General features: G+C 52.0%; 2 protein-coding genes across 2 annotated transcripts; one reads left to right on the top strand and one right to left on the bottom strand.

Moving 5' to 3' along the window:
- The first annotated feature begins 39,968 nt into the window (after positions 1-39,968).
- Positions 39,969-42,250, top strand: LOC122107226 (serine/arginine repetitive matrix protein 2-like). Its single transcript, XM_042678816.1, has 2 exons — positions 39,969-42,022; positions 42,115-42,250. Exons 1-2 carry the CDS (start codon positions 39,969-39,971, stop codon positions 42,248-42,250), a joined length of 2,190 nt encoding a protein of 729 aa, XP_042534750.1.
- A 31,175-nt stretch (positions 42,251-73,425) lies between these two features.
- Sh3bp4 (SH3 domain binding protein 4) lies at positions 73,426-141,266 on the bottom strand. The gene is made up of 5 exons (XM_042678807.1): positions 141,187-141,266; positions 86,535-86,776; positions 80,716-83,069; positions 76,171-76,359; positions 73,426-75,426 (listed from the first exon to the last, which is right to left on the bottom strand). The coding sequence occupies exons 2-5, from the start codon at positions 86,650-86,652 to the stop codon at positions 75,202-75,204; spliced, it is 2,886 nt and encodes a 961-aa protein (XP_042534741.1). The 5' UTR covers positions 86,653-86,776; positions 141,187-141,266; the 3' UTR covers positions 73,426-75,201.
- Positions 141,267-142,964: the final 1,698 nt, after the last annotated feature.

Raw genomic sequence — 142,964 nt, 5'->3', positions numbered from 1 at the left:
TGTGCAGAGGGGTTACAGTTACATAGGTCGGGTATTGGGTACATTTCTTTCAAAACAGTGTCACCTCCGCCCTCATTTTCTCTCAGTCCATGCCAATCTAGAAGGTACCATTAAGTAGCCTAACATAATCCCTCCTATAACACCCATATAAGCCACACAGCAGGGGCAGTTCTGCCATTCAGTAGAAAGAGAAGCTAAAATTCAACAAGGTAAAGATATTGGTGCTGCCCATTCTAAACTGCAGAGGTTTTCCAGTGAGATGCTAGACTTAACATTAGGAAGAGCTTTGGGGACAGAAGTAAGAGAGAGAAAATGTGTGTGTATGTGCACATGTACACATACGTGGGTAAGTGTGTGCATGTGTGTGTGCACACGTGCATGTGTGTACACATATGAGGGCTTGTATGTGGTGTTAAGCAGCAGTAGCACTAGAAGCATTGAGAATGAATGACAGGTGTGAACCTGTGCCATGTGCTTTGAGAACTCTGCTGCTTTTTGCCCAAATGAATGTTCATTTGGAAGTTCCTCTATCACAAGGCATCTTCTCCAAGTACTGTCCTGGTTCTCATGTCCAGAACAGAGTCCCATGCTCTTACCATGGCCTAGGTGTCCTTTCCTGGCTAGTCAGGTCCTGCCAACTTCCCACCCCATCCATTGTCACCAGTCCCCTTTTGTGAAGCCTCAGCTGCACTTTTTCCTGATCTCTGGCCCCAGGGTACCACCTGCCCCAGCCAGAAGACCTTGTGTGAATCCGGAGATTCTTGTGGGGGGGAAGGGAAGAGGGGGAGGAAGGAGGACTGGAGAGGGGGGAGGGATCCTCACCTCTGCAGTGGGGAGAGGACAGCAGGTCACGGGCAGCACACACCATCACTACTGACTGCAGAATGACAAATGGAGAGGCACTGTCTTCATCCATCTTTGCAGTCCTAGAAACCAGCCTGGCACAGATGCTTCATACACTTGGGAGACTAAATGAGTGGCAGAGAGAGACAAGGCGTTTTGGACATCTTGAAGGAAAGTTGACCCATCAATCAATCATTCTATTGGGCCCTGCCCTGCACTGTCTCGGGCAAGATCACTCAGAAATTGGCAGCACAGCCCATTAGTCCAGTCATCTACTCAGTAAGCAACTTATTGAGTGGTTTTCTGTGCTAAGGGCTCCCTTGGCTGCTAGGGATTACAAAGATGGACAGGTCCAAATACTTGAAAGAGAATTCCCAAAACACAATGAAAACCTGGAAGAGAGTCCAGTGGGAGGCTGGAGAAGGTAGTGCTGATGGCCAGGCTGAGGCTTAGGTAAAGGAGAAACCCGGACAGGCAAGAGAAGCTGGCAATGCCTTCAGGGGATGGAGGAGCCCGCGTTCTGCATCATCTAGGGCACAGGAGAGATCTGGAGAACCACTCTGTAAGCGACACGTTGTGAATGAGACGATGAGGACAAGAGTGTCTTTTTTTCCCCCTGGAGATGGTGCTACAAGAGGCTGGGCCACAGTGAGGCGAATGTGCGGTACCTCAGCTGGTAGACCACAGGACAGAAAATGTCTCCTGTAAAGGACCAGAGCATACATGTGTCCAGCCTTGTGGGTGCTGCGCTGTTTCCGCTTACAATTGAATAGCTGTGCTGTAGCTTCACGAGGAGTCATAGAAACAGGGGGAAGAGTGATTATGGCTGTGTTCCAATAAAACTTTATTAATGTGCATCCAAATTTGAATTTCATATAACTCTCATATGTCATCAAATGCTCGTTTGCTTTTCATTTTTTTCTCCCAAACGTTACAAAAATATAAAGATAAATTGCTCTTAGCTAAATAATAGGAAAATAGGTGGCCAGTGGATTTTTCAGTCCATGGTTTGACTCATGGACTTGTACTCACTTGGCTGGCTTGCTCCTGATGGTGTTCTACCACTTGAACCACAGCTCTAGCCTTGCTTTTTTGCTGATTATTTTGGAAGTAGAATCTCATGGATTTTTCTGCCTCAGCTGGCTTCAAACTATGATCTTTTGAATCTCCATTTCCTGAGTGCTTAGCATTATAAGCATGAGCCACCTGCAGCTGGCAGTTCCATATTTCTAACAAGATCGGGTTTCATAATCCAGATCTGGACCACACTTTCAGGGCCACCGCCATGGTCTTGACAGCAAAGCAGACACTGTCAGGATCACACAGGGGTCACAGTTGTATCACGGTGAAAGTTCAGAGCACAATGTGTCACAAGAGTTCACCAGGGAGCTGTGCCCAGGAGTGTGAATCCCAGGAGCCAGGCTGTGTCCGGCAAGGGCCCCCAATGAGTCTAATACAAGTTGGAATTTTCCACAACACTCACTTCTAGTGAGGTGTTGCCCAATGAAGGATGTTTGCCAACAGCCCAAACACGAGATTTCTTCCTGACTTTCATGTTCTGTTCCCACAGGGGTGGTATTGGGCTAAGTATCTAAAAAACCATCTCTTATCCCCAATCTCCTAGGACCCACATCTCTATTCTGCCAGATGGGGGCAGTAGAGAGCACCCCATCCAGTAACTTAGGAAATGACCCTCTCTGATGGCTGGGCCTGCAGGTGAGTACTGACACAGCTTGTTCTGGCCCAGGACCCTGGAGATGAGTGAGGTGGTGAGCAGAGCCTGGTGGCCAGGCTGGAGGTCTCCCCTGTGTGCACACCCTGGGTTCTCAACCATGGATGTGTGCCTGAACTTTTAAAAACCTTCACATCTCATCCGAAGTGTCTCATTTGGCTCAATTTCTTCAATACATAAAACTAACAATGACGGCATGAGATTAAGCAAATGCTTGAAATGGCATGGAAACCAGCCTGCTGCTGGGTGCAAACCACACTCAGATCATGCTTTTGTATCCTTTAAATAATGTGAATAACAAATGTTTCTGGTAGAAGTATCCAAATGCAGGTAAGCCAAAACAGGGGAAGTTGAGGCTCCAGGCTGGAACAGCTCCTCCTGAAGGGCCCTGGGACTTAGTGCTGCTCCTGGGCCCAGTCCTGCTGTGAGGAGCCCATGGCTCCTCTGGCCTCCCTTGGGCTCCAACAGTAAATCCTTTCTGTGTGGCCCCATGTGGTGGCTCAGACTGGTGTTTTGCTTTGTGTAGATTCTGGTCCTTGGAGTCCTCTGTAGCTGGTATTCATCTCCTGTGACACAAGTTCTTCCCTGCCTTCTCCTTGAGCACCACCTAGGATATATATCCCTTGGTGCTCCCTTCCCTCATCTCCCTATGGGAGGCTGGGCTCAGGGGCAGCCTCTTTAGTCCCATTCAAGAAGGTCCCTTCCGAGGGGCTTGCTGGAGTACAGACATCGGAGTCTGACAGTTCTAAGTGGTGTCGATCATGCATCTTCATTTGCATAGATCCAGTGGGTCGAAGTTGGATTTGGTCAGGAGGATGATTCCCATCCCCAGAGGTCACCTCTGGGCTATCTACTCACTGCACTCTGATTCCCAGCGTCCAGAAGCTTCCGGAGCCAGGTTTGATGGAGGCGGAAAGGAAGCTTGTGTAAGAGTGGATGTCGTGGAAAGCCCTGGGGCCATTTAAGGGCATCTACATCTGAGGAAATGGGAAAGGAGGAGACAGGATGGGGGAGATTGGAGGGGAAGGGGACCAAATATCTCCTGTGGGCCTCCAATGGGGGCAGGGAAGTTCGTGCTGTTGTCTTCCCTCCTCCCTGTGCTGAGGTCTCTGGCTAGCCCCAGGACTGCTGCCTGCCACGGAAGAATGCTCACGTCCTCATTTGTCCTATTTCTACCACTTGAGGTACAGTCTCTGTCCCTTCCACGTGGAGACAGGAAGCAAAATGGACAGAAGCATGGAGAAATCTGTGTTGGAGTCCCCCTGTGTTGGCTCCTCCCCGTTAGTCCCTAGGGCTTTCTGTCCAGAGCCCTGTCCTCTACAAGCCCATCTGGGGAGGACGGGGGGCTCCCAGGCTGTGCTCTGTCTTGGTCCTCGTGAACACATGGCAGCCCTGGCCAACAAAGGCCATCTCTACTGAACAACAGACACTGGGAACAGCCAGTGTCAGCCCAGAGTGAGCTGTGAGTTGGGACGCAGGCTGGACCTGCTGAAGCTGACCGGTCGGTGTGGATGAGCCTTCAGGCTCCCACCTGGCTTGTGACTTGCTGGGTGCTCTGGCTCGCTCTCCATGTCTCCCTCTCTCTGTCTCCATCTTTCTCTGTCTGCATTGCTGTCTTTGTGTCTGTCCTCCTCACCCCTGTGTGTCTCTGCCCTCTCCCATACTCTCTCTGTGTCTCCATTTCTCTTTCTCTGACTTTCTTTCTGTCTTTTTGTGTCTGTGTGTTCGCCTTCCTCTTTCTCTGTCTCTGTGTCTGTCTCTCTGTCTCTTACTATCTCTCTCTATCTTTGGTCTCTCTGCTCTCTGCCTCTGCCCTCCTGCTGTCCTGTCTGTCTCTGTGGAAGGGCTTCTGCTCTTGGCAGCCTCTCTTTCTTGAGTCACTGTCTGGACCCGAAATGTCCCTTGGACCCTGGTCCCCAGAGGAGGAAGTTCTTTCACATGTTTCCAGTTTCCAAGGCAACCATTTCCTTGGGACCCAAAACATTCACTCTCCTCTTTCCATTTGTTTTCTGGTCAGATTTTTTCCCTGCAGTGACATCTAGTGGCCAAGCACAGGGTAAACCTCTGTGATTTATACCTGCCTCAAAACAATGTCAGCGCAGGAAGTGCGCTCGCGTGTGCGGCCCGCTTTCCTGCCCCCAGCGCCCGTCCTGCCCCTCCGAGTCCACGCAGCACCGGAGCCTCTTACGCAGGTGACCACCGATGGCGTGTGGCTGTTGCTCCTCGGCTCAGAGAATCGGAAAAGGTGTCACCCCAGCCCGAGATGGTGGCCTCTGTCATCCCCACTTTTGTGCTGTGACTCCTTCCCAGGACGGAAGTTGTCATTTCCTGACACCCAGAGGGAATCTGCACCCCCTTTTCCTGCTGCCCCTCCCTGTCAAGGGCCCAGAACACTGGGGACATCAGCCACTTTTCCTAGCAAAGCGATGGCAGTGTCACCTTCGTTCGCAACCTCGGAGGGGACAACGGAGGACGGTGGGTAGCAGCTCTGTGGTAGGAGAAAGGTTGCAGATAGAGCGTTCTGCGCTGGCCCAGCAGGACCAGAGGGGGCGTCCCGTCACTTCCAAATGGATGCGCAGGCTGAAGAGCCGATCCGTGCGTGGACAGCTTCTCTGCTGCTCACACTGTGGGGAGCTGAAGGACCAATGTCCCCATGGGAGCCTGGCTCCGGGCCAGGGTCCACCTCGTGTCAGTTCCACCAGTGCCCTGTGCTCCAGGCTTCTCCACCAGGAGGCAGAGTCACTGGCTCTTAATTCTCTCAGATTTGTACTAAGTTCTGGGCACCCAAGGCAAAGGGTGCTGATGCTCTTCATGGCGGAAGGAAGAGGCCCAACCTAGGTTTGCAAAACCCAGTAGCACCCCTGGTCTGTGACTTGTTTCCCTAGGCCAGCCAGACCTAATGCTAGTCAGTAGAACATTCCACAACAATTTATACATCTCAGACCGTGAGCCCCGTGAGTTGTGAGATGAAGGCTGATGTCACCCACCTGGGGTCAATCTCCCTTGTCCCCTATATCCTCGCTGTCTGCCACCTGCCCGCCGGTTGCTTAGGGACCGTCTGAGACATCACACGGACTGTGAAGCCCCATGATGCTTGTGTCCAGGCAACCCTTACTTTACTTCGTAACATCTCCAAAATCCAGACCTTGATTACAGCATATCGCTGTAGTTGTTCTGCTTTATGTTATTACTGACTACTGTTAATCTCTTACCATGCCGAGTTTGTCTATTAAAACCATCACACATATAGGGTTTGCTGCTACACACCATGCTACACACCCATCAATGCCTCTTGTCTATACACGATGACTTGGGAGGAGAAATCACTGGCAGGACTTGAGGTTCAGGATGCTACTGCGTCCTCTGGCTGCTGTACAGACGGAGGGGAGAGACAGGATTGGAAGCAGGTGCCCAGGAGGTTATTTATTGCTGCCGTCCCGGTGCACTGGGGGTAACCATAGACTGGTGGCAGCCAAGGGGAGAGCAGAGATCCCACGTGGTAACTGGCTGCTTGTGGTACCCACAGGGGCACGGCCCTGTGTGATTTGGGGAGGGGGTGCTGGGCTACGGACACCACAGGCCTGATGAGGATGCAGTCTGGCCCTCAAAGACAGCGAGCTCTGGTCCCCTGGAGCCTCCAACTATTCTTCTACCAGTGAAGACTTTGCAGACGTGGTGACAGATCTTGAGATGGAGACGTCGTCCTAGACACTGTCCAGGTTGCTTCAAAATCTGTCAGCGAGTGTCTTCATGAGCCGGGAGCAGAGGGCATTGGCCTGCAGCAGAAGGCACAGCAATCCTGAGGTGGAGTCCTGAGCAAGGCAGCCGGGAGCCAAGGCGCGGCACCGGCCCCGGCCACCAGGAGCTGGCTGGGCCCGGGAAGCTCTCAGGGCTGGGACCCCGGAGGGAGAGTGTCTCCATGTCTCCGCTGATGCCCAGGTTGCCGTCCAATGACGCTCACTTCTAAAGGGAGACGCAATGCATGGTTTCCTAAGCTTCCAAGGCTGTGGTCATTTGTGGTAGTAGCTGTACAATGGGAGGTTTGGGGAGCATGAAAGGAAGCCGCTGGGCTCTGGAAGGAACCTCAGGCCTTGTGAGGTGAGGGGATGAGTGGCTCCCAGAACCTGCAGGAAACGGGCAGAGGAGCAGCACCCTCTCCTGGAGGGATCATAACCCTGTCGGGCACATGGTCCACACCTTCAAGCTACTGTGGGATCAGGACGAGCACCCTCCTCCCTCCTCCCAGGGTCTGTCCTCCCCCTCCTCCTGGTGCCCACCCTACCCCCTCCTCCTGAGCCCCAGAGCACAGAGAGCCGGACAGTCTGGCTGAGCCCCTGAGACCTTGATTGTTTCGTATAGCAGCCCAGGGCCAGACACACAACACCTGAGCACCACCTGATGTACAGGGTACTCAGTCTGTGTCGGGTCAAGGAGGCCGTGGGCTGGTGTCTGGAGGCTCAAGGCACAGGAGCACATTGGTTGTCAGGCGAGAAAGAGCAGGGTGGGTGGACCTCTTAGGGTTTGAAGGCGTTTATACGGGAGATTATTGGAGGGGCTGGGAAGGTGGCTCAGTGGTAGAGTGCTTGCCTCCCATGCATGAGGCTTGGGTTTGATTCCTCAGCACCACATACACAGAAAAAGCCTGAAGTGGTACTGTGGCTCAAGTGGTAGAGCACTAGCCTTGAGCTGAAGAGTTCAGGGACATTGTCCAGGCCCAGAGTTCAGGCCCCATGACCGAATATACATACATATATATGTATATATGTATGTATGTATGTATGTATGTATGTATGTATGTATGTATGTATGTATGTATGTATATGTATGTGTGTGTGTGTATGTATGTACTGGAGCCAGGCACTGATGCTCACGTCTATAATCCTAGCTACTCAAGAGACTGAGATGTGAGGATTACAGTTCAAAGCCAGCCTGGGCTGTGAGACGTTGTCTCCAATTAGCCACCAGAAAACCAGAAGTGCTCAGGGACAGCGCCCAGGTCCAGAGTTCAAGCCCCACGACCACCACTACCAACAACAACAAAAACTGGAAAATAGCCATCTTTAAACAAAACGGTTAATTTGTGAAATTCAGGTTGTTGGCAACTGGATTCTCCACTAGGGAGCTGAGTTGTCGGCTGTCATCAGTCACTGGGCTCAGCGGATGCTGTGGGCTCCTGTGAAGCACGCAAGGGCAACGTCCCTGCGTCCGTGACTCCTGCCGTCCCCAAGCTAACCGGCGCATTCTCTCTAGTCCCGCTCTCGGAGGTGAGGTCTCCTGTCCCCCAGGGCGCTGCCTCCGTGTCCTGCGGGAACGCCCAGAGCCTCACGTGACACCCACACAGCCCCCTGCCACCTGACTGGCTCTGCTGTCCTCACCTGCCAGCCATTTGTCTGTGGGGCCAGCGGTCATGCAGTGACCTTCCCCGCAGGGGGAGCTTGGCCAAGGCGCCCATGGGAACAGGCAAGCGCCGAGCAGGCCTCCCCTCCTCGCACACCAGGGTGTTAGCACCGATTTGCCAGCCATCTCTGCTTATGATTGCACAGGGGGAATGGAGAGAGAGAGAGGCTGGCTGGTCTCTGTAGCTCAGGGAGAGGAATTATGCAGAAAGCAGAAGCAGGAGGAAGCTGTGTCTAACACACACCCACACAAAGCGCACTTGCACACACACACACAGAGACACACACATAATCACACACATTCACACTCTGTCCTCTGGGTGAGGAACCCTGGGATTTGTCTGCCAATACCAGGCTGTTTCTTCTTCTGCCTGCCTCATGTGCTCACCTGGGCAGCCTCCCCACCTGCCCTTCCTGCCCGCAGAAGAGGCCCAGCACAGAGACAACCAACCGCTTCCCCTTTGCAGGGAATTACCCCCACATTCGTTGTCCCCAAGCTCGCAGCCCATCTGCAATGCGTGGGGCCCGGCCGATGTCACTGGACCGTTTAGACTCAGGCCTTCGGGAGCAGGAATCCAGGAGGTGACATGCGGGCTGCAGCAGGACACAGGTGTGTGTCTGTCTGCCTACCCCAGGGAAGGGCTTTGCAGGTGGCAAGCCACATGCTGAGCAAGGTCTGGTGTAGCTGCTAACAGTGACGCATTCGTCTAGGGGGAAAGCAGCAACAGAAGGAACCCTCTGCAATAAGACGGGGCAGGGTTTTGAGCTTAGAAAGACATCAGCTTCAAACCTGCCATTTCAGAAATCCAGGTGGAGGTGCCAGCTGGCCCACTTTTGGAGAAGTGAGCCCCAAAGCCTGGGAGGTGGGCTGGGAGGGTGGCTCAGTGGTAGCGTGCTAGCCTTGAGCTGAAGAGCTGAGGGACAGCGCCCAGGCCCAGAGTTCATGCCCACGACTGACCAAAAAAAAAAAAAAAAAGCCTGGGATGTGGCTGTGGGGTGGGCTCAGGGAGGGTGGGATTCAAAATAGCAGAAATGGGTGAGGTTTGGCAATATTGAGCTAAGCTGAAAATTGAGATGTTCTTTGGCCAGTGGCTGCATTCACACACACCTGCAAATGGTGAAACGTGTTTCCTCAACTAATGGAGGCCCACATCTCCACGCAAAGGAAAAAACGTCCATTTTTGGAAGTGTTCTATGGGGTTGCAAGCCCCCACTTGGGAAAATGCCTGCAGAACGGTCTTCATAAGCTGGAGAAAGAACTGCAGGTGTACATACACAGGTGTCTGGAAGGAACATCTCTCAAACTGGCTCAGTTGCTCTCTTTGAGACATACGTTTGGAAGACATTTTCTTATCTAATGAATGTGCTCTGTGCTGTATATGAATTGTCTTTCGTTTTGAAAAACTTGAGAGCTGGGAAGGTGGCTCAGTGGTAGAGCACTTGCCTTGCATGCATGAGGCCCTGGGTTCGATTCCTCAGCACCACATAAGCAAAAAGAAAAAAAGCTGGAAGTGGCGCTGTGGCTCAAGTGGTAGGGCACTTGCCTTGAGCTGAAGAGCTGAGGGACAGCGTCCAGGCCCAGAGTTCAGGCCCCATGACCGACAAAAACAAAAACAACAAAAGAAATGAGAGGCAGGTCTGGCCCAGGGGCGTGTCTGTCATGGGGCCAGGACTTGCTTTTTCTGCTCTGGTCCTGGGCTCTGAGCTCTTCACTGTCCAGGCAAGGAGACCATGCAGATAAACCATGGCGGGAAGCCTCATCCCACCCCAGCATCTCCTCAGCTTTTAAAACCCAGTTTCTCTGAGGAGGAAGTTTAAAATGAATCGGTGTTTGCGAAGCTAAGGTGGAGTATTGAAGCTTGTGGAGACAAACGTGGCAGGAGCATCTTGGGGAGCTTCTTTGTGTTCCTGTACCTCGGCAGAGGTGTGGGCCTGGGGAGTAGTTCCTACAATCTTCACTCTTCCCTCTCACAGTCCAAGTTTAATCTTTGTTTTCTAGTGAATTGGCCAAATCAGCAGCCTTTTGATCATGATCATAATTCAATGTGTTTGAAACAGAAGTTATATTTAACTATCAGAGAAATATTCCATATATACCACAGGATCTTGGACAATGATGATTGTCTGAAGAAGCTCCTCTAAATGGATAGAGGTAAAGAGATGAAAAGCAGTCTTATTCCAACATCCGGAAGGTCCTGGCACATTCTTCCTTCAATGAGTAGCCAAGGACACTTGCAGGATTTTGGTGTTCTCCACTCTTTGTGTCTGTGCAAACGTTTATATTTATATAATATGCAATGCCATTGATTGATTAAATGCTTTAAGCCTAATAACTTTATTCAGGTAGTAACAACCAGGACACATGGGTAAGAAGGATCTTTGGTAGTCAACAAATTCTCCCATTTGGGGGGAGAAGAAACTGAGCATTACAGCTGTTCTGGGGCCCCAATTCCTCACACTCCTGGGTTCAAATGTAGTATAGTAGTTATGCTCCAGTCCCAGTTTTGTGTTTGTAAATACAAAGACACTTCCGTCACTGTCAACCTAGACAGTGAATCCAGTCACATCTGATGAATTTCCAATAGGTGTGGTGGAGGTGATGTGGTGGTGGCAGTGTGGTGATGGTGGTAGTGATGGTGATGGTGGTGATGTGGTGGTGATGGTGATGGTGATGGTGGTGGTGGTGTGGTGATGGCGATGGTGGTGATGGTGGTGGTGGTGGTGATGGTGATGGTGATGGTGGTGATGGTGGTGGTGGTGGTGGTGATGGTGATGGTGGTGGTGGTGGTGATGGTGGTGATGGTGGTGGCGGTAGTGGTTGTGGTGATAGTGATGGTGATGGTGGTGATGGTGGTGGTGGTGATGGTGGTGGTGGTGGTGATGGTGGTGGCGGTGGTGGTGGTGGTGATGGTGGTGGTGGTGATGGTGGTGGTGGTGGTGGTGGTGATGGTGGTGGTGGTGATGGTGGTGGTGGTGGTGGTGGTGGTGATGGTGATGGTGGTGGTGATGGTGGTGGTGGTGGTGATGGCAGTGGTGATGTGGTGGTGGTGGTGGTTGTGGTGATGGTGGTGATGCTGATAATGGTGGTGGTGGTGGTGATGCTGATAATGGTGATGGTGGTGGTGGTGGTAGCAGAAGTAATGGTGATGCTGATGGGAATGATGGTAAAGTTGATGATGAGCTTGCTTTCTAAAAATCAAAATTGCTATCCTATTGCGCGGGTGCTGAGGGCCGAGGGGCTCAGAGGTCGTTGGTGCAGGAGCAGGCTAGGCTGTGAATGGGCAGCAAAGATCCAGAAGGTGGCAGACTCTGCTGCAGCTCTGGGGTTCTCAAGAGAGCATCAAGGGCACAGAGGCTCTGGCCTGTGCTGGGCCGCTTCCTGCCACCAACCCTAGTGGGAGGAGGGGAGAGGAGAAATGCTGGGGGAGTGGGGGACAGAAATCTCAGTAGAGCAGTGAGTCTCTGACTCTCACTGTCCACCATGTGGACAGTGCCCCACGTGGACAGCAGCAGCTCAGGTGCCACTGGGAACACATCTCCAGTGCAGATGGTCAGGCCCAGTCTCAGATCTTCTAAGGATGAAGCTCAGCAGGCAGGGCCAGAAAGCCGCTGTGAGCAGTTCCTCCAGTGACCCTGTGCAGGCCGCCTCCTCACTTTTTGTCTTCTTTCCACCTTTCCTCCTCCATGGAGAGTGTCCAGCTGCTACTTCCCCAACCATGAGAACCGGGCAGAAGCTGCCTCCTTCGGGAGAATATGGACCCTCTCATGAGCAAAGAGGCAAGCAGGTACCCCGAATATGCAGCCAACCATAGCACCGCACGATACGCATCCCTAGAGGACTAAGGCCCCGCTCTTCAAGTTTTCTAAGACTCCTCACAGGAGCCTGATTCAATCTCGATCTTCCACAATAGATGGAATCTCACAAATACGAATCATTAGATATTTAAAAAAGTATAGGATACTGGAGGACAACTAATCGGCTGAGGTAGCTGGCATAGTAATTGGCCAGGAAGGAAGCAGCACTAACACAAGTAAGAAAATAAAAATTTTTAAGCCTAATTAATACCTGCAGGGACTTTTAAGGATAAATACTGCATTCGTTAAGCCAAGATAGGCTGTTATAAAAAGGATTAATAAGAGGACAATAAAGTTATTGGAAATTAAAAACAATAAAACAAATAGCAATAATAATCTAAACAGAAATGGTGGAAGAGCTAGCTAGTGAGATGGACTTGGCCGGGTGTTGTTTAGAAAACAGAACATGAAGCAAAACGTCAAAGGGAGCAAAGCGGCCATGAATGACTCAGAAGATTCACTACAGGGAACAGGAGGACATCTATTTTTAGGTTATTGAAGTGTCTACCATGAATATGAGATATTTTACAATTTCAGAAAAGCAATAAGCATAAATTTTGAACCTTAGGATCTCACTGGTGAAAACCATTAGATATTCACACCATTAGATGTCTAAAAGATGTTTGATAATACGTTGACAACTCTTTAGGTGGTGGGATTCAAGTCTGCATCTGCTTCAAGAAGAAAGTATCATCATCATCATCATCATCATCATCACCACCACCATCATTATTAGTTTGATGCTAGTACTGGGGCTTGAACTCAGGCCTCCTATTCTCCCTTGGCTTTTCCACTCAAGTCTGGCACTTTACCACTTCAGCCATCCAGCATTTTGCTGGCTAATTGTAGGTAAGGGTTTCTTAGATTTGTCTTCCTGGGCATGGTTTCGAACTCTTATCTCAAATCTCAGCCTCCCGAGGAGCTAGGATTGAAACGTGAGCCATAGGTGCCTGTTCTGATCAGAGACTCAGCTTGTAGATTCTGTGACCACATAACAAGCACCAGGAAACAGCTCACTCTGCAGAAACTTGGTGCTAAGTTCTCCACGCAGGTTTTTGAGACAGGGGCACACGGAACCAAAGACATGGGTTCCATCTAAAGCCTAAGTGTGAGGTTCTAGCCCCTCCCCCTCCCCCCCTCAGATAACAGGAACAGAGCCCTGCTTTCTTCCAACCACGTGGGGGCCACAGCTCTCTCACTGCTAGAACACACTAACAGGGCTTTGCTTCATGGGACCCAGGGCTCATGTGAAATCCAGGCTAATGGTCTTTTTCTTTTATTATAATCTCACGTCATCTGTAACCTTTTTATCCTCAAGGATGCTTTTAAGGTGTCACCAACTAGTTATTCTGTGTAACAACCCCCCCCCCCTGCAAAAAAAACTTAGTGGTTTAATGATACAGCGGCGTGGGGCCTCGTGCAGTCTTGGACAGGCTCCGTGGAGGTTGTCCATGCATTAGCCAGTTGGTTAGGGCTCGTAGCTGATCTGTGGGGGTCTCAGTCAAGGAGACTCAGCCGTCTGTGCTGTGCACGGTGTCTCTCCTTGAGTGTCTCCGCCCGGGCTGCTCTCATCATGGAGACAGAGGTGTGAGGGAAAGTGCTAGGATACAGATCGGTGACAGCTGAAATTGGGATTCACTCAATTACCTCCAGCCCATGCGATTGGCCAAGGCAACTTAAAAGACCAGTCTGCAGTCAGGAGACACAGAAGTACCTCCGACTTCTTAGAGAAAAGAATCACATTGCATAGGGCTAGTATGAAAAGGGTTGAGAGTTATGGTCAATCTACTGAAAGTTGATTCCATAACCCTGCCAATGTGTGCCATAGTCCCTGGGACCTGATGGAGAAAGACAGCATGCATAATCACACTCTCAGGCTGTGCTGTGAGCTGCCACGTTGCCCTCAGGGAAGACCTTGGTGCATAGAATAAACTCTTGGGGTCTAGTTTATCCTCCTCTCCCTCCCTTTTCCTATTCTACTTGTCTTCTCTTCCCCACACTTCTCCCCAGGTCAGGGTGACCTGAGTGACCCAGAACTGTCATGGAATGGTCGCCTTGGGCCCCAATGCCTGTCCCCAGTATGTCCCCATGTCATACAGTTTTTCCTCATATGGACGGTCCACCACACACACACACACACACACACACACACACACACACACACACACACACACACACACACACTTCCCCTTCTGAGTCTGATTGCCTCTCAAGAGACATCTGCATTGCTTTACTGCCTCAAATGACTACTCACCTAAGGAAAGAGAGAGAGAGAGGAGCCATGGAATGAAAAGAGGCAAAGACTATCTACTAGGCTTACCATCAAAACCTGGAACTCTTAGCAAGGTGCTGGTGGCTCACACTTGTAATCCTAGCTACTCAAGAGGCTGAGTTCTGAGGATGGAGGTTCGAAACCAGCCTGGGTAGAAAAGTCCCTGTGAGATTCTTATCTCCAATTAACCACTCAAAAATTAGAAGTGGAGCTGTAGCTCAAAGTGTGGTAGAGTGTTATCCTTGAGCAAAAGAGCTCAGGGACAGTGGCTGAGACCTAAGTTCAAGCCCCATGACTGAAAGTAAAAAGGAACTTGGTTCATTTGGGGGTGAAACAAAGGCAGATGACTGATGTTAAGTCTTGTTGGAAATGTGGCATCAAATCCACAAAACACCCAGCAAATTCTTGCCCTGTTGATTCCCGGCATGTTTATGGGTCCCTGGAACACCCGTCTTTTGGCCGGGGAAGGGAAACAATGGTGTCCTTCAGTCCCTCCATTCCTTTCTGAGCCAAGTGATGACACCATCAAGGCTCTGATTTTCCTCCTACACAAAGGGAGATTAATGACTAAGATCACAAGAGGAGCGATTGTTTGGCCAGCTTCGCTCAGTTTGGTGGTTAAAATACTTTCTTTCACAAAATGCAACATTGCCTGAAAGGTAACAAAAACCCTGTGGTGTGCTATGCCTCTTCCCCCACAGGGCCACACACGAGGACACCCGGCCTGCCCGCCAGCGCCCTGGTTGTCCTGGCCCACGTTCTTTCTTGGTAGCCCCAGCTGCCAAGAAGTCAGGACTACATGGGAAATAGCCACAGTGAAACCGACACATTTGGGCCAAGGTCAGAAAACCCCACTTGTGAAATCCTAAGGTCTTTGTTTGGACAGTCAAGGATGTAGGAATTGAAACTTAGGAAGTGTTGAAGCTATCTGCGCCCCGCCTTTGGGCCCCATGCCCCTGGCTGTGAGTGGTGAAGGGTGAGCTATGGGCAAGTCCTGGGTAATGCTCAGTTTTGGACTGTGATTCCAGTCGATTTGTTACCTATCTGTTGTGCCTGTAGCATTTTCCCGGAGACAGAGCTCCATCTCACCTTCTTGGAGCTTGTCGAGGCTGTTTACAGGAATTTGTTAAGGCCTGGAGGCCGGTGGGTCCTTGTGAACGAGGGAGGCTCCCCCAGATGGTCAGATGGCTATTCCACATGAGCAGTGACTTCCAATGGTCAGATCACTGGGGCTCAGGCTTCACCAGCATTCATTAACAAGCCAAAGTAGGAGCAGACACTGCTTCTTTCAACTAGATTTGGCAGGACATGACTGTTCATGTGAGCAATAGGGGGAAAGAAGATCTATCCGTGACTTTATAAAATATTTCATCTAGACCAATAAAGAAGTTAATATTCTGAAACCCAAGCTTTTACATTTTCTGTCAGTGCAACTAGAAATATCTGTCTGTGTCACCCCATAGTCTTAGCTGGTTCCATGAGGGTACATAATACTTGAAATGTGGTTACTGCCATGGAGGGACTGACTGTATTTTATTTATGTTTAATGAATTTCAATGTGACTCACCCCAAGTCTCACCTATGCAACTGTTACAGCTGTGGCTTCTTTTGAAGTCTAGCATTCAGTTACTGCTCCTAGGCATTTACTCTGGAGAAAGGAAAACACAGGAATACACAGAGCCATGTGTTCAAATGTATGCAGCAGATGTATTCCTAACAGACAGCGACTGGAGACTACACAGATGTCTATCAAGTGATGAGTGCATACAAAGATCAGTGTCTATCCACACAGGGGAACCTCACCCAGAGCAGGGGGAAAACACTGCAGACATGATGCTGAGTGGAAGGAGCAGGGCTGCCTGCCCGTATGATTCTATGTCTCTAGAGAAGGATATACTGTGGTGACAGAAAGCACATGAGTGGTAGCCAAGGACTGGGGGCCAGCCATGGAGAAGGAAGACCTGCTCAGAAGCATGGCTGGCCCAGGATTGGAAGTGTTCTGCTCCCTGAGAGTAATGATGATGGAACTACAACTGTGTGCTGCCGGGCAAAGTTCATCATATGGCATACTTGAACTTGGTGTTGTCTATTCCAGGTAAATGATACTCTTGTAAAGCTGACCTTAAAAATGCTATAGCTTTGTACATGAAAATTATGAAAATGGTGTCCTATGTGTCTCTTACTTCTCTATTTATGTAGGTGAGCACAGAAGACAGTGAGAGCCAAATTGTAGGCAGTGTGGCCAAGCTGACTGGTGAGTTGAGTTCTCTCAGCTGGTAAGGCCATGATTTACAAGACTACAATATATTTCCTGAGGAACACCGTGGTGCGTGGAGTTGCAGTTGCATGTATTTCGATGAAGTCCATCCAACACCAGACAGGATTGCACCACCTTCTGCCTTTCGCCCTTTCTGAGTCAGAACTCTTCACGCTCAGTATACTTTCAACAGAGCAACACAGACAAGTGTCTTGTGAGAATCCATCAACCCAGACTGGACCACTGGAAGTGACGGAGCTATTGCAGCCAGGGCTCCTGCGGAGCAGAGGCTAAATGACTGCTGTGAAGACCCCAGCCTGTGAGGGTCAGAGAGGAGCTGGTCCTCACGAACAGGAAGAGCCTCTCTTTGAGGGGTAAGGCTCCTAGGGAGGAGCACTGTTAGCAGAAGCTGCATTAAAAGCTGCAGATGTTGTCCATAAAGACAGCTTGAAACCAATTGCTCCCAGGAGCAATTTGGAGCTCCATGTTGCCCCTAGTTTGGAGGATATTGATTCATTGCAAGAAAGTAATTCTTATTCCTAGGGACCCCTTCCAAAAGAGGAAGAATTACTCATGCCCAGGCTCTTCCCTCCAGAATATCATGACCAAAGCCACCCGGAAGAGCTGAGTTTTGCAAGCCGGGCTGCCGTGTGTTTGAAGGATACTGAGGGAAACACTGAAAAAGTCAAAGAATTGAACACAAATTGGTCCCTACTCCCTCCTGAAAGTCCACTAAACAAGCAAAATTATCTACTTTTCCATTTATTCTTTTTGCTCTTTAGTTATGAATCCCCAAGGACAAATGGAAGAGAAGACAATAGCAAGCAAGGTTTGAAAGCAGCTGAACAGCAGAACCAGAGGAGAGTAAAGCAGCCGAATAGGAGGTGAGGGTCCTACAAAGAGGACCATGAAGAGGTAGAGGCTGAGAAGCAGCAGCTCCTGGGAGCCTTAGGGTGGTGGGAGGAAGGGAAGGGAAAAGGACACTGGGGGCGAGGGACTCACAGGGGTGAATGTGCTCCGAGAACATTACACGCATGTATGGAAATGGAATGAAAGTCCTTACTACGTGCAATTTAACATATGCCAGCTAGAAGGGAGGGGAAGGAGGCTAAGCTCATGAATGTACAGCGTCCCGGATCGCCTGGCAGGGGCCGGGAGATCACACAGTGCAGGCTATCGGAAGGAGCCCCGCTCCCTTCCTGGCACAGTGCTGGAAGGAGTTCTGCCCCCTGTTTGGCAGAGGGCCAGAAGGAGCCCCGCCCCTGTCTGGCACAGTGTGGGGTTTGCAAGATGAGCCCATCAGAAGACCTAGTTTAAGACAGATAGGTATCAAGGAAGGAGAGGAGCAGATAACTAAAGGTACAGGAAATATGTTTAACAGAATGATAGCAGAAAATTTCCCAAACATTTAAAAGGAAAAGCCCATTCAGGTACATGAAGCCTTGAGAACACCTGCCAGACAAGACTAGAAAAGAATCTCCCATTATCACATCATGATCCAAACTGGTTCAGTAGGAAACAAGGAAAGAATAGTTAAAGCTGTCAGAGAGAACAGACTGGCTACCTATAAAGGAAAACCAGTCTGAATAACTGCAGATCTCTTAGCTGAAACCATAAAAGCAAAGAGGGCTTGGTGTGATGTTTGCCAAGCTATAAGCACAGACAACTACCAATTGAGAATAGAATATCAACCAAGCCTTTATTCATAAATGAAGGGTAAATACAAACATTGTGTGATAAACAAAAACTAAATTTATTACCACCAAACCAGCACTATAGAAGATACTAAAAAAGTCCTAATACAGAAAATCAACATGAATGTGAAATAGGCAGAGAAAGCAGACTCTACCAGATGAGCAGATAAACATAGTAAGAACAGAAGGCTCACAATTCAAATAAGGGGTGGGGAATAAGTAATATGGTAGGAATCTTTCACATGCTTCTCAGTTTTAATGCTCAATATCAATGGGCTCACTTCTCCAATCAAAAGTCATAGTGGCTGGTTGGATTAAAAGTCAAGACCAATCTACTTGCTGTCTACAAAAGACATATCTAACTGACAAAAGCAAGTATCTATTCAAGAGAAAGGCCTGAACAAAGTCTTTTGAGCAAACGGACCTTGTAAACAGGCCAGAGTAGCAATACTAATATTGAATAAAACAGATTTTAAATTAGTAAGAAGAGACAAAGAAGGACATACGTATTAATAAATGGAACTCTCATTCAGGAGGACATAATAATTTTAGATGTGTATGTACCAAATGCTAGAACTCCAATTTCATCAAACACCAATTAACATAAAATCATACATAGAATCCTAACACATTGGTCACTGGTAACTTCAACATACCACTGTTACCTTTGAATAAGTCATCCAGGCAAAACCTCAGCAAAGGAACCTCAGAGTTAAAAAACTGCATTAATGAGCTGGATCTAACAGATGTCTACAGAACATTCCACCAGTAGGTCCAGATATATAATCTTCTTGGCATCTCATTTAACATTCTCAAATATATATTAGATCACAAAGAAAATCTCAGCAAATTAAAGAAAATTGATTACTCCTGTATCCTATTAGACCACAATGGAATAAAATTAGAACACCACAGCAAAACTATCACAGAAAATATTCAAACACATGGAAATGGAATATTGCATTGTTGAATGCCCAGTGTGTCATTGAAGAGATAAGAATGGAAATTCAAGTTTCTGGAATTCAGTGTAAATGACCACATGACATATCAGAGCCTCTGGGACACAGCAAAGGCAGTACATAGAAGTTTATAGCTATAAGTGCCTACATCAATAAATTAGAGAAACCACAAATCAATCCTCTAATGATGCACCTCAAACTCCTAGATAAACAGGAATAAGCCAAACACAAAACCAGCAGATGAAAGAAATAATAAAAATTAGATCAGACATAAATGAATTAAGAGACTAAAAAATAATATCAATTAACAAAGCAAAAAAGATGGTTCTTTGAAAAAATTAACAAAAGTGACACAACTAGGAGAGGAGAAATCAACCAAGTAAGTAAAATTAGAAATGAAAAAAGAAGGCTGGTGGCTCATGCCTGTAATCCCAGCTCCTCAGGAGGCTGAGATCTGAGGATCGAGGTTCAAAGCCAGCCTGGGCAGGAAGGACCATGAGACTTTTTATCTCTAATTAACCAGCAAAAAACTGGAAGTGGTGCTGTGGCTTAAGTGGTAGAGCACTAGCATTGAGCTGAAGAGCTGAGGGACAGTGCCCAGGACTAGAGTTCAAGCCCCACAACTGACAAAACAAACAAACAAACAAAAAGAAATTAAAATGGGAACATCACAACAGAAACAAGCAAAATTCAGATATTATAAGGAAATACTTTTCAAACCTTTATGCCAATAAGTTGGAGAACCTGGCAGGAATGGATGCATTCCTAGAAAGCATCACTATATCTACTCTAATCCAAGAAAATATAAACAAATTAAAACAAGTAATGAAATTGAAATGGTAATACAAGTCTTCTATCCAAGAAAAGCCTAGGACCTGATGGGTTTACAGCCAAATTCTGTGTGGCCTTCAAAGACAACACCAGTACTTCTCAGTCTCTTCAATAAATAAAAAGGGAGGAATCACTACCAAGTTTATTGTATAAAGCCATAATTATACTCATTTCAAAACCAGATAGAGACCCATCAAAGAGAACTATAGACCTATCTCACAGATAAACATAGACGCAAATTTTCTCAATAAAACTCTGGCTAACAATTCAACATCATGCACTTTGATCAAATAGGATTCATATCAGGGATGCAACACTGGTTAAACATACATAAACAAATAAATGTAACACAACACATCAACAGAAGCAAGGACAAGAATCACAAAATCATTCCAAGAGATGCAGAAAAAAGCTTTTGAGAGAATCCAACATCCTTTTATGATAAAAGCTCTGGAGAAGCTAGGAATACATGGAATATTGCTTGACACATTAAAGGCTATTACAAATCTACAGCCAACATCACACTTAATGGTAAAAAGCTAAAACTATTTCTGAAAAAATTAGAAATAAGAATACCTACTCTCCCCTCCACAATATAGTACCAGAATTCCTTGCAAAAGCAATAAGACAAGCAAAGGACATAAAAGGGATGCAAATAGGGAAGGAGGAAATAAAATTATTCTTACTTTCAGATGACATGCTATTATATTTAAAGGACTCTATAGACTCCTCCTGCAAGCAACTAGAGCTGATTAAAAACTTTGATAAGGTAGCAAAGTATAAGATCAACCCACAAAAATTAGTAGTTTCTTGGTCCTCCAACCATGAGAGGATTGAGACTGAAATCAAGAAAGCAACTCCATATCCAATAGTTAAAAAAAAATTAAAATACCTAGGAATTAACCAAGGATGTTGAGGCCTTGTGCTGTGAAAACTATAAAACTTTGAAGGAGGAAATCAAAGAAAATATAAGGAAGTGGAAAGATCTTCCATGTTCCTGTATTGGCACAATTAATATCCTGAAAATGGCAATACTGCCCAAAGCAATCTACAAATTCAATGCAATACCCGTCACACTCCCAACATTCTTCAACAAGATAGATAATGCAATTAAATAATGAGTTGCAAAAGCACTCCTAAGCAGAAAAAGTAGTGCTGGAAGTATAACAACACTGAACTTCAAACACTATTACAGAGCTACACTACTGAAAACGTCTTAGTACTGGTATACAAACAGACCTGAAGATCAATGGAACAGAATAGAAAAGCAAGAGATCAACCCACAGACTTATAGCCATCTAATATCTGATAATGGAGCCAAAAACTTAAGCTAGGAGAAAGACAGCCTCTTCAAAAACTGGTGCTGGGAAAACTGGATATCCACATGCAGAACACTGAAGCTAGATCCCCATCTATCACTGACAATGGAACAACTAAATGAACCACACCAAACCTACAAGGGGTGGCCCAGGGCCTTATCCCCACTCTCTTCAGTTATCCAGGTTTCAGCTTCCAAATGTGGAGACCTGTTGATGTCCTGGTGTGTAAGATGTCCTTTCAGCAGCCCCAAGACTTTCTGCCCATTAGGAGAAAGAGGAGAACCCATGGCCACCCTCCCAAAACTCCCACTGTGGGGAATCATGTCCTGTCCCCTCCAGAGTCCCAACTTCCACACTGCTGGAAGAAAGATCATGTTGAGCAGCCATCATGCCATGCCTGGTTTTTTTTTTTTCCCCCTATGCTTCCTGAAATCTGCCCATGCAAGTCCAGACTCTCCATTCAGTGGTACAAAGTGGGCCCCGTGGTACTTCTCTGCTTGTTAGGCCAGAGAGGCTCAGAAACTCAAGAGCAGGCTTTTATTGAACTCACTGTGACTCAATGTCACTGAACCCCCAGGCCCATCATTGAGCCTGAGAGTTTTTTCCATTCAAGATCATGCAGCTCTTATGACCAATTGTCTCCTTTCACTCTGAGATTGTCTGTTAGGCTTAGAACTTGTGAACCTATCATCAGGCCTACACTACCACAAGCATCACAGCACCTCAGTGTGCCTGCGGCTAGTGGCAAAGGCTGGCAAACAATAGGTACTTTGAAATGAATGCATGAGCAGCACGAAGTAGGGCTCTTTCCCATTCTTTCCTTCCCAGAAAGGCGATGGTGGAGGGAAACAGGCATTTCAGTTCGCATGACAACAATCCAGTGCATGTGAGCAAGTGTGTGCTGAGTCCCCACCCTACTGCAGATGCTGGGAAAACATATAAACTCTGTGTGTGTGTGTGTGTGTGTGTGTGTGTGCGCGCGCGCGCGTGCACACACACATGCCTGTGTGTGCTTTGCCCTTGACCAGGCATTCAGAGACTGGGGGAACCTAGGGAGAAAGAATTCATCGCCGTGCTCAATGAGGAGCAGAGCATGGTCCATTCTGCATCATCTATCTGGATTTCCTGCTGGAAGCAGGACACAGCCTCTGAGAGGCAGGGAGCAGCTGTGAGCTGTGTGTGCCTGCGATAGAGCCTGGGGGTAGGGGAAGGCCACCGACTGGGCTCACGGGGAAGAGCCTGGAATCTGTATTTGCAGGAGAACCTGGCTTCCCAGGTCCTGCCTCCATCTAGAGTGTGCCAAGGAACAGCGATGAGATTCTCCCCACGAGGCCAGAGGAGGTGCCGAGTCCCCTGGGAGGGTCAGTGCTGGCAGGGCCCAGGAGGCCACAGCTATGTGGGATGTTGGTCATGTTGGGTGGGGACTTCAGGGGCTGCAGAAGGGGTCTGGGTTCCCATCATGGACCCAGGCAGTTCTGCCAAAGGCCAATGGGGAAAGAGAGGTGACCTCAGGCACAATGGGAGGAAGATGAGATCACACCAGGTGGGCTTACCTGCTGATGACAGCCTGACCAGAAACTGTAGATGGTTCATCTTTCACCAAACTGCCAGCGTGCAGCCACCTTGAAATCATACTGTGCGCCCCGCTGGAGGGCCCTGGGAACATTTTGCTGTCTCCTTAATTGAGTCTTATTTTAGGTTTTAATTTGATTCACTCTATTTTTAGTTTGTAAGAGTAGCCTGAAATCATTTTTTACAAGACCTGTCCACAGTCTAAATAAAGATAATAAACTAATTTACCACCAACGAATAAGTCTAGCTTGCTCTTAAATGATAATAAATTAGCCTAATTACCCTCAGCTATTAGTTACATATTGAAGTTCTCTGAGATTTTAAACATAAATTGAAACAAATTGCTCTAATTTCAAACACAGAAAAATGAACAGGCTAGCTCGCATATTTTTCAAAGGTGTTTTTTTCAAAGGTGATGAGATTCCATGTCTAGGCAGAAAAATGAGCTCTCATCCCAAATCCCTGAACTCTGACCTCAGCTCTCTTATCCACAGGGGCAGGTGTGGTCCTGTGATCAGGCTCAGGAATGTGCCAGGTTGTTCTAATGTCATCACAGGTCTTACAAGTTGGAGGAAGGGTCGGAATCATGAACAGCCACAGCACAAGAGACGCTGGACGGTGGAGGTGTGTGTGTGTGGGGGGGGGGGGGGGGGGCGGGGGAACATGGAGCCTGGATGCAGAGATTCTCCTGCAGAGCCTCCTGGAGGGGCACAGCTCTGCTGGCTCTGGATTTTAGCAAGGAAAGAGCTACAAGTTACTTTGGGATGATAACTTTCTGTTGCCTTAAGTCAACAGTTTGTGAGTACAAAACCGTACACCTGACCGGATCCTGGTTCTTTGTGTACATAGGTGTCGTCTCTGTCCCTGGTCGGTGGTGCATTCCTGAGATGGCAGTCAATAGGACATCCACTGGCAGCGGCGGTGGCCATGGGAAGAGACAGTGTTGGACGTGGAGAGTCTTGGTGAGGCTCTCTTCTGTGCTGTGGGGTTGGAAGGACATGGAGTTCCTTAGGACACAATCCCCAGGGGAGGTCCACGCGAGGTCTAGAGCTTTCTGTGGCTGAGCTTCCTGATCCTAAGAGGCTTTATCCTTGCCCCCTCCCTGCCCCCCCCCCCCCCCAACACACACAGTGGATGTAGGCTCCTGGTTCTGGATACTGCCCTGAAGACTGTAGCCCAGCCCTTCACTCCATCTGCAGGTTCCTGGAGTTGTCTTGGGGCTGAGGGGGTGGGGTGCTCATCTGAAATGCCAGGGACCTGACCAGTGTGTTAATGTCTCCAAATATTTGGATTTTTAGAGCATTTTGGATTTCTGACCACTGGATTAGAGATTCTCACTCCATATCCTGTTTACTGTAGGTCTCCAGTGCTATTTTTTTAGGGGGTCCAGTCATGGGGCCTGAACTCTGGGCCTGGGCACTGTCCCTCAGCTCTTCAGCTCAAGGCTAGTGCTCTACCACTTGAGCCACAGCACCACTTCTGGCTTTTTTCTTTTTGCTTATGTGGTGCTGAGGAATCGAACCCAGGACCTCTGGCATGCAAGGCAAGCGCTCTACCACTGAGCCACCTTCCCAGCCCCAGTGCTATTATTTTAACTGTAACTTTTCCTATTAAGAGCAAAGCTTGAACTTTGTTGATTTACTTGCCTCCAAAATTAGAACAATTTATTCCTGTTTATGTTTAGCTTTTACCTCAGAGAAGTTCAATATGCACCTAATGATTGCTAGTTATTAGGGTAATTTTTCTCTTGGGCTTTGGATGTTACAGGAGTGCGGTTTTCAGCCTTCTGGGGCTCAGGGGGACAATCTGGTGCAGGCACAGGGAACTGGCAGTTCTGCGGGGTACTTGAAATGTAGCTCTCCCCAAGCCCTCCAGGAGCGGAGGCGATCCCGGTGGGGCATGTGGCGGGTGGTGGTAACGCTGAAAGGCTCAGGGTAGAAGAGAAGGCCCCCTCGAGGCAGCGCTCACGGGAGGAAAGCCTCTGGGGCCAGTCCTGCAGGTGGCCCTGGTGGCTGGCGTTCAGAGTGGACAGACACATTCCTAGGAAGGAGAAAGGCTCTTCAGGGCTGAGGAGTGACCATCGCCAAAGAGAGCTGGAAAAGTGAGCAGGAGGCATGGCTTAAGTGGTAGAATGCCAGCCTGCAAGTGCAAGGCCTGAGTCCAAACCCCAGTATCACCACCAAAGCAAAACACCAGAAAAAACGATGCACCGTAGGCAGGCACCAGGGGCTCAGCTCATCCTACCTACTCAGGAGGCTGAGAGCTGAGAATCACAGTTGGAAGCCAGCCTGGGCAGACAAGTCCAAGAGATTCCATCTTCAGTTAACCAGCAAAAACCTGGACTGGAGGCATAGTTCAAATAAAAGTCAACGAGGACTCGGGGGAGATTGCTGCGAGGTCAGAGACAACAGGAAGAGAGGCAGGAGCAGAAGTGGCCCCGACCATAGCATGGACCGGACCTGATCACACACTTCCGCTGCTGGACAGGGCTGTAGGCATCCAGGAACCCCCGTGAGGTCCGGTCTCAGCGGTGTCATCAGTTCCCAGCAGTACTCCCCAGCCTCCCTCGGTGACCCCTGTCACCCCTGCCCTCCTCGGTGACCTCGGTGGCTCTCCCAGCCCCCGCTGTTACCTCAGTCTCCTCTTTGCAGCCACTCTCTCCCTACACAAAGCTGAAAGCTGCTTGCTCTCCTCCTTTGCCCTGCGAAGTCCCATCTCCCAGCAGTCAGGGTCACCCTCTTCCCGACACCAGTGCTGTCCGTGGAGCCGTTCAGAGCAGGGATGGAGCTGGGCTGGGAGAAGGATGGAGGTGGCCCCAGACAGGCCAGCGAGGGCCCTGTTATCCGGGATCTGCAAAGACACAGGTATTTGTCAGGCATGGCTTGAAACGTGAATTCCAGGGACCGTGAATGAGAGCAAGGAGCCAAACAGGTGTCCGGGGGACCATGGGAATCAGTAAGGGGCAGGAGAGGAGGGCATCCTCTGACACCCGCACAGCTGGTGTCACTGACCACCACCATGTCCATGGAAGGTTCTGACTTTATTCACTACAGCTGATCTTTAACCAGGGTCAGTGTCAGACCCAGGAGAGCGAAACCCAATGGACCACATCTTACAGAGAAAGGCAGTGTGCTGACTGGACACGATGAACTTCATTATTATGCCTTTTTGATTATATAACAATTATTCATAGTAATAATAAATTTTATGATTAATAACATTCTTTATTTTTATGCCAGGACTGGGGCTTAGAACTCAGGACCTCATGCCCTTGGAATTTTCGCTCACGGCTGGCACCCTACCAGCTGAGCCACACCACCACTTCCAGATTTCTGCCAGTTAACTGGAGATCAGAGTCTCAGATTTGTCTGGCTGGGCTAGCTTCCAACTGGGATCCTCAGATCTCAGCCTGCTGAGCAGCTGGGATTACAGGCATGAACCACCAGCACCAGATGCACATGATGGCTTCTGATGTGGTGGTGTTACGTTCTGTCATCCCAGCCCTTTGTGTCCCAAAGACCCAAGCTCCTCACAAGTATAGGAAATTCCAGTCCAGGGAGAAACGAGGCAGAAGAGAATAGTCCTGTGGCTCTGGACTGCAGGGAGCCAGCAAGCTCACTTAGGGCCTTGTTTTCTGTTCCTGTCCTGTGGGCAGGGGTGGGTGGGGAGGAGGGGGTAAGTTGAGAAATTCATAACTGTGATAGAGAAAGCAATTATGGGTCTTCTTTTTATGTCTTGGAAAACAGCTTCATTGTCCGGTACCTTTAAAGGAGCAGTTCTGATGATAGCATTCAAATGGTAAGCTGGGCTCTGGTGGCTCATACCTATCATCCTAGCTACTCGGGAGGCTGAGACCTGAGGATCGTGGTTCCAAGCCAGCCCAGGCAGGAAAGACTGTGGGACTCTTATCTCCAGTAAGAGATAAGAGTCTTATTATCTTATTATCTTATTTCTTATCTCTCAGAAAAGGCTAGAATTGGCTTAAGTGGTACAATCCTAGCCTTGAGCCAAAGAAGCTCAGGGACAGCACCCAGGCCCTGAGTTCAAGTTCCAGGACTGGCAAAACAAGCAAACAAACAAATAAGAAATTGTAAGTCCCAAGTATAGGAGGGGGCGAGTGTAATCAGGGTGTGTTATAAGCATGCATAGGGATATCATCATGAAATCATCCCTCTTATGCAATTAATATATGTTAACAAAAAAAGCTTTTATGAGCTCTAAATACCTTCAAACATTCTGTTTTATTTGATAGTACTGAAGTTTGAACTCAGGACATCATGCTTACTATCAATACTCCCCCTTTTTTTTTTAATTACTGCTAAGTGTGGTGGCTCATGCCTATAATCCCAGCTACTTGGGCAGTCATCCCAGAAAGTAAGTTAGTAAGATCTTACCTCAATAAACTATGCAGGAGTGGTAGTATGCAATTACAATCCCAGCGAGACAGGAGGCCCAGGCAGGAGACCAAGGTCAGAGGATGCTCCCAGTGAAGAGCTGGGCAAGTTATCTGCACAGTAATCAAAAGAAAAAGGGCAGGAGCTGTGTGGTTCCAGGGGTAGAGTGCTGGCCTGAGAAGTGGGAGAGCTTGAGTTCAAATCCCAGTACTGCCAAAATAATGGGCAAATGCATAAATATAAGCGACAGCGCTCATTCCTGTGACGCTCACGAGACAAGGTGAGATGCAGCACAGGCCGCCCGTGCGGTCCTAGCCAGGCAGCTTCAGTGATGTGACTCCTCCCCTCTCCCCCCTCCTTCCCCTCTGCTCCCCTCTCTCCTCACCTCTCTCCTCCTCCCTCTCCTCACCTCTCTCCTGCCTCCTCCCCTGTCCCCTCTCCTCCCCCTGTTCCTCCCTCCCTCTCCTCCCCCCTCCTCCCCCTCTCTCCTCCCTCCTCTCCTCCCCCCTCCCCTCTCCTCCCCCCTCCCCTCTCCTCCCCCTCCCCTCTCCTCCCCTCCCCTCTCTCCTTGCGCTCTTCTGTGCTGTGATGCCATCCTGCCATGGAGAGGGACGTCATCCGGGCAGTTCTTCGTGACCGAGTGTCACGTGTGGTGGCAGTGGGGCTCTGGGGTTGGGGGTTGTGGTTGTGCCCGGGACTTCTGCAGGGCTCACTCTTGGAGAACTGAGCCTCAAGCTGAGGGAGGCCCACGTGAGCATCTGGCCGAGCTCTGCTGTACAGTGCTTGTTCCCAGCCACGGGAGTGCCTCATCTTGAAGCCAGGGGCCGAGGTCCCAGCCAACAAGTGACTGCCACCGCCCAGGAGACCTGGCGTGGGACTGCCCAGCGCAGCCTCACCGTCCCAGAGACGCAGCCTCACCGCCCCAGAGACACTTGTTCAAGCTGCCAAGCCTTTCACTGGCTTCCCGTGGAGGACCAGGGCCAAGACCGTGGCCGTGGGCAGGCACCTCAAGGAGTTCCATCCTGCTTGTGTGTCACAGAGAGGGTGTGGGGGGTGGGGGTGGGGTGAGACTGAGAGGGCGCTTGGACGGGTCCTTACCCTAGGCTGAAGGACCATGGAAGGAAAAGCTTTAAAATCTTAAGAAGTCCTGTAACTTATTAGATAAGTTATGAGGCTTTTGTCTCTTTCCGTTCTTCCATTTCCTACTCTAAATTCTGCGAGCATGGATCATTTTCTCCTTTTGGCCATCCTCTTTACCCCCTGCATAATGGCTCAATCTTGTAATCCTAGCTACTCGGGATACCAAGATAGGAAAGATTGTGGTTTGAGGTCGGCCAGGTCATGAGTCTACGAGATCGCATCTTAACCAATGGCTGCATGTAGCAGTCCTTCCAGCTGCTGGGGAAGACTGGGTGTGTGCCTGTCACCTCCAGTGACGCAGGTAAGAAGTGGAAGCTTAGGGATTGCAGCCCAGGCCAACCTGGGTATAAAGTCAGACCTTACCTATGAAAGAACCAAGCTACACAGTGCCTGGAGGCATATCAAGTCGTAGAGCACCTGTGTCGTAAGTGCAAGGTGGAGCTGTGAGGTAGCTCAGTGGCAAAGCGCTTGCCTTGCAAGTGCAATAACTTTTTTCTCATAAAAAAATACAGTTAAAAAAGTGCAAGGCCCTGAGTTCAAATACCAGCACTTAAAAAAACAACAACCCAAACCCTGCTGTTACAAAAACAATATACATTTTATCATAAAACACTTGCCTGAAAGACAACAGTGGCAAGATGTAATGATTATGTATACTCTGTCCCCAGAGCTGGAGTTAGTGTTAGCATTTTACAGTGTTCTCGCCCATCTTCCCTGCAGGTGCACTGCTATCCATGCACATGCAGTAGCTGGCCCTTAGTGAAACAGAACAAGTTGGCTGATTAAAGAAGCATGAAGTGGGAAATAACAAAATGCTGAAACAAGGATACAGGTTGACCCTTTGTAACAAATGAGATGTACAAGATACTATGTTGAAAACGAACTTTACAACTTGGGGGCAGGGGAGGAGTTGGGGAGGTAGGGAGGGAAGGGATGGTAGGAGAAAAACAAAGGAGGGAATAACAATACTCCATAGGAAATGTTCTCATTACCTTACTCATGTAAGTGTAACCCCGCTGTACAGTATCTTTACAATAAAAATATATATTAAAAATAAGCATGAAGCTATAAGAATATAAATACACATATTTTAAATATTTTTAGTTTAAAATCTATAATAAATTAAAATAGACAATTTTTAAGGTAATGCTTTGGTTCTGACTGAATCCAGAGTCATTTCTGAGCATCTAACATGTCCAGGATGTGTTCTGGTCATGTGATTTTCTGGGAAGCCAAGAGAGTCGGGGACACCCAGAAAAACCCAAGCGCAGTATCTGACTGCATCTTCTACTTTCCTCCCAACTTTGCAAGAGTCATGAAGTACCGCCGCTGATCCCATGCACATTCCATACACATTTCCCTATTTCTGAGGGAACTGTCTTTGATTTCATAGAAAAGCTGTTTTAACAATCATACTTCATTCCTTTATATGCAAATTGCTCAACTGCAATTACAGGAATAACAAATCAAAACAGATCTGGGAGCAAATAGAATGCATTAGTCAAATTTAATTACAAGAACTGAATGACACAGTTAATAAGCTTGAAGTCCTTCCCTAACATTAGTAAAAATATTATTTCCAAGTGTACCTTAAAAAATCCACAAACATTTTTATTTTTAGGCAGAAAAGAAGCCACAATAATTTTCATAGTGGAATAAATTTTGGATGAAGAAACAAAACCCGACATATCCCTTATGACTGCATACTAAACAATCTATTTCTAAACAAGGTTGGACTTAAAACATCAATATCATGAATATGATGAAATAGCTAGTACTGAATAATAATAAAGGCTGTCATTCAACATCTAGAGAAATCATAGCACATGAAGAAATGCGTGATATGCTTACTAGAGAACAAGAAAAGCCAAAATAAAATAGAGCAACAAATCAAAACAAATAAACAGTGTCAGAAATCAGCAATGCAGAGAATAAAAATACAGATTAACTATACAAAAAGTTGTTCTTATGTCAGTGGCTCACTCCATAATCCTAGCTACTCAGGAGGCTGAGACTTGAGGATTGTGGATTGAAGCCAGCCCAGGCAGGAAAGTCCATCAGACTCTTATCTCTAGTTAATCAGCAAAAATCTGAAAGTTGCTCCAAGTGGTAGGGACTTAGCCTCTGGGCCAGAAAGCTCAGAGACAGCATTCAGGCCTGGAATACATACTAAAAAAAAAAAAAGGTTTTATGAAAAAAGAGTTAGTTAGGAAATAGAAGTCAACACACAGCACACGTCGCACTTACTTAGACACACAGGTCTTAAACTTCGATCAGAGTGAAGGTGGAGTGTTGTTTAATGGGGTGTGGTAGCCCTGACTACTGTGGAAGGAACTAGCCGTGCAATCCTGCGTACTGCAGACTGAAGTCCAATTGGTAGAGACCATCCCTGACTGCCAGTCAGGCTCACGGGCCCTCCACAGCCTGTCCTCTGCAGGGCTCAGACACATGCTCACATCACAAGAGCTTTGTCCACCCCACAGGGAGTGACCTGAAAAGTCAAACATGGTCTTTGCCAGCTCCTGGCCATGCCTCTAGGATGCACACTTCAGCCTCTTTCAGTTCCTGATCCCTCGTCAAGGGTAAAAGAACTTACTATTGGAACTGATAGAAGCCAATAGAAACTAAAAAGGGAACTTATTATTTATTCTGGGCCTGACTTCAGGCCCTTGACCTCTCTTGGAGTATTACTTTCGAAACTTAGAATGATAAATACTTTCCCTGTCCCCTAGAGATATATCTTCTATAAGCCAGGGTCAGCCTTCTCCAGGGCCTGAGGGTCAGCCCCGAGAATCAGAGTCATCAGGAGATCTGGGGTTTGCGTGAGTCTGCAGCTCTAACCTAATAATAGTGAGATTTACAAGGAATAGTGGTTTATTCAGCTTGTGGTTCTAGAGGCTGAAGAGCACAAGGCTGGCCTCTGCTCTGCATCTAGAGAGAGCTTTTGTGCTCCATCATAACTATGTGAAAGCATTGCACATGGAGACAGAACATGTTTCTCAAAAAGAGCTGGATTTTAACAAGGCACTTGTGAGATAACGCATTAAACCCATCAGTCCATGAATGGATTCATCCATTCATGAGAGGGAAGCCATGATGTAATCACCCCCCCCCCCAGAGCCCCCAAGTTCAAACACCTTGAATTTGTGCTTTAGGGGATCAAGTTTCCAACATATGAAATGTGAGGGATGCCTTCAAGCTACAGCAGAGCCTCTGACTTCTAGTCTGTGGGAAGGTAGGAGCTTAACTCTGAGAAGTACCAGTATGAAGACACGGATGGCCTAATATGCATCAGCCTCTCTCTCTCCTTACCTCTCTTCCCATTTCCTTTGTTCCTTTATCATTCCCTCACACTTCTCTTTTCCTTCCTTCCCTCCTTTCTCCTCCTTTCCTTCTTATCTACTTTCCTTCCTTCTTCCTTCTTTCCTATTTTTTGCAAAAGTTTTAGCAAAGATTTATTATAGTATAACAAGGAGGGAGAAACAGAAAAAGAGAGATGTATTTCTTGCTCCCCATTCAGGAAGTGGGAGTTAAGCCTCTCTTTCTTTCGTGCTGGGAAATGAACCCAGGACTTTGTTCATGCTGAGCATGTGCTCTACCACTGAGCTGCACTCCAGAATTTACTACAAGATTAAGATCAGTTGGGAAAGAAAACCAGTGTCTCTGCAGACCAACAGGAGGTACAGAACTTAAGGAGAAAAAGCCCACCTTAAGTAAGAACTCAGGTAAGTAGACAGAGAAATCAAAATGATTGACTCTTAAAGACCAAAAAAAATCCCTTACACAAATTGAGCCCAGATTGGATAATGTCTCTGGAGATGACAACTACAGCCACAGTGCACAGGGGAACTGAGAACCGCATGTCTGGCTTAGGGAACGCCATAGACCTGGGCTGTGCCCTGTGGCTGGGTGGGGGACGCGGGGACAGCCAGCCCCTGAAGGCACTGCACCAGCACCACACAAAACGAAGAACAATGGCACGCCGGGCCCCACACAAGGAAACCAGACACGTTGTCCCGATTGAAAGTTCTGTCATCCACCCCTGGACGCCTGCCTGGCACAATCCGGTGGGCCCACGTGGGTGAAAGCAAGCAGAAGGGAATCTCAGCGGTGGCAGAGAGTGTCACCTATCCTCAAGAGGGGGGAACTAACTGGCGCTCTCCTCACGGACTGAGACAGTCTGGAAAGCAAACAGCTGGAAGTTACTCCTCCTCTCAAACAGCAGCATTAAAAACGCCTTCCTACTTCACCTTGTTCTAGGCTCTGCTAGGAGCAAGGCAGAGTGGGTTTTAAGAGTTGCAGAATGTCCTCTCTCCCTGTCCAAACCAGACCCTGTAACCACTGAGGCTGTCAGTGTGGCTAGTTTAGGTGATCGTGCTTGTGGCAACCACGCCTGCCCTCATTAAGGATGAAAAAAAGAATGATTGGGAGTTTTTGCTTTTGTTTGTTTCTTTTGCTTTTATTTTCTTATTTTCTCTTTTTTGGTCACCAGTAATCTCTCCCCCACCCCTTTACTTACACTAGTACTCATTGCTTTTCCACTTGCAATTCTTGACATCACCAGCCTCTTTACAACAAACGAAATTATATATTTACACACAAGTAATACACACACACACACAAACACACACGCACACACACGCACACACACACACACCTGTACCTATACCTTACCCTATTGCCCTTCTCATCACTTTCGTTTCTATTCTCCCCTTGCCTTCTCTATTCTTAATATACAAAATACACAAAATCCCAGTACATAGACTATGATTTGTTGTGCAGATAAAGTTACCATTGGTATCTTACTGCAAGCAAATGCTTCACTGGGTTTTGAATAAGAGAAGTTATCAGAGCTGAGAGTCATCCTGATGCCAGCTGTTAGGAATGGCTTGTCGATCCAGGTAAACTCATTCTAGTAAGAATTCAGAGATTCACCCAAAAGGAAGACTTCCAGGCACCACAAGACCCGAACTACAAAGGGTCTTCAAATGAGTAAAACCTAACAAGTCCTACAAGAAATTCGAGAGAAACAGGCAAAGACAACAACTCCAGAAGTGAATAACTTCACAAACTGATGAAGTAAAGAAGCAATGATAGACATGAAAAAGGATCTCCATAAATAGAGTCTGACTTGGGTAGATACTAGTGGGAGGAGGATAGATTTACAAGGAGGACAAAGGAGGTTAAATGTGGCTGAAAACTTGTTACTATGAAGCTGAACAACATTTGTTGGAATTGTTTTCTGAAGGGGGAATAGAGCCAGGGATACGATAAAGGGAGTAAGACTGATGGGAATATATCATAAACATGTATGGTAAGGTAACAATTAAATCTCTATCTGTATAATTAATGCAAGCAAATAAAAAAGATAGAAATCCTGAGAAACAATCAAACTGAATACTGAGAAATGAAAAATGAAATGGAAAGCCTCTCCAGCTGAGTAGATAATGCGGAAGACAAATGTTCAGATCTTGAAGATGGACTAGATATAATAGAAAAGGAAGAAGAAAGTTCAAGGAAAGATCAATGAAATATGAAAAAATAACAGGACTCAAAAGATCAAATTTACATATTATGGCCATGGATAAAAGAGATGCAATGATAGATAAAGGTATAGAAAATGCATTCAACACAGTAATGGAAGGAAAATTCTCAAATCTTGAGAAAAAGAAGCCCATCCAGGCACATGAGGCTTTCAAAATGCCTACCACACCAAATGCCAAATATTATAGTTAAAACAATAAGCACGGAGAGCAAGAAAAGAATACTGAAGGTTGGAGGGACTGAAAAAATAAGGTCACTTATGAGAGGAAGTCCATCAGAATTACAGCAAATGTCTTTTAAAAGTAAGAAAAACTGAAAGTAGCAACCACCCCAGAATAATCTCATATGGATCTATCATTCATAAAAGAAAGAGAAAGAAAAACATTTAGTGATAAGCGAAACTTGAAACACTTCATCACAACTAAACCCATGCTGCAGAAGATACTCAAAGACATCCTGCACATAGAACAATGTAAGCATGAAAAAGTAGAGAAAACGTATTCCACCAGCTGAGTAACTAAACATAAAAGGAACCAGAAAGAATACTCAACTAAAATTTCTGGGGAAAATGTAAGGAACTACTACATAGCTTTCAATTTGGACAATATTAAGGGAAACAATGCTTCATCCAGAAGAAAGGACAGTGAGTTAGATAAAAGAGCAGGATATGATTGTATGCTGTTATCTAACACAAGAAACACATCTAACTGACAAGGAGAAGCACTAGCTTTGGGTACAACTTGGAGAAAAAGTCATCAAAACAAATGTACCCCCAACAGCATGCAGGAGTAGCTAGAGTCCTATCTGACAAGGTAGATTTCAAATTGGAATAAGAAGAAACAAGAAAAGTCACTTCACATTAATAAAGGAAATTCTCCATCAAGAAGACATAACAGGGGCTGAGAAGGTGTCTCAGTGGTAGAGCGCTTGCCTTGCATGCATGAGGCCCTGGGTTCGATTCCTCAGCACCACATAAGCAAAAAGAAAAAAGCCGGAAGTGGTGCTGTGGCTCAAGTGGTAGAGCGCTAGCCTTGAGCTGAAGAGCTGAGGGACAGCGCCCAGGCCCAGAGTTCAGGCCCCACGACTGGACCCCCTCCCCCCAAAAAGAAGACATAGCATTTATGCAAACAAATGTTGGCATACCTAACTTCATTAAGCAAATACCATTGGACTTATAAATGCACATCAACTCCAACAGAATAATAGTGTGAGACGTCAGTACCAGACTGCCACCAAAGGGTAGGTCATCCATGCAAAATCTCCACAAACAAACCTCAGCTAAGTGACACCATAAACCAATTGGACCTGACAGATACCTACAGACTAATTCATCCATCAGCTATACATTACACATTCTTGTCAGCATCCCAGGAAACTTTCTCCCCAAAAGAACACATAATAGGACACAAAAGAAGTCTCAGTAAATATGGGTAAATGGGAATAACTCCCTATATCCTGTCAGATCATACTGGAATAAAATTAGAACGTAACAGCAAAAGAAATTACAGAAAATATTAAAACTCACAGGGACTGGACAGGCATTGCTGAATGCTGAGTATCTAATTGAAGGGAAAAGGGGGAAACAAAAAATTCTTGGAATCCGATGAACATTTGGAATCAGAACATTTGGGACCCAGCTAAAGCAGTTCTGCGTGTAAAGCTGATGTCAATGAGACAGGGAGATCTCAAATTAATACCTTAATGATGCATCCCAAGGTCTTAGAAAAATAAGAACAAGCCAAAAACAAAAGTAGATGAAAGGAAATAATAAAGACTATGACAGAAATCAATAAAGTAGAGGCTAAAAAGAAACGATAAAAATCAACAAAATTGAACCAAGAGAAGATAAATCACCTAAACAGATTTATCTTAAGCAATGGGATTGAGAATCCAGCAACAGAATTCAGGACCCAATGGATTCGCTGCTGAACTGTACAAGATCTTTCAATAAGAACTAAAGCAAATACCTCTCAAACTTTTCCATGAAATGAAAAGGGAGGGATCACTAGTGAACTCAGTCTCTGGAGCCAGCATTACAGCATCCCAACACTAGAAAGGGGCAACAAAAACTACAGACCCAACTATGAACGCAGACACAAAAATCCTCCATGAAATATTTGCTCACCAAATTCAACAGCTAATCTGAAAGACTGTATGCCATGACCAACTTGGTTTCATTACAGGACCAACATATGCAAATCCATGGGCACCATGGACAAGAATCATATGAGTATCTCAACTGATTCAGACAAAGCCCTTGACACAATTCAACTTCTTTTTATGATAAAAGCTTGGAAGAAGATGAGGAGTAGAAGGGCCATACTTTAGTATAGTAAAGCTATGTATGACAAACCTATAGCTGTCATCATACTAAGTGGTGAAACCTGCTCCTTTTTCTTGTAATGTAACAAGACAAGGTGTCCACTCTCTCTACTCTTATTTAATATAGACCTGGAGTTTCTATCAAAGCAATATGGCAAGAGAAGAAATAAAAGGAATTCAAATAGAAAAGGAAGAAGTAAAATTATCTCAACTTGCAGGTGATATGATCTAAAGAAGTCAAAAGACTACCCCCAAAACACTGCAGCTGGAGAGTCTCATAGCCCAATGGGAGTTATGAGAGTCTCATAACTCTCATACGGGAGCTTACATAACTTAGGGTCATTAGTCCAATTAGTACATGAATAAATGAACTGAGCAGACACTACCTTAAATGGCCAACAAGTACATGAAGAAATGCTCAACATTCCTGGCAATAGAGAAAATGAAAAGCAAAATGGTACAGAGATTCCACCACCACACTCCAGGCAGGAAGGATATCATTGAGAGCATAAACAACAAATGTGGCGGAGGACAGAAGGGACAAAGTACTCTGCCACTTTCTTGACTACCCTAATTCTAAGGGTTTTTAATCTGTAAATGAGTGTAGCCACTATGGAAATCAGTATGGAGTTTTCTCTGAAAACAAAACATAAAACTACCTTACAATACCATCAGTACTACTCTTGGGCATCTATCTGAAGAATGTAAGTCAGGAGATAACAGAAGCACTCTATTTATTACTGGTGCAATCAGTTCTGTTGAATTTCCCGACTCTTTCTATGTTATCCTTTATTTGTTGAACATGCTACAGGTTCATATCTATAATAGTAACAACTCATAAGGCTAAAGTCTGGAGGATCATGGTTTGAAGCCAGCCTTTGCAAAATAGTGTATGAGTTACCATCTTCAACATAACCAGCAAAAAGCTAGAGTAGAGGCATGGCTCACAGGTCCCAGGGTACCAGCCTCACAAGTGTGAGGTCTTGAGTTAAAAATCCTGATGCCAGGGAGAAAAAAAAATTCTTTGATGACTTCAGAATCTATACTTTCTTCTTTTCTCATTTGGCTTAGTCCCTTTTAAAAATATATATACATATATTTTGGTCTTTAATTTTTACTTTGCTCACTGAAAATGGAGGACTTGTGAAGAGGACACGCTCTTTAAGTGCTACATGTTTAGTGCACTGCTTTGAGTCTACTTAAAGGCTGACTTTCAGCTTTGTTGAGCTTTTCTCTCATTTCTATGCTAGAATGTTTTTGAGGTCTAGAATCCACAGATGAGTACAAATGTGCATAATTTGGCTTTTTTTTAAAAGCTTGGGTTATCTTTCTCAACATGGTCTCCACTGGTAAAGCATATTAATAGATAAAATCCAAAGAAGCAAAATGTCTCTCAACGTCTGCGCCTTTTCATTCCAAGAACATTGCCAAAGAATGTAAGTGGCAAGGCCATAGGCAACACCCTTAGGTATGGAGGGAAAACCCACATTTTCAACCACAGGAAAAATGGATTCAGGGGTGAAAAGCCTGGAAGCAGAGACCACATCTTCCTTTCGAGGGTCTTTCCAGTCCACTGGCAGGGACTTTGGACGCTGAAGATAGTAATTGGTAGCGTCTGATTGTTTCCACCAGGGGGAAGTATGGCATTGCAAATAAAGACAAGTAATGTATCGCACTGGGTAACCACAGGGCTAAGATTCAAAAGGCAGAATTAACAATTCCTGCTGCCTCCTCCTCCTCCTTGGGTCACGTGATCAGCGGGAGAGGCTGCTGCAAACACGAGGTGCAGTTCATCTGCTCTCTCAGAAAAAGACGCTGTGATGTATAAGCAACAACCACCACAAGTCACAATATTATATAGATAGGTGCATACATATGCAGTCATAAATTGACATGTTGAATGAAAGCCCCTTGGTACAACTGTTTAAAGGCAATTTTAAAAATTAATAAAAACGGTAAACAACTCTGATGGGATGGGAACTTCCCCTCTGCTGCTTTCTTCTTTCCAAGCTCTCCTGGCGTGAGCACTCAGTGGTAATGGTGGATTCCGGGAACTCGGTTACCTGACTGACCAAGTTCTGGTGCACAGGGAGGCCAAGGGTACACGGGCCTGTGGGGGGGTGTGGGAGGGGCTAGGGAGGTGGAGGAAGCTCTAGTGAAGGAAGACAGGTGTGGACGCAGAGGCCCAGCAGCCCCACAGAGCTTACCCGTGGGGGAAACAGGACCCGAGAGAAGCAGAGGATCCTTTCAGGAGTGGGGAAGCAGCAGCAAGGGCTGGGCCACATAGTGGGCGTGCAGGAGATAGTGACACGCGTGTGGCTGGTGGCAGTGACAACCGAAAGGAAGGACTCATATCAGAGAGCCAGGCTCAGCCACCACTGCCTCAGGCTCACACCTCTGATCAAGTCAGAGGAAGACCACCTATATATACATCAATCTGCAATAACCAGTCTGTGTCTAGGATAGTCCTCACAAAGGATCACCAGAGCTCAATAGCTATGTACCTAGGACCATATAAAATGATGCTAATCAGAATGAACTCCAAGATAAGGACACAGAGGGTTATTTTTTGGTTTTGTTTTTAATGTACTCTGTGAAGTTATTTCTTTCATTTTTTTTCCCTTTGGTGGTCACTGGCTTTGATTTTCGTTCCCTGTCTTGTATATAAGGAAAGGGGAATAACAAAATGGTGAAACAAAGGACAAAGTATGCGACAGCGGTAGTCACTAGACACTCTGTCGGAAATGAGCTTTACACCTTGGGAGGGAGGGGAGTTGGGGGAGGGAAAGTGGGAGAAAAGTGAGGGGTAACAATGTCCGACAAGAAATGTACTGATCACCTATGCAACAGCAACCCCTCTGCACATCTACTTACAGTAAAATAAACTTAAAAAAACCTGAAAAGCAAAACACCAAGCACGTCCTGAGCCAGAGTGGTCGCTCCTCCCTGTAATCTTGGCCATGGAGGAGGTGAAGACAGGAGAACCACAGGGTCCCAGCTGGGCAAAAGTGGAGACTCCATTAGAAAACAAAAGACTAAAGCAAAAGCAGTGGCGGTGTGTCCAGGTGGTAGAGCGCTGTGTGAGGCTCTGGGCTCCATCTCCAGCCCGGCCAACGCAGGCAAGACCAGAACAGAGACGCCACGGAGAACAGAACAGAGACACCACCGAGAACCAGAACAGAGACACCACCGAGAACCAGAACAGAGACGCCACGGAGAACAGAACAGAGACGCCACAGAGAACAGAACAGAGACGCCACGGAGAACAGAACAGAAACACCACCGAGAACCAGAACAGAGACGCCACAGGAGAACCAGAACAGAGACACCACGGGAGAACCAGAACAGAGACGCCACCGAGAACCAGAACAGAGACACCACCGAGAACCAGAACAGAGACACCACAGGAGAACCAGAACAGAGACACCATGGGAGAACCAGGACAGAGACACCACGGGAGAACCAGAACAGAGACGCCACAGAGAACAGAACAGAGACGCCACAGAGAACAGAACAGAGACACCATGGGAGAACCAGAACAGAGACGCCACGGAGAACAGAACAGAGACACCACGGGAGAACCAGAACAGAGACGCCACCGAGAACCAGAACAGAGACACCACCGAGAACCAGAACAGAGACACCACAGGAGAACCAGAACAGAGACACCATGGGAGAACCAGGACAGAGACGCCACGGAGAACCAGGACAGAGACGCCACGGAGAACCAGAACAGAGACGCCACGGAGAACCAGAACAGAGACACCACCGAGAACCAGAACAGAGACGCCACGGAGAACAGAACAGAGACACCACGGAGAACTAGGACAGAGACGCCATGGAGAACCAGAACAGAGACGCCACGGAGAACAGAACAGAGACGCCACGGAGAACAGAACAGAGACGCCACGGAGAACAGAACAGAGACGCCACGGAGAACCAGAACAGAGACACCACGGAGAACAGAACAGAGACACCACGGAGAACTAGGACAGAGACGCCATGGAGAACCAGAACAGAGACGCCACGGAGAACAGAACAGAGACGCCACCGAGAACCAGAACAGAGACGCCACGGGAGAACCAGAACAGAGACACCATGGGAGAACCAGGACAGAGACGCCACGGAGAACCAGGACAGAGACGCCACGGGAGAACCAGAACAGAGACGCCACGGAGAACAGAACAGAGACGCCACGGAGAACCAGAACAGAGACGCCACGGAGAACAGAACAGAGATGCCACGGAGAACCAGAACAGAGACGCCACGGAGAACCAGGACAGAGACACCACGGGAGAACCAGAACAGAGACTCCACGGAGAACCAGGACAGAGACTCCACGGAGAACCAGAACAGAGACGCCACGGAGAACAGAACAGAGACGCCACAGAGAACCAGAACAGAGACACCACCGAGAACCAGAACAGAGACGCCACGGAGAACAGAACAGAGACGCCACGGAGAACAGAACAGAGACTCCACGGAGAACAGAACAGAGACGCCACGGGAGAACAGAGCAGAGACGCCACGGAGAACCAGAACAGAGACGCCACGGAGAACTAGGACAGGGACACCACAGAGAACCAGGACAGAGACGCCACGGGAGAACAGAACAGAGACGCCACCGAGAACCAGAACAGAGACGCCACGGAGAACAGAACAGAGACGCCACGGAGACCAGAGCAGAGACGCCACGGAGAACCAGAACAGAGACACCACCGAGAACCAGGACAGAGACGCCACGGGAGAACAGAACAGAGACGCCACCGAGAACCAGAACAGAGACGCCACGGAGAACCAGAGCAGAGACGCCACGGGAGAACCAGGACAGAGACGCCACCGAGAACCAGGACAGAGACGCCACGGAGAACCAGAACAGAGACGCCACGGAGAACAGAACAGAGACGCCACAGAGAACCAGAACAGAGACACCACCGAGAACCAGAACAGAGACGCCACGGAGAACAGAACAGAGACGCCACAGAGAACAGAACAGAGACGCCACGGAGAACAGAACAGAGACTCCACGGAGAACAGAACAGAGACGCCACGGGAGAACAGAGCAGAGACGCCACGGAGAACCAGAACAGAGACGCCACGGAGAACTAGGACAGGGACACCACAGAGAACCAGGACAGAGACGCCACGGGAGAACAGAACAGAGACGCCACCGAGAACCAGAACAGAGACGCCACGGAGAACAGAACAGAGACGCCACGGGAGAACCAGGACAGAGACGCCACGGAGAACAGAACAGAGACGCCACGGAGACCAGAGCAGAGACGCCACGGAGAACCAGAACAGAGACACCACCGAGAACCAGGACAGAGACGCCACGGGAGAACAGAACAGAGACGCCACCGAGAACCAGAACAGAGACGCCACGGAGAACCAGAGCAGAGACGCCACGGGAGAACCAGGACAGAGACGCCACGGAGAACCAGAGCAGAGACGCCACCGAGAACCAGGACAGAGACGCCACGGAGAACCAGAACAGAGACGCCACGGAGAACAGAACAGAGACGCCACAGAGAACAGAACAGAGACGCCACCGAGAACCAGAACAGAGACGCCACGGAGAACAGAACAGAGACGCCACGGGAGAACCAGGACAGAGACGCCACGGGAGAACAGAACAGAGACGGCACGGGAGAGCCAGAGCAGAGACGGCACGGGGGAGCATGTCGCCCGACCGCCCAGGCCGCGCTGTCTCCCGCCCGGGCGCACCCCGGCCTCTGCGCTCTCTGGGCCCTGGGCACGGATCTCCTCCGGAACCGTCAGTCCCCCTCGGCCCCTCGAGCAGCCAGTGCCGTCCTTCCCGCTCAGGCTGGTTGCTCTGCGGCCGCCTTCGGACTCTCCACACCCGCGGAGTCCTGGGTTTGACCCAGGGCGGTGCCACCGGCCGGGGTGCCATGGAAGGGTCTCCGTCTTATTGCTGAGTTTACTTTAAAGGAGGTTTAGGTGCTGCACTTGCGGCGGCCCAGTGTGGTGCGGGAACGCCCCGAGCTGCGGCCGCCCCAGCGCCGCCGCAGGGGGGTGAAAGGGCGGTCCCGCAACTACCACTCACGCCACGGCTCCCCGCGGCGGAGCAGCGGAGACACCTGTGCTCCCAGCTACTGAGGGAGGCTGAGGCCGGAGGATGGAGAGTTCAAGGCCAGCCTGGCTATCTGTGGAGGCGGTGGCGTGGCGGCCGGGGGCGTGGCGGGGCAGCAGGGGCGTGGCGTGGCGGCTGGGGGGAGGGTGTGGCCAAAGGGGGCGTGGCGGCCGGGGGCGTGGCGGGGCAGCAGGGGCGTGGCGTGGCGGCTGTGGGGCGGGCGTGGCGGCCGGGGGCGTGGTGGGGCGGCAGGGGCGTGGCGTGGCGGCTGGGGGGCGGGCGTGGCCAAAGGGGGCGTGGCGGGGCAGCAGGGGGCGTGGCGGCCGGGGGTGGGGTGTGGCGGCTGGGGGTGGGGCGTGGCGGCTGGGGGGAGGGTGTGGCCAAAGGGGGCGTGGCGGCCGGGGGTGTGGCGGGGCAGCAGGGGTGTGGCGTGGCGGCGGGGGTGGGGCGTGGCGGCTGGGGGTGGGGCGTGGCTGAAGGGGGCGTGGCGTGGTGGACGGGGGCGTGGTGTGGCCGCCGGGGCATCGTGTGGTGGACGGGGGTGAGGCAAGGCAGATGGGGGCGTGGTGTGGCAGATGGGGCGTGGCTGTCGGGAGCAGGGCAGGGGGGTCGAGTTGGGGCAGATGAGGCGTGGCATTGTTGACGGGGGCGTGGCGTGGCGGCCGGGGCCGTGGTGTGGTTGACGGGGCATCGTGTGCTGGACGGGGGTGAGGCAAGGCAAATGGGGGCGTGGCGTGGCAGATGGGGCGTGGCTGCCGGGAGCAGGGCAGGGGGAGGGGCGAGGTGGGGCAGATGAGGCGTGGCATTGTTGACGGGGGTGTGGCGTAGCGGACGAGGGTGTGGTGGCCGGGGGCGTGGCGGCCAGGGCGTGGCGTGGCGGCCAGGGGCGTGGCGTGGCAGATGGGGGCAGGGCGTGGTTGACGGGGCGGGGCAGGGTGGCCGGGGCCCCTGGGGAGTGGCGCCGGGGCGTGGCGTGGCAGATGGGGGCAGGGCGTGGTTGACAGGGGCGTGGCGTGGCGGATGGGGGCGTGGTGTGGCGGATGGGGGCGTGGCGTGGCAGATGGGGGCGTGGCGTGGCGGATGGGGGCGTGGTGTGGCGGATGGGGGCGTGGCGTGGCGGATGGGGGCGTGGCGTGGCGGATGGGGGCGTGGTGTGGCGGGGCAGACGGGGCACAGACCCATGGGCGTCTCCCCTGGCGCGACCACGGCCTCCTCCGCACCGAGGCGCCCTTCCGCCCATCCCGCCGCCGTCCCGAGTGGAGGAGGACCGCGCTCCCGAGTGGAGGGCTGCGCGGGGCTGTCTGACCGGGCCTCGCCCAGGGACAAGCGCTCTTTATTTGGAAGCCACTTAGAGGACCCATGGGGACCCAGAGTCCTGGGGTCTCCTCGGACAACGTGGAGCTGGCTCCGGGGGTTCGCCCCGCGCCCCCCCCCCCTTACAGGTGTTTCTTCGCTGGGGCCAATGACAGATACACTGAGACCCTGGCCACTTGGGAGGCGGACTCCGGGAGGCTGGGGGTTTGAGGCCGGCGGATGGAGGCTGCGGCCTGCTCCTGGCTGCGGGAGGCGGTGGGGCCCGCATGGAAGCCGAGCCCAAAGCCGGGAGAAGACAACACAGAGAAAAACCAGCGTGCCCGGGAGTGAATGCGTTTACCCCTTAGCTCCAGACAGCAGCTTCACGTCGCGGGGGCCCAGTGGCCGCCCTTGAAGTTTGGGGTTCAAACACAGCACTGCCTGTAGATGGGGAAGGGGCCGCAGTGGGGGGGGGCATGGGCTGAGGACAAGCCTTTGTTCTGACATTTCATGAATAAAATGTACCCTGTTTGGGGGGTCTGGGAGCCCTAAACAATGGGCCACTCATAGGATAGTAAAAGGAAGGAAAAGCTTAGGAGAGATGGAAAAGATTAGCAGTAGGTAGATGGTTCTTGGTCAAGTGTGAAGAAAGGAGAAGAGTGTGGGGGTGTGGCTCAAGTGGTAGAGCACCTGCTTAGCAAGTCTGAGACTGAATTCCAACCCCACTACCGTGAACAGAAAGAAACAAATAAAAGAAGGAATAAAGGGAGGAAGGAAAGAAGGAAGGAAGGAAGAAAAAGTAGGAAAGAGAGGGGAATAAAGAAAGAAAAGAGAGCTCAGGTACTGATGGCTTACACCTGCCAGCCCAGCTATTTAAGAGGCTGAGGTCTGAGGACTGAGGTTCAAAGCCAGCTGGGCTGCTCTGCGTTTCCTTCCCAGGCTGCAGAAGCCAGATGGGAAAGGCCAGAGAGCAACTCCTCCTGCTGGCAGTCACTCCTGCCCGGTGTCTTCCTGGAGTGTCCCTCAGGGATTTACTGACGTAAAAGTAGTGCTTTGGGCCCTATCGATCACATTTATAGCCAGGTGGCCCTGGTTGATGACAGAGAGTTGGAGAGAAAGCTGCTTTTCCTGAAGCTGGATGGTGAACGGCCTCTTGGGGAGAGGGGAACGCAGCCATGCTAGGGAAAAAAAAAAAAAAAACAGTGGGCCTGTGATCACAAGCTTCCACTTAAGATTTGCCTAAAGAAGGACTAATTGCTCTTCCCTGATAAATTACCGCTTCATTGCTACAGGTCACAGGATAACCAGGGTTAGGGCGGAGTTGGTATGATGCCCTCAGAAACCATGTGAGAGTCCCCTTCCAGCTGTTTGAACAAGGCTGTCTAGATGTGGGTCCCTGTGGCCCTAATGTGGCCTCCTGTGTGTGACAGAGCCCTGTGCCACACCTGCGGCCGCTCTGGGCGGGCTCTCCTCCCGCCCGCCCTCACTGCACCTCCAGGCCCAGGTGTGCTCCGCTCATTTCCCAGAATGTCAGGCCGGCTCCGTAGGGTGACGTGGTTATACCTGGAAGTCAAGGGCGTGTACATGGAAGACTCAGTGCACCTTGTAGATGAATGAATGAATGAATGAATGAGCAGGGTAGATGAATGCACGCACAAAGTCTGGACCCCTCGTCCTTTACGTACCCCAGCTCATGGTGCACACTGCCACCTTTTGTGTTACTAATATAGCAAAAGTACTTCAACCTGGATTGCAAAAGTAACTCTTCCAGAATCCTAGGGGGGGAAAATGAGTTTGATCCTCAGGGAGCGGCTTGAGGAACCTCCACTTCAGGAAGCCTCCCCTCCCCCCTGGGGTGCTGGTTGTCTTAGGTCACTGCCCCCTCCCCCCTCCCACCCCCACACCCACCTCCCCCCTGCCCTCCCCAACAGCTTGGCAGGCCACTCCCCATGTCTGAGCTGTGTATGAGGAAGCTCCGTGGCCTCCTCCCCCAGGACTCCTTCCCTCTGCCTTCTGGTCTTCTTGGGCAACTACCGGACTATACAAGCACACACACACACACACACACACACACACACACACACACAGAGGCATATATCCATAGCCATAAATATATCCATGGATAGACCTACATGCATGTGTACACACATGCCCATTCAAGAGCCACACACATGTAACACATCTGTACACACACATATCTACACACAGGCAGACGTCCACATGGATGTGGCACACACTCAGAGGCACACAACAGACGTCGACGGCCGCTTCACACTCCCGCCCTTCCTCAGAGGAACTGCCCTGCAGAGGCAGTCGGCAGCTCCTTCCCAGAATTCATTTGCCAGAAGTGGCCTCGCCTGTTCCTTCAAGCCCGGCCCAGGGGCGGATCAGCTAAAGAGGTACCCGGGGCAGCCGCCTGTCTCCCTGCGCCCTCCCAGCTGCAGAGGCCTGTGCTTCTCTTGGGGCTGGGGTGACAACCACTGTCTTCATCACAGATGACAGACTTGAGCCGGTGCTGGCCTCCCACTCTGGCTTTTCAAGGATGCATTCTACAACAGCAGCAATCCTCCACTGTCTGAAAGAGGCAGGGAATTCTCTCAGCTCAGCGACACTCGCTTTTGGAGGTGATACGGACTCGTTTCTACTGTGCTGTCACACATCGGTGCCCGCGCAGCGCTTGACGGCAGCACAGACTTTTCTCAGGGTTTCTGTGAGCCGCAGGACCACAGGGGATGTGGGGGTCCCACCCAGGGTCTTGCTCTGGCATGGCTGTTAGGACTGCCTTTTCCACCCGAGACCCAGGAGACTCCACCACGTGCAGACCCCCGGGCAGGAGTTTGGGGGGGGCCTGAGCAACCCACCTGCCATGCCGTCTGTTTCCCATGGCGCTGCATGGGAATGCAGTTTCCTGGGGAACCGCGTGCACACACCTCCACAGTGACCTCCACGCTGGCCTGTGTAGAGATAGCTTACGGCTGCTAGCGGAATCTCAGCCAGATACGTCGCAGGTCTCTCTCTGAACCTGGCTTCATTTTACTCTTCATATTTACTCTCTCCAGAAGTGGAATGCTTGGAATGTGGATCCCATTTTTTTTCTTTTTTTATCATTGACCTCCTCAGCTGTCCAAACATGGGCAGACGAACGGCTCCAGGCTGCGCAGGGCTGGTGCTCCCGAAAGCCCTCTTCACCACATCTGCAGGGCACCGCCATCCAGGGAAGTCCTAGACCCCTCCCCGCTCACCTCTGGCTGACCTCTGACCTTCAATGATGGATGTCCTGGGGAGTGGAGGTTAGAATCAAAGAGCTTCCAGAAACGTCTTTGTTCAATCTGATGTTTTGAAGATCCTATGGCTAAAGAATGTTTCAAGTTCTTTGGTTTCTCCAGTTCTTAATGAAAACCCACCAGGAATAAATTAGCCATTCCCAAATCTAGAGAGCAGATGCTGACGTGACCCGTTTGTTCATTCAGCACATGCCGATGACATCTGTGTCCCAGCTCCACAAGCAGAAACCCTTCTGTGAGGGAACTGTATAGGAGAGGATGGGAGGGAGGGTAAGTGGGGGGGGGGGGAAGAATTGTTTCCTGCCCCTTTGTTTCCCGGGCTCTACTAGCTACTGAATACCTGGCTCTGGCCCTCACACCTCAGCATCCAACCTTGAGCCAATGACCCACTGGTTAGGCAAAAACCACGTGCTGAATCACCTCAATCTGCGCACCTGGGCCTCACCTACTGTGCAGCCTCTGAGAAGAATGGGTATGGTTTATTAAAGGAAAATGGCTTTGCACTGGGCTATTAGCCTACCCCACCCTCTCTCCAGGTCAATTGCTACCAGCATAATAAATAAGGATTTTAGGGAGTTTAAGGGACTCTGGGGGAACGACTCACAAGAGAGTAAAGCTGTTTGCTCTCAGAAATCTGGGCTCATAATAAAAGTCGGACTCTGACTCTCCGGATGAGTAGGGATTTGATGCCTCAGTTAATTTAATTTTCTGGCTATATAAAAGCCAATCCAAATGTTTGCTTTGGCTGCTGTTGTTTTAATACCTTTTACTTGTGATGGCTAGTGAGACAATTCTCCTTTTGAAAAAAATGTGGTCAATTCTATTGCTCTCAAGGATTTGTTGACCTTCCTGTCAGCCTTGGGGGCCTCTTGGGATGGGTGCTTTGTGGGGTGCTCCTGCTGCTCCAGGTGAACTCTTTTGATGGGCTCTTGCTGTCTGGCGAGGTCCAGCCTTGATGTGTAGCATGACCCTTCCTCTCTGGCCGCAGCAGAGGTGGCACCTGGCCCCAAAGAGCTGGAGAATTGGCCACCTCTCCCTAGCATTTGCAACTGGGAGCCATAGCGAGAGCGCGCACGCCACCAGGGCCCGAATCATAATCCAGGACCTTTCCATGAGCCAAGCAAGGTCAAGAGGACAGTCAACCAAGTGGAACTGCTTTGAAATCCTCAGGCCTCAGATCACCCCTAGCTGACCCTGGTCTTGGGCTGCAAACTGACCACTAAACGTCATTATCTGCTGACCCTACGTCCTCAAGCAACCTAGGGACTGAGGCCTCACCCAAGGCCTTCCAGCTCACCTGACTTGTTTGCAGAGACAGTGATGCTTCCCTGCTATAGTTGGTGTGGCAGGAGCATGCTACCACACCGAGCGTTTTCTGTTGAGATGGGAGTGTTTCACAAATCTTTTCTGTTTTTGGTCTGGGCTAGCCTGGCATCTTGATCCTTCCTATCTGAGACTCTTGAGTAGATGGGATAGCAGGCCTGTGCCATCATGTGGCTATTGGCTGAGCAGCGGTCTTGACGACTTGTTTCCCAGGTTGGCTTCAAACCACAGTAGACGAGATCTCTGCCTCCTGAGTAGCTGGGATTATAGACGTGAACCATTGGTGTTGTGTCCTGACCTTTTAGCTGGTGTTTTGTTTCCATTTTGCAGCTAGGAGAGCCTCATGCTGGGGAGATTGAGGCGAAGGCACTCTTGAATCCAGTCACTCAAATAGCAACATTCTTACCCGAATTCTTGTCCATACCCACTTGTAGTGAGAATATAGAAAAGACATGTGAACAATTGCTTTATGGCCAGCCAGCCCACAAAGCCCATATGGGGGGCTATTTGGACTTAGGCATACCCACCGGTAGCCAGCATCAGAATGGAGTCCCACGGGGTAATTTCCAGCCCCTTGCATGTGGAAGGCATTTTTCTCCTAAAGTGCTTGCTTGTACAGTCCGCCTTTCCCCTTTATAGCTAGTCATTCATTTTCTGTCAAAAATATCGAGCCCATTAGTCAGCAGTTCACACTCCAAATAAGTCAGCATTTATCTAACATTTCGTGCTCACCGTGGAAGTCCAAAGAAGAACAGACAGAAGTAGCAAAGCAGAGATTAAAATGGACCAGTAACTCTCCAGTTACCCCACTGTGAGCTGAGCTAACCCCACAAGCCACGCCCCCATACCACCAGGGGGAGGCAGGGGTCCAGGTGGGGGAGAGATGGGAGGGCTGGCTGACCTGGGCAGATCCTCGGCAGCTCAGTTCTGGTTTCTAAAACTCCAGTTGTGTTTATTCCTCCCACAGTTATTCCGTCCTTCAAGGACAGACAAGTTGACTAGACTCACAGCAACTGATATATGAGTCTTATGCTGACTCACAGATCACTAATGACCCACGTGATTGATTATTCAAGGTACTGATCCAGTGACAGGGCCCTGAAGACACATTTTCCTTCTGCAGACTAGCTGCCAGGGCAGCTTTGATGCACAAGAATTGGAAGAAGGCTAGTCAGGTGCCGGTGGCTCACGCCTGTGATCCTAGCTGCTCAGGAGGCTGAGAGCTGAGGATCGCGGTTCAAAGCCAGCCTGGGCAGGCAAGTCTGTGAGACGCTTATCTCCAATGAACCACCAGAAAACCAGAAGTGGCGCTGTGGCTCAAGTGGTAGAGTGCTAGCCTTGAGCTGAAGAGCTGAGGGACAGAGCCCAGGCCCTGAGTTCAAGCCCTGCGACCACCACCACCAACAACAAAAGGAACTGGAAGAAGGCTGCCCATGATCTTAGAGTTTCTTAGAGTTTCAGTAACTACAAACACCTCACTACCCTTTGGGGAATGTGATCAGGCACGTGTCTGCCAGGGTCCTTTTAGGCAAGAACCTTCATCCCAGAAGAGCTGGCATGAACCTGCCTCTGTGTATGTGTGTGTGTGTGTGTGTGTGTGTGTGTGTGTGTGTGTGTGTGTGTGTATTGAAGTTTCTGTGCAGCCAACTCTCTTCTCCCAACATGGCTTAAATCAATGGATGATATTTCTGTTGATCCATTTCCAACCCCACTCTGCCTTGTTTCTGTAATTGTTCTCCAGTTGCTATTTGATATATTTCCAACTTCTTCATCCACATCTTTTGGGATCCTCAAGTTTGCTGCCTCGGGGCTACTGATACCTCAGGTGAGCCTTTCCCAGCTTTGCTTCAGCTTTCTAAAAAAAAAAAATCTATATAGCCCCAAGCCCACAATCTGGTTGTAAACTGATATTCTGCGTGTCGATCAATGTTGGAATAGCCTTTCTGAAATGAAAATTTAAGATCTTGGAAGAAGAAAACATTTTGTTTTGTTTTGCTTGCTTTTGTGGGTCTGGGTTCTGAACTCAGGGCCTCCTGCTGACTAGGCAGGAGATCTGCCATTTAGCCATGTTCCTCCGTCTCCTCCTTTTAAAGAGGGTACTGCAGATTAAACTCAGAGCCTTGTATCTACAGGTACTGTATCACCTGAGCTATGCCTCCAGCCCCGTTTTGCATTGGTTCTTTTAGAAGTAGGGCTTGGGCTGCGATTCTCCTTCTTGGGCTGTCCCGGGTAGTGGAGATGACTGACAAGCTCATGGTTGTGCCCAGCTGTCCTGTTTCCTACATAACTGGAGTAAGAGGCCCCGTCAGACATGCCTAGCCATAGCTTGAGATGGAGTTTGTGAACTTCTTTGAAGCCACCAGCTCCTGATCTGTGTCTGCCAGGTAACAGGCTTCAGCCCCCAGGCAGCTTTCCCTTCCCTGCTTTTTTTTTAAACCACAGTTCCTGTTCTTTGCTGCTGTGGGCAGACCACTCCATCTCCCAGACAGTGGCTAAGAAGAAAGAGGAACAGGTGTGGACCGCTGGAGAAGATCTGCAAGTCACCCCCCCCCCCCAAACACAAGCTCCAGCGGGTTCTTGGAGGGCGTTAGCGGGTCACCTAGCTTCTGTGGGGACAGACATTCTTGCTGGACCACTGCCACGGGGGTCTTTCAATCTTGGACAATGTGACAGAGTGCTTCTCACCTGGTGCATGCTGGGAGAGAAGCAAAAGGCCAGGAGGCAGTGGGGGCATGGGCCAAGGCCAGAGCTCTGGCAGCGTGAGGGTACCACCACCCCTTCCTGAGGGGGTTCCCTAAAATCGGGGATCCCTGTGCACCCAAGCAAGCCAAACTTCCTCATTCAAGGTTGCCCTGGGCTGCAGGCTGCACCTGAAGCTTCCTTTGTCCAGAAGTCCCTATTGGACGTCAGGTCAGCAGGCCGGCGCTGACCGTCACACTAGGGAAGCTGAAGGTCAGGACACGATTCTGAAAAATATCCACTGCACGATTTGGTGATGGGGGTTGAGAGCTAGAGGGTTGTGTGCCAGGACTAAGTCCCGCGTGCGGAGAGTTCTCCAGATGAGGGAAGTGTGGAGAGGCTCTTTCTGACAGGGTAGGGGGCAGGAGGTCCTCTTGTCCCTCCCCCCTCGCCTGCCCGCCCTGGCTCAGGTCACGTACTTGCTGGCTGTGCACCATGCCAGCCTTGGTGGACACGCTTGCATCTAAGTCATGCCGCTCCCAGCATGCACTGGGTGCTCAGACCCTCCAGGTGTCTTCAGTGGGGCTGGCGGTGGGAGTGGCTGGAGAGAGGACGTTGGTGACAGTGGCCCGACAGAAGGATGGGGGGGGTCTTTTGTCACCTGGCACATGGGGCACTGTCCATCTCGAGGCCAGTGTGTGACTTACGACCTGTGCTGACGGAAGCCTGGCAGCTCGCTGCTGCTTTCATCTTTATTCTCCTTGAGAGGAATGCCTGATATTTATGAATGTTTTGCCAAATCCATCGTTTTTAAGCACTCTGAAGTTTCTTTGTGATTCAAATAATGCTGCCGCCCAGAGGAGCTGAGGCGGGAGGAACTGAATTGGTGATAAAATTAAAACGTCAGATGTGAGGGAGAGACTTTCCTGCCTTCATAAATAGCTGAATGCTTGCGTCCTGTGACTTCACCTCCTTTCCCGGAGCCTCTTCCTAAACATGCCCAGCGGAGCTCCTATTCATCACTCCCGTCTCCCTGGAAACCATTGATAAGATTTCAAAACACTTCAAAACAATATAACCACTCTCCGAGATGTTTCCCCTGTTGCCAAGGAAACCAAGCTCTCTTTCATCCCAGGGAGGGGAGAGAAGGGAGACTCCTACACCTCCAGCCAAACAGATCCTGAGGGCCGGAGGGTGGGATCCCCAGGTGGCCCCCTCCTTCACCTCCACCACCGACAGTGTCCACCGCCCTCTCCTTACTCTCTTGCCAGGCATGAGAGCTGGGGCCTTGCTTTCAACTTCCTCATCCTGGGGACAGAAACTTATGGGAAAGGCATGGCTTTGTCGGTGCTGAGGCCTTGGCCTCTGTTTGCCCCAGCCTGCTTCTCTGTCCCTGTCCCTGTGTCTGTCCCTGTCCCTGTCTCTGTTTCTCTCCCCCCACCTCTCTCATTGTGTCCCTCTGTCTGTCTCTGTTCTCTTCTGTGTTCTCCAGATGGAAAGCATGCACACAGCATGTGTGTGTGTGTGTGTGTGTGTGTAGGGGGGTGTCTTCTCTCTCCTTTTGCTCCAGCCTACCTCCCAGGCCTTGGGAAAGGGTGTGTGGGGTGGGAGGCAGGGAGCGGCTAATACCCACCAGATGGAGAAGCTGGCCTTTGAGGGTCAATGGTCAGCCCTCACAGCTGGAACTCAGTGAAAGACCTTCCCACCAACTCCAGGCAGGGTCAGCCCCTCCCCAGCTCCTCAGGGGACAGAAATGAAGCAGCTCCTGTGACCGGCATCCAGTCAGATGGGAGGATGGAAGTTGCAAGGAACCACTGGGGGTGGGGGGTGGGAGAGTGGGAGTGGGGTCAGAATGGGGCTGGGAGCCGGATGTGAGGGATAGGGGCCAGTGGATGGAGCAGGGTGGAGATCTGGAGGTCCTCTCATCATGTGCTGGGGGATGGGCCACTGGACCAGGCAGGGGCAAGGCCTCAATTGGAAGAGTCCAAGGGAAGCTGCCAAGGAGGATGTCCTGGGATGGGTGAGGAAGAAGGCTGCACAAATAGCTGGAGGTATCAGCTTGCGTTGGCAGGGTGGGAAGCCTATACAGGGTGACTGCCCTGCCCAGAGAATCACAGAGGTTTGGAGAAAGTAAAACTGCAGGTGAACTGATGGGGAGGGGGGAGGGAATGGGGAATGTGGAGGATGCTCCAGGACCCTCATTGTCTGGGAGAGCAAAAGAGATCTCAGGAAGCCTGGCAGCCATTGGGCACACAGAGGGGCAAGATGCCACCAGTTCAGAGCAGAACTAGGGGCAGGAAGGGTGAGTTCCCTCTGTGGCCAGGATCCCAAGGAGGCCTGAGAAGGCCAGCCAGGAAGGGGAGAGAGTGGGGGAGGCAGCATTTAAACAAAGCCTGAAACAATATTTAGTTCCTTGCAAATAAGAAGGCAGGACAGCCTTCCAGGAGCCAACTACATGCTAGAGACAGTTGGATGTCTGGAGCTCAGGGTTGAGGATATAAGAACTACAGGGGTCCAGGAAGGTTCTGGAAGGTCCCTGGTTCCTCTCCTGATGTGGAAACCTGGACGCTTGGAGGTACCCCTCCCACCTTGGAACAACTGAGGCACCTTGCTTCTTCTGGGAGCAAGAGATGCTGGCAGGAATAAGAAGAAATGCAGGCCCAGAGGGCAGCATAGACCTATGGCTTCCAGGTCCGTGCACATGGAAGCCACTGCCTGTGTGCACAGGGATGCATTTGTCGTGTGAGCTGTTGGGTGCCAGGTGGTCATCACAGGTCGCACCCGGTGCCCGCAGTCCTCTCATTTGCAGCTCATGTGGGGATGAGGCTTGTTGGTGGATAGCTTGGCTTCTCAATGTGGCGATGGAGAGGAAGTTTGCTCTGCTCAGGTGTGCCTCTCGAGTGCTTTCTCTGCCTGTTCAACATGGAGCCGCATATGTCAGGATACTCCTTTTCTCCCTACACAGCCCTGTTTAAGAAGTTAATGATGGTAACAAAAGGCTGGCTAGTGCAGTCCCCAAAGGCGGGACAGCCAGACATCACTTCTCCTTGAGGCCTGCAAAGGGAAGTTCACGGAGCCACCTGCAAATTGGCCTGAACTTGAACTTCAGTGAACCTGCAGATCTAGCCGTCTAGCTGCAGGATGGATGAGGGGTAGAGAGACTCCACTTCACCAGCCAAATCCAGAAGGGAGACAAATGACCTGGAAAATGACCAGACTTTTTATAAGAAGAATAAGGCGTGGAGAAGCCAGGGGCGGAGCGGAGCTGTCGAGATAACAAGGGGATTCAGCTGAAAACAGTGAACAGAGTAAATGGCCTGTAAAATGATACTTTTGAGACAATCAGGAAAGATGGCAGCAGATTGGTTATTAGACAATATTAAGGAAATACTGCTTTGGTGTGGTAGTTGGGCTTTGGCTATCTAAATGTAAGTCATTTGTTAGAAATAAGTACTTGAATATTTGTGAGTAAAAATGATAAGAAGCCATTTGTTCTGAATGCTCCAAAGAAATAAAAATAGAAGAGATTTGGAGAGGGTTCATCTTTTTTTGTAAATTATATGCGTGGATGATATACACTCGCAGCCATGCTCAAAATGTGGATGCAGCAGTTCACCCTGTGCCCTGAATGCGGGAAGTATCCGGAGTTTTAAGTTTTGTATGATAGGATTCCATTCACAGCTTTTCTGCAATGAACATGCAGTGTAACTGAGGATAATGAGAATGGACGACTCGTGGCACTGAAGTTTTAAACTAAGCTGAGTGACTGGCAAGCTTGGCAGGTGCAGAGGTGACCGAAGGTAGATGGTAGCGCCCCCTAACTGCTGATGTGGGGTGTCCTGAAGCCCTTATGGAGAATGGCCACCCTCTGAGGGTTTTGAGAAGGGAAAGATGGTTCTGTTTGGATCTGGTTTAAAATGCTGGTGAGTCTTCAGCCCTCCACGGAATCGCCATACTCAGTAGGAAGCTAAAGTTGAAGTGACTGTAGTAAGTGCAGGTGAGAGGCGACCTGTGACTTCGCGTGGTGGTGGCGTGGCTGTGGCTGCAGCTGCTCCTGAAAACGGCTCCAAGTTCCTCCAAAGACTCTGCTTGCCATGAGAGCCAGTGCTCCTCACGCCTGGGCACAGCTGCCCAGGGGAGGCGCAGCCGGGGCCTCGGAGAACCGGCACACCCACGTTCATCAGGTGGAGGGGGAGAAAGCAGATGTGGAAATTGCACCAAGAGCACCATCACCCTCTGACAGAGGGAAGTGCTGATGCCGACCACATCTCCAGCAACGCTGAAAACATGGTGACAGGATTCCACCTACAAGAAATGTGCAGGACCCGTCTGCGGAGACAGGAGGTGGACCCGTGGGTGCTGAGGGCCAGGGACGAGAGCTGCAAGAGTACCTGCAGTCCATCAGCTAATGCTTTGAGGACCTTTTCTATAAAATACATAGAGCAAACCCACCGAAAACTATATTCAGGTCTTTTGGGAGTCCGTGGGAGTTGGCCACCTGCGGTCCAGCTGTTGGTGGAGGGTGAGGAAAGCAGACTCAGCGGTGTCCTAAGAGACGGAGCGCGCCCCGATGCTGGGCATTGTGCTGCCTTTGCATTGTGCTGCAAAACTGAGTTTGAATCGCTCACTTTTCCCATAATTCATTATGTGCATTATTAATGATTCAAATGTCTGGCACGGCACGTGGTGGCAGCTGGCTATCACACAGTAGCACAGCCAGCGGTGACATTTCTGAGTCATCAGGATTAACCAAAATGTATTCATCACCAGTATTTCGTTGTTGCTGTTGTTGTTTTGGTCATGGGGCTTGAACTCTGGGCCTGGGCACTGTCCCTCAGCTCTTCAGCTTAAGGCTAGTGCTCTACCACTTGAGCCATAGCACCACTTCTGGTTTTCTGGTGGTTTATTGGAGATAAGAGTCTCATGGCTGGCTGGCTTTGAACCACAATCCTAGATCTCAGCCTCCTAGGTAGCTAGGATTACAGGCGTGAGCCTCTGATGCCCCGCTTATCAGCATTCTTACACACACACACCAGCACATACCTTCTTAGTGGCACTGCCTGGATCACAGCCCAGCTGGACAAACCCCTGTGTCACATAAGACTGCCCCCCCCCACACACACAAACACATGAGAGACAGACAGAGACAGAGTGGGGGAGGGAGGGAAGGAGGGAGGAGAGCGCTAATTGAATTGGGAATGGCAATTGATATAAGCTGAGCTCACCAGATTCTCTTTTCCCCTAAATCTGAGGCTACCAAGTTTAGATTGCCCATCAGCAATGAAGGAGTCTCCTGTTGATGTAGAAGTTGGGCTTCCACTAAAGGATGCTCACGGCAGGATGTTGTTCAAAATGGCTGGCGGGCAGTGAGAGGTCTGTGTCAGGAAAGGAAGGGAGGACAGCAAAGAGGGTTGGCCACAGACACACAGTGATGTCACCGCCTCCTGGGCTCCCGAGGGCCTGCCAGTCGGTGCCCGGGTCCTTGCTGAGTCCTGGCAGCGTCTCCTGCCTCTAGGCTGGGTAGCTTGTCTGGATTCCCATGAAGTATGATGTACTCTTCACTAGGGGTGGGGCGCTCTCTCTCTCTGGAAACCCAGTGTTGTTTAGTCTGGGTCCTTGGATCCTTACAAAGCTCCTGAGCTCAGGACAGCTTGGTGACAGGCATTTATTTTTATTTTTTTTGCATCTAATGGGATCAACAGTGGCTGGCAGGCCCCAGGTAGCCTAGGATGGTTGCTGGTGACAGGAAAGACCAAGGCAGGATTAGTGGTGGGACTTTTCATTCCCACTCCGAATCTCCTGGGAGGAGGGAGGGGTCACCAATGGCTAAGAGAGCCACTCATGGAATGAAGCTTCTGTTAGACTCCCAAAGGACTAGGTTTGCAAAGTGTTCAGATTGCTGAACCAAAGGGTGGTGCTCCCCAGAAGGGAATCCCTTCCAACATCCTTTCCTCAGAGCCACATCGATGCAATGCGATTGTGATTCCCTGAGTTCTATGGGCAGCTCTAATGAATTAGGGGGTCGTCAGAGCCCCATTTTATAACAGAAATGTCAAAAGTAAGCTCACAAGTTGTACTTGTGATCAGCATGTTCACGGGGGACACTCCTGTGGGACTGACCCCTCAATCTGTGTGACCAGATAATGTCTCCAGGCAGAGAGTGCTGGGATTGCATGTGGGGACCCTGGACTGGGGGCCGCTGGGAGAGGAATCCTCCCACATTTTCCGACAGGATGTCCCATAGTGTGTGTTGATTGTGTTGGAGAAACTCAGACACGCCGACCTGAAGCAGGACAGGCAAGAGAGTCGTCATTTGGACACTTATGAGGATAAGGAAAGCAAAAAGCAGAGGAGAGCCACAGCACCTGGCAATCGCACCCCTAGATGTCTACTCTAGCGAGAAGAAAAGATGTGTCCAACAAAGATTCATTCATAAATAGTCACAGACCTTAAAAAAATAGCCCCTACATGGAAACATTCCACAGGCCAATCAGATAAACAGATAAACAAATTGTAAGATAGCTATACCATCTTAAATAAATATCTGTATTACCCATCCAAAAATAAAAAGGCTCATGCAGCAGGCTTTATGCTGAACAAAAGTGACTGCTTTGAAGTGAGTATAGCAGGATAATACTAAGCTACTTTAAGAAGAAACTGATTCATGGTTGCCTGGGGCTGGAGTTCGGGAATGAGGCAGATGGCAAGCGGCCACAGGACCTTTTGTGTGGTGATGAAATTATTTGGTATTTTGATGATGTGGTAGATTACATGGTGTATATGTTTGCCAAAAACACATTTCACTGTACACTTACGTGAACCCGTTGTGTTATATGTAAATTAAATGTCAGCACAATTAATACAATAAGAAAAGGGAAATGATACGGTTACTAGGTGTGCTATAAAAGCAAGGAGAATGTGTTACTGTGCTCTTGTGGTTAGTGTAAAGGTGTGTATTTGCTTTTGGAAAGCAGAGATGCTTTAGTTTTCAATGCGATCTTGCTTTCTTAAATTTATTTCAGCGCATTTTGTGTTTTTCCTTATATTACTCTAAATGAGATTGGTTTTTAAATTTTCCAATTATCCTTTGCAAATTAGTCCTATATACTATAATCTCACTGACCTAATATTTTAGTTTGAATAATTGACTTACAAATTCCTTGGGATTTTTCTAGGTAAATAACCATATAATCTGAAAATAGGAGCAGCTTTCTGTATTACTTTCTGACTTCTATGATTTGCTTCTTTTTCTTGCCTTATTGTAGTTCTGTAACCTCTAGTTTTCTGTCAAATGTAAGGGTGGAAGTATGCATACTCACTTTCCTCCCAAAATCAAGACAGCTCTCTCTCTCTCTCTCTCTCTCTCTCTCTCTCTCTCTCTCTCTCATATTTTTCTGTCATCTATGTTTCTCTCTCTTTCTCTATCATCTATTATGTATCTATCTATAGCTATTATTTGGAGTACTAGAGATATATTCAGAGCTTTATACTTGCTAGGCAGGAGCTCTACCATATGAACCATGTCCCCAGAGCGTTTACTTCCATTATTTTTCAAAAAGGGTCTTGCTTTTTGGACCAGAATCTTTCTGTTTTCATATCCTGCATATCTGGGAAGTGAGGTGTGCTCTAATGTACCCAGCTTCTTATTAGCTGAGATTTTATTAAGTGTTTGCTTGGGATGGCCTCTCCATCTCAGTCTTCTGAGTGGTAGGGTTACTGGCTCCAGTTCCTGTACCTGCTCGTTTAGTCTTTGAGCACCAAGGATCATGTTAGCTATTAGTTTTCACAGATGCATTTGATTGATTTGAGGAACCTCCTACTTTTCTGAGAATTTTTATATTAGTTACCATTGAATTATGTCAAATGCTTTCTGAAATTATCCTTTCCACTGGAAATCTGGTGAGTTATATTGATAGATCCCAAATGTTAAAACAATTTCCCATTCTTGAAATTACTACTACTTGTGATATTCTTTTTTTGTTCCTCAGCAACAAATTTCTGAGCTGCTTTTTAGGGCTTCCCCTTATCGCCAGCTTCAGCAACTTCTTCTTTTTTCTCTTTTTGTTGTAAAGGTGATGAATAGGGGATTGCAGTTACATAAGTAAGGCAATGAGTACATTTCTTTTTGAACCCTATCACCCCCTCCCTCATTTTCTCCCTCTGAGCAGTCCCACTCTCCTGCCCCCAAGTTGTGTAGTTCATTTCCAACATAGTGTCTAGTGCGTATCGTTGTTGCATTAGTTCATCCTTTGTCCTGATGTTTCTGTGATTCCCTTTCCCTTCCACGGATCAGATAAGCTTATATACAAGATAAAGTGTACAGAAAACAAACACAGAAAGAAAAAATAGAAATAACTGCATACAGGACTAATAAGAACCTCTTGTTTCCAATTCTTGGCGTTCCTATCTGCACAGCACAGGAGGAGGACCCTCATCTCCAAATCTCCACATAAGAACACTTCTGGGGGAGGGGCATTTTCTGTGTAGTTCAGGGTACTTGACTCCACAACTTTTAGCTCTCTTGGCTCCCTGAGCCCAGTCTCTGATCCTCACCTCAGTATTGTCTTCTAGAGCCGCCCTTACCCCCACCCGCCCCATGCTATGGTCCAGAAAGTGCCCCAAACAGAATGGGCCCAGTCCTGGCTCCCATCCCAGCTGTCTTCCTCTCTCCAAAGCTGCCCTTGATTTCCCCCAACATCTGAAGACTTCTGCTATTCATAAGTCTGACCTAGGTCTGCTTGTTTGTGTAAACAGACAAATTCAGTACATGAAGATTGGAAGCAAGACTCCAACTTTATCATCACTTGGGAAAAAAAATCACTTTGCCTATCTAGAAGGTTCTACTGACAGGAACCAAGAAAGAAATGCAGTCATGACAAAAATCTGATCAGTGTTTTTCATCTAGCATGAGATGTGTAAAGGATGAAATTGTGACAGTATGCAGTTTCTTCAGGGGTTTTGTTTACAGGAAGGAAAACCCAAAATTAGAAACAAAGCAGCAATGAGACAAAATAGAAAAGAGGAGTTCATACAGGCCTGGAAGACTTCTAAGGGAAATTCAATCCTTAGAGCAAGTTAGCCAGTCCTTAGAACTGCCATATCCTTGGAGTTACATTAGTTCCACGGGACTTGCTCGTTAACCCATGCAGACCTGGGACTGGCTCACCTGACCTATGCAGGCATTGGCTCCATGACAGGCCTAGAACTTTGCATGAGTGCATGTGCATAGGCACGCGCATGTGCTCTACTTCCAGCTTTTTGGTGGTTTAATAGAGAGGAGAGTCTCATGGACATGTCTGCCTAGACTAGCTTTGAACCTTCATCTCAGCCTCCTGAGTGGCTAAGATCACAGGTGTGAGCCATTAGCACCCACCTTAGGGTTTGAATTTTGAATAACAGTGCTTGTGTGGATGGGTATTGGTATAAAACCACTTACCGAGAGCACGAATGCCAAACAAATGAACCTGTTGGACAACCCTGAAGACAGACACAAGGGAGGGAAGAAGTCTGCAGACATGTGCCCTGCAGGGCCCCACTGGCCCGGCTGTCCCTCTGGCCCTCAGGGCAGGCACAGGCCACTCCCTGGGGCTAGGCATGGTCACACTCTCCTTCTAGGAGGAAGAGTCTGTGCCCTGGGGGAGACTCAGGCCAGGATGACAGACAGACAGCTCAGCCAATCCCCATCCTTTGAGCAATTTTGCCTGCAGCATCTCAGACACCAAATCTCAGCCTTCCTGTCCTGTGGGAAGAATTAAATTATTTTTCTCCATGTGAGGTTCAGGCAGACTTCTCAGGTCATCTGCTGGCCTGTCTTTCTTTGTTTAACTCTAGGTATGAACATAGAACTCAGGAAGGAAAGCAACAAGAGTAACATTTGGTGCTGAGCAAAATTATAGTAAATGCAGCTACAGGCTGTACGTTTTTCCAGACGTCACAGAACTTTCCTCGTGCCTCTGGTCCATGGCAGCCTTTCTTTGTGACCTGGCTGAGGTATAAAACAATAGCAGAACTCGGCATCCCCGGGGCCGTTTCTGGAATCCCTGGTCTGAGCTGCTCTTATAGAATATGGTGGCAATTTTCAGCCCTTGGACTGTGATCCCAGTGGAGAACCTGCTTCATGGAGACACCAGAGCTGGTGAAGGGAGCACTGAGGAGCCAGCCGGGGTCTCCAAAGAAGGGCTTCTCCCTTGATGCAGGCCACTGCTAGCTAGCTGTCTGAACTTGGACATGGTCAGCAAAGTAAGCACCATGTTCAACCCCCATCCGGAGCTGCCTGCGGTCCTCCCATCCCCACTTGCCAGCCCATCTCTACTGGCCTTCAGTTCCCTCCCTCTTCCTTCAGACTGCCTTCTATGCGCCACCTCCGGTCCCCTGTGCCAGCTCCCAGAGATGTAACGGGCATCAGAGGCTGACAGAGCCAGCTCACGGGGAAGAAGGGTATGGTAGTGTGGAGAAACAGAGGGGAGGGGAGCTGGGCACTGGTAGCTCACACCTGTAATCCTACCAATCAGAGGATTGGAGTTCAAAGCCAACCTAGGGCAGGAAACTCCAGAGACGGTTGTCTCCAATTAACCATCAAAAAGCCAAAAGTGAAGCTGTGGCTCAAGTGGTAGAGCATCAGGCATGAGCACAAAAGCTCAGAGACAGAGCCCTTACCCTGAGATCAAGCTCCAGAACTTGGGGAGGGGGAGGGGGAGGTGGATTCTTTGGAGAAAGGGTCACTGGGTTTCAGAAATGAAGCTGACCAAAGCTAGAAGTCAGGAGGCATCTCAAGGACGTGTCAGTTTCCAGGGGAGGGGTTCCAGAGAGAGAGAGAGAGAGAGAGAAAGAGAAAGTAAGAGGGGAGGGGAGGGAGGGAGAGGGAAGGAGGGAGGGAGAGAGAGAGAGAGAGGGAAGGAGGGAGGGGGAGAGAGAGAGAGAGGGAAGGAGGGAGGGGGAGAGAGAGAGAGAGGGAAGGAGGGAGGGAGAGAGTGAGAGCGAGCCAGCCATGCCATAGGAAGGGGCCGCACCTGAGGACGGGGAAAGGCTCTCCAGGTGACCCGTTTCCATCTTGCTCTGCCAGGGCCCCTGGGAGGCCTGGGGTCACAGGTGTGTTTCTGAGTCTCCTCTAACAACAGGTTCTGGCCTCCCGGTATCAGAGTGGCCCGGTCACAGCCAGACACCCGGGTACTATTTGCAGGCAGACTTCAACAGCTGTACTTAACGCTCCTCCCATTATTTTTTATTGTGTGTCTCTTTAATTTTTGATGTAGCTCCCACAGGACTTTTAAAAGATTCACGAGCTGCTCGTAGAAAGCTCCAGCATACGCTTAAGAAAGAATTGGACTCTATGAAATATACTTACGATATTTTAGAGCTGTGATAAACAAAGAATATTTATGCTAAGGAAAGTCACTTTCCCTTTATCCTCAAGAAACTTAATGGAAGGAACGGGAAGTCCCGGAAGTATAGCTTTTAGAACAGCTCACAGAAGTCCCTCAGATGCACAAATCAAAGGTGTTTTATAAAAGTACCAGGCTTCATTGGGAGGTGGGTAGCAGCCCAGAGGCTAGAATGAGCGGGCCTGGGTGGGGACAGACACGATGACAGTGTTTTAAAGATGTGCACAAGCCAGGCACCAGTGGCTCACGCCTGTAATCCTAGCTACTCAGGAGGCTGAGATCTGAGGATCGAGGTTCAAAGCCAACCCAGGCAAGAAAGTCTGTGAGACTCTGATCTTCAATGAACCACTAGAAAACTGGAAGTGGCGCTGTGGCTTAAGTGGTAGAGCGCTAGCCTTGAGCTGAAGAGTTCAGGGACAGCGCCCAGGCCCAGAGTTCAAGCCCCATGACTGACAAAAAAAAAAAAAAAAGGCACAAGAACAGAACAAGGAGCCTATTGAAAGGATTCCAAGGTGGTGGGAAGGTGGGAGTGAGGGAAAGTGGCAGAGGGAATGAGTTGAATTGGGATATATTGTTGGTTTAATCAGCAGTGCAGCCCCTCTGGACAACTGACACACGCTAAGGAAACCGGGGAAAATACCATTGCGTGTACAATGGTAGAGACTCGATGGTCCACAGTTCTTCTCCGGTAGTTCCTAACCAAAGGTCATGTCTTTTGAGGAGGACAGCCACACACACACACACACACACACACACACACACACACACACACACACACACACATCCTCCCACTGGCCACACTTCCGCCCACGCCACCCCAGCCCTCCTGCCATGGGGGGACAGGGGTAGATGTGGGCAGGATGACAGCACAGTCTTGCTTGGTAAAAGGCAACACCAGGACACTACTGAGTACCTTTGTGGCAAAGTTCTTGTTTCCCTCATAAAGACAGACAGACAGACACAGCTGCTGGGTCCTGCCCTTTACCCCAACCCTTCTACCTGTCCGGAAGATGGATCTGAGACCTAAGAGCGGCCACGTGAAAAGACAGGAGGCCAGTCTCCCAGCCCTGACCGTCCACCCCCGAGGACAGCTCTGAATCCCTTCCTCAACATAGCTCCTCAACTATGTCCAGTCAGAGCCGTCCTGGACTCAGCTGGAAGGGTGATGGCCTGTGCTGACCGAGGACACTAATGGCCCTGCCCCTGGCTTTGGTTTAGCTCTCAGTTGCCGGTTCCTCTAATCCATCTTTCTACACAGCCTTGCTTTGGTGGAGTCCAGCTCCTGTCCTCCTCGGAAGAGGCAGTGGATCAAGGTGAATAACACATTGGAATGTCATTTGGGATCTCATACACCCCCAAGCCCAACCTCTTCCTGGCCCTGGCTGGAAATCAACAACAACAAATCTTGATCTACTTATATTCAATCATTTTTGATTATCTGCTGATATATGCCCACTTTCTTGATTAATACTATGTAAATTGGGTACTTGCTTGGGTTTTAATTTTGCAAATCAGAGAATCTGTTCCATTTCTTGGGTACTTAGAGCCAATTCCCCATTGCTTTCATTCCACAATTATGATAGGTAGCAAAAATATGTAGAATTATGAAAATAGCATGCACTCAGAGTAAGAAACTCAAGACCAAAAAGGTACAATGGGAAAGCAGTCTCCTCAAAATGCTGGTCTCTGGTTCCTGAGAAACCAACTTACCTGGTTGCCATTCTGGAAATGCCTGTGGATGGCTCATTTTCTTTGTTCTTTTGCTATTAATGAGAGATTTTATATTCACCATTCTGTTTTTCTTCCCATACTGTATCTTGGAGAGCCTTTCACCCCAGGGATTGCAGATCTGCCTTTTTGTGTTTTAACGGCTAAACAGTATTCCATTGTACATTCACTAACTACATTGTACTTCACTCACTGCTTTGTTATCCATGGACAGTATGTTTGTGGAAAATCTTTGTATTTTCTTTTTTTTTGCTGATACTAGGGCTTGAACTTGGGGCCTGACACTCTTGCTGAGCTTTTTCGCTCATGATTGGTGCTCTAATATTGGACCTATGCCTCCAGTTCCATGTCGTTGACAAATCTTAAAATTGCTCCTGGTTCAGGGGAGCTCTGTACCACCCCATGCCAGCCTTCAGGGTGGAGAAAAAGATACAAATTAATATTCCAGCAAAGGAAATGAAATCGCCAACCCCACCTCGCCCCAGCAAACTCTTCTCCACCTACCTTCACTCAAACCATCTCTGATTCTGACCCTAGTTTTTGCTATGTACCACTGGGAATGAGAGAGGTCACGGTTTCTTTTGCATGTCAGAGGTTTTGATTTCCTGCAAACCACCACTAGGGCATGATGGGAGAGGGGCCTGGGAGGACCTTGGGGTCCCAGAAGCCCTCTGTCTCCTTTCTCACCTGTGGATAACTTTTGCTCCTATTGCAGGAGGTCGCCAGGAGCAGCTGAGCTAACGTGACTGAAGTTTCAGGTCTGTGTTGAGCATAGAGTATGTGCTAAGTGGCCCAGGTTATCACTAGCCAAGGTGCCTAGGCATAAAGCCTGGTTGCTTCTGCAGGTAAGGCTTCATCCAAGATAAGAACTCAGGCCTTTCTCAGACCCATCTTGGCCCTGGTGCAGATGTGCATGTGCACACACATGCGTACCCATATGCATGCACAGACACACCAGTTCCTCGCTGGACCAAATCCAAACCTACTGCCTAGTTGAACGGGGAAGGGGAGGGGGTGTAAGTCTATATGTGGTCAGAGTGCTGCCCTGGAGACAGGAGGCCACCGTCCCCCAGCTCTGTACGGCCCTTAGTCCTGAGTTCACCCAGGGGAGGCCCTGCAACTCTGCCGGGCCAGGCACACTGTCCTCCAGGGAGTTTCCAGCCAAGGAGATAAATCTCTCCACCAACTGGCAAGGCCAGAGGGAGGGGCCCGTTGCTAAGCACTGGGAGCCCATTTATGGCCCCTCCCTGTGGGGGATGGGGGCCACCCACAGGCCCAGCCACACTTGGTGTATGAAGAAGACTTCTGAAAACAAAAAACGCTCAACAGGAGATGTCTGCCAGCAGCCGGGTGATACAGGGAAAGATGGAAGTCTGCAGGGCCCTGCCCCAGCCCTTGCCCAGGCCTCCCACCCAGGCATGCACATGGCTCCTCTTCTGTCTGGAGTCTTAGCCTAGCAGTAAAACTGAGCTGTGCTTACATGTTAGGGCTTCTATGAAAGTCATAGGAATCTTGCTAAAATGCAGGGTTCTGGACCCATACGATATCCAACTATGGCTTTGAAATTTGCATCTTTAATGTATCTGCTGGTGGAACTTACTCAAGTGACCCACAGATTACATAGATGAGCTGTCACAGCAAATGCATTTTTTTCTTTTCTTTTCTTTTTCATTTTCTCAGATCACTAGGCTGGTACCTAAATCCGCTCCCCTCTCCCCCCCCCCCCCGCCTCCCCCCCCCCCCCCGCCATAGAGATGTGGGTCAAAAAATATATATATGGGAATCCAAAATAATTCTATCTTAGCCAGAGCTCTGTTGCAATCTGCTTGAGTTACACCCTACCCAAGTAAGACACTATTATTTAAAAAATAATATTTAAATATTTAAAAACCTTTGAATAATGCAAAGGAAACTATTACATTCCAAAGACACTTTGAACATAATGACATTACTAAATGACATTTCTTGTTTGAAGTGAGAGATGAGCACCCTAGGACCCTTCTCCAGGAATACGCTGAGCCTCAGAGTAGGGGCGGGGTACATTACAGGGATGTCAAGACGTGGAGCTGCATCTCGGTATGGCACATTCGCTCATTTAGATAACTCCAAAGAGCCTGTGTGTGGCACAGAAACATCGGCCATCAAGGATGTATTTTGGATAACTCCAGTATTGGAAAACTGGCTGCTATCTCCCTGGACCTGGGGAACCGAACGCAAACCCCCAAGGCCGGTGTGAATTATTTTTAACTAGGTCAGGTGCCCGGGCCTCTGCGTACACATTCTTCACCCTTTCTGCCTTTAACTTCTCAACTCATCTGTCACATGGAGGATGCGATAATTAGGAATACAGGAAGGTGTTGTGCAAGTGCCGAGGAGGCCTGTAATCTGATTTTCCGAAGAGGTTTTTCTTTTCCCAGCGGGTAATTCTATTCTTCAGAACTCACTGGCTGAAGGAACCCACCTCCATGCCCCGCTTCCTTGTCGGTTTCATTTTACATGCTGTTGTGCTGACGTGTTGATGTAGATTTGACTCTACATTCCTCATTCTGTGTTCCTTGGTGCCAAGTAGGCTCCGAGGCAAACGTGAAAGCGGCCTGCATCCTCCAAATCTCTCTTCTCCCAGACAGGAAGGCTGGCAGCCATTCTGGGGTTGCCAGGCAACCATCTGCTCTCCCTGCCCCGCCCGCCCCCCAGCCCCCTGGTTGGGTGTCAAGGCAACTGTCCAGGAGGACGTGGACACCTGACCGCTCAGCGGAGGCTGCGGGTGCTCACCGCTTTCCCACATCTGCTCTTCACACCTCAGTGGGCTGACCGGCGCCTCGGGTATGAGCTGCTTCTGCACTTGGAGTGCAGAAAAATACGTGGGTGTGTGAAAAACAGAGCAAGCGCTTGCTATCCCAAAGTGTGAATTTCAGCTGAGCTAAACATATGTAATATTATAGTGGGAAGACCAGTGAACCGAAATGAATAGACACAGAACTTTCTAGAAAACTGTCTAATTTTTTCCCCACAAAGCTTGTATTTAAATGAAAGAGAGAGAGAGCATCACTAGGGATACACAAAAAGCCATTCTGGCACCTGGACTCCACAGTCATTCTGACAGTCATCTAAGACTGAAGGGAAGGTGGGATTAGCTCACAGGGATATCTACTCACCCAGATCAGTCTGGGGTGTACCAAGCTGGCAGCCTGGTGTAGAGTGGGGCTGCACTGTGGCACTAGCAGAGGGCTGTGGGAAGTCAAGGGAAGGGACGCTAGCCCAGAGGGACGATCTCTGAGATACCCAGGGGAGTCTGAGTTTGACAGCGGAAGTCTGAAGAAGGGAACAAGTCCAAAGCCAGGGTGCAGCGCCAAGTGGCAAAGGCCGACACTGGGGACTGGGGCTTGCACTCAGGGCCTCTTGCTGCTCTACCACTTGAGCCACAGCTCCACTTCTGAGGGTTGGCTCTTCGTTGGAGAAACTGACTAAACCACTAGAGAGCTGGGGGCTGAGTCACTGGTCAGGGTCCAAAATGATCCTGGTAAGGGATACACATTTTCCCGGCCCACCAAGCTCCTGGTGAACTGCTATAGTCACACCAGAGCTGGCAGAGCTGGTCCCTGTTGGAAAGCCAGACCCTTGTACCAACTAACTTCCTTGCCTCTTTCTGTAAGTTTCTGGTCTCTGAGTCAGAGATCCACCTGTGGAGGCCGGTTGCACGTTTATATTTAGCTGCCAAGGAAGCCGTGAGTTTGTTTTAGGCTTCTGAACATAGCAAGTGTTCCCACGAACAGGCTAGCAGAAGGCGAGATCTGGTTCACCTTCACGGGGAGGCGGGTGGTGTAGGCAGAAATGGCACCGTGTAGACAAAGCAGAGAATCAATGGAAGCAGAAGCTGCAGGGAGAATCTCCTGCACCGTCCACCCTGGCTTGTCTTGAACAATGCATGACATCCACGTTGCCAAACCAGGTGCCCTGCCACCAAGTGCCACGTGCTGTTCATATCAGTCCCCAAAGAAAGGCTTCCTCACGAAAATAGAACAAGCGCCTCCTCTCAGGAACAGTTCTTTCTTTTGCATAAATGTGGCTTAATGAAATTGCAAGGTGCTGTGCCGGGTGCCGGTGGCTCATGCCTGTCATCCTAGCTACTCAGGAGGCTGAGATCTGAGGATCACGGTTCAAAGCCAGCCCAGGTAGGAAAATCCATGAGGCTCTTATCTCCAATAAACCACCAGAAAACCAGAAGTGGTGCTGTGGCTCAAGTGACAGAGCACTCACCTTGAGTTGAAGAGCTGAGGGACGGTGCCCAGGCCCAGAGTTCAAGCCCCATGACTGACCCATTTTTCCCGCCCCAGCGGAAGCTTTGTGGGTCACTCATCTTCGTCAGCCGCCATGCAGCTGCTCCCTCATCTGCTCCAGACAGGGGGTGTGAGGTGAGCAGAGGAGGCGGGGGGTGAGTTCCATGAGGAAGTGGTTCCGTGGCTGTGGAAGACGAGCCCAAGGGACGAGGCTGTTGTGGCCTCTCAGGGTGAGGGGAGAGATGGGGCTTCAGAAGCAGCAAATGGAGGGGAGGCAGAAAGAAAGGAAAGGAAGGTGGGCAAGTCAGAAGCCGAGGGGCTAACGAGAGAGGCCTTGGCCTCGCCACTCAGCATCCTACGGCCTTTCCCTCTTCTTCCCAGGAATCTTCCTGCAGTCGTTACACTTAGGTCTACACTCTCTCAGCTCCGCCTCAAATCCCTCTCCTTAGAGCTAGCGTCCTAAATCTGGTTCCTCTTCCCTCACTCTCCATCTCTCTTGGCCTCTTACTCCTCCCCACTTTCCAGGATGCCATTTGCTGATTCCTTTGGACCTGTAGTTTCCAGGTGCTGCCATCTTCCAAGGCCATCGGCCACCTGACAGATCCAATGCAGTTGGAGCTGAGTCTCCCCGTCTCCCACATCCTGCCAGCTCTTCCCAGGCCTGGGCCTCCCTGAGCCAGTGGACGCTCTTCCTCTGAGCTGACCAGCCATCTGTCTCAGCAGTCTTTGCCTGTTGCTATGACACAACTCTCAAGACTATTTATAAGAACAGACATGTGTTGCTCACAGTTCTGAAGGTTGGAAGTCCAAGGTCAATCCATCAGTAGGTTCAGTGCGGTGAGAACCTGGTCTCTGCTTCCAAGATGGCTTTTTGAACACTGTGTCCTAGAGGGGCGGAGAGGGTCCTGTTGTGACAGAAGGCCAGGGAAGTCTCTTTTTCGAGGACCTTGATCCCATCAATGAGCGAGCTCATCACCTAATCACTTCTTAAAGGCAGCAAACACCATCACGTTGGCCGTGTGTGTGTGTGTGTGTGTGTGTGTGTGTGTGTGTGCGCGTGCGCACGTGTGCACTGGTCCTGGGACTTAAAATCAAGGCCTGGGCACTGTCCCTGATCTTTTATTTTGCCCAAGGCTAGCACTCTGCCAGCTGAGTCACAGCCCCATTTCTGGCTTTTTGGTGGTCAATCTGAGGTAACTCTCACAGACTTTCCTTCCCAAGCTGGTTTCAAACCTCAACCCTCAGATCTCAGCCTCCCAAGTAGTTAGCTTTACAGAAGTGAATCACTGGTGCCTGGCTCACAGCTTGATTTTTGTGTCTAGCTTTTCTAAGACAATCTGGATAGGTAGCCCAGGCTGGCCTCAAACTTGCTTTGTAGCTCAGGTTAACCTGAAGTGTAAGATCCTGCTTCACCCTTCCAAGTGCTGGCATTACAGGTGTGACACACCATGCCTGGCTATCCTCCTCCACCCTGCCCCCCTCTAGCTCCTCTGAGCTACAGTTCCCCTGCAGCGTTGGTTGGCCCACAGCCTCTCACATCTATGCATTTACAGAACTCAGTGCTGTAAACTTCACTGGAGGCCATATTCATTGCATCTCGTACGTTTTTGTGTGTTGATTTTTATTTTCCGTTCTGTTGTTACTGTTTTTGACACAGGGTCTTACCATGGAATCCAGGCTGGTCTCTCTTGCCTCAGCTTTCTGAGCGCTGGGATTATAGACCTGTACAATCATGCCTGGCTCCTACTAAAATCATTCTAATTTATCTTGAAACTTGCTTTCTGATCCTAAGATAGAAAGTAGGCTGTGTAACTTCTAAGTATTCAGGAGATTTTCCAGATATGTTGTATATAGTTATCCCCTGCTATCCCTGAAGAAATAATTCTAGGACAGTAAGGACTCCAAAATTGCTCACAGTGTTCGGTAAAGTGCTTGCCTAGCATGCAGGGAGCCCTGGGTTCTATCCCCAATGATGGAATTAAAAACAGAGAACGTCAGTTTTTGCATATAATTTATGTTTATACTTTCTGATACTTCCTCTTTTAAGACAATGCAAATGCTATATTCTACTTTTTGTGCTAGTTCTGGGGCTTGTACGCAGAGCCTTGTGCTCTCCCTTAGCTTTTTCACTCAAGGCTAGTGCTCTACCACTTGAGCCACACTTCCACTTTTGGCTCTTTGCTGGTTAATTGGTGGCTAGACTCTGCCTGGGCTGGCTTCGAATCAGGATTCTCAGATCTCAGCCTTCTGAGAAGATAGGATTACAGGTGTGAGCCACTGGTGCCTGGCTACATTATACTTTTGAGAGGATAATATGGAAGTGCCACTGGTCTCCTCCAATATAGAATGTGGCAACACTGGCCTCACAGAAGTTGACCCAGAATGGCTCCCAGGCCAGGAAGGCAGAGCAGGGGTCCGTGATAGACAGGGCATGTAGCCTTGTGTGTCATCTTCATGCAAGGCTGCCGCTCTACCTTAGTGCCCCTCAATTAACTAGTTTTTGTTTTTGGTCAGTTGTGGGGTTTGAACTCTGGGCCTGGGCGCTGTCCCTGGGCTCTCCAGCTCAAGGCGAGTGCTCTAACACTTGAGCCACAGCACCACTTCCGGTTTTCTGGTGGTTCATTGGAGGTAAGGGTCTCATGGACTTTCCTGCCTAGGCTGGCTTTGAACCGTGATCCTCAGATCTCAGCCTTCTGAGTAGCTAAGATTACAGGCATGAGCCACCGGGGCCCGGCTATTTTTTTTTTTTTTTGGGTCCGGTCGTGGGGCCTGAACTCTGGGCCTGGGCACTGTCCCTCAGCTCTTCAGCTCCAGGCTATCACTCTACCACTTGAGCCACAGTGCCACTTCCGGCTTTTTCTGCTTATGTGGTGCTAGGGAATTGAACCCAGGGCCTCACGCATGCAAGGCAAGCGCTCTACCGCTGAGCCACCTTCCCAGCTCCTCATTTTTTTTTTTTTTAAAGACAGGAAATCAATTGAAGCAGAAAGTTAAGGAAGATTTTTTTTTTGAAACTTAAAAAGCCATCCATGAGACCAATTTCCTCAGGTTTCTCCTCTCCTTCATTAGAAAGAGTATTAAATTAGACACCAAGCTTTACCAATACCATTCTCTACCTTGGAGCAAAACCCAAACCAAACCAAAACCTAATACAACAACAGTAAGAGTAGCGAATCTGGGGTGTGGCTCCCTTAGGGTGGCGCCTGCAGATAGAGGGGGTGTTAGCTCATAGAGGCCCACCTCTCACAACATCACTATCATCTAGACCCTTGACATGCCTTTACCCTCCCAGGCTTTACGTTATACATTTACCTAATTCTGAGAAGTCTAGAGCCTCCATCAAATTACCAAATGGGTCCATGGAATCAGGAAGAGTTAAGTGGGTTCATTTCCATCTACTTTAAACAAATTTTATTGCCACAGAAGTCCTAGGTTAAAGTGAACCCTGTCCTGGCAGCCAGGAATGAATCGTTAGTAATACAGCGATGATGCCCTTTAACCCTGTCCTGGCAGCCAATGAATCGTTAGTAATACAGCGATGACGCCCTTTACCCAGCACTATCCCTGTGCTGCCCATCCTTGACCTCTTGGGCCTGGGCTGCTTTTGTAGCACTTACTTGTGGACAGGCTTTTACTACTTCCTCCTCCTCCCCTTCCTCCTCTTCTTCTTCTTCCTCATTCTTCTTCCTTCTTCCTCCTCCTCCCTCCTCTCCTTCTTCTTTATTTCATTCCTCTCTCTCTGCTCCTCTTCCTCCTTTGTTTTTTTGGCCATCTTGGGACTTGGGATCAAGATGACACCATACTAAATTCAATCACTGTCTGCAGAAAGATCTAGGCACCACAGGTCATGTTTTGGACTGCAGAACTTGGAGAAAATACTTTTCTGATTTTTCTTTTAAGCTTCCCCATTTTTTGGACACTTCATGATCCCTAGAAACCCCCCCATAAGTTATAGAACCAACTGGACTCAGTCCTCAACTACAAAATGGGCCAAGACTTACCAAGGTGCGTTAGTCAGCTTGTTGTTAACTGTAATAAGTACCTGAAATAACCTACTTAGAAGAAAGGCTTCTCCTCAGTTTAGGTTCTGCCCGTGGCTGACTGGCTCTGCTGCCCTGTGGTGAGGAGTACATGGCAAAGGAGGCCGGCTCCCCTCGTGGCCTGGTGCAGGTACCCCAGGTACCCCAGGCTCCTCTGAAGCCACGCCCCTAGTGACCGGGCTGTCTCCCACAGGCCACACCCCTTTAGGTGTGCCTTTCACACATGGGCTCTGAGGGACACTCCAAATTACAGAAGCTGGGGCTGGGAAGGTGGCTCAGGGGTCGAGTGCTTACCTAGCACGCATGAAGCCCTGGATTCGATTCCTCAGTATCACATACACAGAAAAAACCAGAAATGGTGCTTAGTGCTCAAGTGGTAGAGCGCTAGCCTTGAGCAAAAGCTCAGGGGCAGTGCCCAAGCCCAGAGTTCAAGCAAAAAACAAAAAACCAAAACAACACCAAACAAAACCCAACCACAAATTACCAAAGCTGGAGTTCACGTATGCACAAGGCAGCGTGGAGCTCGCAAAAAGGCAAAAAGGCCCTTGCTCGATCCCTAGCCCAGCCGCGGGAAGGGTTCCGACTGGGCAAGCTTCTTTTGTTCCCATGGCCCAGGCTGACTGACACACCATTCCCAGGTCTGGCCCGTCTTTGGTCCAGCCAGCTCCCATCCAGCCTTGGCATCTGGACTGAAGATATTTCCCTCAAGCAGACTTTCTAGAAGCCCCGTTCCTCACCACCATCTACAAGCGCGTGCGGTTGAGCTCCACGAGCGGCTCGGTGCCCCATTCTTCCACCCTCCCACAGTGCTCCCCGGCAGCTCAGGCCATGTCAGCACACAGGAATGGCTCAAATTCCTTGTTGGGGCCTGAGGAGGAGACCCCGGTTTGCTTCCCTCTGGGTGCTCTGCACAACACAACTTCCATTCTGTTAGTGAAGACTGAGTTATTCATGTTTCAAGAGCAGTGAAATCCAGAGCAAGAAAACACGCTCAGTACACAGCTGCACTGCCACCCAGCGATGACCGAGGACAGGGAGACATTGGACTACATATGGATCCTTCCACAGGTTTTATTTACGAGTCTGGCTGGGCATAGGAAACACACACACACACACACACATGTGCGCTTTTACACACACACAAAGACACGCGCACACACACAGGCACTGAAGAGGTTAAAATATCCAAACAAAACTTACTGCAACTTTTGTAGAATTTAATTTGTGCTACAAGACATGTTGCATAGGAAACGATGTTAAGCCCTGAGGAAAAACATCCATGGTTTAAGGTGCAACTGGTTCTGTTTCTTCTTTGGGGAAAGGGTGAGAGGTGATCTCTGGGCAAAATGAAGACAAAGGGTGGAGAACCAGAACTAACGGTGATTTCACGGGGCCATGGGGAAATTGTGTGATTCAGTTCCTGCAGCATAAGAGATCTAGTGTTTGCTTTTCAGTCTGTTGGCCTCAGTGTTGGAATCAGTGGGTATATAACAGCCCAGTAAGGGATTACACATTGATTCAACTAAGCAATTACTGTCAAGTGAAAGTGGTTTAAGAGCATGGGATGCAGGGGTCCTGAAGGGCCCAGCATTCCTTCAGAGGAACAGCCTGCATCCCGGGCCGAGACTGCAGTCGCCTTGCTGGGATCTGCCGGTGCCAGTCCCGCCTCTTGTCCCTCCCGAGTTGCTGCAGCTTCCCTGGCAATCATGGATGTCGACTGGCGTGCTCTGAGCTGCAGCCCGAGTGGCGGCTGACACCACCCCCTGCCCTGACTTCACAGACAATGATTTCATTTTCGGAAAACGTTCAACCTGATCTTTCTATTGTACCAAGACCTAGCTAGCCTTCCCTCTACCATTTATTCCCAAGGCAACCTGGGAGCACCAGGAAGGAAGAAGGGTTCAATCTGAGATGAAGTGGAATGTGGAGTTTGGCAAATAGCAGCTGGTTCTTCTGCACACCAGCCCCTGGTGGTGCTTGGGAGCCTCTGGGGCGGGCATGAGAATGAGGGCAGGCGGGCCACGGCTGGGAACGGAGGCTTTCTTCCTGCCCACAGAGGAGGCTAGCTTGGCAGGAAGTGCCCCTGTCCCCAGGGGAAACACCCGCACTGGCCTGGAGCTGGAGGGGGGAGGGGCAGGGTCCCATGTAGTCACACCACTCTTCTGAATGACAAATGGCACAGAGGAGGCCAGGCCAGAAAGAATGCCAAGTGCAGCTGCTTTCTGGCCTATGGGCAGAAACACCTGGTGCCCACCTGCTACTGTGGGACCTACCTGTGCACTCAGTGTCTCATGTGCTCTATGGACAGTCACGACCACAACAGGAGCCAAAGGGAGGAAGGGAAGAGCCGTACGAGGAAGGGGCGGCCCAGGAGGCTCTCCGGACGCCTGGCTGCGTCCACCTGCTGCACCCGGCCCACTGGCTTCCCCTCCCTGAAGACAGACAGCACAAAGGGGCCAACACCCAACAGCGCTCTCTCTGCCGAGAGCTGAACTGAGAAGGATGACTTGGAATCAGAAATGCCCCATGGCCTTTAAATATCTATATACATCTGTGACATAATTTAAAAAAGTCTCTGAACAACAGAAAAACCTCAAAAGCCTCTGCTCCTATCAAGTTTATAGGCCGTTACAAAATTAGATACCATTTTTCTCATGTTCCCCTTCTCAGTCTTTTTTCTTAAAAAAAAAAAAAAAAGATTTTTAAATTGAAATTTACATGTCAACAAATAGAAAGCTACTTGATTGGCAACGAGTTCCCCCCCCCCCCCCCCCCCCCCCGCCCCGGGCAGTCCTCGGTCACTGCCGGTCCTCCGTCCTCCGTCCCTTTGGTTTCCTGTGGACCAGGCTGCCAGCCTCGCCCCTGTCCTTCCCCCACTGCTGATGGGGGCGGGGGGGGGGGGTGCCCAGGATGGGTGAAGGGAAGGAATGGCCTCCAGAGGGTTCCAGAATGCAGGAGGACAGAGGATCCACTCAGATCACAAAGTCGTCACGGTCTGCGGGGCTGAAGGCGGCCGCCCGCAGGATGTCCAGAGAGTTCACCAGAATGAGAGTCCCGGTGAGATGTCTCCAGCGCTTGGTGATGGGGTTCTTCATCTTGTCCAGGCCGATGTGCAGCTCCTGGATGACATCCCGGTAGCTGTCCCCAATCTGGTGGCTCCAGGTGAGCAAGAAGTCATACGCGGGTTTCCACATGGCCTGATGGAGTCACGGCAAACAAAACAGAGAAGAGGGAAAGCATGAAGGTGAGGGGTGGAGAGATTCGCTCTAGCTCTGCTCGCAGTCTACAACACTCTTTAGGGTGGCAGCGGGCTGGGCCCACAGCAGAGGAGGGCAGTGCCGGGGAGAACAGGTACGGAGCAGGTATGCTTGGGTGAGCACATAGGCTTTCTCTTTCCTCACTATATCCTCATCTGCAACCATCCATCCATGAGAAATTCACCCCGAGCCACTTTCCAGGTATTGGACAGTAACGACCAGCACAAAAGGGCACAGCAGAGTCTCTGAGTGAGATTTTACCGCAGCCACTTTTTGCCAGAGTTTGGTACCCACCAGGTAGTGACTCAGCAGTGCCTGGGAGGCAGTCCTGAGCTATCACTCACGGCTCTGTGTATGCAAGTGCAATCTCACTGAAGGTCATTTAGGAGCAGAATGGGCAAGAGACAGCTGGTCTACCTTCCCAGCTTGTAGTGGTGTGGCCTGGCCCTCTTCCTTACCAGCAGTCCCAACAAAAGCTGCCAAGAACAACTTGATGGATCCCACCTAGCCAGGGTGCCCCGTGGGCGGGCGCATGTCCATTTCCTCACTTAGCCCTCCCAGAACGCTATGAAGCAGATCCACTATGTCTCCTTGTACCCCAGAGAACCGCAAGACCAGAGAATGAAGTAACCAAGTAGCTGGGCTCTGATGACTTCACTGCCCCCAACCTGTGCCCCTGCTCACCTCACTGTCCACCACCCCGTTCCTGTCCCGGTGGGGAGACTCGTATGCATCCATCTGTTGCTTGGAGACCTTGGCCAGTTTCTCAGCCAGCTCCCTCCAGCGCTGGGCCACCTCGACAGCTGTGGTCAGGAGCACAAAGTCCTGGATGAGTCTGACCACGAGGCCTTGGCAGTCCATTTTCAGTAGGGCCTGGGGAGGAAAGAGCACCAGCTGAGTCAGGGATGGAGCCAGGCTCTGGCTTTGAGATGAGGGACGCTCTTTTTGTCCTGAGAGTTCTGGGGCCTGTGAATGTCCCAATAAATGGGCTGGAGATTCCCCCCTTCACATTCCAGCACATGACCTTACCTGGAAACAGGACCTACACAGACATTGGTAAGGTCATCCTGAGTTGGCGGTGGCGGGGAATGGACCAATGACTGGAGCCACTCTATGAAGCAGGTACTGTGTTGACCACAGTTTCTACAGATCAGGTGCAAGGAAGTGTGTGGGCTGCAGAGCTGGCAGGGCCGGAGCCAGACTGGCTTCCGGGCGGCTGGCCCCGCCTCCCCGCAGTGTGCCAGCCTTGCTCGTTTCACATAACCGAAGATGACGCCTGCAGAGGCCAGCCAGCGTGTCCGGGCTCCCCCGGCCAGAAGGGACAGAGGTGGAAGCCGCTGGCTTTCCCATGGGGTGGGTACCATGTGACTTCAGGACCTGAGCCGCAGACAGAGCGGGTCTGGATGGCATGTGCTTTGTGGTAGCTACTTACATATTTCAGAAGCGGTTGACTGTCATTTGGATTTTGGTATATTCAAAAGAAATGGCTTTAAAAAGCGCAATGTTTACTAGATTTGAGTTTCAGAGGTAAAAAGGGTCCCGTGTGTTGATGAGCACGGGGTGGTGCTGGAAGGGTTCCCCTCTACGAAGTCTGCTCTCTAGGGAACATCACTTAATCCAGCCATGCAAATGGCCACTTCAGCACGCCACACGGACACGGGGGTGGAGCGAGCACACTTGGCTGCCTGGCTCCTGCAGCTCTGGCACCTGCCTCATTCCCTAGGTAACGGACCACATCACACGTCACCTGCTTGTGACCTGAGTCATTCCTGGCAGGAGTGATTAAAAGCACTCTCCCCCAGGGGCTCTGGGCACAGGACACAAAGGTCCTGCGGCTGTTTTCTGGTCCCTGACTGGCCACAGCTGGAAGGAAGAGCAGGATTCCGTTTCCGCGGATCCACTGTGAATGAAGAGGGACTGACAACACTGGGAACGAAGGTGTCTTCCTTTTACTCACTACGGCTCCATTTACACAACCTCTCTAGGACCCAACACCAGCTTCGTTCTTCACAAAGCTGCCCACACCACTACCACCAAGCAATCATTTATGTAGTTTTTCCAGGCAAATGTTGAGTGTGCATCAAGTCTGAACAATAGAAAACTACACAGCAGGAAACTTCAGCTCTGGGCACGGTTCCTGTGGGTTTCCTTTTATTTTGTACCCACAGGTTATCAGCAAATACCTCAGGCTGATTTCAGCAGGGATTTTGTTAACCTGACTGAGCTATGATCAGACATAGTATCGAAAGAGGCAGGCTGTAAATGCTATGGCTTTATGTGACCCACTGTGTGTGGCCCATTCTTAATTGTGCAGACATGGCCTCTGAGCAGCCACAGATGAGACAGGAAGACCAGGCCAGGTAGGTAGGCCAGGGCTGAGTCCCTGAAAGATGCCATGTAAGAAGGGGCGGCCCTCAGGCTCAACGATGCTCTGTTTAGAGAGGTCTCAGGAGCTCACAGCCAGCTGCTACTTCTGGTTTTGTTGTGGTTTGTTCTCTCTGCTTCCATTCTCAGGAAGTTCAGGGACCAGGAGACGAGCACTCCTGTACTCCAGGTCACGCCACAGGCAGTGGCCTGGCCGCACTTCTCATTAACCAGAGCCAGCTATGTCATCAGCTCTGCACCTGCCTAGCAGGGACCCCAGGAACCTCAGCCACAGCTAGTCTGAAGGATAGGTGGGTTTCTCCCAATCCACTGGGAACCCCACGCGGTTCCCCGCCCCCCCTCGTCCCCCTCTCCCCCGCCCCCCCAGGCCCAGCTTTCCCTCGCTGGCTGCTCATGCCCATCTGCTGTCAGGTTTCTGGGGCAGCCCTGCCTGTTCCCCTCTGAAGGCAACATCCTCCCCCACAGCAACCTGTTCTCTTCTTGCTCAAGACATGTCTCTGGGTTTCCACTCTTCCCTTACTTTGAAGAACTGTCATGTGACTCCTGGCTCGGACAATTTCTCCCTTTGAGGGCCACGGGGCTGCTTCCGTCCTGCCTCCAACTCTCCCTGCTCCACCCATCTCCAGTTACCGCTCTCTCTGTTTCTACTATGAGAACAGAAACCATGTGACTTGAAAATCAGGAACAGATTCTTGGTTGTTTCTGGCAGTACTGGGGCTTGAACTCGGGGCCCTGCTTTCTTCCTAGGTAGGCACTCTACCACTTGAACCCTGCTCCCAGGTCTTTAGGCTTTGGTTATATTTAGGATAGTATCTTGCACTTTTGCCTGGGTTGTGAACTTTGATCCTCCTATACACACCTCCCACGAGCCGTAACATACGCCCAGCTTCTGAGCTGAGATGGGCTCTTTCATCCACCACTTCCCACAGTTCTTCTCCATGAAGAATGTCTTCAGTGGGGCAAGAACAAGAATCAAGCACACAAGACCAGTCCTGATTCAAGCAAGCCTGGTGAGGACTTCCTGCAGGCCCCCCTCCCACCCCCCCTGCCCCCGGCCCGGGCCAAGAATGAGGTGCAGAGCCAGCCAGGGGCACTAGCTTGTTTCACCAGGGCCTGACACTGGACCCAACACCTGAGAAGATGCCATGCTGGCAGCACTGTCCTGTGACATGAATGGCATTTCTAGTGATAGGGTAAATCAGCTGTGGTTTTGGGCATTTGCTGACCATTAAAATACACCTGACATGGTCAGCTACTCCTAGGACCCGGAAAGTCACACTGTCCCAGGTGAGTTCCAGTCAAGACAGGTTTCATTTCCTCCTCACGCAGAGGGAGATGGAGGGGCTCAGAGGGACACAGGACCCCCCACTGCTAACCAAAAAATCCTCCATCTTCAATTTGGGTAAGAAGAATCTGTTCCTAGAAGCCTTTCAAGGGTGTGAGCAAGAACGTCATGGCCGGGAGGGGCTGCTTCATTGCGCAGCTCTCGCACTCAAGGTGAGCGCTTTTTTCCAGCTGCGGGAGGAAAGAGTTGATACAATCGATATCGTTTATGTTCTATGAAAGCACTTAATTCACAATCAATGAAGAATGACAGACCAAGGGTCTCCCAGGAACATTACCCCTGCCTATGGAGCTGGCTCCGGCCACAGTTCTGGAATTTTCTTTACAGGAGAGCCAGGAAGTGAACCCTGAGCTGGATGCAGGTGCTGGCTCAGGGAAGGGCCATCCTGCTGGAGGGCCCGGGCAGATCCCCTGTGGCCCTTTCTCATTTGCAGCCTCACCCTGAGGAAACCACAGCCACCAAGGCCTCCCCCCGGGACCTCCGGGTTGTCAAGATTACACTTCTAATGGCCCCTTCTGGCTCTGTCTCCTCCCCATTGGGTAATTTCAAGTCTGTCTATCCCATACTCTGCCATGTTTTCACATTCTGCTCCCTACCTGGCTGCAAGGTGGCTCTTTGTACATACACACTCCCAGGTGCCCAGGCACAGCTGAGATGTGTGTGTGTGCGCGTGCATGCACGTGTGCGTGCACGTGTGCGAGCCTCAGGGGTTCATCTGCGTTGTCTCACAGACACCCCAACACCCTGGCTCTTTCACCCCAGTTACTTTCACTCATCCAGACTGGAAGGTGAGGAGGGAGCGGCAGGCGGCTGAGGCTCTGAGAGCTGCATCCCACCAGATAGGCACAGGATGAGCCAGGAGGCGTGCCATAAGGTCACCCAGGTGTCCACGGGAGCCAGAGGGGTCCCCACGATGGGATGGGGCCGCATCTACTCCGTCTGACCCCGAGTATCTGCAGAGCACCACCGTCAGTGGCTGTGGCCCGCGGGAGGCAGGACCCAGGCCACCAGGCTGCTGGGAGCACGTGCTTGTGTGGCCAGCGCGTGTCCTGCGGTGGACACCCCATCCAGCTCAGCTCTTAGACCTCTAGCTCGTGTTGTACAGCCGGAGCGATGGCTATCATCGCCTGGCAAGGGGAGGAGGCACCGTGGCAGATGCCACGCTTCTGTTGGAAGCACCAGGTAAGACTAGATAAGAACTCACATCAAGTAAGACCAAGAGTTGGGCAAGAGGTTCTCACCTCTTCTTCACAGATGGTTCTAAAATTGGATGTTCTAAAATCTGCACCAAAATCAGAAGTGGCCCAAGGGCAGGCCCTGCTGTGCCCATGTCCCTGCGCCCATCCGTGGAGCTCAGAGATGCACAGGGAAGAGGTCAGCATGAGCCCAAGGACCTCCACCAAGACTCTGGCCCCAGGAGCCGGCCCAGCCCCGATCCCGTAAGCCGGGAAGCTTCAAGGAGCCCGGGCCTGGAGTTGCATGCCTGCTGGGGCACTCACCATCACGAGCTCTTTCTGGAAGGACTTGCGGTCTCTGTTGTCGGGGTTGTTACAATCCTCCTTCAGCTTTTCCAGGACAGAGGCCACCCGCTCCGGCTCGCTGTCCAGATCTGCCCGGCAGAAGAAGGTGAGCGGCTGGCTGACGTAGCCCAGGGCGTCCGCAAAGGCGCGCCAGCTGCTGATGTTCTCCATGAGCAGGGTGCGCACGGAGGCGTAGATGTAGGTGAGAAACTTGCACGGCCGGAGGATCTGCTCCAGCAGCACCGACGTGCTCAGCTCGGGCCCCGACAGCAGGCAGGGCCTGGCCTTGCCCACCACCAGCACGTTCTTGGTGTGCACCAGGCCCACCTTGCCCTGGTAGTAGCCGATGTACCACTCCTTGGTCCACAGCTGCCCCTTCAGCCTGATGCGCTCCTCGCTGAGCAGCGCGACTACGTCGCCCTTCTTGTACTCCAGCAGGTAGTGGTTCTTGTTCTGCCGGACCACCGTCTTGAGCAGCTTGCCGAACTTGAGGCTGGACACGGGGCGGTCCTGGAACGTCGGGTACTTGGTGGTGGCGGCAAACGGGGACAGGATGATCTTCCCCACCTCATTCTTCTTGAGAAACCTCCTCTGCCCAGACGGCTTGATGGCACTCTTGGGTGGGGGCTGAGGCGTCTGGACGCAGAACTGAGTAAGGATGGCCTCCTGGTCGTCCTTCACCTGCACCCTCAGGGTGAAGTCGGACAGCTCGTTGGGGTTCTGGGACGTGATGGGGAAGATGAGGCGGCTCACCTTGCCCAGCTTCATCTGGAAGCCTCTCACCATCTTGGCCTGCTCGCCGGCCTTGACCTCGTAGTTGGTCATGTTGGAGAACATGCAGACTTTGAGGTCCTGGGGCCTGGACAAGATGAACTGGTGCTTGCCCCACAGCTGCAGTGCTACGGGGGCCGGGCCGGGGGCCTGCCGGGTGACCTCGCTGACCAAGAGGGTCTTGGGGGCACAGTCATGCCCGAAAATGGTCACCACCGTCTTGAACGACGGGTGGATGTGTTTGGGCCCGTAAAGCCCCACCGTGACCCTCTTGTTGATGAAGTCCCACACAGAGGACGGGTAGAGGATGTTCGGGCCGTGGGCGACGATGGCCAGGTACATGCAGGGCTCGAGGTTGTGCAGGTGCACCTGGATGGTGTCCCCGTAGCTGTAGGCCAGGGGTATGGACGCGTACGGCCCTTCCTTCGTGTCGCTCCTCAGGCACTGCAGGCCCACCGTGCTTTTGCTGAAAATGTCGCCTTTCACCTCGGCCGAGACCTTCATCTCCAGGATGATGAAGGTGTGCACTTCGAGGTTGCTCAGCTTCACCTCCACGACGGGGCTGATGCTGCTGGAGCGGTCACTGTTCAGCTCCAGCGGGGGGTCCAGCAGCGCCCTCATGGAGATCTGCTGGGTCTCCCCAGGGGCCACGTGGCCCTCGGGCACGCGGATGGTGATGTTGGTGTCCGGGAGCTGCACGGCGCCTCCCGAGCTGTCCAGCTTGCACACGATGTTGGTCTCCACTGCTTGGGTCTGGCCCCATCCAGGGCTTTGGCCCAGCAGGTCCAAGTCGTGGCATGACCGGGCTAGCTTGCGGTGGTTCAACCAGGCAGTTCGAAAGTCCTCCCGGCTCTGGAATTGCTCGGGAGCAGGAGACTTCAAGCCTGTAAAGAAGCTGGATGCGGTGGGAATGTCTGACTTGGCTTGCAGGACAGACAGCTCCGACAGACTGTAGGAACGTTTGCTTCTGAAGAACGGGTTGTCCCGGTTCACCGGCTGCTCCGCCTGGAACCCATTTGTGGCTGGGAGCTCGTCGAAGATATTGCCGGTGCTGTTGGTGGTGACTGAGCTGGACGCAGTAAACGACGGTGTGCCAGTATCGAATAGCAGCAAATCCACAGTGGTTTTAGCATTGGATTCCTCAAAGCTGGGCGGCACGTTCCCATTGAGAAATGGGTTTGTTTGGACCCCGTTCCAGAAAGGGTTATTACTGTAGGCTTTACCTGATCCTTTCTGGTCGTCTGTCCATGCCCCAAGAAGATCTAGCTCCTTGGCAACTTCGTCTGGGCTGTCTGGAAGATTGTCGATCATACCGCTGTCACTCAGTGTTGAGTTCCGATAGTTTAAGGGCTGCACGTAGGAGGAAGGGATATAGCCCATTTCGGTGGTGTTGTGCGCGTACCACCATTCCCCGCCTGAGGTATCCAAGACGTAGAGATGGTCACCCTTGGAGAACTTCAGGGTGGTGAAGTTGGTTGGGCAATAGTCCTTGATTGCAATCACTTCCTTTGCGTTTCCAAAAGGCGTGGGGTTGTCGACTAGCAAGGCACTGGGGGAAGGCACTGGGAAAACAGAAAGAGACGTGTGAGGGAGGCCCCACTCATGAGGACCACGGAGGACTTCCAAGGAGGAAGAGGGGAAGACGGGGAAACGAGAAGCAGGTAGCACTGAGATGGAAGGGGCCGCTAAATAAAAACCAAGACGAACTGCTTTATGAACTTCACCTGGCTCTGTGGTTACCTTGTCACTTTCCAACTTAATCACGGGGCAGAAGGACCAGAGTCCTCAGACCACTGAAGAAAGGCAAATTGGCATGATAGGACAGTTCACATCTCCCTTGGTTCTGAACATCTTGTTTCAACCGCACTTTTCATGATTGATTTCTAGTATTGCTAGTACTAGTGTTATCAAGTTCAGAGTTATTAGTCTGTGGAGAGAGAGGCTGGAAGCCGGATTCTTAGGCTACACTCTGCACGTAGCTAGGGAATGGCAGTGAGTCCTGAGCCAGTTCCAGGCTCTTTCAGCAGGGAACGGAGGGATGTAGGGGCAGGTCCCTACATTAAGTTTCCCCATTCAACCTGTTCTCAGCAAAGCGTCTCTTTAGGTGAGTGGTGATTTTTGAGGGTAGTCTCTTCACCTTTCTGACAAGATCACTCACAGTGATGGCGGGACTGTCCACGCAGTTTGGTAGCCAGAGGTTTATGTCTGGTGATGGGTCACATCTGAACCACTATGGAAGCAGTCTGAAAATCCTACCACTTTCCAAAAATGGGTCAGGTTCATTTATACTGCTTACTATTAAACCATGGATGTTACCAATATAACCCAAGAAGAGTAAGTTTTGAGAAATAGTAAGGTGTGTGGAATATTCTGGTTCCCGCCCACGTGTGGAGGCTCTGAGGATGGAGAGCTCCTGGGGAAGCGGCCTCGGCCTGGCCGGGGGAAGACCCCTGCCTCCACAGCCTTGCTCACATCTAGAAGCAAGCAAGCAAGCTTATTTTATTTTTCACGTTGTTTTTGCAAACAAGTGGATGGAATTTTTGGCTGAACCACCACATCTACATCCAGCCTAATAGGCCATTAAGTTCACAATCAGCCGATGCTATCTAGTTGGCCATCCAAAAAAACCTGATTCGCCGATTCACTTTTATTTGATTGTGGAATATTAGAATCGAAGTGGGCATGGGTGGCCCCTATAATTTTAGTTACTCAGGAGGCTGAGCCCTGGAGGACTGAAGTTTGAAGTTAGACTAAGCAGAAAAGTCCACAAGATTTCATCTCCAAAAAAGAACCAACAAAACCAGGCTGGTGGTACAGCTCAGGTGGTAGAGTGCCAGCAAAGTAAGCAGTGAATCCCGGGGAAAAAATAATAAAATCTATTTCTTTGGTAGCATCTTAGGAAGAGTTTCTATTCAGTGCCACTCACTAGGTGATGCAGAGAACATCGTGGTGGTGGTGGGAGGGTGGGGGGGGGGGGGGGGGAGGAAGGGAGGCTTCTGGGTCCTGACTCCTGAAGAATCAGGCCAAGCCCTGGCTGCATTGTTGGCCCCTGCATCTGAGATCACTAGACCTGAGCTTGCGTCCAGGCCCTCCACGACACGTGAACATGACAGTCCAGTTTTCTTCCTGATGGAGAAAAGCATCTTTCTTCAGCAGACTGCAGTGAGTGAGGTTTAACGAGGGATCAAGTGCTTGGTGTAATGATGCCAAAATGTCACCTGAAGACAAACACGTCTGTCCCCTGCTAATTCCATTTTCTGCTCAGCACCCAGTGCGGAGAGGCAAAGGTAGCTGTCCTCTCTACCCCTGAATTCCAACCAAGATGGAACCATCTGGTCGGGGACCCAGCGCAGACTCTCTCCAGACTTCCTGGTCACGGCACAAAACCCGGGTGTGAGGCACGGCGGCCTGGGAACAAGGCCTCGATTTATTTATGGCCAGCTGTTACCCAGGCAGACGAAGTCAGGAGTGGCATTTTGAGGTCTTAAGGACCACCTTGCGGGGAAGGGACCCTAGACTCTCTCAGCTGCCTGGTTAAGCGGAATTCTGGTTTACATCACTTGCCTCAAAAAGAGGGGAGAGAGGCAGGAAGGCAAAGAAAGGAGAGAGACTGTGCTTTGGAGGCCTTTGTGGGTGTCGCTTGCTGAGCCCCAAGAATGGGCTTCAGGAAAAATTATGGAAAGAAGATCTGGGTCAGGCTGAGGTCCAGTAATGGAAACCACTTAGATTGCTGACACATTTACTGGAGAGCAAATTAAAAGTAACTGAGAATTAGTGAGTAAAGGCCTGTTAGAATTTCTCCACAGTGACATCTTGTTCTGCTCCCCAGAATAATTACTTTCCTTTCAGTAATACTTTAAAATTAAAAGAAAAACAAAGCAATTAAGCATGCTTTGTGTATCGCCTAAAATGTATCAATGCCCATTATCATTTTAGTTTTACACGACAGAAGAATGAGGAGGTTTTACTTAGAATTCCAAGCACTTGTCTCCGAATGGAAGTGGTGACACAGCTCAAACAGGGTTCAGGTTCACCCAGGGGAGAAGGCCCTCCCTTCTTCCCTCTGTCCCTCCCGCTCCTTGTCCTTCCCTCCTGCAGCCCCTCCCCCCCAAGAAGGGGATGGTGGTGTGAATTCTGTCCTGGACCATGCGCATCACCAACCACTACCACACCCAGAGGCACAGAATCCTGGGGCTTGAACTCAAGGCTGGGCGCTGTCCCTGAGCTTCTGTCTCTGACCTTTTTATTCAAGACTGGCACTCTACCACTTGAGCCACAGTGCCACTTCCAGCTTTTTCTGAGTCGTTTACTGCCTGGGCTGGCTTTGAACCACAATCCTTGGATACCTCCTAAGTAGTTAGGTTTTCGGATGTGAGCCACCGGCACCCAGCAGCGGCCTTGATTTTAACACAAGAACCGCCGGGGGGTGTTAGGAAGTTCAGTGTGCTGGTAACGTGGCTGCTGCTGTCCTGGCTGCCCACGCCACCGGGAGAGCACGCGAGATGACAAGGCCTCGCGAGGCCTGGGCCCACCTAAGAGTCTGAAAGATGGCTTTCTCACCAACGCAGCTTGGTGAGGGTGCTGGAGAAAGCCATGCAGCCAGGGGTTGGAGCCACGGCTGTGTTGGTGAAACGGCACTGGAGTCCAGCCACGTCTCCTCATTCACCCACTCTCCTCATCCACCCACGTCTGTGGCTGCTTTCGAGCTTTAATGGCAGCACTGAGCAGTGGCGACAGATCTGAAACTAGGAAAAGGCTTGGAATATTTTCTGCTCTGGTGGCTCCCAGCCTCCTTCCTCTCTTCTCCACTGTCTTTCCCTAGCCTAGATGTCTCCACCACCAGGCTCCTTATCTAAGCTACAGAAAGAAGGTGATTCCTACCAAGGGCGCCACTCACACGCTCCTCCAGCACACCAACCATCAAGCCATGTGGCTCTTGTTCCAGGGAGGACAAGGTGTCGAGGACTGGGGCGCAGAGAGCCCACGCTGTCCCATGCCCTGAGCCAGTGGTGTGGTCAGGAGCTCACCTTTGACTTCATTAAAGCTCGTTTCTGAGAAGCCCTCGCTCAGGTCGATCAGGGTCCCCTCTGACTTGCACCGGGGGAGGATGTTGGAGTTGGCCGCTCGGATCCGCTGGGCTGCCATCCTGACACTCCGGGCCGTGAGGTGCTAGGGTTTCATGTCTCTTCCTCCACAATTCCAGCAGCCGAGGCTTCGGTCTCAAGCAGCCATGTGGCACAGTGGTGTCCACGTGGCAGTGCGCTTGTATCTGAAAGGACAGGAGAAAGATGAAAGGAGGCGGGAATTCTCTTTCTTTTGAGCCATCACAATGAAGAGAGCTGTTTCATGTCTCCGGGCCCGGGAGTGGAGGGGCACGGTCCCCAGCCTCTGTGGTCCCCTTGGTTCCGCAGGTTCGGATGCACAGCTGCGTTTCCGGGGGCACGATGGAGTTCGTGAAAGGTGTCCCAGCACCTGGCCAGGCACTTGGCACATTCAGGAGGATACCAGCGACTGTGCGGCCTGCACTGCCCGCCCCCCTTCCCCCCCCTCCCCCCCCCTCCCCCTGCCCAGGTCTGTTGGGAAGTGGCCAGTCTCATGTGTGGAGCAGCTGTGGGTGACTCAGCGCCCCACAGCATCCATCAACACCCCACCACACAATTTGCTCTGGAGGTCTGGCCGCAAAGGCCAGCAGGAGCTCCCTGCTCACTCTCCACTGTACTCGCTCATGGACTCCAAGCAAGCAAACAGCACAGACATGATCTACAAGGGCCACAAGGCTTCTGATGTGTGCTTGAACACAAAAGCCAGTGGGAGGTGTCAGGTGCTTGGGACATAAGCATTATTTTGGGAGTCAGGAATTCTGGACACCAATAAAATGATTGGTTTGGAGCAGACCCTGTGCCGGGGCCCAAAATCAGGGCACAGGAATGGACGAGAACTAATTTAAACATGAGATTTCTGCACACTCTCAGCAGAAACAGGCAGATGCTAGCTCGTCCTGCTGGGGCTGGTGAAACAGACCTGACCACGTCTGCTGTCCTACCTCCCAAGGAATGTGCTGCGTGAATGTCCCATGTCTGGCCAAGAGAAACCATTTTGTGCAAAGTTAAAAAAAAAAAAGTCTAGCTGGGTGCTGGTGGCTCATGCCTATAATACTAGCTACTAAGGAGGCTGAGATCTGAGAATGGTGGTTCAAAGCTAGCCTGGGGCAGGAAAGTCCATGAGACTCTTATCTCCAATAAGCCACTCAGAAAACTGCAAGTGGCGCTGTGGCTCAAGTGGTAGAGCGCTCACCTTGAGCGGAAGAGCTGAGGGACAGTGCCCAGGCCCAGAGTTCAAGCCCCACAACCACCACCACCAACAACAAAAGTCCAAATGGAAACACTAAAGAGGTGCTAATGCCAAGCTCCAAGGCCCTTTGTGGTCCTGGAAAGCCACCAGCGGGCCCTGCCCTCCCTAGTTCTCATGTATATGGGACTGGGTGCAGGGCACCTACTGGACCACAGAGGACTGTAGCTTCGGGTGGCACTGTGCACACTAGTGCTAACACAAGGGCAGGTCCTGGGGAGCCTGGCCAGCTGGGAAAGATGGAAGGCTGGGTGGGGCAGCTCTTTTCCTACAGACTTTCAGAAGCTACCGGTGGCAGTTCTCTTTGTCACAGGTTAGGAGAGCCTGAGAGGGCCTTGATGGTTTGGTGAGGGCCAGCTTTGTGGCCACTCTCCCTTGGGAGTCTTGTACAGAGGACCAGAGGCCTGGAGAAGCTGGCACGTGTCTGGATGGCGACTTTATCCCCTGGATAGGTAGTGGTGGCAGCGAGCTAGGCCAAGGTGCCGCTCAGCTTTCCTATCATCACGGGGGAGGAAGTGACGGTCAGCACGGCAGCGTGATCAGATTCTCTCAGTACCATGACAGGGCCGGAGTGAGGGCCAGGCCTTCGGGATAGGCAGACGGGCCTGAGCGACCTGGTGTTTTCAGGAGAGGAGAAGGCGCTCAGCCCGTCACAGGCCTGGGCCTGCGGGGAGTGAAGCTCGGTGTGTGTGTGTGGGGGGTGGGGTGGGGTGGGGGGGGCATTTACCGAACCTGCAGTCCCTGACAAACACCATGACACCTACAGAAGCGACTTCCACGTCCGAGCGATAGAACAGTCACCAGGTGCAGAGAGGCGAAGTGCTGGGTCAGCCCCCCTGGGCCCAGAATCTGTGCCAGGAATCAATGCGCTCGCACGCGGGGGCGGGGACCTTTGTCCCCGGTCAGTGTCCGGGGAAGTCCCCGAGCGCAGCCTGCTGTGGACAGGCTGCTGACACGATCCATGGATGGAGCCACGCCTCCGCCTTCACAGTGAGTGTCCACAGGCCCGTGGTGACCCCCCCTGCCCTCCTCCCCTCCCCCCGCCCCCCGCCAGGATGGTGTCACACAGCAAAGGGACGCGGTAGGCAGCCCCTGGCTGGAGGCCTCCCTCCTGCTGAGGCCCTCCCAGACTGGATGCGGTCAGGCTGAGAGCGAGGAGCAAGGCCCTGCACACCCATGCATCCTGTAGAACCGCCCCGTGCCTCTGTCCAGCACCCACAGTGGAATCCTCCGCTCTCGGGTGCTGCCTGCGGCTCGCCAGGCCTGGCTCACCCCCCACCAGCACCCGGGAAGCCCGATACCCTGGCCATACCACCCTCCTTCTGCCTCCTTACTATGAGTGGACTGTACTCGGGGACTGACTGACCGATCCCATGAGGCCTCGTCACGGCCCAATGAGAGCCCGGCACGCAGGCTGGGGGCGGCCACCTGGAACTCCTGTCCCCTGCCGTCTGCCCTGCAGATCCCTTCTCCCCCCCCAACTCAAGAGATCCCACCGCTGAGCATTCCCAGTTCTTCCCATCACTTACAGCCCCGGGTTCTCAAAGTCCTGCCAAGTCCCACCACTCCTGAAAGTCCTTCCCAAGCTGCTCTTACAGGTCAGCAGGCGCCGGCGGCTTACCTCTGCCATCCTAGCTACTCAGGAGGCTGAGATCTGAGAATTCTGGTGAAAATCCCGTGAGATTCTCATCTCCAAGTAAACATCAAAAACAGCTGGAAGCAGAACTGTGGCTCCGGTGGTAGAAGGCTAACCTTAAGTCTTTTTGCACAGGGCCAAGGGCAGGGTCTGCGTTCAAGCCCCAGGACCTGCCCCTGCAGCCAAGTCAGCTTCAGTCTACTGGGTCTCACCTGCGCCTCCAGGTCTGCTGCCTGACTTCCTGCCCCGCACAGCCACCCACCAGCAGCTGTAGAGCGAGGGCCTGGCCCCTGCAGTGCTGGGCCTGTCTGCCACGGCCCTGGGAACAGCCTAGCCCGATCCCCCGGCCTCCCCCTTCTCCCAGCTGGGCCGGCCCCTCCAGGCTCCTCAGGTTCTAGACTGACTCTTGCCACATTCCAGGGCCTCAGGTCCCGTTCTCCGGGCCACGCCCTGGGACCAATCCGGGATGCTCCAGGTGGGTCCTGAGTTCACAAAGCCCACTGCACTGTTCTGCCTATTTATGCACATGTTAGGAAATGTCCCACAGAAAGCATGTAAGAAACTCAGGACATGTGTCAGGACTGAGTGGGTAAGCAACTCAGAAAACCCCCTGAAGAGACAGGCCCTCCAGTGCTGGGGTGCTGGGCCCTCAAAGCTTGGGTGGACTGAGCTGGCACCTGCGAGGCTGACCGGTGGCCCTGGAGTCCACTTGCCCTGCGGGCTATCCTCCAGCACCTCTGGGGTGGCTACCTTCCCGGGGCGGACCCAACCTAGGGCTGGTCCTCCCTCCCAGGCAGCTCCACTCAGCCAGGCCAGACCCCGTCCTCTCCTGGTGTGTATGTGTGTCTGTCTCAGGCTCTCCCGGTCTGTCTGTCTGTCTCTCTCTCTTACACACACACACAGCTCTACCTTCAGAGCCTGAGCAGCCCCGCCAGCCCTTCTCAGCTTGTACACCACTGTCATCGCAGCTCAGTCACAGCGGTCAGCCCTGCTCACCGGCCTGCGTTCCTGGTGAGCTCTGGGTTCCTGCAGTCCACCTCTCCGTCAGCAGGCAGACGCCTCCGTGCTCCACCACCCAAAGACTTCCGAGCTTTTAGGACTTGACTTGCTTTTACACCTCCAGGCCCCTGCTCCTGCCATCTCTCCCTCCTTCTATCTGCCTCCTCATTCTCCTTGTAGTCTGGAGATAACATGCCTTTCCCACCACAGGGCCTTGGCACATGCTGTTACAGCAATGGAAGGCCCTGTCTCTGTGTTCCTTAGAACAGTCTCTGCTCAAAAGCAATACAATGGGAAAATCTTTCCCTTTTCCCCTATTTTTCTTTTTTCTTTTTTTTGGGTCCAGCAGTAGGGCCTGAACTCTGGGCCTGGGCGCTGTCCCTCAGCTCTTCAGCTCAAGGCTAGGGCTCTACCACTTGAGCCACAGTGACACTTCCAGATTTTTCTTTTTGCTTATGTGGTGCTGAGGAATCGAACCCAGGGCCTCAGGCATGCAAGGCAAGAGCTCTACCACTGAGCCACCTTCCCAGCCCTCCCCTATTTTTCTTACTCCCATGTAAGATTTATGAAGACTTGGTCTCTTCCCGCCTGCTGTGCTGAACTGGCATGCTGTTGGCTCCTAGATAGTGAATGATGAATGATGAATGAATGAATGAATGACCTAAAGGACAGAGCAGAGGGATTTTGGTGAGAAATCTTTTATGGAGCCAAATGGCTGCTATGGTGTAATTACACATGGCGGGGAGAGCTTCGCAACCCCATTCTCTTCTTGAAATTCAGGCAGGCGTTCCTGGAACGCTGGCAGCCAGCTGGGCAGGCACTCTGGATGACCGGATCAGCCCCGGCCCACGCGTGTGGGAGCCCTCCACGCCTCAGACCCCACCTTCTCCAGGCCCCACGCCCCTTTCCCAGAAAGGCCCCACATCCCGTCACCCTCCCTCCACGGGCACTATGTGGGGTGCACGTGTGCACACTGTGAGCCAGGGCACCAGCAAGAGCCCCCAGACCCCGGGGGGCGGGGCACGCAGGCTGCTCGTGGGCACCCCTCCCCAACATGACTTTCTCTCTCTCTCCATGTGGGATCGTACCTGTGGAGCATCCTGATGCATTCACGGCTTTTTCTCTGGGTGAGTTTCCACTCACTCTGTCAGAATTGGGGGTGTGTGCTCCAGAAAGTCATCCGGTTTCCAGGGCACCCCCTTAGAGGGCCACACACATCATGCTGGCCACCATGGCCTGAAGACCCCAACTTCTGAGGACTAGGAAGCCCCAGGAGTCTGTCTTCAAGACTACACCCAACTGGCCTGGGTACTGACCCAGTGGGGAGTCCCGTGTGGTGGCGCCCCGGGCTGGTCTCCTAGGCGTGGCACAGCAGGGAGTTCAGGGGCTCTGGCCCCCAGGAGGGCCAGCCCTGTCCCCGTCTGGGAGGACACCGCTTCCCGCCTGGAAACCTGCTCGCCGGAGCCCGTCTCTCCATGCACGCTCCACTTACCACCCCTGTGGCCCCCGAGGTGGCTGCTCCCTTCTGTGAGGACAGGGCCTGGGGTCCACGGGGCCCTGAGAGGCACCATTCTCCCACGTCAGTGCCCACGTGGAAAGAGTTTTCATAACACAGCTGGGCGCAGCTCGGGCTCCTGGCCCGAGAGGCCTGGCCCCCAGCGAGGTCTGGCCCCTCCCCCCCCCAGAGGTCTGGCCCCAAGGGAGGTGTGCGGGCAGAGCCACGCCCCCAGCACCTGGGACTGAGGGGGGGATCTCCCAGGCGTCCCATCCTCCTGAAGCAGGGCAGGCGGCCACCTGAGCTTCTAGGAACACAGCGCTGGGCTCAACAGAACAGAGGGGACAGAGAGGAATAGTGCCTTCCAAGAACACAAGGTTCCAGAAGAAGGAGCAGCTGCGTGTGCCCTGAGGGCCGGTGAGGGACTCACGCAGGCTCCAGGTCTGTCCACTCTGGTGAAGCCGGGACTCTAGGACAATGCAGTGGGGGCCGCGGGACTTCCCCGCTTTTGCTCTCTCTGCTATGGGATATGCAGTGTGAAAGTAAGAGAATTGGAGTTGGAGAACCAGGGAGGCACCAGGAGGATCAAGGGCGGGGGGGGGGGGGGGGGGGATGGGGGACGGGGATGGATCTTGGTTCGTACCCTGGCCTGGGTCTCCTGCCTGGCCTCCCCTGTCCACATGGCTCGCAGCTGTGGGCAGGGAGTGGGGGGGTGGGAGGATGGATCTTAGTCCATCCTGGGCCTGGGCCTCCTGCCTGGCCTCCCCTGTCCACATGGCTCGCAGCTGTGGGGGGGGGGGGGAATGGATCTTAGTCCATACCTGGCCTGGGCCTCCTGCCTGGCCTCCCCTGTCCACATGGCTCGCAGCTGTGGGCGGGGGGGGGGGGTCCCACACACCACACTGAGCCTGTCACTTCCTGCCTGGCCTCTCCTGCAGTCTGAACGTGACCCTGGTTCTCAGCTCCTATCCCCACACCCTCCCACTCTCGGCTTTCACTGATGTGCGCACCTCTGTGCGCGCTCCCTCTTCCTTGGACACACCCCGTCTCTGCATACACCTCATGCACTGCAACCACCCAAACCACAAGGGGAGAAAGGACTCACTCAGCCCCTGCCTTCCAGGTCCTAACCAGCCGGGAAGACAACACAAAGAGGGAGACATGCCAGGGACAGGCGCCGTCCTCTGTGGGACCGCGGCTGCCCAGAGACCACACGTTTGCTCAGTGCCACGCGTTCCAAGGTAGTTGCTGTTCACCTCCACCTCCTCTGTTCCACCACCCTGATCCAAAACCCGGGGCGAATTCAGAGATGAGCCCACCCAGACCTGCCCTGTCAGGGCCCACTGAGTGGCTCAGAGTAACGTCAGCTGCCCGCCTGACGCATGTCTGCGGTCTGCCCACGCCGAGCCATGTGGACGCCGGGCTGAGTGTGTGATACGGCTGAGGCACGTGGCCTACGAGGAGAATCATGTGATGGGTGGACACACTCCCAAGCGCCGGTCACCAGCCAGGGACCCAATTATCTTTGAAGTATAACAGTGGTGACCGAGGCTGGTCAGGCCTGGAGGCAGATTCCTCACTCACTCGACAGAGGAAGGAAGGGTCTGTGATGTCCGAACACTCGCCACGAATGTGCCACAGTCCTAAATAACCAAATAAGGAGGCAGAGGTAGCCTGCGCTGCATCGTGCCCTATCTCTAATACAGAAGCATGCGCATATATGTTTTGTTTTTAAAATAAACTCACTTGGTAACTGCCTTTAAAATGGAGTTTTCTAGTGCTACCCAAGACAGACCTGAAGTAGCCTTCCTGCACATGAACACACATGACTGTTTTGAGCTGGGCTTGGCCTCCACGTGGGAAGCACGGGCCTGGAAGGCACACTGGCCTGAGGCTTGAACTGCATGGGGGGGGGGGTGGGAGGATCCCTGAAGTTCTTCTGTGGGGCTCAAATTAAAATGGGGGGGGGGGGTTTCAGGCCAGCTAGAGGGGAGGGGCAGCGTCTCAGGCTTAATGCCGTATTAGGTCCTTCTGGGAGTCTCCGTACTCACACCCCACGGTTGAGGTCCATGTTCTGGGCAGGAATCTCACATCACAAACACAGGATTCCCAAGCCCAAGTTTGCCCTTTGCAGAGAGCAGAGTCAGCCACCAAATGGGGTGGAGCATGCATGCACACATGCACGTGGGCACACACACGTGTGCGCGCACACACGCAGTGGGCTGGCTGGCATCACAACCACACACTGCTTAGGCGGGGTGACACAGCGGTGGTGCCTTAGCTCGCTGGCTAAGTGTCTGCCTCCCACCTGACCGACCCGCAGCCACCGTGGACTGGAACCTTCTCCACGTTATCTACCAACCAACAGCATTCGGGGAGGATGGAATGGGTTTCACTAGACAGCTACGCTCCTGAATTACTGTCCAAGATACCTAGAGAGCAATAAACCAATTACAAATAAACGCACACGTCACTCCTGCTTATTAGGGGAATGAGACAGAACTGTTGGCTGTCTTCCCTCTCCAGTCCTCCCCAGGTACGCCTGTCTTTAAGAATCAGGGTTGTAGATAAGCTGTTTGCAGCGATACAGAACCAGACACACCTACTCTCCAGCACAGCAGCGGCAACACTCGAGCGCTTACAGCTCACTTCTTCACAGAACTGAACAGAATGAGAAATCCACACAGTATCCTATTAAGACTAAGTCTACAACTGTTTTTTAAACGTTTTAAATGTTTAAAATGCACATCTGACAGAGAAAGAAAGTTCTGCACAGAAGACTGGCTTTATTACCAGGTGGCAAAGGGAAGGTTTGTTTTTCCTTCTTTAGACTGTTCTAACTTTCTTTGAGCTACGTTCATTACAAACATTTAAATATGTATTTTATATCCTTGTTCCTAAACAGCAAGTTGTTTTTACCTTTGCAAGGCCATTTTCTGAGATGCCAGCAGCGTTGCTGTCTAAGGAGTTGATCCTGCATCTCATGCTCCTGTGAGGCCTGTAACCAGGGAGTGACCCTGGCGAGAGACCTGGATCCCAGGCAGCTCTGTGACTCAGGGCAAATCATTCTGCCATCTGTCGACACCTGCTCCTACGATTCCACTCTCAAGGGGACAGTGCCAGCTGACAGAAAGGGACCCAGGGGACCCAGCTCAAGAGAACCTTAGGCAGGAGCCAGGCTGGCCAACCTGGCCTCGTGGTCAGCAGAGGCAGGCCCTCCTTGGCCCAGCTTCTCCCGGATTCCCATGCTGCTATCAACAACCTCAGAGTGGCCGTCTTGATACCTATTTTCGCACTGGGGACTGTTTTCTTGGGATGGCTTTCCAGCAGATTCCAAAGCCTTGGCAGAGAGGCTTGGCAACTCACTGGACAGTAGTGAGTGTCCACTTCCCACCTTTAGCTGGAAGTTGGAGAAAAGCCTTGGCCATTAGGGAAGAGATTACCAGTCACCTCACCTGGCTTGTATCATTACTCAGACTTGGCTACGTAAGAATCAAATCGGAACCTCATCCACAACAGTGGTCCCAGGAGAGCGTGTCACCTGGTAATGTAACTCACAAAGGTCACTCCCCCAGTGACCCTGAGGTGTCTTGGTTTCATGCTTTGATGCACCATCAACGATGACATTTACCTTGTGACATATTTCTTAGAATGGGTCCTGTCACACAGCCATGTGGGATGGAACCGACAACATGTACTTCCTACCCCTGGACAGCCATTCTGCACCCTGTCCGGCTGCCCACGCTAACCCGCTTGCTGGCATGATAACGTCTCGGCCGAGCACACACATCAGTCTTTCCTGGGCTTTCTTCTTGAAGCACAGAAAGGCTTCCCTTAATGAAAAATTTGATAAACACACATCTGTTTCTTCTGATTTAAAATATGGGTTTGTACACTGACATTAATGTATAAAGGATTTATTTTGCATCTTGGTGAGGAGCTTCATACAATGAGCACAAAACTAAGATTACTCCTGCATGGAGTTCCTGAACATCGTATCTCCTTCTGACCAACGTGACAGCTTCTCACATTTTAATATCCTCCCTTCGCCAACCTGGACAGCGCTGCCTTGGGGATGTGCATGTTCTACCACTGGAGTCTGTTTTTTTGTGTATGTTGCATCAATAAGAACTGACATCGCTATACTATTTAATTTTTTTCCCTCCCTCCCTTCCTCTCGTGTGTGTGTGTGTGTGTGTGTGTGTGTGTGTGTGTGTGCGCACGTGTGCGCACGTGTGCGCCAGCACTGGAGCTCAAATTCGGGCCTTTGTGCTTTTGCTTGGCTTTTTGGCTCAAGGCTGGTGCCCTGTTCACTTAAGCCACACATTCACTTCCAGCCTTTTTTGCTAGAAATCAATTATATAATTAAGAGTCCCACAGACTTTTCTACCCTGGCTTGTTTTGAACTTTGAACCTCACATCTCAGCCTCCCGAGTAGCTAGGATTGCAGGCAAGCCTTTATTTAATTTTCTGTAAAGGGACAGAAAGTAAACTTTGGAGGCCAAATACTCTTTGTTGTAAAGACTCAATTCTGCTCTTATGGTCCAAAATGAGCCATAAATAGCAGTGAGCAAATATCTGTCATCATGTTCCAATAAAACTTCATTTATAAAACTGAAGCAGTGGGCTATAGTCTGCCACTCACTAGATCAAGGTGAAGGGCGTATGCAGCTGTCCTAAGTCTGGCTGACAAGCTCACAGCTCGGTATCCACTGCACTGGCGGCCCTTTCTAGCCAGAGAAGTCTTCCAGGACTAAATTCTAAGTGTGAGATTAGATATTGCCCCTGGGCATGCTGTCTCATCTTCCTCTTCCATTTTCAGGGAGTTACTGATAGAAAAAAAGAAAGTTGTTGACTTCCATATCTAGGCATTTCAAACTCCGTAACAAAACTCGTGTTTAGAGCAGCCCATGAGCAGTGGTACCTTCTGTTCTTCCTCTGCTTCCCGGCATGCCGCCCAGCCCGGCATCTTTGTGGCATGCCAGCTGTCCTGGGTGTCACAGCCACTGTGGGGCCTCCTCTCCTTCCCAGAGTCGCAACCCCGGTCCGCCCGTGCTGCGCCCCCTCAGCAGCACGGCCTGCACCCCTGCTCCCCCTGCCAGTCACCTGGTCAGCAGCCGACCCCAAAGATCATGTGTAACATTTCTTCCAAACAGAACACGTCCCTTGCTTTCCCTTCTTTTTAGCTGTTCTTTAAAAAAAAAAAACAAATGGGGGGCTGGGAAGGTGGCTCAGTGGTAGAGCACTTGCCTTGCATGCATGAGGCCCTGGGTTTGATTCCTCAGCACCACGTAAGCAGAAAAAAGCCGGAAATGGTGCTGTGGCTCAAGTGGTAGAGAACTTGCCTTGAGCTGAAGAGCTGAGGGACAGCGCCCAGGCCCAGAGTTCAGGTCCCATGACTGACAAACAAACAAACAAACAAATGGGGGGGGGGGCTGGGGGAGAAGGATGGAAGGGGCGACGCTGATCGGGAAGTATGGTGTTCATTCATAACCTGTGGATCGTGACCTCTTTGTACAATAGTAAAGTCATAAGAAAAAAATAATGTCCTTTAAAAAAGTAAGAGACAAATCTTTAGGATTCATGCAGCCTGGGAATGCTGCACCTCAGACCCCTCATCTGGAGAGATGAGCTGCTGGATGACAAGACCTGCTCCAGCCTGATCTCCGGCTGACCCCGGCTTCCCCTGACCATGCGCTGTGCATTTACAGAAGCTCTGAAGGGCAGGCTGGCTGGTGTGGTGCTTAGGACGGTCCATCCCGTCTGGTCCTGCTCTGCCTGAGACACCCTGGGACCTCAGGCTGCCCCCCGCCGAGCACAGCAAACACTTCACACAAATACCTACAGGAAAAGACTTCACCTCCCCAAACCCTACCCTCATCAGGGGCTCCTCTCGCTGCCCTGACTCATGGGCTGGGATCTGCTCCCTGCCTCTGGCCATCACAGGACACACACCTGGGCAATGCCTCCTGGGTAGAGACTCCTCAACCAGGGCTTCTTGCCTCCCACTCTGTGGGTACCACGTGCGTGCCCATCCTCTCCACACTCTCCCTGTGGGTACCACGTGCGTGTCCACCCTCTCCACACTTTCCCTGTGGGTACCACGTGCATATCCACCCTCTCCACACTCTCCCTGTGGATACCACCTGCGTGTCCACCCTCTCCACACTCTCCCTGTGGATACCACGTGCGTGCCCACCCTCTCCACACTCTCCCTGTGGGTACCACGTGCGTGTCCACCCTCTCCACACTCTCCCTGTGGGTACCACGTGCGTGCCCACCCTCTCCACACTCTCCCTGTGGGTACCACCTGCGTGTCCACCCTCTCCACACTCTCCCTGTGGGTACCACCTGCGTGTCCACCCTCTCCACACTCTCCCTGTGGGTACCACCTGCGTGTCCACCCTCTCCACACTCTCCCTGTGGATACCACGTGCATATCCACCCTCTCCACACTCTCCCTGTGGGTACCACCTGCGTGTCCACCCTCTTCACACTCTCCCTGTGGGTACCACGTGCATATCCACCCTCTCCACACTCTCCCTGTGGGTACCACGTGCGTGTCCACCCTCTCCACACTCTCCCTGTGGATACCACCTGCGTGTCCACCCTCTTCACACTCTCCCTGTGGGTACCACGTGCATATCCACCCTCTCCACACTCTCCCTGTGGATACCATGTGCGTGCCCACCCTCTCCACACTCTCCCTGTGGGTACCACCTGTGTGTCCACCCTCTCCACACTCTCCCTGTGGATACCACCTGTGTGTCCACCCTCTCCACACTCTCCCTGTGGGTACCACGTGCGTGTCCACCCTCTCCACACTCTCCCTGTGGGTACCACGTGCGTGTCCATCCTCTCCACACTCTCCCTGTGGATACCACGTGCGTGTCCATCCTCTCCACACTCTCCCTGTGGGTACCACGTGCGTGTCCACCCTCTCCACACTCTCCCTGTGGGTACCACGTGCATGTCCACACTCTCCACACTCTCCCTGTGGGTACCACGTGCATGTCCATCCTCTCCACACTCTCCCTGTGGGTACCACGTGCATATCCACCCTCTCCACACTCTCCCTGTGGATACCACGTGCATATCCACCCTCTCCACACTCTCCCTGTGGGTACCACATGTGTGCCCATCCTCTCCACACTCTCCCTGTGGATACCACGTGCATATCCACCCTCTCCACACTCTCCCTGTGGGTACCACCTGCGTGTCCACCCTCTCCACACTGCCAGTGGCCCCGCGGCCTCTCATCCTCTCAGATCAGGTCTCCTGACAGCTGGGGCCAGGCAATTGTGGGCTGGTTCACAGCCAGCTCTGATCTCCAACTCACTACATACCAGCAGCCCTGGACCCCTGTCCCTGGAGCCCCTCTTTTTCTCCTATATGGCCATATGTAACCTGCCAGTGGAGTCTGGGCTGCTTCATCCCTGTGGTGCCCCAAACGGGGGTGCTGCACACCTCCCTTGAGCCCAGTGTGTCCACCGCCACCGCCCCCTCCCCCCCTTGCGCTTAGAGCATCAGCGAGGTGCAGAGCGGGGTCTCTACACAGGCACATCGTCTGCAGCAGCACCTTGGATGGGCAGTGCTCCTGAACCACGCTGCAGCTTTTTAGGGTGCTCCACCATGCACCCCTCCCTGTCTCTGTTACATCCAATACTACTGAGATTCCAACACATACACACACATACACAAGCCAAGCTTCGCACACTTCCAGAACATTCTTCTCTAAGGTTCAAACTGCTGGGCCTTCGTCTGATCTTGCTCTGTACATACCTGAGGGATGAGTCTGACGCTGGCTGGCTGCGGGTAATTACAGCTCTATGCCCTGGCGTGATTGCACAACACCTTGCTAGGTCGCCTAGGAGCCAGGCGGAGGCACTGAATGGCGCAGCGCAGCGAGCCTTGCAGCTCACTGCACAAGATGCTCACGCTATCTGTGTGCTGGTTCACTACAAACCAGGAGTGGAGGCGGGCAGGAGACAGCAAGACCGCAGGACGAGACAGTGTTCCTAAGCACTGTGCGCACAACCAAGGGAAGCTCTTCTCCCATAAGTTTAGGCAAAACCAAACTCCTGTTGGGCCTAACAGGATATTTCGCTACAGCAGGATAGACACCAGCCCAGGGAATGACAGCAAGGTAAGCAGACATCCGACCGCCACCATGCTGAAAGTGAGCCCAGGCCTTCTGCAGGGCACAGCCAGGAATGGAGGGAGATGCATGCCAGGGAGAAAACCACATGGACGGTAAGGTCTACAAATATCACCTCTTCTCAACCCGTCCACGGCCGTTTTATGCCTTCTGGCACACACCAAATCTCACTTCTACTGATGCATGCAGAGACAGTAACAATCAGGGAACAGAAAAGCTGTTTGGAAACATTCATTTTGCCGTCTTCTCTGACAGGCTGATCACCCGCAGCCTGTGATAAGCAGGCTTGGTGCACTGGTGAGGATGTAACGTGTCCGCGCACTGCACCGCCTCCAGCCCCAGGGCCGACCATGGGTCAGCTTTGTTCTGCACAGTCCTCGTCTTCCATGCTGAGCCTCGGTGAAGCACTCCATCACCAAGACCATCTTCCTCCTTGGACTTCAGTGGGGTGCGGATGAGCGGCTGGCACAGCTGGGGACTGGAGTGCGTGTGCACGCACTCAGAGGAAGCCGGGTGGACGTGGACACCGGGTGACAGCACCCGGGCCGTGGGCCGGCTGGGCAGGTGAAGAGGGAAGCCGTGTATGGCTGGCCTCCAGTAGGATGCAGGGGTCACGACCCCCGGCCTCGCTCACACACCAAGTGGGCGCATGCAATGGCTTCTTTAGGTTGACAGGCATTTTAGTGGAACATGGGGAAGTGCAGCAACTCTGTCTCAATTTAATGGACGCCATGGAATGGGGTCATAACCGTCCTTGTGCATGGAGCCGATGGCAGGATTGGTCATTTGGTGGCTACTCGGGGTTATGGGCTGTGGCTGCTGATTGCTGACCTGGGCTAGGTGCAGGTGTCCCACAGACCCGTTCAGGGTCCAGGCCCTTCCGTCTCGCCTCAGCTGGCTGTCCATGGTGCTCTGAGCAGCCAGCACCCGGGGGCTCCTGTGTGTCGGCCGAGGGAAAGCTGCTGAAGTCCACGGATATGTCTTAAGCCAGCAAGCTGCTCCAAGCAGACATGGAGACTGTGGGCTCCGGCCCTGCTTTGCTCTAACTGGACTTGGTCTCCTTACTGTTTAACTGCTGGCTTTTCCAACTGCATTAGGAGCTCTGGGCCAGCAGGGTCTGTGTCGGCCCTGCAGCTCCCCGGAGCCCACCATGGGGCCTGGACCACGCTGTCAGTCTCTGAGGAAGCCGTCATGGCTTCCTGTGGATGAATGGAGAGAGACTGCTTCTGTACACAGCCTTCTCTGCTCTGTCCCAGGCCAGGCCCCTGTCCTGACAATGAAGGGCAGTCACACAGGTTTCACAGGTAGGTTCCAAGTGCTGTGAGGAGCAGGCAGAAAGTAAGACCAGAGCTCGACGCGATGCCAGCGGCAGGCACGATCTGTGATGAAAGCCATACACAGTGATGGACACCGCAAGCCACTCTGTGAGCTCAGTGGTGCCCCACAAAAGGCGTGCCCAGGTCCTCACTCCTGGCCCTGGTGGCTGTGACCTCCCCTGTCTGGAAATAGGGTCTTTTTGGATGTGACCAAGTTCGGAGAGATCGTATTTAATTAGGACAGGCCCTATGTCTGCTTGCTGGTGTCCTTTTAAGAAAAGGGACCTTTAGATACAGAGACACAGGGAGAGGATGGCTGTGTGGGAGAAGAACCCAGAGTTTCTCAGCCACTGCCAAAAGCCAGGGAGAGGCAGCGGTGCAAGGGCGGGCTGCCCAGGACGCCCTGGGGGAGCAGGCCGCCCTGACCGCTGCTGGCCTTCACACCGGGAGAGAACAAACGTGCAGAGGTTGAGCTGTGACTGGGTAGCTGAGGGGCTCTAGGACCTACCCTTCTGTCTACCTTAAAAAGTTGTACGGATTGTACCGACAAGGAAACAGTCCGCAGTGTGATATAAACCATAAACCATTTTCCCAGTTTTTTCCATAGGGCTGGGGTCGCTTGAAGATAAGGGGCGGTGGGAGGGAGGTCACTTAGTTTTTAGAGCCTCATGAATGTTAACACAGACACTTGGCCACCAAGCCACACAGCAGCCCCACTGTCATTTGTGATAGTCCTAGGAAACTGTACTATCCTCAGGGCTCCATGTGCTGAGTCATTTAAACACCACAGCAAGGCTATGTGGTAACAGACCATCACCTCCATTTTACAGAGAAGGAAACTGAGGCACAGAAGCCAAGCTACTTGTCCAAGGCTTCCCAGCCTCTGCACAGTAGGGTTTTAAATTCCTGCAGGGCCTCTGCCTGCCCCTCCCACTCTGCCCAGGCAGACCAGGCCCAGCACAAGGAGGTCAAGGCCAGAGGGCCCAGGGAAGGGGAAAGAGCAGCCCTGCCAGGCATCCCTAGCGCTACCCAGAGGAGGCTGGTGGTCCACTGTTGATTCCAAGGGCCCTGAGGGGCGTGAGAGGCTGGCCTGGGCCCGGAAGGGACCCCAGGGACCAGACACCACTGCAGGAAGCAGGTGTGCAGTACATAGAAGGGAACTTTTCTATTTAACACAAAACCCTCAGCTATGAGGAAACACTCTCATGCAAATCAATTGTTTCTAGGCAATCCCAGAAAACAGTCCAGGCCCTCCATCTGTCCCCCTGGGCGAAGGTCAGCCCAAAGGTGTGACCATGGCTGCTGGACCCCAGGGTGGTGCTGGGGTGGGGAGTCAGACAGCAGGCAGGCATCCGCCCCATCTCCTCCTCAGGATCAACGCAGGAACCAGCAGCTGTGTTTCGGGGGATCTGCTCTAAGTCAGACCTGAGAGGCAACACAGAAGGCGGCCTTCTCCCCAGGGAGAATGGGCTCGTGTGGCCTATGGCCTGGTGGTCACCTCAACTTGTTTTCCTCCACTAAATATGGAGGGGAAGGAGAGATGCCTGGGAGGGGAGCCGGGCCCAGATAGCCAGGGCAGCTCAGGGCAGCTTCTCAGCACCTAAGAAGCCTTGTTTTACACAGGGCGAGCACTGGAGCAGGGACCCGCCACCCAGGAGAGACAGCCCGACCCTCCTCTGTCTCGCTGCCTCCCTCATGGCTCCCGCAGGCTTCTCCAGCACCTTCTGGCCTGAGGGAGCCTGCACCGCCCCAGGCCTCCTCCTCCGGGTCAGGCTGGCTAGCAGGGAGGCCTCCGTCTTCCCAGCTTGTCCAGTCCTGCCTGCCTTCTGGAACCACCACCTTGGGGTGCAGAGGCTGAGGGAGGGGGCAGGCAGTTTCCCTCAGCCATCTCTCCCTCTCCCTGGCTTTTGAGGCTGCATGTTGCAGGTGTCTTCCTGCAGCCCAGCAGGGCCTCTGGCCTTCCCTCTTCCCTCTGCCTGTGGCGTCCAGCCCGCCCGCCTGTCCTCATCAGGACATTCTCCTGGCAGTGCAGTCACAGGCGCTGCCACCCCAGAAGCAAGCAGCCCCGAGACTTCCTGAACAGTCACTTTCCACGGCCGAGGAACAGCGAGGAAATGGGGAAGGAGGGTCTGGGCAGAGGAGGAGGAGGAGGAGGAGGGACAGCAGGTTAGCTCCCCATCTCCCCCGGGCTGTCCATTCTGTCTCACTCCATGAACTGGAAGGCTGGTCAGCCTGTGCTCTGAGTTCACAGGGGCCCCACCTGCCACCTGTGAGTTTCCTCCACGCCCACCAGCCCGGCCCGAGGCCCAGGACAAGTGGCCAGGGCCAGGATTAGCAGCGGTGCCTGAGGGCTGGGGCGGAGCAGCTGCGGAGGGGTGCAGTCGGGCCTTGTCTGCCCTTTAGTCAAAGCTTCCACGGAGGCGCCTTGAAGGGCCAGGGCAGAGACATCCTAGCTGCAGGGGACCTGACGGGCAGGGCGGGATGCCCAGGGATGGCAGGCCTCGGACGGGCACCCCTCCTCCTCCCTTTCCTTGTAAGGTGTGTGCTCACCGGCACAGCTGGGCAGCACAGAGGTCAGCCTGGCTGCCCAAGCGCAGGTGGCAGGTGTTCTCAGGGGCGGGGTCCAGTAGGGAAGGGGCAGGGTGGGGGCTACTGTAGCGATACCCCAGGGGTGGCAATGAGGAAGGGAGAATGACTACTGGGCTCTTAGGGGGAACCCCAAGCTGCCCTAGGCATGCCTGCAGGGTCGAGGGTTATCCTGACTCCTTGCTCTATTTCCACAGCCTCCCAGGGGACAAACCCAATCTCCCCCCCGCCCCCCAGGGCTCATCATCACAGCAGTTGCATGTGGCAAGGCTGTGGGCAGATGTCTTTAGGACCAGCAGGACTGGGACGGGGCTTCCTCAGTGAGCTATCTGGCATCCTCTAACATGATAGCCAATGTCAGCCTGGGGGACAGCACCAGACACTATCCTCTGCGTGACCCTGTCCTAGTGATGCCAGGGGAAAGGTCGATGGCTCCAGCCCTGGCTCTCGGAGAATCCTGACCTTCTGTGGACAGACGCATGGAGAGAATGGGCATCTAGAGAACTTGGAAATGAGAAGGTGTGAGCTACATCAAACATAAGCCACACCAGGAACACAACTGACAAAGGCCAAAAGGTAGAAACAACCTAGTGACCATCCACAGAAGAACAGATCAACACATGGGACGGTCCACACCAGGGAACGTTGCACAGCCACAGAGAGGAACGGGTGCTCAGCATCATGGGACCTGAAAACACATGCAGAAGTCCACACCAGGAAACGTCACATAGCCAGAAAGGAACGGGTGCTCAGCATCATAGGACCCTGCAAACACACACCTGACTTGTCCACGCCAGGGAATATTACATAGCCAGAGAGGAGTGGATGCTCAGCGTCATGGGACCCTGCATATACACACCTGACCTGTCCACACAAGTGAACACTGCATAGCTACAGAGAGGAACGGGTGCTCAGCATCATGGGAACCTGCAAACACATGCAGCGGTCCACACCAGGTCACACTGCAGGTTGTGTGGCCCAATTCACACTGCTTCTGGACTCAGGATATGCCCACGGATCCACTCAAACTTGAAAACATCCTACTATGGGCACTTTATGACAAAGTGTATCTCAATAAGCCCATCCTAACTTGAGAGCCATTGGGTTAGAATGATTGAGAACAGCCAAATCCATGGACACAGAAGCAGATCAATGATTGTCAGAAACTGGGGCGGGGAAGAGGGAAAAGGAAAAGGTGAGGAGAAGGGGAGGAGAGGGAGAGGAGGGGGAAAGAAGGGGGGAGGGGAGGGGGGTGACTGCTAAGGGAGCCACCTCCTTTAGAACTGGCAAACTGTTGTGGAACTTGATAGAAACTGCCACAGCTTTGAGGACACACTGAACACCATGGAACTGTGAACACAAAACAGTAAACTAGAGGTGAACTACACTTCAATAGGGTTAAGCCTTGAGCCCTGTAAGGAAAGCCACCCTCTAGAGGCACAGGGCCAGCAGGGCTATGACCGGCAGTGGCACACCTAACCAAGAACGTGCGGGTCTGAAGCCATTTGGTACTAACACATGGCGTACATGTGTGCAGAGCAGCTGTCACCTGTGTTTAAGAAGCTGTCCACCCAAAGGAGAGCACGATTCGGGGAGGAACACAAGGCTTCCGATCACACTAAATAGTATTTACTGAAATCAACTCCACAAAATGGAAATAAGAGGTTTTTTTTCTTTGTTGACTTTTTTTTTTGGGGGGGGTCTTGTTTTTGGGAGGTTAAGTGGGGGCACAGAAATGGAGGTGCAAAGGGTGAACAAATGTCGCAGTGGTACTCACTGGACACTATATGGAAAATGAACTCTACAACTTGTTGGTGGGGACTAGAGAGAAAAAAGTGGGAGAGAGCGAGGGAAGGGGTGACACTGTCCAAAAGGAAATGTCCTCATTACTTGATTTATGTAACTGTAATCCCTCCGTACATCACCTTTATAATAACAATAAAAATGGAAGAAAAAAAGCTGTCTATGTTATTTGCTAGCACTAGGAGCAAACCTCAAGTGGACAGACAGAAGCCCTGCATCTGTCTGCCAGGAGAGGAGCTCAGGAAGGAGCTGCACTCAAGGGGGGCTGAGGCAAACGTCAGGCAAATACCCCGGGTGAGGACCGGAAGGCAGAATCGCTGGTGGGCATGTGCGTGAGCGTGCCATGAACCCGAATAAGGACCAGTATGAACCTGTGGTATTTCTCAGTATTCTACAAACCAACTTGCACTGGCTGAGCAAACACAGGACAGCCTGGGCACCCAACACCTGGCTAAGGGGAGTCTGACCCTGGGGTGCGGAGCTCAGCACTCCCTCTTGGGATTCAGCACTCTGGAGCTGCAGCTTCTCACCCACAATTTACTAAGCTGCAGTAGAGTTTGTTAGCAGGTCACCAGCTTCCAGCAGCCAAGATGGGAATTCAGAGCCAGATGTTTGTCTTCAGAGGCTAGGCATCACCCCCAGATCACACAGGAGGAGCAAGGAAATGGCTTCTAGGGAAGACGGGGTGTCTGCGTGGCAGGTAAGACAGTGAGTGAGCAGCGCTGCATCGCACAGCTGACGACCCCAGGCCCCTCCGTCCAGTCAGTGCCGCAGCGCCTTGGCCTCAGTGGCCAGGGCTGTCTGGACTCCTCCCAGACTCAGGGTGTGGGCTCAGCCAGAGGACAGGGCCCTGGGCAGGCTGGCAGTGGCCCCTGAGGTGCTTCTTGGATCCTCTTCATGGAAGGACTGAAAGCTAGGCAGACCTTGCCAGGGCAGACATACACCAGGAACAGGGAAGTTCACTGGGAGCCCGGCAGTGTCAGTTTGAAGTTAGCCAGATGAACTTCAGCAATCTCTGCAGAAACCTCACATCCAGGTTATCGCTCAGCAGCCTGTATGCAGACCGCTGCCTGGACACTCACTACACCCCACAGAGGGAGGTCGGGCTCAAGTTACACTAACTCCCCGAGGCAAGACAGCAGAGGTAGTCAGCATTCTCCAGGGGCTTGGGTGGCCCTCCCTGGGTTTCGGTACTGCCCAGCAGAGAACCCATGTTACTCAGGACCAGGCACCAGACAATTCCTTTGGGACCCATCCCTACCAGCACCTGGCCTTGCTTTGGTTTTTCTCAGAGGCACAAGTTTCTTTACCTGTGAAATGAAAAAAAGACTTGGCTCCACTCCCCTTCCCTGGGCTTTGTAGATTTAAATATAAAGCAAACATGCAGAAGAGGTTTTGAGCACTGGACAGCTTTCTTTGCGAATCTGGTGGAAGCGCTACACACATATCACTTAACACTTCATCCCCTCCTGTGGGAGCACGGGTTCCTCTTCGATGCTGGTAGGGTCTGGATACAGAGTCCACGTGCCTCGTGCTGACTGTTCTGTCCAGTCACCTGACTTAGTATCCGCACCTGTCCCTGGTTTTCTGATACCATTTGGGAAGCACCTTAGGCTTCCAGGTGTTTTTCTAGAGTAAGCCCAAGTTCAATGTGATCCACAGGTAGCTTTCATAAGCGGGCTCCCCAGGTCCTCTAAGCAGTCACGCCCACTGCCCCTCCCCGGACCCTGGCAGCTGTCCTCGGTTTCCTTTTGAGCTATGGCTTGGGCTAGGGCCGAGGCCTTTGCTGTCGGATGTCCTGGGGACACAGCACCTAATGCAGCAGCTCAGCAGCAGGGCAGCCAGGCCAGCTTGGACGGCGCCCAGTCAGCCTTGGATTGTCTACAGTCGGGTGATCTGTGAGCTCGGATTCTGTAGACACAGAATCAGAGATGAAAGACAGAATCCATCTGTGCCGAGCCCTCTGAGGTCAGGGCTGGCCTGTGGTTACCAAGTTTCTGTGTCATCTGCTATCAGCTGAGCACCATGGCTAAAGGAGGACTTTCAGTTCCTCAGGGAGGCCTCGCCCCGTCTAGCTCTCTTCCAAGTACCATGGGCTTCTAGAGCCTTCTTCCAAATCAGTGCTGCTAACCTGTGTGCTTGTGTTTCGAGACAGGGTCTTACTAGGCAGTCCGGACTGGCTTCAAATTCGCGACCCACTCCTACCACTGCCTCTAGAGTGCAACTATCTTAAAAATCAAACCCTTTAGGGATCTGATAGAGACTGTTTGCATGTTAAGTTCGGGACCCTCTGAAAGGACTGTGCTGGGGGCTCATGAAGCAAGTCCAGCAGACCAAACCCCAGGCAGCGCCCGTGTCTATCAACTGTGCTGTTTCGTGGCCACTTGGTGAGCCCGTGTGGCTCACATGGAGAGGCAGTGCGGCATGAATGGGATGGGGGGGAGGGGACAACAGCTAGGGAAGCCTAAGGCTGCTGGGGGTCCTGGCAGAGCAGGGGAAGGTGTCAGAATGAGGTGACCCCAGCCTGCCAGCAGCCAGGGCATTGCACACACACATACACACACACACACACACACACACACACACCCATACACGTATGTTCAAGACACGCACAATCATGCACACACAATACACTTTCACACACATACTCACACATGTACACACATACACTCACACACCCCCCCACACACATTCAAGACATTCACATTTGCTCACACACAGAACCAGGCAGAACTCTTAGGGATGTGCACTGAGCTGACTCCCGTCTGCCCAGCAGCCGATGGCGGAACACAGGAAAGGCCCAGGGGGACCTTGGCCATGCCACCATCTTCAAGTCTCTGCTTCTTCCTCTGCCAAACGCAAAGTGTGGCTCAGAGTCCCTTCGGCACAATGCACGGGGGCTCCCCACACGTGGGCATGGCAGCTGGGGGCCGCACACCAGTGGTTCAGAGACAACAGATCACCGGACGTGACCCTCAGGTCCACTCACCTCTTGGGGAGAAGCCATGCGGTACTGACCCCACCAGGCTAATCTCTCCTCCCACTTAAGGCAAGCTGGGAGAGAGCCGAGTGTGGGTTCAGGGCCAGGGCCAGGCCCCCAGTGATACCGCACAGAACAAGCCTGGTGGATGCCAGGCCCTCAGACACAGGAGTGAGGCTAAGTGACTCACTCCCAGGAATGGGATGGTGGCAGAGACAGGAAAAGGGATGGAAGGGGAAGGGGAAGAACAAGCTTACATACACACCTGGCTGAGGGTGAACACAAACCACTTTCCAGACTGTATCTATGCGGTCAGTGCCTGTAGTCTGTTCACCTCCCGGATGAGTCAGGTGCCAGGGTCAGCTGAGCCCATCTACAGGTTCTGCTTGAGCAACCCTGAGCACACATTCCACTCTGCTGGTCTTGAGAACTGTCTTGAAAACCCTAGCCCCATGTTCACTGCTGGGGAAACAGAGGCCAAAAGAACCAAATTTACACAAGGTGTGCATTCTTAAGAGAAAGTCAGGAATAAGCTCCTGGCATCCATTTTTTTCCCCATCTCAAGAGTAAAATCCAGTTGGCTCTCCATATCTGAGGTTCTACATCCACAGATTCAACCAAACTCAGGTCAAAAAGAGAAAAAAAGTACCACTGACAGTGAAGGCGGACTGAGATTTCCCGTCTTTATTTCTGAAACAATACAGCACAGAGACTACATCCATAGCATTTACACTGAGTGAGGGGTCTGAAGTCATCTAGAGATGATTAATGTGGTGCGTGTGTACAGGCTTTATGCAAATTTATAGACAGGTCTGGAGCATCCTGGGATTCGGTGTCTGAGGGGATCCAACCCTGTGACTACCAAAGAGGACCGTGCGAGGGGACCCCTGCAGCCTGTGCTTTTCCTGGAGGTTGTCTGCTCAGTCAACTTTAAGTCATGAGCTGACAATGAGCAGAGGGAGGACTCAACGAACTGACAGTGAGCAGAGTGGGAGGCTCCACGCAGAGATAAGCTCAGAAGAGCTTTCCTGATTAGACTGGAAAGGTCTTCAAAGACCAAGCAGGTTTCCGCATGACATTCAATCACTCTAGAGATAAACAATGGTGGAATCCTTCTTTGGCTTATACCTTTTATCCCCAAAGCCTCAAATATGTGGAAAATGTCCACCTGTCCTCCTGCCCAGCCTGCCTGACACGGGAGGCAGAGGCAGCCCCTTGAGATGGAGGCTGAGCTGGGTGCACAGTTCAGGCCAGCACTGTCGCTGGAGCTTACTTAGCTAGAGATCCTTTCTTTCTCATTCTCCCACCTCCCCTTTACTACTGGTGACTTGGCCCACCTCCAGCTGCTGACCTTTACGGACGTGAGTAAAGGTCGGCAGTGCAGATTTGGTGGACAGCCTCCAGGTCAGCAGCTGCACAGCCACGTGGCTCCCTTTCTCTGCTTTGTAACCACAAGGTCAGGAACAGTAAGACCAACAGACCAAGTGCTTGAATGTACACCGCAGAAATTACATGCAAATCTCAAAACCAGGAACCAGCACAAGACTGGGCCTAGAAACTGATCCTAGAAAGTTCCACCTCATGATGACCCAGCCATTCAAAAAAGCACAAGCATTTATCCTTCCAGGACAGTCACAAAATCTGTTTCCCCCACCTGGCTCCCGGATGGGGGCCTTTCTCCCCTCCCACAGGCTTCCTCAGCCATCTTACTGGCCCAGTAACCCTGGAATGGTGCCAGACAAAGCAAGCCACACAAATGCCACCTGGGAACTGGAGAAAGGGAAGTCCTCACTTTTAGCTTCCTCCCGCATGGCTCAGGATGGGGCCTGCTTGTCCATGCTACGCCCCAGTCCACAGCCCAGAAGTGAGCAGGCAGGAAGTTCTGGTGAAGGAGCCACTGGGACCTTCAGAGTGGAATCAGGCAGAACCAGCTGCCGAGGCACAGTCGGTGGACTTCAGGGACCCTTTAAGAACCCTTGCTGGCTCTCTGGCTAATGCCAGGGCAAAAGAATGCTAGGAATGCAATGCCTCTCAGTAGACTTCCAGCAACCCCTGCGGACCCACTCACTCCAGGGAGGGCTGCACTTATAAGGCAAAAAAAAGCTGCTGCTGGCTACTCCCTGGGCAGAAGCCTTCCCAATCCAAGACCTCCTCAGTGGGTGAAGGACGGACCCTGGGACCAGACACTTGCTGTCCACAACACCTCTGGACCTGCTGATACCCTAGCGCACACATGTGATAAGACAGGAAAGATGAGGCGTTGAAACTGTTCTGGAAGCACTTTGAAAACCTCAATGTACCCTGAGAAAGAAGCAAACCCCCACCGATCTCCCCAGCATCAGCTTGAAGTCTCAGTATCTGAATGGTGTGTTCAGTTCAGCTGTAGCCAGCCCTTGCCTTGGATGCTCTACACAAATGATGGCATGTGGGTGATGATTCCCCAAGGGGCAGAGTTCCTCACTGCCAAACGAGAGAGAAAAAAGGTCAAAGCAGCCAGCGGAAATATCCACAACGCTGTAGCAGGACACCCTGCGGTCCAACGCTTCCCCGGCTCACCGGCTAATGCTTCCTGTTCAAACTGTCCGCCCCACGATCGTATTTCAAGGACCAGTGTCCTCCCCAGGTCCCCCTTCTTACAGGGAGTGGGGTGACCTGTACGGTCAAGGGAACCCATCACTGAGTGCCATTGTTAGGGACGCTCCTAACCTCTCTGGTTATGAGAATAAGAGCTGCTTTGTGTGAACACAAAGGACAGGCAACCTGGGCTGTCAGGGGAGAGCAAGCTGCTGGGCTGGTTCCTCGGTGGAGGAAGTAAACTGGGCGGGCACAGGTGCCAGCTTCGGGGTGGCCACGGGGGTGACGGGTGACAGCATGAGCCCGTGCAGGGCGTACGGTGGACTGTGGAGGACATGAAGAAAGACCATGAAGGAGATGCCTGCCATATCTGTAGGAGGCCATACTGCTACCACCAGAAGCTTCTAGAAGCTATGTCTCCCTGGCGTAGCCATTTTCCACGACACACAGGGAGCGGGCAACTGCAGCAGCTCACTCAAGCTCCACAGCCTACCTGGTGGGGGACGCTGCTCCCTGAGGTCAGAGGAGGCGCCCCAGGGCCCGGCCTTTTACCTAAGAGAGACGGGAGCTGCTGCGAGATTCGGCGCAGCGCGGACTCTGCTTTATGTGCCTGCAGGACATGGGGAGGATTGGAGGCACATGCAGAGCGCAGCACCACATCTCTGGGGCCCCATGGCCTTCACCATGGGCCTTCCAGAGCCGACTTGCTAGCAGGGGTCCTGGGCAAGGTCAGGGCCACCCCCATCCAAGCCAGCCTGCATGGGATGACCAGCCCAGTGGCCCACTCCTCACCCATACCCAGGTCTAGATAACTGGAAAGGGCCACGCTGGGCCAGGGCTCTTGCATAGTCAGCAGGGGCTTCCTGGAGACTGCACATCACAACCTGGCCCTCCTGAGCTCTGGGCCTCCAGCAGCCGCTCCACCGGCCTAAGCCCCCATCAGCACGCTCTACAACAGTACTTTGCCTAACCTTCCCCAATGCTGAGCCCTGTAGAGGCTGCAATGACTGGCCACTTTAATGTAACGGCCTGGTCTCGGCTGCACCCCAAGCAGACTGTAGGTAGGATGGAGTAGTGTGGTCTCCCCAGGTGCCCAGGAGGGGGCTTGAGACCACCGGCAACACAGCTCGTGGGCTGACTTCTGTGAGAGCTGACTCGATCACCAACAGTGACGTGCAGCAGGATACAGGAGGCCACGGATGCCTGGTGACATCGCCCTAGGCTGACTTTCTAGAAGGGGAATGAGCTGCTCTGTTCCTTTGCCGGAATTCAGGTGTCTCCAAAACTGAGGAACAGCAGGAGGTTTCACTCTGGATACCTCCTAATCCCAAAACTACTCTTCCTGCAAAGATTCCCCAACCCCAACACACTGTATCTATGTAGATACCTGATGTGTAGTTCAAAGAGCATCATGACCCCAAGAAAGTGAGACTCCCTGGGGGTAATCAGGGCATGTGACCTCTTAAGACTTCACCCCATGGTCCAACAGGGATGTGAATTCTAGGTGTACAGAAAGACAGGGAAGTGGCCCATTGGGATACAGGGAACTGTTGCCTAGGAAACAGACATCTCTAGATGAACACAGCCTTCTCAACACACAGGCAGTGTTTCAGATCACAGGCACAGGGCCAAGGACCACTCAAATCAATGGGCACTAGAAACAGGGGCTTTGACAGTGTGGGAGGTTATATTCACAAACACGATGGAAGATGTCCATCCCAGAGGCCAACGTTCCTGCCAGGAACTGGCTGCCATCAGGCATGCGGATGGCACAGCTCACAGCGCAAGGGAGATCTGGGTGCCTGTGTCTCTGCCAGAGTGTGAGCGCTCTCCAAAGATATCCGCCCAGATAGAACAGTGAGAAAATCACGCTCAAAGAGGAAAAGTCACCTAACAAGGTGAGAGGAAGTGACAATATTAACGGAGGTGACCCCTAAAGCCTGGCTTGTGGTTTGCTCTCTGATATTTTCCATCTTCCCTACTTGTCCAATTCCTTCTACCAGTAAGCATGCATTTAAAACAAACAAACAAATCAAACCAAAAAAGTTATCTTCAAAAACCAACCAGACTGGCACATCTAAGCTCAAGTTCTCTTTTCTACCCCCCCTGACCTCCCTGGGCCAGGTTGGACAATGGGACCCCCACCCCACAAGCTAACTTGTGCCACGTGGCCCAGGGCCTCTGCCAGTCCCATAGGAAGCCAGCCATGGACTCCATGGGCTCCATGGGAGCCCTCCATGGAGCTGGCCGGGACGTCAGGCACAGTGGATGCATGGAGAGGCATGACCACTCCAAGGACAGTTTTCTCTCCCAAGTGGCCCAGATATTGTCCGAGGTGGATCTCACCGCCAGCAGCTGGCAGGGGCCTCCCCTCACCCACACCCACGCCCCGCAGGACAACCCCACCGGGCCAGTCACAGCAGATGTCAAGTGCCCCTCAAAGAAGGCTGTGCTCCCCGAAGCAGCCCTCGTTCTCTGAACTTCGAGAGGGCAAGGAGCCATGATTCCTGGGGCTGATGAGGTCATGGAGTTCTCCAAAATGACAACACAGGAACACCCAGGAAAACAACCAGCCACTTGGCACTTCAGGTCCGGTATCCACTTGAAGCTGGAGAGAGGGCCGGGGGGATCCTCCCTCCCAGCCTCAGGAGCAGGGACTGTCCACACCCTGATCATGCACACCTTACATTCTCCATCTGCAAATGAGTAAAGGAATTCTCAACACCTGGCCCGTCCCAGAGGCTGCAGACAGAGTGAGGATAGAGTTGGGGGGTGGGGAGGCCTGCAGGGTCTTTGCTCGTCCCAACGTGCAGGGTGGCCAGTGGGCATGGCACCAAGGGTGGATCTTCTCTGCAGGGCAAGTCTTCAGAACAGGGCCTGTGTCCTTTGTGGATCTTGGCTGACGCCTAACTTACATCTTTCCCCAACACCCTCAGAATGAACTCCATGCCAGATCCACTAGTTACCCAGCAGTTTCTCAAGGGTTGAAAGGAAGCTATTTTATGGTAGTGTTGGAGACACTGGAGCTCATAAGCCTGCCCTGCAGGTCACGAAGCCACTGCAGTGGACATCTGTTCATCCATCAACACATGGATAACCCGTATCTGCCGTTATGCAGTCTGAAGTTTTTCCTGTGGCAGAAACCTGGCCCCCTCCCTGATCCCTTCCTTCCCACACAGTGTCAGAGAAATAGCACAAAATAGCACGAGGCAGCCGGGTGTCGGTGGCTCATGCCTGTAATCCTAGCTACTCAGGAGGCTGAGATCAAATCCAGCCCAGGCAGGAAAGTCCATGAGACTCCTATCTCCAATGAACCACCAGAAAACTGGAAGTGGCACTGTGGCTCAAGTGGTAGAGCGTTCACCTTAAGCTGAAGAGCTGAGGGGCAGTGCCTAGGCTTAGAGTTCAAGCCCCACGACCAACAAAAAAAAAAAAGGAAGGAAGGAAGGAAGGAAGGAAGGAAGGAGGGAAGGAAGGAAGGAAGGAAGGAAGAAAGAAGGAAAGAAAGAAAGCGAGCATGAGGTAGAGCGAAGGAAATTTTGTTCTACACCAGAAGCAAACTGTGGCCTGTGGGCCAAATCCAACCTGCCACCTGTTTGGCCCATAAACACAGAACATGTGAATGTTTTCAGATAGCTGAGGTTGGAAGGGAATCAAAAGAATATTTCATGATGTGAGAGCTATACAAAGTTCAAAGGGCAATGTCCATAACCAACATTTTGCTGAACGATCCAGGCTCCCATCAGCAGCTTCAGAGACCCCAAGGCCCTGTGGCCTTTTCCAGAGAAATCTGTAGGCTGCTGTCAGATGCCAGTTTTACCTCCCAGCAGGCACAGTGCCAGGTGACAGCAGGCTCACGCCAGAGGCAGGAGGCACAGGGCATGGGGCTGGTGGCCAGGCAAGGCAGAGAGAGGAAAGCAAGCAGCGAAGGGCATGGCCAGAAAGGGGGACAGACGGGCCCAGTTCTGCCCTGGGCTGGTTTTAACCTCAGACATGGGGAGCTAGTCTTGGCTTTTCCTCACACCATACGAGCTGTGTGTCTCCCAGGGCAAGGCCTTGTGCAAGAGACACTCAATACCATACTGGTGTACCATGGCCTGGCTATGGATTTACACAAATTGGCTGGCTATGGGCTTTTCACTGTGGGAGAAGATTAGTCCACAGAACTACACTGGCAGACTGGTGATGGCCCTTCGATCTAGTGCGGCCTACATCAACCCTAGTGTAGCAGCTAGCAGTCACCCAGAAGGTGGAGGCAAGTGTGGGGTCACATGGCCAAGTACAGGTGAGCGGAATCTCACCTGATATAGGGGGTTTGCTTAAGCAGAAGACAGAAGTATGCCACTTACCTCTCCTGAAAGGCCCTAAAATCGCAAGTCCTAAGAACACAATCCAATCTCCCACTTCCTCATACTAAACCAATACTGAGTACACAAGAGGGGAGGAGGTAACAGGAAACAGCCAGCACCCCATCCCCCCCCCCCAACCATGCATCTCCACCCACTCTCTCCTCACAGGGAGGGGGCCAAGTTCCTGTCTAGAACCTGTACAAGGTCAAGTGTAGGAGCCAGCTGTCTGTGGGTGACCTTCTGGGAACGCCCTTCTTTCCCAGCAGTGTGCCTGTGCAGCAGTGGTCCTGGGGCTAGAAGGTAGAAGGCTGTTGCTGTCTTCCCCTTCGCCCCCTGGCCACCAGGCTGGAGATGGTTGACCGTGAACCCCGGGGCTCCCATGACCATTCAAGTGTAGCTCTTTGAAAAGACTCAGTAAGCTGGGCGCCAGTAGCTCACGCCTGTAATCCTAGCTACTCAGGAAGCTGATAGCTGAGGATCATGGTTCAAAGCCAGCCTGGGCAGGAAAATCCACAAGACTCTTATCTCCAATAAACCACTAGAAAACCAGAAGTGGCGCTGTGGCTCAAGCAGTAGAGCGTTTGCCTTGAGCTGAAGAGCTGAGGGATAGTGCCCATGCCCAGAGTTCAAGCCCCAAGACTGACAAAAAAAAGAAAAACAAAGACTCAGTAAAAATGAATCACTGAAAAGTGTGCTATCAAACTAGACAACAGGAAATACTAAAGGAGAAACAGAAATTCTAGAAGGACTCTTGAGTGCTGGGGCCAGTGTGCTAGGTCCTTATTCTACATGCAACTGGAAAATCCAAGATGCTGTGTCAAGCTTGGGTCCAGTTGTCAAGCTCACCCTTGGGAAAGATCTGTACACCCGTTACCCAGCCGGGAAGACGAGACAGTCATGTTCTATTTCAAGAACTGCAACTCCTCGTGCTTGTTTGTGTGTTGGTTCTGGGGCTTGAACTCAGGGCCTTATACTCTTGCTTATTAGCATTTTTGCTCAAGGTTGACATTCTACCACTTGAGACAGTTCTACTTCTGGCTTTTTGCTGACTAATTGGAGATAAAGAGTCTCACTTACTTTTCTGCCCAGTCAGCCTGAGCTGATTCTAATCCTGTGGTCTTCGTTGGGAATCAAAGTGTGACATCTCGAACCGAGCCAGTGACAGACCTGTCCACGGGAGGCAGCTAGTCAAGAGAGGCCTAGAGATCCTGAGAATCACCAGAGAAACAAGTGAACATCAACGGCCTTTCCTAAGGCCTCACTTTCCTTAGCTGTCAAGGTGGAAATGCATCCATGTGGTTTTCCTTCTTCTGGCTTTTCTGCCAGTCCATAGACCACACTGGGGGAAGGGGCCAGCCTTTTCTTTGAAACAAAATGCTACTTTGTACCAACTGCACAAGAGAAAATTTCCAAAATGCTGATGAAACCAAGGTGAAAAATGTCATTTTGTATTAGTATTGCAAGGTGAATCATCCCAGAAGCCACATTTTAGATTATGGAATATTGGAGTCTTTATTATACAGTTAACAGGTTGCAGGTGGCCAGTTGTTACAAAGGCCTGCAGCCCCCAAATACACACAACACAGCTAGGAAACAGGCTAAAGAGGAAAGAACAAAAACAATACCAACAAGCCAATTCAGCTCCAATGGAGAGCTGAATTGGGACGCCATGATGACTGGAGACAGCCAGGAGATAGGACACAGAACATGATCACAGAGACACATGCGGCAAGGCCTCCTGGTAGCTGGTCTGGTCTGGGCCTAAATAGGGTTGGCACAGGGGGCAGGTCCACAAGAAATTCCCAGTCCCAAGCACTGGACTGACAGATTCAGTAACCTATCAGCTAAGTGCCTGCCCCAGCCTCCAGCCTCCAGGGATCCTGGCACACTTATCACCTGGGAGGCAGGTGATGGGCGAAGGGGGGGGGAGCTGTTCCCTTCCCCCAACATGAAGACAAGGTGCCAGACTCTTACCATCCACCATGTGGCCAATATAGCGCCAGCCAGACCTGGCCTGACTTCATTAGCACCTCTCTTCAGAGACACGGGGACGTGACTGTCACAGATTGCTGGGCACCCCCTTTAGAGATGACTCCAGGACTAGGCTGGGTCTGGGAACATGCATTTCCTTGGGACCTCTGGAAGTCAGTCACCTGTTCACAGACCCAATGCGGAACTGAGGCTGACCAGCACTTCCAAGGCGTATCCAAGATCAAGATTAGCGTACCACAAAGCCAGCATCCACAAGCTTGCTAAGCAGAGGTGGTCAAACACAAAGAAAGCAACAGAGCCACGCAGGCTGTGGTGCCCCAATGGCTCCAAGCAGGGCATAAAGTGCTCGCCTGGGTCCCAGGGCCGTGCGTCCTTCCTTTGTTCCTGTGTTCCTGGAAGGTTACGAAACCTCCAGTCAACAGGCTGGGCGAAGTTAAATATCCTGCTTAAGCAGATGAAGAGAGATTACCACTGGGTCTTGGGAGGGCTTCTGTCTCCAACAAACGTTGAGTGGGTTGAAAGATTCAGATATGGGGTTGATGTGAGTGTGGACTCAGTCCTGGCTCTGTGACCACAGCGAGCTCTCTTCTCCTTCCTTGATGCTAGGGGTGTGTGTGTGGGGAAGGGGTGAGTAGCAAGATAATGGCACACAAAGGTCCCTTCTCCCCACTATTGTTCAGGAGCTGGTTCCCTCCAGCATCCTTGCCTGTTCTTGCTTCTCCCAGGGGCCTTCTGACCTGTAGATCCTCCTTCCCACGGGTCAAATCTTCTTTGCCTAGTAACTTGCACCTTAGCAACAGTGAAAGAGGCAACAGGGGGAGAAATGGCAGCCCAGAGCATCCCAGGGAAGCCTCGCAATGGGACCCAAATTCCTTCCATGCCTGACTCATCAGGAACTAAGAGCTCCCTGCTCTCTCCAGCTATGCAAGAGGCTGGGCTTCTGCTAGCAATCAGTTTGGAAAGTCCACAAGAACAGTGGAACAAGGTGTGTGTGTGTGTGTGTGTGTGTGTGTGTGTGTGTGTGTGTGTGTGTGTGTGTGTGTGTGTGTGTGTGTGTGTGTGTGTGTGTGTGTGTGTGTGTGTGTGTGTGTGTGTGACTTTCTAAGATGATTTGTAATTCATTAATCTGTGAATATCTCAGGTTTACATAACAGGCCATACGCTCAAGGCGGAAAACAGAAACTGAGTCAGAAAGGGAAAATACTAGAGAAGACATCTGCGAAGCCCCAACCTGAATAACGTTATAAGCTAATTTTTTAAATTTTAAAATAGTTCCTCCTCAAATGGATCTCCAGCGTTTCACTCTCACTAAGGTAACCACAGTAAAGCACTCAGAAACACAAGGCAGCCCCGTTCAGGAAATACCTTTCATTGACACAATACATTTTTCCTTTTTTCATTTTTTTTTATTGTTGTTTGTGGGGCCTCAACTCTGGGCCTGGGCGCTGTCCCGCAGCTCTTCAGCTCAAGGCAAGTGCTCTACAATTTGAGCCACAGCTTCACTTCTGACAATACATTTTTTAAAATGTAGCATTCAGGAGAACTGGAAATGCAGATTAGAGAGAAGCCAATGCAGGCTGCGTGCCAGTGGCTCACACTTCCTAACAACTCCGGAGTATGAGATCCAGAGAACTGTGGAGACTCCAGTCCAGTCTGAGCAAAAAGTTAAAACCCCATCTCCATAGGAGGAAGAAAAAAACCAGAAACCAAAAGCTAGGTGTGGTAGTACATGCTTCCTATGCCAGCTACTGTGGGGAGACTAAGTAGGATAGTGAAAGTGAGATCCTGTCCCCAAAATAACCAAAGCAAAGGGGCGGAGGTGTGGCTGAAGGGGTAGAAGGGCTGTGGTCAGGGCATGGTTGAGTGTCTTCCAGAGGTTCAGGTGCTGAGGCTCAGTCCCCAGCAAGGTGAAAGACAATACAGGTTAGCATTATGCTCACCTATAGTCCTCAGCTCCACCCAGACCTGAGCCTCCCTACCCTGGAGTTCCCCAAACCTACAGCTGGCCGTTCCCTCTCCCCGCCCAGACCCACCTGAGCACCCACCTACCGCACTTCCTGCTACCTGGATAGACACAGGTGCCACGTGCTCCCTCCTGGGGGAAATATGGCTCCTCTAATAAACCTTGTAGTAATCTTTCTCCTGTCTGCCTGCCTCTGGGTAGTCCCCTGGGATGGATGTGAAGGATTCCTTTCAGTACAACCCAAAGATTCTGAGTCTAGAGTAAGGTGACCCCAGAAGTCTGGCTGCATGGGAGCAGTGGAGGAGGGCCCCAGAAAGAGAGGCAAGTTTGCAAAGGTCATTTCTAAAGAGATGGGCTTCACGATATTTATCTCCCACAAAGGAGCTGCTTTCTAGAAAAGAATAAACAAAATCAAAACATCTTTTCCATGGAAAGGAGTTGTTTCAACATTTTTTCCATTCCGGTGTCACTCTGGAAAGACTCAGAAACAAAGCAGTGCTGCCCACCACAAAGCCTGCCCTGGAAACCACTTACCTCCCTCCTGAAAACCATGACTTCACCTCCCATTCCTCCAGAAATCCACTCCAGATTGTCACCAAAGAATCCCTGTGCAAACAAACACCCGGCCTGGACTGAAAGGCAGGAAATGTGGCGGCATTTTCTAATTTTAACTTCCTCCAGGAATGCCTGTGTTCTGACCACACAGGGAAAATACATGCTCCCCAGGATGGCCCAGCCCACATTCCTTTGCAGCCAAGCCACACACACCCCCCAACCCAGAGCAAAATATGCCTCTGAGGGTCCTGGGTTGCAGGACCCTTCCTGACCAGCACTGAATGAGCTTCTGTAACAGTAAAGTGGCCCAGGCAAGGTGCACTCAGCCCACTGAGTAGGGACGGAAGCCGGGCTCCACAGGCAGCAGTTCCAGAGCCACCGCTGAGAGGCTTGGGACACAGTACTTTGCCCAGTACTCCCTTGGGATGGGAAGATTCCAAATGAGCCTCACCTGATTTTAAAGGTCCAGCAAGACAAGGGACATGACATTTGCAATGCTCAAGGCTAAGAAAGTCTTACTCAAGAATGCTAAAAAAAAATAGGCCAAATCCGTGAAAAGACACTTCCTATTGCAAGGGATCAGAAGAGCCAATAAACAACAAACCAGATCCAAGTCGTAACCACAATAGCAGCCCCCAATTTAACAGGGCAGACAGGGTCTGGCCCGGGAGCTACCCAGGAGGTTCTGGTAGGGAGAGCGAGTGGTCTCAGGCTAGCAAGGGCAAAAACAGAACCCTCACAGAACTAGCAGCATTGAATGTGGCTTACATGGTTCAGCACCTACCTCGCATGGGTGAGGCCCTGAGCTCCTTCCCCACTACTGCATTAAAAAGGGCAGTGTGGGGTGTGGTGCCGGAGTGGAGGAGGGTGAAGAGATGCTGCCCAGGAAAGCAATCCTCACTGAGTTTATACAAAGCCCCTCCTAGCAAGCAAGGCGCCTGACCGTGTGTGTGTGTGTGTGTGTGTGTGTGTGTGTGTGTGTGTGTGTGTGTGTGTGTGTGTGTGGTGTGTGTGTGTGTGTGTGTGTGTGTGTGTGTGTGTGTATACTCCTGACCATGTGCACTGGACGGCCTGACCCTGTGTGTGTGTGTGTGTGTGTGTGTGTGTATACTCCTGACCATGTGCACTAGACGTCCCCACGCTCTCCAGGAGCCGGGAAAACGAGACTGGGAGCATGGACAAACTCCACGTGATGCAGCATGGTGAACCCAAGGTCACAGAACTCCTAGAAAACCACCAGCAAATGACCACCGATAGTGGAAATCGATCATTTCTGTTTCTGCAGCACAAGAAATTAGGTGTGGCTTGCCTGGTGGAGAGACCCTGCTCCTTGGGGTCCCCGTGGGGGCTGAGGTCTCAGCTCCAGGCTGGGTTGGGGAGGGGCCTGCTTCCTGGCTCACCTGGTTGGGGGGGGGGCTGTGGGGCTGGGGCTTAGCTCCTTGCTGGCTGTCAGTGTGAGGCCGCCTTCTTCCCTCACCACATGGCAGCCAGCATGGACAAAGCCAAGCACGCTATCCAGCAAGCTCTCCTCTGATGTAACCTCACTGTCGAAGGGCCATCACGGTCACAGAAGGAGCTCTGCTAGCTGGAGGCAGGTTGCCAGGCTATCCCGGATCCAGGCAGAGGATTACACCCACAGATACTGAGCAACTCCATTGAAATAAGAACACACAAACATCATTTGAAACAGAGTTGCTGTGTGGTAAAACTACAAACCAGCAGGTAAATGACAAGTGTCCTACTCAGGACAGGCACTTAACAGGTGTCTTAGACAAAACATTGCTGGGGTGGGGAGGAATATTTGGGCAGGTACTAGGGCTGAAGTTCTTGGCTAAGTAGTGACCACACAGGTCTGTACAAGCTTGCTGGCTGTGATTGCTTTCATCATCCCCAATATTTTCAAATGCCATCTGCATCTGCTCGAAGCTTAGGGGGCCACACACCTGAGCCCCAAGCCTTCCCTGGACTTGAGAACAGCTGCCTGACTGCTGTTGGGTATTGGAAAGCTCAGCCAGCGACTGTCAATCATTGTGAGTCCTGTTTGCCTGGCCAAAAAAAAAAAAAAAAGAAGGCTGGGGGGGAGAAGTGGGGGGTGGAGATAGACAGTTTGGACCCAGAAAACAGTTCACCTGCACATCCCCTTCTCCTTCCTTGCCAGGCCGAATGCCAAACTGAACGCAAAGGTCTCCAGGTAAGGCCCTTCCCCTGCGCTAGGCTCAGCTCGGAGCTCATCCTACAGACAGCTGCCCCCGTTTCTGGAAACTGAGGGTTGTGAGTTGCAGAACCCAACCTCTTCTTTTAGCCAGGGCTCTTGGTGAGGACCTGGGTCACTCTAATGTCGGGGAGTCTGTACCCCCACAGCAACTGAAAGCATCTGATTGCCAGAAACTGGGAGTTGCCCAGAACCACATCCTGTTTGGCTGCACATGGAGTCAACCAAACCAGTGACACCCCCCCCCCACAAGGGCTGTGGAAAGCAGACTTGGAGGACAGACCTCAGCCGCAGAGGGGCAGATCTGGGGCCTAGGCCTCACTACCGGTCAGTGAGCATAGAGAGCAGAGCAAGTGACCACTGAGTGCTGAGTGTGGCTGGAGGGCAGCGTCTGGGCCCTGTGGTTTGCCTGTTCTGGCACCCAGCACCGTCAGTATTTATGAATGAATAACAAAACCTTTCAGGAGGATAAAACTGATCCCGAGTGAGATGACATGGTTGTGGGTAGCAAGAAGGAAAAACCTCATCACCTGATAGACAGGACCCTTGATTCCTAGAAGCTGGAACACGAGGAGTAAGGGTCCCTGGAAGTCCAGGCATCTCTAGAAAAGCAAGCTACAAACCCACCATCTTATCCCTCAAGAGCTACTGGCCAGAGTAGAGAATGTGAGTTTCCCAGCTCCCCCCCCTCCCCACCCCCAGTACCTGGATTTGAACTCAGGGCCTCAAGCCTGTTAGCAGGTATTTAGACCTTGAGCCACACCCCAGCCTTCCAACCTTCACTTTGCACTGTGTCACAATGTTCAACTTAACTTCTTGCCTCAAACTGTTAGCAGGAAGCTGATCTCTACCTCCTGAGCAGCAGAGATGACATTCGTCAGCTGCTGCAACGCTGCGACTGGCTGGAATGTGTCTCTTTAACACACCTCTGCATGCCCGGCATCAAGAGTGAACAGCGAGGGAACTTAGGAAAGCCTTGTGGTGGGCCTGGGGCTGGCATGTGGCTCGTGGTGTGGCCAGATCGGTGGGTCACGCCTGGGACGTTGACAATCAGAGGTTGACAAACCCCTTTGGGATTACAATGATCACCAAGTACTCCACAGATGTGATTGTGGGAGCTGTGGCCTCAGGGATGACCAGGAGCCTGCTTCCTGCGGCGTTCTTCCCACAGCTCCTCTAGTTCTGACGTCACCAGGGAAGCGGAGGGGCACCGATGGTCGGAGGACAGCGCCTCAGCTGCCTGCCAGCTGCCCTGCGGCTCGGCGTCCTCACAGTCTAGCCATGGGCTGACCACCTGCGTTTAAATGGGCCATTCACACTCACTCCACTTGGGGTGTGTCTGGGTGAACATGGCAGCTTTAAAGTGTCACCGTCCCACCTGAGAGGCTGCAGGCACAGGGCAGGACAGGCCCTGGACTGCCTGGCACTCTGGAGCCCTGCTGGACCCCGCCCCAAGAGAGCCTTGGACAAGCCACAGAATTGCCCACCAGCTCCTCTTCAGCTCTAAAAAGGGCAAAAAAATGACATCCACCTTGAAAGGCTACCTCTGTGGGCAGTGAATGTAAGGCATTTAGCCATGTGCTACCCATAGCTGATGCCATGTAAGTACACCCTAAGTCATTGGAGAGCTGGTCAGACACACGCCATACCAGCTTGCTGGGTCGGAATCTGCATTGTAATGGATGTCTCTGGGTGATTCCTGTGCCCGTAAGCTCGATGGGAGAACAGCTGGGCTGGAAGACTTTGGCACCTGAGCACTAGGTCTGCAGGAGCCGGCTCCTCTCAGAGAGCCTTTGTCTAAGAAGATTAGACACCGGTGCAAGGTCGTGTGCGCACGCGCACCTTCCGGTCCCGGTGCTGGCTCACGCATGCGTGCACACTTGCTTTCGGTCCTGAGGCTGGCTCACACTTGGTGCCCCAACTCCAGCTCATGGAGCAGAAGCTCAGTGTAGCTTTGAAGTTTCATCTTTGAAGGACAGATAATCCCATCCTGTTTCTCACCCACCCACCCTGGTGGGTCTGCATTTCAGAGCAGTTTATTCTGTTTATTAAGGCGCCCATTGTCCCCACCACTCCACTGCCTTTCTCAAGTTCTCTCTGCAAAAAGATCATCTGGTGTGTGCTTAGAAGCTCCGCCCGGCTGGGAGCGCTCCCCACTGAACGTCTGCGCCAGGAGAGAACAAAGATCCGCTGATGGGAAGAGAGGCTGAGGCCCACAGAGCACCGGGCCAGCCAAGGCGGGCTTTGCAAACCTGGGCAACCAACTGTCCCGAGTCCTCTCTCCACCCAGAAATCATCCAGAACACCACGCGACATTTTGTGGTCTTGTCTGACTAGGATCCTCTAGGCATTCCTCCAGATGTTGCTGTGCTAAATGGCCTTGACAGTGTCCAGGGTGACCAGCCTGGGCAACCCTGGTGGTGTCCGGGGGACTGGCTCGGTTATTTCCCAAGCCCCCCATCTGCTGGGAGATGTGGGAGATGTCTGGTGTTTCTCACAGTGCCACTGCATAGACACCACAGAGGGGAAGGGACAACACACTGCTGTTACCCTGTCGTGACCAACATGACCTCAGTGTTGGTGGTGACCCTGCTCACCTGCCCACCTTCTTCAGTCCTCTTGTCTCCTGTGCCCACTGTCAGCCACAGGTGAGCAAATGCAAGCCACTGTATTTAGTACAAAACAAGCACAGGCCCAAGAGACACAGGAAACTGTGAGAGAGACCTTCAGCCCTAGCACCTGCACTGACACCCCCGCACCCTGAGACCGTAAGCACTGAACTCGGCCACTCTAAACTACTGATGGGCTATAAGCTCGATGGAACGTAAACTCTGAATGACTCAATAAAGGGATAAAGGCAACGAGCTGGCCTGTAGTTACTAGAAAGCCATTTCTAGAAAAGGACCAAGTATCCAAGGTCAAGCAAGCCCTTTGTAGGCGGTTTTGGCTGACATCATCCTTGGTAACGGACACTATCAGGGATGGACAGTTCACTGACAGTGGCCTCTCTCGAGTCTCGGGCCATCCTGTGCAGGGGTCACTGGTTAAAAACTGAGGCCCCTGTTCCTAGAAGATACAGCCATCCACACAGCATCCAGGCACTAAGCTCAGCCACAGGCCCCTGGGATCTGGGGAGTTGAGGCTCAGAGCACTGAGACTGGTTTCTGTGGGATGAAGAAGACCCAAGGATCAGGGAGCAGGGAGGACACACCTCCCAAATGATCGGGGAAGCCAGTGGGCAGGCGAATAAGGTTGAATGGCTCTGGGACAAACTACTTCTGTGCAACTTTTTGCCCTCAAATTGCTTGGTGTCTCAGTTTCCCTATAGGGTCCAATAGTGTCCGTCTGTTTCAAAGGTGGGACTATAGAATTAGGGAGTCCTGAGACACAGTAAATAAAGTTTTTCAGGTTGTGGACACCACCTGATACCACCATCAGTGATACCACACTTCGATGCAGCCCGATTTCCAGACTCCAGGCCTGTTGCCTGGGCCTGGCATGTCCACACGCAGGAGCTCCAGGCAGAGCCCTTGATCTTCCAAGCTACCCACTGCTGCCACTGAGGTCACAGAGACGGAAACCGGATCAGTTTCAGGGTAACAATTCAGGCCACAAAAACACCTGCCTTCCATGTGGCTCCCCTAGGAATATTCGATTCCTGAGCCAGACTGAGTCAGAGAAGCTCATCTCACACCCCCTTCTCTTCCAGTTCACGGAACCTGGCAATAGGCACGGGTCACAGCCTGAGGCCAGCAAGCTCGAGGGGACGGGACGGGGGCTGATGCCAGGTGGAGCTCCCACACTGTTCCGGTTGGGGTGTTTCACAATGATCCCCGTTACAAATCACCCGTGTCCCACACGGGCAGGACCTGCAGGAGTGAAACTGGAGCTACGTCTACTCCACGTGTGAACACTGAGACCAGTCTGGGTTCCTTCCTCCAGCCCAGCCAGGACAGCTGGCAAGGGCGGGTGGCAACACACTTGTCACTATATAACACAATGAGGGATGGAGCACCCCCCCCTCCGGCAAGGCCACTGACCCCCAAGCCAAGAGCAGAAGTACCGAGTCGGGAGCTCACATCCCACGGGCTCCTATGGGCTTCCAAGCAGGCCCCACACAACCAGGGGTGGTGCCCAGATATTTCTATCTGCCCCAGGGCAGCCTGTCCACAGAAGAGTTCATCCCTTCTGTGCCACTCACTGTAACACTTTCAGTGGCAGCAGAAGGGACTGAGGTCATGACCTTCAAGAGTCTCTGAGTGTCCTCAGAGGAAAAAGGGCTGGGAAAGTTCTGCCCGGTGCTGGGAGCCCCGCGGACCTGAGGACCCACGGAACAGACGGAGAGTGGTTAAAAGGGGACCTGATCTCACAGCTTTGGATAATCAGCCTCACTTTGGGGGTGTCCAGTGAGGTGCCAGGACAGGGAAGTGGTAGGCCACACGGGACGGAGGAGGCTGTACCTGGACTGGCAGAATCAGCCCCAGGAATGCCAGGCTGGTTCCCAGGGGACGCTGGGGAGAGGGGCATGGCCGGCTGACTTTCCATTTCTACGGTTCTGGAAGGTTACAAACACATCCGTTGTTCCTATAATAAAAAGCTCCTGAAAAACCATCATCTGGGAAATGATACCGTTCGAGATGCCGTGCCCTGGCGGGGGCCTCTGCGCTGTCCTGCCCAGCCTCAGCTGGGGACCAAAGGCCAGGGCTGGGGCTCCAGACCAACCGAGGGCCCACCAACCCACAAGGGGAGGGAGCTGAGCAGTGTTTTCAGTCCTTCCGTGTAAAGGTCCGAGACCAAGATGTCTAAAATAGACAAGGCTCCTTTGAATTCAGGAGGCTACCCGGTAATGCTCTGCATCAACATGTATGGGCAGGGTCAGCTGGACTTAGGACTGACGTGGGAGCGCGGGGCTTGCAGGCGGGTGAGTGACATCTGTCTGGAGCGCCGAGGGCAGGAGGAAGGCCCGGGGAGCACTAGTGCTGTGAGGGGCCACACAGGTTCTACCCAGTGGCTGCAGGTGGAGAAGTAATGCCGGAAGTCCAGCTTGCACACTCAGGAACACCATCCAAAAAGGTTGGCTTCATTCTGAGACACCAGGGGCCACGGACACGTGCCAGTCAGGAAGAGGGACCATCAGAGCTGTACTTGGCAGTTCTTGGAAAGGACAAAGGCACTGACTGAGCGCTGTCCAGCAGGGTGTGGGCGGGCAGGCTTGCGGGATGAATGGGTGGATGGGAAGCAGGAGACAAAGCAGGAGGGGTTTGTGTGCCTCAAAGCCACACACTGGCCGTCCTGGCACACCTGGGGGTCCCCCGGGGAAGGTCTTGTGCCACGAGGCCCACCGGCAACCCATGGTAACACCACCTCCACGCCTTGAGAGAGGGCTGTGAACACTGAGGCAGAGAGACAGACAGACTCTGGTCATACCCCAAACTACCCAAAACAGAGCCATACGCACACAACATCAAAACCATACACAAAACACCACGAAAGCCCAGCAAATTAGGTAGCTTCACCAACAGTAACAAAAAAGGTCTAGCAACACTGGCAGCTAGGACAATACCAGATGAAAATGCCAACTGTTCCCAGGGCCACCAGGAAGAGCAGAGACAAGAGACCCCCCCTGGGCTTAGGTAAGTATGCATGTTCTCCTGGCTTAAAGGCAACATCCATGTGGCCCGGAAACATAGCAATTGGTCTACCTTCTAAATCAGCAAGAAAGTTCCATCTGTAGTCTCAACATTTGGACCATTAGCCTGAGTTACACAGGGAGACATTGGCTCAAAGAAAAAAAAAATCCTATGTAGAAGGAGTGTGATAAAGTGAGTGGTGTGTATCATTACCCCAAAGGCGAAAAATCTAGCAAGGAGAGTTTTAAGTGTAGAGTGAGAGAACAAACAGTTCAACTAAAACAAAAATAACGCAGCAAGAGCAACGATAAAGGAGGATCAGGAAGAGCGAAAACAGACGGGGACATCAAACACATGGGAGGATTCTAGTATTGAAGAAATTATATGGCAAGGAAACCAGTAAGAAGGAGGAAACTTGGTATAGTGTGCACCCACTGAAAACAAGGAAGCTGGTCACGTGAGGCCAGTTGCTTGGACCTGGGGGCCAGTGACAAATCGCCAGGCATATGGGGCCTGAAACATGGCAGAGTTAATGTCTTAATTCAGTCGATCAGTATCAAATTACTGCTTCCTGAGTACCAAAAACAACCACAAACACCAGAGTATCCTAAGCCGAAGAGGATGTCAATGAATTCCTCATTTTAAAAAACCATACAGGACCCCACAGTACTAAGAATTAACTGGAAAACAAGTGAGGGTAAACTGGAAAAGTAAGTCTCTTGATTGGAAGGGACATTAGAATAAGAAATAAGGCCTTCTCCAGTGGAAGGAACGCCACCACCTAGCCCTAGGAACTCAGAAGAATCCAGTCTCCTCAACGCATGGTTCTACTGACCTGGCTCCTTCCCAATAGGCCCTCTGAAAGGGGCTTGAACTTCCAAAGGACAGAGATCTAGAATGTTCCATCGGCCCTTATCACTCCGCCAACTTGAGTCTCTGACCATCTGGTGAACATTCCATCAGCTCAAAGATCCAGCCGGGCGGGCAGGCCAGCGCACAGCCTCTTCACCTGGGCGGGGAAGGGCTGGGCTTCTGCCCAAATGACAGGGGCCCCGCAGGCATGCTGGCCCATCAGCATGGGGAGCTTCTTGCGTGGGGCTAATCAGAGAAGGACCTCCTGGAGATGTCTGAAAGCAGGCTGCTTAGAATACAAATCCATCTCTGAAATACTTACCAGGCAGAGCAGTAAGGGTCTGGACTAGGCCATCGCCACCAATGGCTGCTGCCATTGGACTGCCTGTGTGGGACTGGACTATCCCTACCAGACTCTACCCACCAGCCATCACTGAGCCACTGTCATGTCTCACCTGAGACCCTGGGTTCCCACCTCCCACAGCACTGCTTGGGCTGGCTAGCAGCACCTGGGTTGCTGTGGACTTTGAAGAACTAAAGCCCCGTGTGGAGCAGAACAGGATACTGGTGAAGGACTCCAACCCACGCCGCTGCAGGGAGCAGCTCTGACGAGTCCCCTAATGGTGTGTGGCGAAATGCTAAGGACACTCATCAGCCAGTGCTCCTGAGGGCATTATTATCACCATCCTCATGAGCACGAGGGCTGTGTGCCCTGTGTGAACATCCAACAAGATCAGCGATGAGGGAGGGAACCTCATGAGCACAGGGTTAACACTTCCCGTGTTACATGTGTGTTAACACTTCCACTGCCACCTGTGATGCTGCCTTAATTAAGCAACATTTCCATTCTCTGCCCACACAGGACTACCTGCTATGCATGAAAATGGCTTTGTTTCTCCAGTTTCCCAGAACTCTTAGAATTCACAGGGAGAGAAGGAAATGGAAATTGTATCCAATGCTCAGGGATCCTCAGAAACAGGATGTGAAAGCGTCATAAAAAATTAAACACAAGGCCCAGGTGTCTTGTGCTGTAACCTGGGTTAACCACCCTGCCCGGTGTAGTTAGACACCAACACTGTGTCCACCGCACGGCCAGGGTCCCCTGGGCTGCAGCTTCGTCCTGAATAAAACGTCAACAATACCATTTACCTCGGGGGTGTGACTGAGGGTGACACACGTCACAGATCCGGCCAGAGGAACAGCCTGTGGGCCTCTGCAAACACTGCCTTGGCTTCCCTCACCCTCTTCCCTGCCAACATTTAAGATGTACAATTTGCTTAGCTTCCTCAAAGACGAGGAGAGAAGAGGGTGTGCGCCACCTCTCTCCACCCAATCTCACCCACCTAAAACTGTGACTTGGGGGCATTCCTCCATAAGGACACCTACAAGTTCAGCAGTGTCACCTACTTGCAATTCCCAGCAGTACAGGGTCAAGGGAAAATATACCACTACCCCCCGGTTACATATTCAAAGTCACGGGTGCACACACGTTTCCCAGAAGGTCCAACTCACAACCTTCTTCTGTGAATTGCTGTTTTGTTCGGAATGTGCGCTATCACCTGTTAGGCAGCCTCCTGGCATGGTGGTCACTGTGGGAATCACCGCTGCCTTTCCCATTTTCCTGCCAAATAACCTGTCTTCCTCCCAGGGTACCAAACAGATTGCCTACTTAACAAGCAGCCAATTTCCAGACGATTTCACTAATGGTAAAAGAGGAAGAAAAAAAAAACAAAAACAACCAGTGCTTATGACATCATTTTCCGGCTCTTGTTTCCTCTGGCCTCTGAAAATGTAATGGCTGTACTCTGGGCATGCTGAGGACGGCTGGGTTCTTCCTGGAGAAGGCTAAGGTCATAAGACTAGCTGGTTTAACATGGCTTCAACACAGACGTCTCTCTGGCGGGTAGGAAGCCACACGTTCACCCTAGTGTGTGTGGATCCAAAGGGGACAACCGTCTGACTGGTCAGCCCCAAACACCAGCAAGTGAACAAGAACATCCTGCCCCGCCAGGGCGGAGACAGCCAGGTACCCAGGGAAACTGGCCTCTGATGGGCAAAGAAAGGTGGGAGAGGTGTATGATGGCAGATGTGGTATGAGCTCCAAAGTCAGGGGTGGGAGGCATGGCTCAGTTGGTAGTGGTCTCTTTCTGGGATGTACAAATGTGGCAGCTCCTTTACCGGTCCAAGTGTTGGCTTCATTTCGGAAATGCCTTTGTGGAATTAAAAGTAACTCTGAAGAACTGTACACAGTGGTCATCTGACCAGGGGCTGGTTGCATGAGAGTCTCATGACAGCCTGGCAGGGAAGTACTACCTGGTGGCACTTCTGTGGGGTCATGGGAGGCCGGGAGGGGAGCCCAGGCTGTGCGGAAGGGAGCCAGGGCAAGAGTGGTGTGCTGGGTCACGCCCCCACCCCTCCACAGGCCACATCATGCTCTGAGCAGGTCACCTTCTAGCAAGGTTGGCCATGTCACCCCTTGGGCTGGTGGCCTCCTGGGGAGCTCACCCCCTGGGGAGCTCACCTCTGGCTCTCCAGTTATACACAGACTCCTAAAAATTCCCCATATCGTTGGGTGAAAGTTTAAAGCGTATCAAAGGTACGAGAGGCCTGTCTGGTGCAGCTGCCAGCCTGCCTGTCCTTCCCCGCTGAGAGCTGGTGCCACCCTGCTAAGGTGACAGGGCTCTTTAGCCACCCGTCTGCAGCCTAACCTCATGCTGCCCCCGAACTCCCCACCTTTACACCCAACCTGGGCATCCTGACCTGCCTGTCTCTTCGATGGGGAGCCTGCCCTGGGGTCCCCAGGACACTCCTGGGAACCCTGTCTTCCCCGTGGGCTTTTACACCCTCTCTGCATTGGGTAAAAGCCCTGAGCCTGTCTCTGGCGTCTCGTGACCTCTTCCACTCTAAGCCAAATGATGAATGAGTTAAACCCAGCCAGTTACAAAAGACAGCAGATCCTCAAGAGCCTCTGAACCCTAAACCTGGTGCTGGGCGTGCCTGGGCTAATGGACAGCGCAAATGAGCACTAGTGAGCACTAATGAGGGGTTCTGGCAGGGCCAGTCCCTGTCCTAACTGGGGTTTTACAAGGCCCCCAACACGCCGAGGACGACTCACTGAAATGGAGTGCCAAGCCATCCCAGAAAATAGTCCACCCACAAATTAGTCCTCCTCCCCTTGCCAGGAGGAGAAGTCCTGAGACACCGAGCCAGTCAGAACTTTCTCTTCATGAGCTTGGAGGTCCTAGACACCAAGTCTGGGCCACTCCCAGTCCCCTATCAGGCTGCAGTCCATCTGTTCACAGCTGACAAAGCGACAGCTGACAAAAGCCCCTGGCCCCATGAGGTGACCCTGGAGAAGTAAGGGGCGCAGGCATCAAACGCCTTCCTACATAAGCACATCCTCACCATGTGGAGCATTAGGCACCGAGTAACAGAGTGAGCCCCCAAAGGGGGCCACCAGAAGGCTGGTCTCTCAGCTGGCCACCTTTACGTGATGGAGCAGAAACTCCCCACAAAGCACCTCAAAGGTGCTTTTCTGAGAAGCAATTATACAACTTTTTATAGAGATTTGGGGCACAATAAAAGTAAGACTCACTCCAAGGAGAAGCATAGATCGAAAGATGTTATGTAAATGCATCTAAGATGCTCACTGCAGTGTCCTCTATCATTTCAAATGAACCAGGGAGCTGTCTAGTCATGGGACTTGCTAAATAAACAGAGAAGATACTTGTGCAAGTCTGATTTTAAAAGTGAGGATGAAAATCTGTACTTATTAATCTGAGAATGTTACTCATAGATAAAAGCCATGTTTGAAGCATTCACTGAACAAATATAATGCTTGCTAAAAAAAAAAAAAATTATTAGCCAGGCACCGGTGGCTCACACCTGTAATCCTAGTTACTCAGAAGGCTGAGATCTGATGATCATGGTTCAAAGCCAACCCAACAAGAAAGCCCTGAAGACTTTTATCTTCAATTAACCAGCAGAAAGCTAGGGTGCTAGCCTTGGGCACAAAAGCTCAGGAACAGCACCCAGGCGCAGGGGCGTGCACACACACGCTCACACGCACATACACACATTTACTGATGCCTTCTCTTTATGTTGTGGCCTCTGCTTGGCAAGTTTACATGTGGAAATATCAGGAAATAAAACTCACACAAAAACACTCACAGCTCAGTTATCCTGGGTGGAAGTCCACTGCTGTGAACTTTTCTTCCCTTTCACATTTTCTCATTTTCTTTTTGGAAGTACTAGGGTTTGAACTCAGGGTCCAGCAAGTGACACACACTTAAGCCAACCTACAGCCCTCCTTGAATGTTTTCAAATGTTTCTAAAAATGTATATAGTTTTTATTAGGAAGTTATGAAAATAACAGTTTGGCATTGGCTAGAAAAAATAAAATGCACATGCAATTATTTGAGTAACAAAAAAATCTTTAGTGAAAAGTATTTCTTATAAGGAAAAAAAAAAGAAAAGAAAAAAAATCACAAGGAACTATTCCCTCTAGAATCCATCTATCTATAAAGTATCAGGGAGGGGAGTCAGGGGGAGAGGAGGAACCTTTCCCGGGACAGCACAGTGACCTGGGCAGCATGCTGCTGGCCTTTCCTGACACACTCCACGACTCGCATCTCTCCCTCCTCCTCTTCCAAGATTCCGATAGAGGGCAAAGCGAACATGCCTGCTTTATGAAGGTCGGCAGAATGTCCTGTCCATGGCCAGCACACCCCCCTGGCTGACCACCCTCCCTGTCCAGGTCACGCCGTGACCAGAGGTCATTTCCCTGACCACAAAAGCACTCTATTTATTTATTCAGCCTTCAAGAATAAACTAGAGGATACACAACACTCAAAAGAGCTACAAGTCCTGAAGAACTACCCCACACTGACACACAGGGAGCCTTTTGGGGACATTAATGGGATCTCCCAACTGCAGCAGATCAGGCTGATGATCACCATGCTACAGACTCAGAAGCTGAGCTCACTGTCCACACAGAAGGCACACATCTGCGGGCGGGATGTGGAGCTGGGAAACTCTTCTGAGCTGTGACATCCCCCAAATGAAAAATGCAACAGCCCTCACAAAAGGGCCATTGGAGAGGCCACTGGGAAAAGGAGGTCTCACATTCCAGCTATTGTTCCGACAAGGGCCTGGTCCACACAAGCAGGCAGACAGAAGACCTGAGAGGTACTCGGCCGCATCACCCTCAGTAACAAGTTTCCTGAACAAGACAACTTTCGGTTGTGCAAGCCAAGACGGCCCGTTTCCTGTTTGAATGACCACTACTAAAGTGTCGTGAAGCCTGCCAGCGGAGAAAACCCAATAAACACAGGGAGACTCTGAAACCACAGGAAAACGCCTACGTTAAAAGGTGCAACTTCTGGGCTGGGAAGGTGGCTCAGTGGTAGAGCGCTTGCCTTGCATGCCTGAGGCCCTGGGTTCGATTCCTCAGCACCACATAAGCAAAAAGATAAAAAGCCGGAAGTAGCGCTGTGGCTCAAGTGGTAGAGCACTAGCCTTGAGCTGAAGAGCTGAGGGACAGCGCCCAGGCCCAGAGTTCAGACACCACGACTAGACCCCCCCGCCCCCCAAAAAAAGGTGCAACTTCTTCACCTGAGTGTCATATCTGTCTCCAGAAGGGTGACACGGCCTTTCCCCTGACCGGAGTCATGCAGCCACAGGTGGTTCTGATGAAACATAAGCAAACCTGTGGCAGGCGCAACAGAGACCAGCTGGGGAAGGGTTAGCTCAGTGCTGGCTCTCCTGATGTCACTACAGCTGGTCCCCACCATGAACGGATGAGGCTGGTTCCCTGACCCCATACCATGCCAGTGAATGGGCCAACAGCTCTAGTGCCAGCCAGGAACACAGCATTCCTCTTTCAAACACCTTGAATCCAGATTTCTGAACCAGGAGGGAAAAGCAGAAAAAAACCTTTGAGAGAGGATGTGTAGGAGGCAGCAGAGGAGAGCAAGCAGACGGCAGCACTAAGACCATCAGCACTGCCCGCCAGTGACCACCGACCCAGCACCAGCTCCCCGACTGCATGGATTGTTCACATGCTCCAAGCAATTATTTCCAGTTAGATCTGAGCACAATATTTTATCTGTCACTTATGTGTGGGATACACACACACACACACACACACACACACACACACACACAAATATCTGACACCACAGTCGATCAAGGCCACATTTCTTAGGGGATTTTCAAATACGCGGTTTCAGGATATTCCATTCACCTCTTTGTATCGGAAAGCTATTAAAAATTCAAACCCTTTTACATAGGGCAATAGCGTACATAAAATGGGTAAACAAAGGCAAGGGAAGTCGCATACAAATTTGGGATGGCCACTTGACAGCATTTTATAAGTATGCTGATTATTATTCATAAGCCAGAATTCTTAATGCTAGAAATTACTCTGGTCATATATTGCAAGTTTTAAGCTGTCAAGATCCTTAAGAAGGGAATATTAGAGTAGTCACTAGGTGTTACATGAAGTCACCACCCTGCTTTTTCCTGGCCAGCCTCTCCCTCCCTCCCTCCCTCCCTCTCTCCTTCCCGCCTTCTCCCTCTCTCTAAACATGCTGTGGCTGAAGGCCTACTGTGCGCATAGAGGGTACATAGAGATGCAATCATCTCAGGAAGCACTTGTCTAGAAGGACAACAGATGGGTGGGAGGCTGGACAGAGGTGGACACTGGGCGCAGGGCAGCCCCTGACCTTGGGATGGGATGCAGCATGGTCAGCTGGGCATCCCAGGAACAAACAAGTCCCTTGTCAGCAGGCCTCCAACCAAGGCTGCAGACAGTTGGAGTAGTCTTCCACCAGCTTCCCCTGTGCCCCTCTTCTCCTGTTCCTGCTGCCCCTCACACCTCCCTTGCTCCCTCATTCCTACTACCTCATCACTCCCGTAGGCCCCCATCAGGACTCCTGGCCCCCAGAATGCCAGATCCTCTCACCCAGCTGTGGCCTGGACCATCCATCTGTACATTCTCAAATGATAATGTATTTCTTTCACCACATAGCCTCTCCCAAGTGGCCTCCACTGTGCTGTGCTTTCTTCTAGAGGCTTCCCTGCTACCTCAGTGACATGGCTCTTACAAGCCAAGCCAGAGGCTTCCAGTCCTCCATTCCCCAGCCCTGTCTTGTTTCCATGCAGCGCTTAGCACCTCCCACCCCCAGACATCTCCTCATTGGCTTTGGGCACACAGTATCTGCTCCCTCATCCACAGATGCTCCTGCCTGGCAGCCCTCGGACCCTGCCCCACTTCAGGGAGGAAGCTGGAACCAGAGGCCTGGCCAGCTCCTGCTTTTGGCACTAAATTTTTTGTACTGAGCTCCTCCTCACAGGCTCCAAATCTGAGGAGACGCCTGGCCAGCCCTCTCGCCGGCGGTCCTTCCCTGGCCTGCACACATGGCCCTTCCCGAAGCCCTTTCCTGACCCAGGCTGACGGCTGATGGACACTTTACTCCCCCTTGTTCTCACGCTATTAAATACTTACACTGCTAAGTATGACAAAGGGAAGTATAAGCTGCTCCTGTGTGTCCCCAGCCCAAGGACCCTTACCATGTCCTCAGTCACAGCCCTTGAGTCCTGGAATTTCTTCACTCTGACACCAGGGAGCCCCTAGACTTCCCCTGCCTCTCTCTGTTCACCCTCCAAGGTCAGCTCATCCCCATCCCCATCTCCACCTCCGTCTATCTGCCCAACTCCTTCTACACTAGCAGGAATAGCCAAAGCCAGGCAAGGAAAAGTCAACCCCACCCCTGGAGGACCTGAACCACTGCGGTTGGGACGCTGGCCTTTCCCAGGACGCCAGCCTGCATCAGGCACTCACCTTCTGCAGAAGGGGAGACCTCAACATCGCAAGCTCCAAGTCAAGGTCGGCATGCCAAGCCATGTGCCGCCCTACCCTGTACCACCCCAAGCCCTCCTCACACAAACATCACCACAGCAGTGGCACTCCGCCCCAGGCTCACCTAAGCATCTCTGGGGAGCTTTGAAAAGCTAGAACTGCCGAGACCCTTACCTTACCGAGGGATTCTGCTTTAACCGTATCAGGAGGTCAGGTTTTAAGCTGGAGCTCTGAAGCCTTCTTGCTGGCCAAATCAGTTTACTCAGTGACACCTGACCCCTGGCTCAATGCTGCTCCCAGCAGACCCAGCCCAAGTCGAGTTAGGCGGCTATTTCGTTATCACAACATGGGGGGCTGGCTGGAGTCTCAGCACAGTGGAAAGTGAGATGGACACCCCCCTCCCGCCCCCCACCTGTAGCTTCCCCCAATTGTTAAACATGTAGGAAGGCTGCCAGCCCTAAGGTTAGTTTAAATCCCACCTGGGTGGGAGTGTTTGCACCACAGACACGGGCAGGTGGCACCATCTGGGCTCTTTGTTTCTCTCCTCCAAAGCAAGTCCCAAGCCCACACCTGGCTAGGGGCCTCCTACACAGGGCTGGAAAAGCACCTTTCAAGACTTCAGGAGGTCCCAGAGTCTGAAGGATGGCCATGGGGAGAAGAGAGGGTAAGAATTTCCAATCAGAAAATCCTCTCAAAGAAAGGATTCTTTTCTATCTATCTGTTCAGAGTTGGGCTAGCAGGCCTCAGAGACAGGCTTTTATTGAGCAGATAAGAGTAATCACATTAGTATGTCATTTCTTAATTGATTTTGAAGGGGAAGGTGGAAGCCTTGTTTTACATTTACTTAGCAGCCTTCCTAGAATCTTATTCTAGTGACCTCATCAACCCAGCCCCCGCCCCACCGTAGGTGGGCAGACTTCAGACCAGATATCGGGTTATCCCAACTTTGGACTCAGTTTTCCAAATACACCAGGCTTCCCCCAGCGGAAAGACAGGGCCTGGGCTCCTGCTCAGAAAAGGAAGGCACACACTGACGGCCACCCATTAGGCTGAGAAGGTTCTGCAGGCATTTGATGATGTCTCACCCAACCAGTACCAGCTATTTCCTAATTGTGCAAGAGACAAGACAGCACGCTGCTATTTCCATGTCCTTGTTCTAAGGCTGCCCAGAACACATGACTTGAGAGCATTTGTTTCTTTAATTTCAGCATCTGGGGAGGTGTGATCAAGGGCTCTGGACTCGACAGATCCAGGTTCAAACCCCAGCTCAAGCATGCACTACACTATTGGGGTGGAGGGAGAATTTGCCTACATTCTTCCCTGGGAAAATGAAACTTTCATGGTCAGAAAGTCTGCCCATAGGGGTGGCCTGGGGTCGTGGGAGTCCTTGGCCAGAGATGCCTACTTCTACTCCTTCAGGCATCCAGATATGAGTCCCGGTCCCTGACAGCTGTACGGATTTAGTGGGTGGGAGGTGTGGTTCACCTGGCAGGTGGGTGGGAGACTGTGGCTGATCTTGAATTAGGGATTTCACAATCCCCATTCTCAAAACCCATCCCGCCACAACTCTTCACTGCTACCTGGTCTCTAACAGTGACTGCTCTGGTCTCCTCCCAGGAGTGGGTCCCAGGGCCTCCAGGGCAGTTATGTAACCCACGGTTGCCCCACGGGCCTAAGAGTAGCTGGCCAAGACTTCCAGGAGGAGTCTGAGTGGTGGCTTCGTTGTTCCTGGGAACCCAGGCGGGGCTTGGTGAGTTACTTTTCAGTCATCCCTGCAAAGGGCGGTAGTGGAGGTGGGCCTTGTTCAAGGAGCCAGGGGAGCCAGGACCCAACTGCGCCCCCTTTTGCAAGCTCAGTGTAAACTGGATGGCCCAAGGCTTTGAGCTCACTCCCAGTAAAATCTGGGCATCTGTTCTGTGACCTTCCCCCCAGGGCAGCCAAGGTCTGGTGTCTGTCTTCAGGGCCTTGGGGCATGTCCCAGGGGTAGGATGCCAATTCTCAGAAGAAAAAAAAAATACAGCAAAGTCCCAAGCAGGTGTTGAATTTGAAACTAACAAAGCGAAGGGAAGCTGCAGGGCTGGCTGCTGGCATTTGGTATCTCAAACAGCAGATTACACTGGTGAGCCCAGGGCCCCAGATCAGGTCAGCAAGGGCTGCCTGATGTAGTGCCTTACCTGATTCCAGGGAAGATGTTGGCTTCCACCCAAGGAAAGCACATACAGGGCAGTTTCAGTTTCGGGGAACCTGGGGAGGGGGGGTGTTACTTGGCCAGGATCAGAGGATTTAAACCCAGGAGGCAGCCCACAACCCCGGAAAACCCATTCCTCACTCATTTACATATCTTATTATCAGACTAGAAACCAGCATGAGAAAAAGAAGAAAGTCTATTCAAGCAGTCCACAGGGAAGTCATTCCAGACTGCTGGATTAGTAAACAGCAAAGGAGAAATTCCAGCACGGTTCCCCGGCTTCCTCCCTCCACCCAGAAACTGAAGAGCAGGACACAAGCTAACAAGGGCCCAGGCAAGGATACCTTTATCACCAATCCATCCAACACACTTTCTGCGCCCTTGCAAACCTCAGGCCTGACCACCAACCACATCCAAGTGTTGGTGGAAGGGACAGTAAGAATGGAAACTATGGAAGAGTGACTGACGAGTGAAGGAAAGAGGATCTTCCACCCTGGGTCTGGGGGGGGGGGGAGGACAAACAGCAGCTCGCAGTGCTGTGAGGCCCAGCATGGGCGCAAAGCACCAGGAATTAGCCAAACCTATGGGGTCTCTACTAATTGTTTTTTAGGAACCAGCAACATGGTGCCTGAACCTCAGGACAACAGGAAAACACCAAAAGCCCACAGAGGCCTCTGGGCAGCAGCCTCCTAGCCGGTCATTGTTCATTGAGTAAACATGTGAGCATAAAACAAATAAGGGGAAACCAGGTCGTTTGCTGCTGGTATCCCCTCATGGATAGAGGGGGTCTGGGTGGGCTTTCCACACAGGTGACACCATCCCACATCGAGGCTACTTTAGGAAACCCACCCTCATGCAGAAAGCAGCGGAGTGGGGGCTTGAGAACCCCCGCACCACCCCCTCCAGGTCCCACATTGGGGACTCAACCTGTGCTAACAGGAGAATGGGAATATTTTCCTCCCGGGGTCTGCTTGTTCTGCAGCAGCCTTTCCACCGGGATGACTGCACAGAACAGCAAAACGCTCTCCACCAGCACCTGAAGTGGGGCAGCTGCGGTCCACCCAGGGCCGTCCAAACGCTCTGCAAACCACCCATTAATTTTTACGGTGGCCCGAGGAGCAGCTGGAGAGCCAGGACCATCGGTTTTACAAGGCAAAGAACCAGACCCCCCCTTTCTCTCTCTCCCTCCCCCCCCCCCCCCACCGAAGCCCACTTCTTGTCTGAGAGCACCCCCAGACACGGAGATGTCCACCAGGAGCACACGCCCGCACGGAAAGCTAGATGAATAACACAAACTTTGGGTCTGGGAGACGGCGAAGTTTCTCCAAGGAGGAAGGAGAGCGGGTGGCACCGAAGGCTTTCGGCAGATGGAGCCAGAAGTGAGTTGGGGCGACGCGGCTGGGACCTCGGGGCGGTGAACCGGAGGCGGGGAAGGGTCGCCGGCTCCGGGGCTGGGGACGGCCCGGGCTTTCTGCTCCGGGCACAAGCGGCATCAACACAAGTTAGGCCAACTCGGGGCTGATCGGCCACGCCGAGGCGGTCGGCTGCACCCGCACGGGAAGGACAGAGGGGGGAAATCCCACCTCACCGGGGCCGAGGAGCCGCACGGCCTCTGCCCGCCCCCCGCCGCCCTCCCCGGCATCCCGCGGGCAGCCCCGCCGGGCGGCACGGCCGGGCCCCTCCGCCGCGCCCGGCGCCTTCCCGGTAAACACACCGGAGAACAACGCTCCTCTGTCCGGCGCGGGCCTCCGCCCGCGGGCGCCGGCGCTGTCCGCGGCGGCGGCCGGGTCACCCGATCGCCCGGCCGGACCCGAGCCGGGGCTCCCGCCGCCCGAGGCTCGCCCAGAAGTTGAAATGTGCACTGTCACCAAGTTTATCCGGGGGCCCCGGCGGGGCCGCCCCGACCCCGCGCCCGGCCCGCGGGGCGCACGCTCGGAGGTCGCGTCCCGCCGCCCCGGGGCCGCCGGGGGGGGGGGGGGTAGGACGCCCGCCCCGCGGGCTCCGGGGCTCCGGGGAGGGGGCGGCGGCGGGGCGCACCGCGGCTCAGAGTCGCTCCGGGCCGGACCCCCCGGAGCCCCGGGCTCGGGGTCACTGGGGGGCGCCCGGTACCGCGGAACGAGGCCCGCCGGGACCGGACCCGCCGCGCCCCCCCCCCCCAAGGCTCCCGCCGCCGCGCGCCTACCTGGCTCGCATGGCGCCCGCGGGCTCCGCGGCTCCTCGTCGTCCGGTGCTCGCCCGGCCGGGGGGGCGCGCGCGGCTCCGGGAACCGCGGCGGCGGCAGCGGCGGCGGCGGCGAAGACGGCGCGGGGCTGGGACCGCCGCGACTCCCCGAGCGCTGGGCCCCCGCCCCGCGGGCCGAGAGGTGGTCTCTGCCGGGGCGGGGCCGCCGGCGACGGGCGGGGTCCGGGCGCGGACGGCGGGCGGGGAGGGGCGGGGCGGGGCGGGGCGCGGCGGGCCGGGTGGCTGCCGCCCGCGAGGTGGAGCGGCGGGCGCGGGCCGGGTGCTCCTTCGAGGGGCGGGGCCTCCCGCGAAGGCGTGGCCTCTGGAGGGGCGTGGCTTAAGGAGATAAAGGCGGAGGCTCAGTGCTGGCGGGCGCAGGGGCGGGCCTATTGAGCGGAGGGGCGGGGCGGAGTCGCGGCTGGGCCAATAGGGTGGAGCCGCTGCGCCCCCATCCCTGGCGGGGTTCGCCTCTCGCCTCCTCCCCTTTCTCCCTCCATTGGCGGGGAGGAGACGTGAAGCCGGAGGAGGACTTCCCGCGCCGCGGCGGGGCGGGACGCACGTGGTCCTCGTGCTCTTCCCGGGATGCGCGTTCCGCCGGGCTCGGGCTGGAGCTGGGGGGGGGGGGGGCCGACCCTCCGCCCGCCCGGCTGCTCACGGGAGCCCCGGTCACCGGAAGGTGCCTCGGGCCTAGAAGCGGAACTGAGCCCCCTCGTGGTCCTTGAGGGCTGGGCGCACGGGACGTCGAGCCGGCGCTCACCACCGGCAGACGCCAGCGCCCCGTCACCGCCGACCCCTGCGTGCGGGTGTGAGTCCGAGCTCAGATCGGGGTGTCCCGTCTCCCACGGTGACAGCCCCCCCGTGGGGCCTGCTGCCCGGCGCCTTGGGCCGGCACTGGACTTGAGGACTCCGCCTCCTCTGTGAAACCCGTGGGATTTCCAGAGAGAGACCCAGGGCTGAGAGGAGCCACGGGAGCAGAAGGAGAAGCTCGGGCACAGTACCCAGGCCTTGGGGACAGCGCTGTTCCGGCCTCTGACGTAGTGTGTGAGCGTGTGTGTGCGCGTGCGTGCCAGTGGCCTCTGAGGTAGTGTGTGTGTGTGCGCGCATGCGTGCCAGTGGCCTCTGATGTAGTGTGTGTGCACGCGTGCATGCCAGTGGCCTCTGACGTAGTGTGTGCGTGTGTGTGCGCGCGTGCGTGCCAGTGGCCTCTGACGTAGTGTGTGTGTATGTGTGTGTGTGTGCGCGCGCATGCCAGTGGCCTCTGACGTAGTGTGTGTGCGTGTGTGTGCGCGCGTGCGTGCCAGTGGCCTCTGACGTAGTGTGTGTGTGTGTGTGTGTGCGCGCGCGCATGCCAGTGGCCTCTGACGTAGTGTGTGTGCGTGCGCATGCATGTGTGTGCGTGCCAGTGACCTCTGACGTAGTGTGTGTGCGTGTGCACGTGCGCACGTGCGAGTGCCAGTCTTAGAGCTTGAACTCAGGGCCTGGGCGCTGTCCCTGAGCTGTTTTGCTCAAGGCTAGCGCTCTACCGCTGGAGCCACAGCTCTAGGTTCAGCTTTTCGGTCGTAGATTGGAAATCAGAATTCTCACGGACTTTACTGCCCGGGCTGGTTTCGAACCATGATCCTTCGATGGAAGCCTCCTGAGTAGCCAGGATGACAGGCGTGAGCCACCAGTGCCTGGCTGGACTCAGACTCTTATGAACTCAAAATTATAAGTATGTTTTTTCAAGCAGGAAAAAGAGCT

This window comes from Dipodomys spectabilis, unplaced genomic scaffold, assembly GCF_019054845.1.
Source record: "Dipodomys spectabilis isolate Male_0828 unplaced genomic scaffold, ASM1905484v1 ptg000049l, whole genome shotgun sequence".
Lineage (NCBI taxonomy): Eukaryota > Metazoa > Chordata > Mammalia > Rodentia > Heteromyidae > Dipodomys > Dipodomys spectabilis.
This window is presented reverse-complemented; position numbering and strand designations above follow the sequence as displayed.

Bases quoted from the DNA above. Each gene is read 5' to 3' on its own strand.
- LOC122107226 (XM_042678816.1), top strand. From the start codon at position 39,969: ATGGAGAACCAGAACAGAGACGCCACGGAGAACAGAACAGAGACGCCA. The intron at 42,023-42,114 runs GTGCCACCGGCC...GCGGCGGCCCAG, and splicing joins CCTGGGTTTGACCCAGGGCG to TGTGGTGCGGGAACGCCCCG.
- Sh3bp4 (XM_042678807.1), bottom strand. From the start codon at position 86,652: ATGGCAGCCCAGCGGATCCGAGCGGCCAACTCCAACATCCTCCCCCGG. The intron at 83,070-86,534 runs GTGAGCTCCTGA...CTGTTTTCCCAG, and splicing joins GAGCTTTAATGAAGTCAAAG to TGCCTTCCCCCAGTGCCTTG. The intron at 75,427-76,170 runs GTGAGCAGGGGC...TGACTCCATCAG, and splicing joins ACGGGGTGGTGGACAGTGAG to GCCATGTGGAAACCCGCGTA.